The sequence below is a fragment of the Abramis brama genome (genome assembly GCF_963993115.1).
Source record: "Abramis brama genome assembly, chromosome: 17".
Taxonomy (NCBI): Eukaryota; Metazoa; Chordata; class Actinopteri; order Cypriniformes; family Leuciscidae; genus Abramis; species Abramis brama.
The window spans coordinates 9,770,194-9,886,113 of record NC_139979.1 but is presented as its reverse complement, the minus strand read 5'-3'; the positions used below and the strand labels follow the sequence as shown (position 1 = coordinate 9,886,113).

General features: G+C 37.9%; 4 protein-coding genes across 6 annotated transcripts; 3 read left to right on the top strand and 1 right to left on the bottom strand.

The window, feature by feature from the left end:
* Positions 1-54,281: 54,281 nt before the first annotated feature.
* On the top strand, positions 54,282-110,368 carry LOC311066858 (uncharacterized protein). Of its 2 annotated transcripts, XM_084088261.1 has the most exons (27): positions 54,282-54,457; positions 70,192-70,349; positions 94,317-94,579; positions 96,839-96,908; positions 97,006-97,074; positions 98,003-98,277; positions 98,365-98,418; positions 98,508-98,561; positions 98,678-98,731; positions 98,835-98,888; positions 100,006-100,059; positions 100,359-100,412; positions 102,519-102,572; positions 102,692-102,745; positions 102,837-102,881; positions 103,107-103,160; positions 105,008-105,061; positions 105,286-105,339; positions 105,955-106,026; positions 106,113-106,148; positions 106,287-106,331; positions 106,424-106,456; positions 106,998-107,144; positions 107,248-107,424; positions 107,502-107,592; positions 107,680-107,757; positions 109,229-110,368. In XM_084088261.1, exons 3-27 carry the CDS (start codon positions 94,559-94,561, stop codon positions 109,429-109,431), a joined length of 1,956 nt encoding a protein of 651 aa, XP_083944387.1. In that variant the 5' UTR covers positions 54,282-54,457; positions 70,192-70,349; positions 94,317-94,558; the 3' UTR covers positions 109,432-110,368. The 2 variants fall into 2 exon arrangements, with proteins under 2 accessions (XP_083944387.1, XP_083944388.1); XM_084088262.1 differs by lacking the exons at positions 54,282-54,457; positions 70,192-70,349 and adding an exon at positions 94,017-94,126 and having other exon boundaries at positions 94,270-94,579.
* On the top strand, positions 89,581-93,550 carry snrnp48 (small nuclear ribonucleoprotein 48 (U11/U12)). The gene is made up of 9 exons (XM_084088263.1): positions 89,581-89,818; positions 90,580-90,687; positions 90,810-90,870; positions 90,975-91,055; positions 91,659-91,841; positions 92,565-92,686; positions 92,870-92,970; positions 93,070-93,201; positions 93,394-93,550. Exons 1-9 carry the CDS (start codon positions 89,669-89,671, stop codon positions 93,455-93,457), a joined length of 1,002 nt encoding a protein of 333 aa, XP_083944389.1. The 5' UTR covers positions 89,581-89,668; the 3' UTR covers positions 93,458-93,550.
* LOC311066861 (uncharacterized protein) lies at positions 110,282-113,639 on the bottom strand. 2 transcript variants are annotated; one of them, XM_084088266.1, is made up of 6 exons: positions 113,507-113,639; positions 112,556-112,677; positions 112,333-112,452; positions 112,204-112,237; positions 112,063-112,113; positions 110,282-111,928 (listed from the first exon to the last, which is right to left on the bottom strand). In XM_084088266.1, the coding sequence occupies exons 2-6, from the start codon at positions 112,598-112,600 to the stop codon at positions 111,846-111,848; spliced, it is 333 nt and encodes a 110-aa protein (XP_083944392.1). In that variant the 5' UTR covers positions 112,601-112,677; positions 113,507-113,639; the 3' UTR covers positions 110,282-111,845. The 2 variants fall into 2 exon arrangements, with proteins under 2 accessions (XP_083944392.1, XP_083944391.1); XM_084088265.1 differs by having other exon boundaries at positions 113,347-113,513.
* On the top strand, positions 113,530-115,568 carry cd83 (CD83 molecule). The gene is made up of 5 exons (XM_084088264.1): positions 113,530-113,671; positions 113,753-113,868; positions 114,309-114,537; positions 114,761-114,867; positions 114,952-115,568. The coding sequence occupies exons 1-5, from the start codon at positions 113,599-113,601 to the stop codon at positions 115,084-115,086; spliced, it is 660 nt and encodes a 219-aa protein (XP_083944390.1). The 5' UTR covers positions 113,530-113,598; the 3' UTR covers positions 115,087-115,568.
* The last annotated feature ends 352 nt before the right edge of the window (positions 115,569-115,920 follow it).

Genomic DNA, 115,920 nt, shown 5'->3' with positions numbered 1-115,920 from the left:
CCACTAGACTTGTACGGAAAAATTTCGTTTGGTCCCCGGGGGCCACTCCCCCCCCGCGCTGGGCCCCCCCCAAACCCCAAAAAATGCAGTTTTTCCTAAATAACTACCTGAACCGTGGCACCGAGGATGAAGAATTTTTTATGGTATGTTGGTCTACTAGACTTTTACGGAAAAATTTCGTTTGGTCCCCGGGGGCCACTTCCCCCCCCGCGCTGGGGCCCCTGTGAATTTTTCGTCAACGATACCAGGGACACCGAAACACCGGGGAACATGAAATTTGGTGGGCATGTAGCCCCACTAGACTTGTACGGAAAAATTTCGTTTGGTCCCCGGGGGCCACTCCCCCCCCGCGCTGGGCCCCCCCAAACCCCAAAAAATGCAGTTTTTCCTAAATAACTACCTGAACCGTGGCACCGAGGATGAAGAATTTTTTATGGTATGTTGGTCTACTAGACTTTTACAGAAAAATTTCGTTTGGTCCCCGGGGGCCACTTCCCCCCCCACGCTGGGGCCCCTGTGAATTTTTCGTCAACGATACCAGGGACACCGAAACACCGGGGAACATGAAATTTGGTGGGCATGTAGCCCCACTAGACTTGTACGGAAAAATTTCGTTTGGTCCCCGGGGGCCACTCCCCCCCCGCGCTGGGCCCCCCCAAACCCCCAAAAATGCAGTTTTTCCTAAATAACTACCTGAACCGTGGCACCGAGGATGAAGAATTTTTTATAGTATGTTGGTCTGCTAGACTTTTACGGAAAAATTTCGTTTGGTCCCCGGGGGCCACTTCCCCCCCCGCGCTGGGGCCCCTGTGAATTTTTCGTCAACGATACCAGGGACACCGAAACACCGGGGAACATGAAATTTGGTGGGCATGTAGCCCCACTAGACTTGTACGGAAAAATTTCGTTTGGTCCCCGGGGGCCACTCCCCCCCCACGCTGGGCCCCCCCAAACCCCAAAAAATGCAGTTTTTCCTAAATAACTACCTGAACCGTGGCACCGAGGATGAAGAATTTTTTATGGTATGTTGGTCTACTAGACTTTTACAGAAAAATTTCGTTTGGTCCCCGGGGGCCACTTCCCCCCCCACGCTGGGGCCCCTGTGAATTTTTCGTCAACGATACCAGGGACACCGAAACACAGGGGAACATGAAATTTGGTGGGCATGTAGCCCCACTAGACTTGTACGGAAAAATTTCGTTTGGTCCCCGGGGGCCACTCCCCCCCCGCGCTGGGCCCCCCCAAACCCCCAAAAATGCAGTTTTTCCTAAATAACTACCTGAACCGTGGCACCGAGGATGAAGAATTTTTTATAGTATGTTGGTCTACTAGACTTTTACGGAAAAATTTCGTTTGGTCCCCGGGGGCCACTTCCCCCCCCGCGCTGGGGCCCCTGTGAATTTTTCGTCAACGATACCAGGGACACCGAAACACCGGGGAACATGAAATTTGGTGGGCATGTAGCCCCACTAGACTTGTACGGAAAAATTTCGTTTGGTCCCCGGGGGCCACTCCCCCCCCGCGCTGGGCCCCCCCAAACCCCCAAAAATGCAGTTTTTCCTAAATAACTACCTGAACCGTGGCACCGAGGATGAAGAATTTTTTATAGTATGTTGGTCTACTAGACTTTTACGGAAAAATTTCGTTTGGTCCCCGGGGGCCACTTCCCCCCCCGCGCTGGGGCCCCTGTGAATTTTTCGTCAACGATACCAGGGACACCGAAACACCGGGGAACATGAAATTTGGTGGGCATGTAGCCCCACTACACTTGTACGGAAAAATTTCGTTTGGTCCCCGGGGGCCACTCCCCCCCGCGCTGGGCCCCCCCAAACCCAAAAAAATGCAGTTTTTCCTAAATAACTACCTGAACCGTGGCACCGAGGATGAAGAATTTTTTATGGTATGTTGGTCTACTAGACTTTTACGGAAAAATTTCGTTTGGTCCCCGGGGGCCACTTCCCCCCCCGCGCTGGGGCCCCTGTGAATTTTTCGTCAACGATACCAGGGACACCGAAACACCGGGGAACATGAAATTTGGTGGGCATGTAGCCCCACTAGACTTGTACGGAAAAATTTCGTTTGGTCCCCGGGGGCCACTCCCCCCCCGCGCTGGGCCCCCCCAAACCCCAAAAAATGCAGTTTTTCCTAAATAACTACCTGAACCGTGGCACCGAGGATGAAGAATTTTTTATGGTATGTTGGTCTACTAGACTTTTACGGAAAAATTTCGTTTGGTCCCCGGGGGCCACTTCCCCCCCCGCGCTGGGGCCCCCGTGAATTTTTCGTCAACGATACCAGGGACACCGAAACACCGGGGAACATGAAATTTGGTGGGCATGTAGCCCCACTAGACTTGTACGGAAAAATTTCGTTTGATCCCCGGGGGCCACTCCCCCCCCGCGCTGGGCCCCCCCAAACCCCAAAAAATGCAGTTTTTCCTAAATAACTACCTGAACCGTGGCACCGAGGATGAAGAATTTGTTATGGTATGTTGGTCTACTAGACTTTTACGGAAAAATTTCGTTTGGTCCCCGGGGGCCACTTCCCCCCCCGCGCTGGGGCCCCCGTGAATTTTTCGTCAACGATACCAGGGACACCGAAACACCGGGGAACATGAAATTTGGTGGGCATGTAGCCCCACTAGACTTGTACGGAAAAATTTCGTTTGGTCCCCGGGGGCCACTCCCCCCCCGCGCTGGGCCCCCCCAAACCCCAAAAAATGCAGTTTTTCCTAAATAACTACCTGAACCGTGGCACCGAGGATGAAGAATTTTTTATGGTATGTTGGTCTACTAGACTTTTACGGAAAAATTTCGTTTGGTCCCCGGGGGCCACTTACCCCCCCGCGCTGGGGCCCCCGTGAATTTTTCGTCAACGATACCAGGGACACCGAAACACCGGGGAACATGAAATTTGGTGGGCATGTAGCCCCACTAGACTTTTACGGAAAAATTTCGTTTGGTCCCCGGGGGCCACTCCCCCCCCCCCCCCCCGCGCTGGGCCCCCCCAAACCCAAAAAATGCAGTTTTTCCTAAATAACTACCTGAACCGTGGCACCGAGGATGAAGAAATTTTTATGGTATGTTGCTCTTAAGGGCCCACATCAACCTAGCCCATAATCACTCATTTGTGATTTGCGCCCCTCCCATAAAAAATGAAAATGCAATATTATTCTACTTTAATCGCCCCTATCTTCAGTTGAGATGTTCAGAACTGCACCATATTTCATGTGTATGATTAACTTGACATCCTCTGGGGGTATGCTAAGTTTTGTAGAATTTCATCCATGGGGGGGTATAAAATAAATTCATTTATGTGCACATTTAGTGACTGTACACTCATCGGCCTGTAGATGGTGGTGTTGAGCGAAGGGTTGCTGGTTTAGGATGATACTGTCACACACACACATGCAGGAATACAAACAAACGCAAGCATGCACACACACTGACATCCACACGCACAGACACACACCCATACACACACATACAAATCCACATGCACAGACACACACACACAAACACACACGCGCACACACATGTACGCACGCACACATACACGCACAGACACACACACACACAGACACACACATACACAAACACACACACATACACACAGACATGCACATACTACTACTTTTTTTAGGTATATACATAAACACGCAATACAGCCAAATTGCTCCACGTCATTTATTTTTGTGGAAAGCCAGTGCAGGCCTGAGCGGCGGTCATATTTTGTACCGCCCTGCGGTACATCTAGTTTATTTCATTTGTATCTTTGTTATATTGTATTTATTTGTGCTTTTGCTTGTAGATTGATTATTTGTTCTTATTTTATTACTGACTGTTTACTTGTCTTTAAAGGGGTGGTATAATGCCCCTTTTTACAAGATGTAAAATAAGTCTCAGATGTCCCCAGAGTGTGTATGTGAAATTTTGAGCTCAAAATACCCCACAGATATTTTTTTATAGCATGTTAAAATTGACCTTTTTTGAGGGTGAGCAAAAACGTGTCGTTTTGTGTGTGCCCCTTTAAATGCAAATGAACTGCTGCTCCTGGCACAGAGGGTGGAGCTTCAAGAGCTTGTGTGTTAGCAGCTCCGATTAAGTCTTCTCAGCATGGACTCATCCGTCTTTGTTGCATGTTCATAGGGGCGGGGTTTACATAAATTGTATGGTTTGGATTAGTGTTGTCAAAAGACCCGGTACTTCGGTACCAAGTCGGTACTAAAAAAATGTAAACGTCACGGTACCAAGTTTTCTTAAGTACCGGTGGTACCGAGGACCCGTTCAAACCCGGTTCCTTGATGCGCATGCATGCACTGAGCGCGTGCAGTTGCGCGTCCTCTTTATTAAAGCGCTGAGACATGGCGACCGGCGGTGCTGCTGATGTGGTGGCTGTAAATCCACTTGTTGATAAGAAAGGAGGAAAGAGACACTTATGGAAATATTTTGGATTAGGCTAATGTCACGTTGCCATAAGTGGCCGTTCACGTTTTTTGCAGATTCGTTATTCCAAATCTCTCATATTAGGAGCGACGCGGCGCGCTCGTTTTTCCGGTTTTTCCAGGAGCGCCTATGTTCATGTTTGCATAGCAACGACAGACGCCACGGGAGAGAAAGCGCTTGTGGAAAGGAGAAACTTGTCGATCTCCGAATGCAACGTTACGTTACTGTACATGAGGAGAGTAAGATGGAAAGCTTGTAAAGATTAGTTCCATATAAATTCACGGATATTTTTTTTGTTTTGTCATTAGTGAAAATCAATATTGACCTTGTATAAAAAGGATCCTCATATAAAAACAATAGGCCTACTAAAATTCAGAGTAAGTTTGTTCGCATTTGGAGATCGACTATTTTTGAAACGGTGCGAACTGCGCTCTCCATGATGACGAGGAAGTATCAGCAAAGAATTTATCGATTTCTAGCACTTTGGTACCGAAATTGGTACCGAGAACCGTGGATTTTCACTGGTATCGGTACCGAATACTGAAATTTTGGTACCGTGACAACACTAGTTTGGATTGTCACTAACCCGGGAGGAAGCTTGTGTACTCCCTATCAGTCGTTTGTCCTTAAAAAGTGATTTCTTTAAAAGCAAATATCTCCCTTTGCTTTGAACTTTGAGCGTTGTAACTTTGCAGATGGTGTTTATGCTTAAACAGCAACATTACACACTAACTAAAGTTAAAAAAGAGAAATCATAATCAACCACCCCTTTAATAATGTTTTAAATTTATATCAGTAAGGCCAGTAATTTTAGCTGTGGTATCGAAATTGGAATAGAGAATTGTGAATTTTCACTGGTATCAAAAATTTTGGTGTCATTATTGCCTGTTTTTTTTTTTGTTTTTTTTTGTTTTTTTTTGCAAAAACTGTTTCATGGCCGGTAAAACTATTTATGTTTACTATTTAAATTTTCTTAAGTCACCGGCCATTGGCAGGTGTGGCAATAAGTTAGTTTCCCCACTCGTATTTGCGACTTTGTGATGGCGTTCATGTGCGTTCAACTCGTAAATACGATGGATGGATGGATGGATGGATGGATGGATGGATGGAAGGAATGAAGGAAGGAATCTGACATGTTTCTTTACTGAAATGGTGCCAGCCAGGGTTGAGTTAAACTGGTCTTTACAACAGAGCGAATCATCGCACATTAACCGCACAACTTTAACTTGACACAACCTCCTTCATGTTTTATAGCATTATGATGTGAAGTTGATTTAAACTCTACACGACCCCTAACACAAATCCTCAGACAAATGTCAGCTTAGGCAAGATAATACTTGGTGAGGCATGTTTGTTGTCAGGTGAAGCTGTTCCAGTTCCCAATTCTAAAGGGGCCGGTCAGTAAAGAGGAGGGCAGGCAGTATATGGGCCTCTCATGCATAATGCATCTCTCTGTGCATGTTCTGAAAAAGAAAACTGTCAGGCCCAGTTATTCCCGGCTGAAAGAAGATTGCACCCACGTCCCTCTAGGCATATGCTTCTTTCGGGCCCGTGCATTAACACGTCTGTTTTGATCTTTTGGCCTCATCTGCAGGCACTAGCCACTTGTCTCACACCTAAAGAACACAGTGTTTAATAATCTACATTGACTTTCTAGGCTGAGTATAGTTCGGTAAAGTAGAAATAAAGACTTTTGTTCGTGAAATTAAGAAAACCCCAATGAGTTGGATGTGAGAAAATAAATCAAATAGCTCTAATAAGTGTTACACACATCTGTGCACTATCACAACAGTGCAGGCAACTTCAGAGTGTAACCGGATATTATTTAAGTGGTTAAAATGTTCTGTGTTAGAGGCAATAACAGCATGTCTGCTCCATAAGATCCATGCTATTTCATAGCAGACCTTCCAAAAGATCCTTGTATATGATAAGGGTAACTGATTTTATATGGTGTCTAGTTGGTTCAAGTTGAAGTTGGTTTACAGCTTTTAGGTCAGTGCTGCTTTATCACGGAAAATATTTTTGTTGATTTATATATCCATTTATTTTTGCCTGATTTTCTGTGATGTATTCTGCATTGTTGTTGCACATTCTTGTCACAAAGGTGATGCACTTTAGTTAGCATTTTTGTCAAATTTGCCAGAATCACTTGTGACAGTTTTAAAAGAATCAGACAGAATTACAGTAGAAACTAATCGTTAAAGTTTTGGATCAAATACTATAATTTTTTTTTTGCTAAATTTTCTTTGTGTTCTCTCGCAAACATATTCCACTACTGAGAAACTCTCAGATTTCTAGGAAATATGGTTGGGCCAGTGAAAATGCTGCCAGAGAAAGTTTATTAAGGGGCATCAGGGGGGAAAAAACTTGCTGTTTAGCTCTGGGCTGGTTGACCACCTTGGCTGATCTAGTAAAACCATCTTGACCACCATGCTTTAGATTTTTCTTAAGAGTATATGTACCATTGCAGCCCCTTCATTTTCATTTGTATCAAAATACGGGCCCTCACTCAAACTCACAATGCTTTTATGTTGTACACAATCAATTTGATAATATGGAGCATGTCAGTCAATTCCCCTTTTCCTATTTACGTTTATTTTGAACATCCTTCGGTGTGGCGCAAGTTGAAAAAGGGAAGAGAAGAATGCACCGCTCTCACCCTGGAATTTGCAAACATTAAAATGACATTCTGTCAGTGTTTGGCGCGGGCAGAGATGCCAAGAGAGACAGGCTGAAGACTGGGCTGTCACTGTATGCAGTCAAGCGCTTATTCATGAAATGGAATTACTTTCTGACAATAGCCAGGCATACTTCTGAAGCTTCCTGCTTTTGCTGGACTTTAAATCTCTTATTTTGGCAGTCAGCCTCTTTTTCTCATTGGTCTCGACCATTCTAGTTACTGTGCGAGTTTGTATGATTGCGAAGAGCGTTTCATCCGTTTCAAAAAGGAAAAACTGGACAGGAAATTATTGACAGGGTGAGCACTGATGTTGCTATATGGATGTCGCTATATATGCATTTGATGTCATTATTCTGGTGCTTAACCGTTGTCATTAAACCTTTGAAACATCTGAAATGTTATTTTAGTAGTTATTTAATAAATGAACAATAAATATGCGGCACGCCCGGATTTTGCAATGTTACACGCGTTCCTGGGTCAACATATTTTGTTGAATCTGGAACAACATTCCAGTCCAAAACTCTAATCCTAACCATATCCCTAACCTACCCATAACATATCCCTAAAATCAGAGAGAAAAGATGAAAAACACTGATGTAGAAGCACCTAACACTGGGTTGTAAGCCTAATTTTGATAAACTGTAAACTTGTTCTTCAAATCTTATTTATTGATTGGAATGTTGTTCCAGGATCAACAAAGATGAAAGAGAAATCAGGTTCTTCAAATCTGTGTACTACGTGTATCAATTTATTGCACCTTTTTTTTTTTTCAATGAGAAAAAAAGCTAATTATATCATCACATTATTTCACTGTTCTTCTTGTGGCATTTAAAAAATAAAAAAATAATTAACATTAGTTTGACATTTCTAACGTATTAGATATTAACTGGGAAAAAACAAGTGACAATTGTTCCCTTTCCTTTTTCCAAACCAGAGCCTTTGACTGTCATAGACATTAACTCGAAGAGATAATTTACTAAGAGTTTTTAAACAATGAAAAGCATCACTCGCTTCCCAGAGACTGACACTCTTTTGGCTGAATGTGAATTTCATTGTGAGGACTGTACAATAGGGGCAAATTATAAAACAAGCAAAATTCATGAAAGAAAATTAAGAACTGCATATTTTTGGAGGTTTCCGTGCTACACTGTAAAAAATTATATGATCAATTAGTTACAACAAATGTTTTTACATTGCTTTAATTGCTTTAAGCAGTTTTCTACTTTTTTATGTTATACAAGATTTAACTCATTTTTAAGTCAGTTTAATGTAATTTAAGGTGAAAAGACTTACACATCCGAGTTGATTATATATATTTTTTTTTACAGTGTAAAGTAGATTCATTGTTGTATGGAGTTTAAACCCAGACAATTTGTCTGGTGCCAGATTTCAAAGTGTTGTTCACCCCAAAATTAAAATGATGTCATCATTTACTCACCCTCATACTGTTTCAAACCTGTATGACGTTCCTACTTCTTTTATTTGTCCATGCACTGAAAGTCCAGTGTATGTGGGGTCCAGTTTTGGTTTGGTCCCCATTGACATTGTATGGACAACATGTTTCTAATAAATATCTTATTGTGTGTTCCACATCAGAAAGAAAGTGAAAGTCATGTAGTTTTGGAACGACATGAGTAAATAAAAAGTAAATAATTGCTGATTTTTTTTTATCTTTGCCTCTTTTTTTTCTCTTTTGGTGCTACAGTAACTGAACTGAGATGACCTCACATATAGACACTCGCTAGTGGTGTATTCATTACGGTACTTAATAAGACAACATGAATAGGGCTCATCTCTGAAAACATCCCTCTTTGTAAAAGAAAGAGACATAAAGGCTTTCTGCAGTGTGTTGCTTTGAAAAATGATCAAAGAACTAAAGCTGAGCTGGATACAGATGTAGAACCAAACATCAATTTGTGTCTGATAACGTCCAATTCTTAAGAGGTCAGAAGTTGGCCCCTTTTAGCTTCTGAGCCAAGACTAACGAAGACAGTGCCAGTATTAGCAAACACTTTCCAGCAGGCACGAAATGAGAGTTCAGTTATCGTGATCCTTGGCCCTCATTAAGCAATTAAAAGTCAGACGTTGACAGAGATACTACTTATTAGAGTCTGCTCACCGTATATGACTAGAATTACAATCCGTCTCCAATCAGTGCCTACTTACAAGGCAGGGATGTTTCTTTCAGGTATAACTAGAAGGGCTGTTTTTTTGATCATCTTCCATTTGTAGTTGTCTCTTCAAATGTCTGTCATTCTATTGGATCAGACTGAGAACCCAGTGTGATCACATTAGTAATCATAGCTATTAGTACATAAAGTGTGATATTAGCACACATTTTATTGCGATTTTATGTTTGTAAGCTGAGAATATTTTTTTTTTTACATGTTTAATGCTGTCAATACAGTCATATTATATGTTTCAGTGTATATACGTACTATAAAAATGTATTTATAAACTTTACACCTGAAAAACTAGCATTGGGGAAAATGTGCCACACTCACATTAGTTTTTTGCAGGTAGAAATCAGAACTTATGCGCCGATCAATAACCCAGGTGGATGTGTGTACAGTACCATAAACAGTGCTAAATGTTTACAGCCTGGCGTGTATGTGTGTGCATGTGTGTGCGTGTGTGTTGTCTATCCACTGTTGAATGCGACAGCACGTTTTTTGTTGATCAGCGCACTTCATTGCTGTTAGCTGATATTCCCAGGCTGACCACTCAATTATAAGCTCTTTCTCTTGTGACTCCCGCACACGGTCCTCATCAAAGCTGGCTATTACCTGGCCTAATTACCAGCCAGCCAGGCATAAGTCAACATCCGCTGGGAATAACCGAGCCTGTCCTGCGAGACAGAGTGACCCTCGCACCCCTGAAAAATATTGCCATCTATTTTAATAGAGCTTTACATCAATTCAGCCAGCACACGCACGCAGGCTCGCTGAAGACTAATACCATAAACCATTACCATAAAGCACCTAATGTAGTCTAGAGATAAGATGCTATAATTTCTTTGAATACCCACAGCCTCCTTGCAGAAACTGGATATACAGGCTTTGCCAACCCAACAGAAATGAGTCATTTAAAGGTTCTGGAATTTAACACACACACACAAACAAATACATATAACTCAATCTCACACACACACTTTCTTTCTCTGTCAAAGGTTTAATGTCGGTAAGATTTTTAGCATGTTTCTGAAATAAATCTATTATGCTCATCAAGGCTGATTTTTTATTTATTTTTTTTAATCAAAAATACAATAAAAACATGAATATTGTGAAATATCATTACAATTTAAAACAACTGTTTTCTATTTTAATATATTTTAAAATGTTTTATTCATGTGATGCAAAGCTGAATTTTAAGCATCATTCCTCCAGTCTTCAGTGTCACATGATCTTTCAGAAATCGTTCTAATGTGCTGATTTAAGAATGAATGTGTTTTTTTCAGGATTCTTTAATGAATAGGAACAGCATTTATTTTAAATAAATGTTGTAACAACGTAAAAGTGTTACTGTCACTTTTGATTATTGTGTCCTTGCTGAATAATAGCATTGATTTATGTTTAAAAAAAAATAAATAAAAAATCTTATTCTGAATAAAATCCAGATTTTCAATGTGGTCTCACACTTTTGAACCCCACTATATTTTATTTATATTAGATAAATAAAACACTTGACACATAAAAAAAAAAGATATGCCATTACAATCTAACATTATAACGCTAATTGAAATATTTACCCACGCACTAAACACAAAATAAATCACTTTATCTTTTTATAACACAAGGGAAATAAATTCTCATACACTTAGTCTTGACTTAATTAAACATCATCATCACAGAGTCATTAATTAAATATAGAGCTTTAAAATCCATTGTTTAAAAATGTGTTTTGAAATAATAGCATCAGGCAACTGCAGCATAAAGATACATTCATGTTTGATTTTCAGCAGCTCTTTATGAGCACCTCTGTATGTATCCACCATCATCATTTGATTTGTTCTAATTCATATATAAATAGTTGTAATGAAAAATAACTATTTCTAAGTCAAATAACGTTTTATGTGAAACAATGACAAAGCAAGAAACAATATAGTTGCCTTTTGACATTATTGAAAATAAAAATAAAAATTGAGCTTGCTCTCTCTCTTGCTCTCTCTCTCTCTCTCTCTCTCTCTCTCTCTGTGTGTGTGCGCGTGCATGTGTGTTTGTGTGTGTGTGTGTGTGTGTGTGCCGCTCTAAATGAGTAAAATTGTTTCATCTAGATGAGTTACATTACAAAGACCAAGACAGCTGCTGCAGAGGATCTGACCAATTCATTATTCGTGTGTTATTCAATTACAAAACAAAGACAGTGTCTCTGCATTCTCATCATAACAAATTACCTCCAAACAAATAATTAGTGCAGGGAATAAATCTCTTGTCATATTCCATTACGACAACACGCCAGGATTGTGCTCGGAAATACCAAGACTTCTCCTCGGTTTGTCCACTCTTAGGTTGTGTGTGTGTGTGTGTGTGTGTGTGTGTGTGTGAGAGAGAGAGAGAGAGAGCATGTGTACCAGGCTGCTTGCGTTTTCACTAGATGTTTCTCACGATTCAACCTGCAGATTTGACCTTCCTGCACTTTTGTACATGTCAGTTTTGCTCTTGACTGTTCAATAAAATGCTACTATTAAGCACAGGTGCTTTATGTGAAGACGGAGCACTTTGGCAGTTCCCTTAAACTTTTCTTAAACGCTTAGCTCACTGAACCTTGGGAATGAAAATCAAGCGACATTCTCTTGACTTGACTGGGTTTCTAAAGCCTTATTTGAAAATAAGGCTTAAATCAATAGAATAAAATATAATAGGCACTATTTTTGGAGCGCTGGACAAAAATTCAGAACACATAATCCTATTATGGAGACAAAAGGTTAAGTGTTTAAAATTCTGGACCGAACTGTGGACATCCACAATGAGCTGAGACAAAGTCTGAGCGTCCTTGCATGTACGAATTAAAAGCCTCATTGGATTCATGATATGTGGAGATTATGTGTAAACTTTAATCACATTCCACCCTCTTATTAGGCAAAGTCCTATCAGATCATTTGTCGTATATGTTCCTGTAGGGTGAGGGGCGATCATTTCCATACAAATGAGCAGGCAGATTGTTCCTCTCTCTCTAATTACCCTGCAACACCGACCTTATTTCCAATCTAGAGGCCCGGTTTATTAAAACAGTCTGTTATACAAGTGCACATAATTAACAACAAAAAAATTAGGCTTTTTAAAAGTGAAAGAACCATATGAACAATTAATGTTCTAATCAACCCTTTTGAAACACGGTACTTAGTTCATTCGGAATAGCCCTTCTGTTTGCATAATGAACACACATGAAATGGAGGCGATACAAAGTCAGTTAGACAACAAAGAATAAACTAATGAAGATCGTGCAGAACTCAGAAAGAGCAGGATTCACACGGCCTACTTTATAGATCAAGAGTAGAAAGTATAAAATGCTTGTTGAATATTAATGTTATTATAGTTTTTGTGAGATGTTACTGTCAAAATGTTTTTTCAATAGTCATGTGGTCATTTCTTCCACTTATAGGTTCATTCCATATCATAATTCCATATCATAATTTCGCCACTGCGACCCAGGTGAACATGATTTCACCAAGTATAACATGTTACTGGATCACCATCTTTGTTGATCCTGGAACAACATTCTAATCAACCAATCAGATTTGAGGGACAAGTGTACAGTTTAGGGTTACAACCCGGGTTAGGTGCTTCTACATCAGTGTTATTCATCTTTTTTTTTTTCTCTGATTTTTAGAGAAAAGTTATGGGTAGGGTTAGGATTAGGGGTAGGGATAAGGTTATGACAACATTTTCAGACAGAAATGTTGTTCCAGGATCAACTACTGTAAGTATTTTGACCCTGGAACATTACGTGGGAAAATCATGGTGATTTCAGATGTTAAAAGTGCCTTTGATTAAATTGTCTAGATATGACTTTCTCCATAATTGAATCATCATTTGTTGAATAACTGCTGCGTTATTAACAGAAAATGTAAATTGTTTAGTTAATTCATCCCTTAACTTTATTTATATTGAAATTGTGACAGTTTCAACGTCTCTTTAAACATAGTAACAAAACAAGCTTATCACAGAGAGATTATGAAACAGCTAAACTCACTTATTATTATGATTACCAAAGGACTGATGGGTTTATAATGAACCAAGAAGCAAACATGCAAATCCTAATACTTCAGAGTGAGCATATGATAACACTAAAAGCTCCACTACATTAGTTACCACCCTAATTACTATTGATTCACAATCCTTGGCTTTATAATTTAGATGAAACCCAATACAACTCACATAATCAATGTTGTCATTCGCCCTTTTGAGGACAAAAACATCATTTTTAATTTGTTAAAATTCCCTCATATGAATCTATGCCCTGAGGACAGATTTGATTTATATTGAATGTACTTGATGTTTCAGGTTTGTTCAAAAGAAACTATAGAATTAATGTGTTAGTCAAGTGTATAATTTGGAGTTAGGACCATTGTAGGACTGAGGCTGCAAAAGTTATTTGCTATTTGAGATCGGCCAATTTTAAATTCCATTGCATTGCCTCAGGTTTGTAAAAGCAGTGTGCACTAAATTAAAATGTATTTTGAGCTTTAGAACTGGTCTAAATACTGGGGTCCAAAAATCTGCTACTATTATGTGTTTTCTTTTGCAGTTTCTTAGTGTTTGCCCCCATTTGCTCTAATGACAGCAGCACTCCATATGCAGTAGCTCCTCAGTTTTATGTAAAACCTGCAATAATGTTCTCTAGCATGATTTAAGCAATGATCCAAAGAGCATTTTCTGCTTCAATGAAAACAAGAACATCTTACTGCCTGTACTAGGAGCTCATATGGTCAATGTCACAATGTCTAGAAAGTGGCCAAAGGTGTTGTCCGGCCTGGGAAGACATCTTCACCCTTTACTAAAATATTATAAAAAAATTAAAATAAAATAAAAAGCATATTGCATAGTTGTGCTTGGAGTCAATTGTTTTATTTGTGATAACGCAATGAAATATGCCAAACTGTGCAGACATAATTTTAGGCCATAATTATGAACACATGAAAACAAGAGTCAATGTAATTTTTTTTCTCGCATAGTAATAAAATCTTTAGCAAAAGTTTGCCTTTTTGCCATTGATCTATAGTGTTTTTTCCCCTCATATTTATTAAATAGTATTAAAAAATATATAAAATATTTTCATAAAATGTTATGCTTTAATGTACTGTGTGTGTTATTAATTTATGTCATAATTTATTTGTTTTAGTCACTGATGATGCACAAAACTAAGAATATGATCACTGAAATGTATCGTAGATCAGTGGAGTAGTGCACATTATCATAGCAAATTGTATACTGCAGTTTAAAGTAATATGTTTACATTTGTAAGTCTCTTTGGATAAAAGCATCTGCTAAATGAATAATTGTAAATGTAATGTAAATGTGAAGTGGCCAAGTGAAGTTTCTGCTAAAGTGTACAAGGTTATGATGTCATGACTGTTTGCTGAGGAAGACTGGGAAGATGACACAGATTAAAAGGACCATTATTCTCACTTTGCATTCTAATTAGAATAAATGTCTTAATTATTTTCCATTTACAGATTCAGAAATATAATTTCAATTACCAGAGAGGTTCAAATATTTGGTTCAAAAGAAATGTTCTGTGAAAAACAACTTTAATTTTAGTCTGTTCCACAGACAAAGCATACGTCTTGAAATATAGTGCACAAGTCATAAGGACCAATTTTATGCATGCTTTTATGGTGATATTATTTTATTATTTTTTTCACTTAGATATTTGAGTGGTCATAACTCTGCGATGCAGCCGCCTAGGAACATCAAACTTGGGAAGAATAAAGGACTCGAGGGGCTCATTCGAACACCCCCGGTCGCGAGTAGATAACCCCCCCAAGCGGTTGAGCCCTCCAAATTTACACCTTTGAATAGGGCCGGTCGTGTTCAGACTGGCCCGTGGAGGCCTATAATCGACGCGAGTTTCAAGCATTTTCGCAGAGGCGTTCCTAAGATATTAGCAGAAAAGTGAAATTCATCCAAGGGGGCTGACCCACTCTGCTAAGGCGTGAGCCTCAGAGAGGGTGGAAGTCATACCAAATATGGGATTCTGGACATTTTATCGAGTCAGAATGTACTTGGATATTTGAGCGGTCATAACTCTCTGTTACCATCGCTGCCAACATATAGGAACATCAACCTATAGGAACATCAAACTCATGTCTCAGGGTGCTCATTCGAATGCCACCAGTCATTTTGGAGCTTAATGGGCCTAGTCTCCATTCACTTTCATTATAGTAAAAAGAACAGCTAGGACATTCTTCAAAAATTTCTCCTTTTGTGGGTAAATGATGGCAGAATTTTCATTTGTGTGTGTACTGTCCCTTTAACATTTCTTGTTTTTAAGTCTTTGGATGCACATCTTGTATTTCGGCAGGGCTCCTGTATCTCGGCTAGAGGTAAAAGTAAGGGGAAGAAAATAAAATAAGATCTAAGAAGATCAATAAATGTTTCATCAGATTTAAAGGATGGCATTACACTGAGCTTTATGGTGGCTCCGACGCAGTTTCAGGGTGGTCGAGTCCTTGGGAATTTAAAAAAAAAACTTTATAGCGCTGTAAACATGCTACCATTCTCTTTTCCATTTCGTCCACATAAAGTGCAGACAGATCAGTAAATCTGCAATGCGTGGAGGCTATGGTTACTACTTTCTATCTCTCTCTCTCTCCTCCACCATTGCTCCTCATCCACTCCGTTGTCCTTCACACCATTATTCTAATAGGGCCGATTTATCCTCTGATGTTTGAGATGCCGTACAATTGCCGTAAAGTAAACATGATGCTCGCACATTATCTCAGCGCTGTGTTTATATTGCTTCTGATCTGGTCCATGATAAGAGAGCACAGCTTGTCAAAGTGCACAAAAACAAAACAAACGATCCCTTGCCCTTACTTGCTGCAGGGTGATATTTTAACAAATATCTACAAAGAGATGGCTACATTTTTGTTTACTTAAAATATTAGATACATGATACTCAACAGTGGAAGTGGAATTTCATTAGGTACTGATTTATTTAACTCTTTTAATAACTGTTGTCATCAACAAGCATCTTTTCAGAGATAGAAGAATCTCTGTGAAATTACAGAAATCTTGGGAGGATTTTTGGGAAGCATTTAGCATTTGGCTCAGAGGCCATTAAATCTTCATTTATATTAAAAAAGAATATAAAAATGTTGTATATAACATTATAATATATGTATGCATGTTACATGTATACATGTATGTTGTTATAAACATATACCATTTAATATTTTTTTAAAGAAATCTCTTGTTATATACTTTCAGTTATCTTTCAGCTGTTTGCAATGAACAATCAAACAAAAGTAATTGAAATAGCTCAACACAACAAATGTTGCAAGTGGTTTCCCCAAATTCTACTGAAAATGCAACTTTTAATGACTTCTGCATTCTCAAAATTATTCAACCCCCTGAATAGAATCCCTCACAACAGCACAAATCTGCAAAACAGGTGTTGTCTTAAGCACACCTGATGCAACTAATCAAGGGCTTCATTAGTTGCACCAGGTTTGCTTGAGCTAGAATACATGAAATATCTGAACTGGCTAGGTTTGTTGAGTGTCACTTTTGACTGCATGTTAGAAAGTCAAAAGAATGGTCCAAAAAGTTAAGAGAATATATAATCGCCCTTCAGAAGCAAGGAACAGGATACAAAAAGATAGTGAATGCACTAAATGTTCCTAAAGACACCGATGGAAGAATACCTGGACGTGGCAGAAAAAGGAAGCTATCAATGGCTGTAACCAGATTTCTGAGAAAGCAGGTTCAGAAAAAACCTTGGGTGACTGCAAAAGACCAGCAGCAAGACTTGGTGGCAACAGGCACTGAGGTTTCAGTTTGCACAGTAAGGCAAATACTAAATGCACGTGGTTTCAATGCCAGAACAACTTGACGTACACCACTACAGATCCAAAAGCACAAGAAAAGTCGGCTTCAGTTTACTCAAAATCATATAAATAAGAAGTTTTGGGATTCTGTTCTGTGGAGCGATTAAACAAAACTGGAACTTTTTGGCCCATGGATCAGGGGTATGTCTGGAGGAAGAAGAAGAATGAAGCATATGCTGAAAAGAACACTCTAGCCAGTGTGGTGGCTCGGTGATGCTCTGGGGCTGCTTTGCATCCTCTGGCACTGGAAACCTGCAACGTGTGGAAGACAAGATGGATTCATTGAAGTGTATCAGGAAATCCTAGGAGAAAACGTCATTCCGTTAGTGAGGAAGCTGAAGCTTGGGTATCATTGGACCTTCCAACAGGACAATTATTCCAAGCATACCTCAAATTCCACCAAGGCTTGGTTGCAGAAGAAGTCCTGGAAGATTCTACAGTGGCCATCACAGTCACCTGACTTGAACCCCATAGAAAATCTCTGGTGGGATTTGAAGAAGGCGGTTGCAGCACGCAAACCCAAGAATATTACTGAACTGGAGGCCATTGCTCATGGGGAATGGGCTAAGATTCGTCAGAATCGCTGCCAGAAGCTCGTGTCTGGTTATAAATCTAGTTTTCAGCAGGTCATAAAAGCAAAAGGGTGTTCTATAAGTACTAAATATGCTTGCCATTAAGGGCTTGAATCATTTTGAGACTGCAGAAGTCATTAAAAGTTTAATTTGGGGAAACCACTTTAAACATTTGTTGTGTTGAGCTATTTCAATTACTTATTGCATCTAGCATTTTCTGTGACAAAGCAGCTAGGACAGTCAGGCTGAATCATTTGAGCCCTGAGGCTTTTACCCAGAGGAGAATGGTCCAAACTGAGGAAGAGGTAGAAGAAACATGCAGAAATGGCTTCGTCCATCCTTATTTTCATATTCCAATACCATGGTTTCTAAGTGTACCGTGGCTTACTTTGATTTAAATTCTGTGCAGGAATGTGATTGTTTTGTTGTCGGGGAGGCAACACAGATGGGAGACTTTATTTACAGATAAGCTGATAAATGAGGGGATTTCTAATGTTTAGCCTAATCATTAGACACACATGGAGTAATGAAATCTGCGCATTCATTCAGTGCCATTAAATGAGAAAATGACCCAAATATCAAAATCCACTTCATTTGCATTTCCAAACAACAACAAACATGATTATTTGTGATTTTTTTTGCCACTAGGAAGTTAATAAGTTTTGCCATGCATAATTGTATATAATTGCAAAATCAAAAAAAAAAAAATGTATATATATATATATATATATATATATATATTTATTTATTTTTTTTTTATGGAAATAATTACAAATTGCATTGATAAATACAGAGGAATTTGATGGCGTTTTCCTAATTTAGAAATATTCTCACAGTGAAGAATCCTAATTAAAGAAACCTTGGTGAAGCAGTCTTGTTATTCTCATATTTAAAACATTTTTTTCCATTCTTTCATTTCCTTCTATTGCTAAGACAGTAGAAAAATACAATGACACTGAGAAAAGATTAAATTATTACAGTAAAACATATTTTATAGTTTCCTGTCCATTTGGTGGCAGTTGTGAGATTAAATAAATAAATAGGACATGTGTCAACTCAATGTTTGCGATTCATCTATCTTTTATTTGTATTTTTTTAATCTTTTTGACTTCCTTTGTAGCCTAGGACATTATAGACCTACAAAATAAATAAAAAATATATGCTAAGTATTGGTGTTTTTAATTATTTAAAATGTTGATATTGGCTATATGATATCAAATTTTCATAAGAAATGCAATCTTATGGCTTGTGTATAAAATGACAGAAAACAGAAACAAATGTTAGAGATACTATCATTTCAATTATTTCCAGCACAACCTATGACCAAACTTTGTTCTTTTGTTAGACATGATGTACATAGCCAAACTTTCTTAGCTTATACATTTCATAGAAAGTCCCTCTTCATGCAATCAGCCGTTGGAGAACCCCAAGATGCTGGCTGTGACAGGCTGAATGCTCTGGGCCCTCCTCTGTGGGTTCTCACACCACGTAACTGACTGTTGTTTGGATTCATAAACAGAGTGATTGAGTGCTGCTGGCAGCCCAGCTGCCATTACAGCCAGTGCTAGCTGAAAAACGACAGCAAGGACTAGCAGCGAGGGAAATCATGCCGCTGTCCCGCTGACGGCTCCTAATCATTTCCTGCGTTTGTGTTCTTAGTTGCCCTTTACTACTGCTGTCCATCACACACCTTACATTTGTGTGGCACAATCGTTTTTGCTGAATGATGATATATGTTTAAAAATATCAGATTAGCTATGGTATCAGTGCATGTAAATATCTTTATTTTACAATTTTGTTACACAAGCTCAATAGGGAAAAGCTGAGAGAAATTATTATACCCAGAAAGTGTTTGAACACTTTTGGACACTAATCACATTGGACACACAATGTATGAATGTTAATGCGTTAGGCCCAAACATCAAACCAAGTAGCATCTGAGCTTTCTCAGAACCAGCTTCACTTTTATTAGCCATTTTGCAATTGCTTTTAACTAACTGGCCCCCAAGGTGAGTTGTACATTTGTACTTTTGATGTACTTTATGAAGGCAGTTTTCAAGTTCACACAATTTTAAGTGGCATTTATTTTGATAAGTGCACCTTAAGTGTCCAAATACTTTGTGGGGCCACTTCGTTTAAAGTGTTTACCATGTAATGAGGGCTCATGGCAAGTGCATGTGTTGTCCTGAGAGTGCTAGTTATGGTACAGCTGTGAGGCCCATAAGTGGGGCTTTCACAGCTTAAATAAAGGGCACAACAGATAACTAGCTGTTTTCATAGATGCTTGATAATTACTGATTAAATATTCATATACAATAGACAGTATGTATTAACAGGACAGATATATATGAGTTGCTTTTCACTTGTCCTCTAAAATCCATAGTGTTGCCCTCCGGATATCCAGCATATTTCAAATCCAGCTTGTTGAAGATATTTCAAATGAAGCCCCCAACTTGCCACAAGGCCTGCCTGAGGGCTCTATTTAGTTGTCTCTAAATGCCAGTGATCACGGCATCCTTCCTCTTTCCATGTCAGCAAAGGTATATCCCTAGTGTTTTAGGGACAATTTGTTACCCTATTGACACTGCTGCAACTGTATTTAAACACAATAAATAAATAAAAAACACACAATACTAGAGCTAATAAACTCAGTAATGAACTATCAATAAACTCTTTTTTAGACAATATCCCCAGGTTTCACAGACAAAGCTTAAGCAGTCCCAGACTAAAATGCATGTTTAAGCTGTTTTAATTGAAAGCAAATTTCACTGATATATCTTAAAATATGTCAGTGCCATTGTTTTGTCTCAATGTGATACCCCACTGCCCCCCACACACTCCTGTCCCACTGACTTTTCAAAACTGGGTTACACCACTGGCTTAACCCTATAATGCTGCTTGCTGCTACAGTATATGTCAGGATATTACGGTCTATATATTACAGTCAGGTAAATGGCAGATGCAGTTGAAAGATAGATAAAAAGATGATCATAAAGAGAAAAATATTCAGTGGCATTTCTGTCAATTAATTAGAAAGGTCTGGAAGATGGGAAACATTCACTGTGTGAATTTCGAATAAGAGACAAGGGTGAACTCTGGCTTTTATGGTGAAACTGTGACTTTTATAGCATCAGAGATGTGAGGGAGCCTAAAAGCACTTTTGGAAGCTGAAATGTAAGAACAGAGTCATCCGCTGTTTTGTTTTGAAGAACCCACTTTTGCCCTTGTGCTCCATCTGTCATCATCCCCTTCCATTGACAACACATTAATCGCCGAGGCTCAGAGAGGCTTTTACCCAAAGTCTCTTATTCTTTACCATTGGCATTGTGACGCTGGTTCAAATCCCATCGGCATAGTGCATGTTTGTTGTTGTGGAAAAGTGGTTTGTTAATGTGTGTAGCAGGGCCTTTATTGTACTGTATATCTACCAGGTTTCGCTGCAGATGTGTCAACACAAGTCCAATGGGAGCTCTAATCAGAGCAAGAGTGCACTCGAGGGCCACGCGGAGTCGTTTGCTGCTGGCTCGAGCTGATAGATGGGCCCGCTGTGGACCCTTAGACTGGGCCAGAGTGGTGCCGCCCCCTTCCTGCTAACCGAGCCTGACATCTCCACGGCCCACCTGCAGCTTATGTGTCCATGTGGCCCTGACTCATTGGCACGCTCCAGAGAGCGTGACAAAAATAGCCTGCCTCCACACCTCCTCCTTTTATCACACTCTTCTGATTCATGCGTTTACTTGTATGCAACCGATAGTGGACTGTGATGTGCTTTTTTGCAAATCACGCTTGATCTCTCTCAAAGGCGTTTGGTTTGAATTGCGTGCAGAGCGAGAACCGAGGGGTCGGAGACGTGAACTTCTGCCATTTCTTATGCTCAAGGCATATTTGCTTGAAAGCTCCTTTCGTTTCATTTGACTAGATCGAATACTGCCATTTACTCTGTGCATTTCATTGGTTGTATGATTTCTAACAATACTTCAGGGGATGTTCATTGTATATGTCACCCTGGACCACAAAACCAGCCACATGGGTACATTTTTTGAAATTGAGATTTATACATCATCTGAAAATAAATAAATAAGCTTTCCACTGATGTATGGTTTGTTAGGATAGGACAATATTTGGCAGCGATAACTATTTGAAAATCTGGAATCTGAGGGTGCAAAAAATCTAAACATTGAGAAAATCGCCTTTAAAGTTGTCCATTTATGTTCGCGATTGTTCGATGTTATGTTCACTCACAAAAATAAATGTTTTATATATTTACGGTAGGAAATTTACAAAATATCTTAATGGAACATGATCTTTACTTAATATCCTAATGATTTTTGGCATAAAAGAAAAATCGATAATTTTGACCCAGACAATGTATTGTTGGCTATTGCCACAAATATACCCGTGCGACATGTGACTAAAGGATTGTCAATACTGTAAAGAATCACATTTGTTCTACTGATAAAAATGTAGTCTATGCGCAACTCACTTTTGATATACCGTCACTGAAATACTAAATTGTGTGTGTGTGTGTGTGTGTGTACCTTAACTATATTTTGGGGACAAATTTGTAGTGACCAAAACATGACAAAATCTCCAAAAACTTCCCTTTAGGGAAGTCCTCATTTGTAAGTCTAGTATAAAAATAAGTAATTCAAGTTTTTTTAAAAATACAGAATATACAGTTTGTACAGTCTAAAAACCATTACGTCTATGGAATGTCATCATTTGGATAGCTAAGTAAACGTGTGTGTGTGTGTGTGTGTGTGTGTGTGTGTGTGTGTGTGTGTGTGTGTGTGTGTGTGTGTGTGTGTGTGTGTGTGTGTGTGTGAAGGAAAAAGTAAGCAAGGACAGTAACTGAAACAAAACTGTGAAATCGAAATTAACAGTGGTATTAATTGTTCAGAATATTACAATTACCTGGAAGTATTTTACACTAACCACAGGAATTTAAGAAAATCCCTTGCAACTTGCAAAAATGTATCAACTTAAAGTTATTTGTTGATATAAAGTATGAAATTAGGAGGGCTGCTCAGGGCACCAAGCTTGCTGACATGGGACACTGGCCTTCCTATTAGAACCACCCCTGCTGATGCCTCTATACACTGTTTGGGTAATTGGCATGTAAAAGGATTATATGAATTGGGTTTTGTGATTAAAGAGTTATCAGATACTAGAGTGCATGTATTTCCCCTTGTTTAACAGATTAATAGAAAAATGATTTTGCTCGAAAAAACACATTGTAAACAGAAACAGTGTATACCAGATCTGTATACCATGTATGTATATATAAGAAGAACGCATGTAGTAACAAGCAGAAAAAGGTCAATTTGTTAGCTCATATTAAATGTGATTCAGCACCTTTCGGTTCAACACTCAAGGTCGTGCAGTGAGACTGAATTGATCTTGGACTGTTTTTGTGATAAAAAAAGGTTATTGAATGGATGAATTGTGTGGAAATGTGATAGCATAAAAAAAAATCAGTTGAGTGTCATATATGGTTAGTGACTGAGTGTGCATGCATGCATGCATCTCGCTGGACGCAAGTGTGTGCGTACGCTCTTGTTCCTTTGTGTTTGCACTCACCGTCTTGTTAATTGTCTCTGATTTGTGCGTTTGTTGAGTTATCTTGTCAGTACACGAGTAAATCAATGTTTTATGAGTCAAGGCCTTTTAAGTATGCTCATTCCCCAGCCTCAAGCTGTCACTTCCAATTCTGCTGTATTCCACTTTCTGTTTCCTCCGCTCCCAATGAGGAATATTACGGCTGACATGGCTTAATTACATGAGTATGTTTAGCCTGAACACATCACCTCATGCCTCACATAGGTCACTTGTGCCACAGGTTGTTTCTTGGTCAAGTCACCTAAAGCCTTTGTCTCTCTGATATAATTTTCATTTGCATGACTAAAAATAATCAGCTGAGGGGTTTCACTGTCTCATAAACTACATACGGTAAAACCGTGTGCCCACTCTCACATATGTATATTTAATGAGCACAAAAGGAAGTTAGAATGATACACTGGCATGAATTTATTTGCGAGTTGTTAAAGTACATGGTGCATTCACACAAGGAGGCTGATTTTTTTTGGAAAGGAACAGCTATTGTTCGTGTACCAGCAAGGTGAACACAAGCAGCACTAATGAATGAATAATGTTGGTCACCAAGGTAACTGTGCATATTTATGCAGTGCATCCTATTTACAATGAGGGACGAAATCAAATGAAATGTTTGCTTGTTGTTCTGCCAAAGCAGTGGTGCAGAGCAGCATTTTATCTCATTAATAAATGCCAGATAAGATCCAGTGCTGTGACTTCCAATCCCCAAGACATAGCATTAATGTTGCACAGCGTAAAATCAATAAACACTAGATCGTAATGGCTGAAATCTATTAGTAATAGCAGACAAACCTCTAACTCAGGTACAATTCTCAGAAAACGCTAAGTAGTTAGCTTGATTAGTCAAGTCATTCATGTGAATTATTGAATGTAATGGTTCAAGTTAGAGCCCCTTCAGCTTACTGGACAACAACATTACCAATAAATGATTCAGTTATTGAGACTAAATGACCAAGTACATGTTGCTTAAAAAACAAGTCATAAATAAAAACATCAACTGTGTTTTTGTACTAATTCCTTGGTACAAATAGTTCATGAATATATGCAATTAAGCCCTGGTATACTGACTAAGAAGTATACAGACGTTTAATAGAACAGCCAAAACACATTAAAAGTTTTCCGTTTTTAGTTTAAAAGGATGTCCCGTAAACGGCCACTTAGATATCCGCACCTGATCCTCACATTAAAATTATTCGAATTCTCAGTGTTAAGCGTGATGATATGGTAACATATTACACAAAAGTATAAGCTGCTTTTAAATGAACATTTATTTAAAGTAAAAGTCCTTCTTTGGCCAAATTACATTTCCTTAATAGCCTGAACACTATGGAAGGCATTTTCTGCCAAATTTAAATAAATAAATTAAATGATTAAAATGAAAATTAAAACCAGATTAACGATTTCATTACAGAAAACTGTATGCAACAAATGTGACAAAATTGAGAATGAAATTAAATGATTTCATTTTCACAGCATTATCCCTGTCAAATTGAAAAATAAAATGCAATTGGTGATTTCACATTTCATTTTCACTACAATCTCGAGGCAAGACTGCCAATATTAAAATGAAAAGCCAAACGTGAAAAAGAAACTACAAATACAGTTTTTACAATGCTCTTTAGTAACGCTCATGCAATAATAGTGACACAATTCAAATACAAATGTAAATTTTCATTTTCATTTTAATTCATCTTTTATTTCACAGTTTTCATTTTCGTTTTCATTTTCCAAGACAACCTGCATGCAAATTCTATGTTAATGAGTAGGTGTGGCTTATTCTAGTAACGGCGCTGAGACACGCCTTCTGTAAAGCGAAGTCGTCGACGTCACGTGTGCATGAGTTGAATGTGTGAAACAAAATTATTTAAATGTGATTATATAATAATCGAGACGACAAGATATGGCGAAATCTGTTAGTGAGCTTTGCGGGAAGCTGCCGCAGCATTAGAACATGGAAACAACCAGCCTGACCATGTTAGTTATGATGTTAGACTCAGGCTAGACCATAATCCACGATGAGGTTCATTCATGTATTAGGCTGTTTTGGAAATTCAACTATTTGGGTGTACAGAAGTATTAGTAACACAATTTCTACAACAATTATAGCCAGACATTAATACCCACTGGCTTTAACCGAGAACCTCGGCCAATGTTTCATATTCACGTCGTGCCTAACAACGCCCTTCAGCCGTGACTTATTCAGATACAGCACTAGCCTAGAGTACCTTATTGCTTTTATAAAACGGTTACCACGCAATACAAATATTAATCCCGAAACATATGTATCTATGCAACTTTCATGAAGTAAAATGAATCACTAAAAGCCAATTCCTTCCGCTGGAGAAAAAAAAAAAGTCCCTGACCATAAAGCAACAGAAGAAGTTACATTATTTCTCCATTAGATGGAGACAAAGACTGTCTTAATGAGTGAGTCAGTCAGTCAGTAGAGAAGACTTTTGAAATGACTCAAACTTGTGATCACGGAGAAGAAAGACGCAACTGACAAACTGACATAACTATAGGCACGGACAACCCCTTAACTGTTAAAAGTACAAGATATCACACCGGACATTCAAACGGATTTTTTATTATGAATATAGGACTGACCTGAAGGAAAATGCTATATCTAGCCTACTGTAAATGCAGGTACACTCGCTTTCTCGATCTCATCCAGAAGTTGTTACTGGAAATGAAAATCAGCATTGTGATTCTTTTTGTACACAAACTTAAAATAACCAAAAGACACGTAACAGTTAAACAGCGGACAGATACAGGCTAGTGCTGTATCTGAATAAGTCACGGCTGAAGGGCGTTGTTAGGCACGACGCGAATATGAAACATTGGCCGAGGTCCTCGGTTAAAGCCAGTGGGTATTAATGTCTGGCTATAATTGTTGTAGAAATTGTGTTACTAAGACCTTTGTACACCCAAATAGTTGAATTTCCAAAACAGCCTAATACATGAATGAACCTCATCGATTATGGTCTAGTCTGAGTCTAACATCATAACTAACATGGTCAGGCTGGTTGTTTCCATGTTCTAATGCTGCGGCAGCTTCCCGCAAAGCTCCCTAACAGATTTCGCCATATCTCGTCGTCTCGGTTACAATATAATCGCATTTAAATAATTTCGTTTCACACATTCAACTCATGCACACGGGACGTCGACGACTTCGCTTTACAGAAGGCGTGTCTCTAGCGCCGTTACTAGAATAAGCCACACCCACTCATTAACATAGAATTTGCATGCAGGTTGTCTTTGAAAATGAAAACGAAAATGAAAACTGAAATAAAAGAGGAATTAAAATGAAAACGAAAATGTACATTTGTATTTGAATTGTGTCACTATTATTGCATGAGCGTTACTAAAGAGCATTGTAAAAACTGTATTTGTAGTTTCTTTTTCACGTTTGGCTTTTCATTTTAATATTGGCAGTCTTGCCTCGAGACTGTAGTGAAAATGAAATGTGAAATCACCAATTGCATTTTATTTTTCAATTTGACAGGGATAATGCTGTGAAAATGAAATCATTTAATTTCATTCTCAATTTTGTCACATATTTTGCGTACTGTTTTCTGTAATGAAATCGTTAATCTGGTTTTAATTTAAATTTTAATCATTTAATTTATTTATTTAAATTTGGCAGAAAATGCTTTCCATACAACACAGGCTTCACTACCTTCAAACTTAAATTGGAACGTTTCCATCACACCAACTTCCCGAACACACATAAAAAATTATATAAGTTCAGCCCAAGCAAAAGCATAATTTATTAGTTTACTGTCATATACATACAGCGCTTCACAGCCATTACATCACATACCCAGCACTTGATTGGTCCTTGTTAACTACTTCACTAAAGCACTCCCACATGGGACTTTTATTTTCTTCCCTTTGATTTGTTTTTAATTCTCCTTTTCTCTTGGATCTGTTTTGCCTATATTGCTGCTTAAAACCAGTAAACCCCACAACTGGCTTATTGAGAGCCTGCAAATGAGTGCCTGACAAAAAATTAAGTTTTGAACATGTTCACAATTTAGAGAATGTAGTTAATATTTCCATCATTAATTATTCATCTCATCCACCTGCGACCTAATCGCTATTTATCAGACTGTTATTTTTTATTACCTAGGCTACTTGGCCCGTCCGACCAGCGGATTATCCCCAGTGTCCGTTGATATAATTACGATCCATGTGCAATGTGAACATGTGAAATGTTTGCAGAAGCTCTGCAACTCTGCACTCCAGTCAAGTCACGTCACTTTTATATAGGCTATTACTTTATTCAAAATATTGCTTTAAAGGTGCTCTGTGTAATTGTTAGCGGCATCTAGTGGTGAGGTAGAGCTAAAGCAGCTCTCCAGTGTGTGTTCATGTTTTTATCCTAGTCTGACCTGATTGCAATCTCCAGAAAGTTTGTTTTGACAAACTGTTTCGAATTCCCGAAACGAACTCCAAATCAAGCGTAGCGTCAGTTCTGGCAGGTCACGTTAGTCAAGCTCGCATCAGCTGACTCTCAGTTTATCCACGTCTACCTATAGGAATACAACGCCTATCACAACAACCATATATAAGCTCCTTCAGTATTATCAGCAGCTATCGCGTTTCTCGGCAGTCAATTCCCTCCTCCATCCCCAGCTCCTCCTCTCGTCCAGTCAGGATTGGTATTCTGATTCCCCTTTGAATCAGACTAAATTCTCGAATTGTGTTGTACATTAAAATATTGAATTAATGATATCTGCAATACAATCATGTTGGTTCTGTTCTCTTTACCCTAAGGGGGGTTATTGCTGCTCTCCCTGCTCTTATCCATGCTAGGCTGCATGGATGTGCAGGGAGTTCTTGCCCAGAACAGAACCATACCGCCAATCCAAACTGTATGCTAATTGTCATCGTATTTGACGATAGTGGTCCTAACAGAAATTTACTTTGTTTTGGCCTGATTAGGTTCGACCAGTCCATTCTTCGGTTTTGCTTATATCGGGGCCTTGAGGAGTTGTTCGTACAAAACGTGTTTTTGCACTCCACTCTGCTGCTTTTCCATTGTTTTTTCTATATAAACATGCATTAAATGGGCTTGAATCTTTTGCAGCATGACACAGAATTTAAAAAACATTGCCCTCAAGTTAAAAGAAGTAAACAACACACGTTTTTTCATTCATCTGCCCTGCGGTTTAGGTTTTTAAATGAACAAAAAAAAAAACTGTTCTGTGAATGGCCCCTAAACTTTTTTTTTTTCCTTTTTTTTCAGCATCATCATTTTAAGCAGCACCAAAAAACGTTTATTCTTTTTTTTTTTTTTTTTATGTGCATGACTTTGGAGTCTGTTGGAGAACTGGGAGATCTGTGTTTGCCCCAGAGTGTAGGCATCAGAGCCAGAGGGGGGAGGATAATGTATTTGGCTGCAGAGTGTATCACATGTGGCACTTTTAATGTGACAGCTGGACTCTTTGGGCACTTTGGCTGGATATGGACAGCCCAGGAATGCCGTGCTAATGGTGCTCGGAGGGTGACAGCCGCAGAGGCACAGGGCCGTTGCAGCCCCTCTGTCAACCCACACGGCTGCTCCGGCTGACGTCTGGCTGCGGATTTCCTCCTCCGTGTGCCACTCACCTACAAGGACGCCGGATAATTTAAGCATGCCTGGTGACAGCCGTGAATTGGTGGAATTAGGCTTTTTTGGGGGGAGCTGGGAAAAGTCAACACGCAGTCAAATGCAAGTGTCTCCTTCTCACATTATTCTCTTCAAAACCGATGATCTCAGACGTCCTTTTATCTGGCTGAAACATCCGCGTGGTATCCCTTTCTTTCTCTCTCGATCACTGGAAGAATTGCAATGCATTGTGATTTTGAATAATACTTTGTGAGGTGTGCGGTAATAGATGTTATTTTGAATAGTACTATGGGTTTTTTATTTATTTATCTTTTGTCCACTATGAGTTTTGGGGCTATGCTTGAAATAGCTTACTAGCATTCTACTCGTACTATAACTGCAGTATGTACAGTATGTGTATACTGTGAACATATTTTCAAAATGAGCAGTACTCAACATAATGCACTGCTTGGAATACTAAATCACATCATGCAGTCTGCTCAACTTTTTTGTTTCACTCATAACTTGCTTATAACCAAACTGCCAAAAGTTTTCATTTCCAATTTTTATAACCAAATTGCACTCGTACAACATAATGGAGTCATGTGATAATAATATGCAGTGGTATACTTGTCACGTGTCAGTGTATGTTTGGACTTTCAGTTTGTGTTTTGATTGATTCCTCTTTTCCTTTGTTCTTTTTCCACCACTCCTTCGTTTCTATGGTTACTGTCTTTATCATTTCAGTTGTATCACCTGTTTAATCAATCATCGTTATCTGTATCACCTGTGTTCTGTTAATCAGTGTCATCTGTGTTTGTATTTAAGTTCCGTCTGTTCAGTCAGTCTTGGTCCGATCTCTGTTATATTTAGTGTGTGTTGTTACCTGTTCTGCTGTCCTGTGTTTAATTACATTTTTGAAAATATATCCTCGTCTCCGTCTGCCTTCCTGCAACCCACCGTGACAGAAAATCGGACCAGCCCATATGGACGACAGGGCTATATTTGTCGCAATTGCTCAAGAGAGCACAGAACTTTTCTCCTTCGTGGTGAACTTTGTTCGTCTAGCCGTCACTAGCCCCCTCGACAATGAAACCCTCAAGCTGCTCTTCTGGATCGGGGCCAATTTCCACCAGGCCACCGACCTCCCAAACACAGATGGACTGAACTGGAGGGAAGCCATCAGCAGGTGTTAGGTGAGCGTCGCGTCCCGATCCAGAGAACAACCACCATCACCAGCAGCCGCCGAGACCACCCTTCCAGAGTCTCGTCCCGCCAAGACCACCCTTCCAGAGTCTTGTTCCGCCGAGACCACCCTTCTAGAATGTCATCACGTCATGCCTGTTGAGCCCTCGCCAAAGATGGCCGCCGCCTCACCGCCTGAACCCTCGGCAAAGATGGCTGCCGCCTCACCGCCTGAGCCCTCGACAAAAATGGCCGTCGCCTCATCGCCTGAGCCCTCTGCAAAGATGGCCGCTGACACCGCACCGCCTGAGCCTTCAGCCAGGATGGCCGCTGCCACGTCAGAGCCTGTTCCTGTCCCAAGAACTGTTTCTGTCCCTAGACCTGTTCCTGCCCAAGAACTGTTCCTAGACCTTTTCCTGCCCCAAGAACTGTTCATGTTCCTAGACCTGTTCCTGCCCTCAGAACTGTTCCTGATCCCAGACCTGAGTCTGTCCCCGAGCCTGAGTCTGTTCCCAAGCCTGAGCCTGAGTCTGTTCCCGAGCCTGAGCCTGAGTCTGTTCCCGAGCCTGAGTCTGTTCCCAAGGCTGAATCTATTCCAGAACCTGAACCTGAGCCTGAATCTGTTCCTGAGATGGTTCTTGAACCTGTTCCTGAACTCCCACCCAGCCTCCCTCTCCCACCTCCTCCCATCATAATCTCCTCATCCACGCCTCCGCTGCTTCCTGTCAGCCCCTCAGCTCACCCTTATTCCACCATCAGTGATGTGGGGTCGCCGCAGGTCTGCCAGTCTCCAGCTCCATCATGGTTGGTGGATCCCCGGCCTCCGCAACCAGGACTGCACCTCGGCCCATTAACTCTAGCTCCCACCTCCCTCATCTCCACCATGGCCCATCAGTCCACCAGCTCCGCCAGGCTCCCTCATCCCTCCGCCTCCGCCTTGGTCATTTGTCGGCCTGCCCTCGCCTCTGGCTGCGCCTCGTCCCTTCGTCCCTCTGGCTCCGCTGGGCTCCTCACTTCTTCCAGCTCCACCTTGGTCCTCTGTCACTCCGGCTCCACCGCGGCTTTCTGGATTCCCACCTGCGCCTCGGTCACCTGAGCCGTCGGCATCACCATGTCCCTCCAGATCCTCTGCATCGCCTTGGCTCGTCGGCTATCCGGCTCCATCCGGGTATCCTCTTCCACCTGCCCCGCCTCCGTCAGTCAGCCCCCTGGAGTCACCTGCCCTGCCTCCACCATGGCTTCTCCCTCCGCCCTTGCCGCCTGCGCTGCCTGATTCGCCTTGGCCGCCTGCACAGCCTGCTCCGCCCTTGCCGCCTGCACAACCTTCATTTGATTTATGTGTTTTAAATTACTTGTATATCACTTCCTGAACATGCTCAGTTTCTCTCTTGATGAACACTACCGTTAAAAATTTTGGAGAATTATTTTTTTATTTTATTTTTTCAATGTGTGAACAGCTTGTAACTAAACTAAAAAACGAGACCTTCCCCGACTAGGTTGTCCTAGGTTGTCTATTGAAGGCTGTTTTTTATGTGAATGACTTGGGACTTTTTCTCCAGGAAAATCAAAGGATGTGACGTTTACTCATTCTGAGAGCCTCTCTACTGTTTAATGACATATGCAATGAATGCTTATACAATGTAGCCGAAAGAGCTATTCTATACTGTAATGTCAATGTGTCATGCAAATAAAAGGGATTAATTCAAACTAGTCTCAAATATACTTTATAATGAAACTATCATAACAGCATAATTTTAATTTCCTCATCTGTCGACTTGATGCCAGTTATTTTTTCCATGATTATTTGATTGATAGAAAGGTCAAAAGAACAGCATTTATTTGAAACAGAAATCAGTTATGACATTATAAATGTCTTTAATGTCACTTTTGATAAATTTAATCGAGCCTCTGGGAATACAGGTACTGTATGCATTTCTTTAAGAAAACTGAACCCTTTTGGCTAAATAGAAGGAATACAAACAAACTATAAACTTGGTTTGCAGTGTTACAAGAAAGTGGAGATGGTATTTTTAAACTTTATTTTATACATTTTATTTACATTTTGTATTTTATATATATATATATATATATATATATATATATATATATATTTTTTTTTTTTTTTTTTTTTTACAGAAGCCAATGAGCATGACATTTGTTTCCCATATTTGTTGCAGTGTCATTTTTCATCAGGCTATAAAATGAACTCTCACAGTTTTCTTAAGCTGGCTTTTTGGCACAGCATATAGCAGAGGTATCCTTGATTAAAGTGCTGTATTTAACTCTCTATATCTTAATATTATTTTAATGGCAATACAGCACTTTCAGACTTTTAAAAAGGTTTTTAGTTGTTAATGCTACTTTGACCATTTTATGGGGGTTTATGTAAGTGTTATGTTTGTGTATAGTTGTTGCACTGATTTCATGTGACCTTTTTATGATACTAAAGACAATTTTACTATATCCAAATTTATAACACTTAAGGCTGTAACTGTTTTAAAGGCTGACTTTAGGTTCTGAATAAACTCACTATATTCTTTTGGCTTTGGTATTTGGCAACATTCACTGTATAATCATACAAAAGGAGCATGTGAGGTAAATTATAACTGGGTCTCCCACCTAATAGATAATCAGAAATGCAGTGGTCGGAAAGACATTTATTGTCCTCGGTATGCAGGTTTTGACCTGCTTTTACCCTTCAGAGAAAATAAGTGTTCCTTTCAGGCATTACTCTTGAGGGGGAAAAAAATACAGTCCCATGAATGAATTCCAGATAAGCTTACATTTAGTGCTGAAACACCGCTGACTGGAGGAGACAAAAATTACATGGGGTTGTGTTTGCGAAAGGCTTGAATAGATGGATAACAGCAGCTGGCTGATAGAAACTGACAAGCCTTTTTGTGAGGCTGTAGAACATTACAAAAACAGTGGTTGGTTGATTTAGCCACAATTTGGTCAGATGGGCTGGTGGAGATAAGAAGAAATAGCCCAGCTGCTTCCATTATTGCATTGTGCTTTAAGTGCCCTTCTGACTGTGCTGCGTTTCATGTTGACCCAGACACTGTAATGTTCCTCTTATTTGTTTTACAGTGGTTTAGTCTGGTTTAGTTTGGGGGGTAGCCAAACCAGGGGTCATGGTTAATGAATACACAGGCATTAGGCAGAAGTAGCCATGTTTTGATGAAAACAAGGTTGTGAGTGGCGGAAATACAGTGTGTTCAATATGTCGAACTGTCTGTTCTGCTCCTGTATCTGTCATTTTGATATATTTGTTTTATTGTTTGAATGACAGACACCCTGGTACACAACAGTACAATACATTGAATAGACTGTACTTATGTACAGACTGTACATTATGGTGTCTATTTTGACTAATGTCTATAAGCTGGTCTGTAAACTAAAATTTGTTCAATTCTAAGTAAGAAAGACATAGTGAAATTACAATTTTGTTTTAACCCCAGATGTCTTCGAGAGGGCACTGCACTGACCTTCAACCCAGCAGCATTCAATGTTGAAATGTTTTAGATGTATTAGGGTTGACAGGTCAAAGCTAAATGTATGTTTTGCAAGATAAATGTCATGGGTGGGTTATTGCTATTTTTGTTGTTATAATTTGTGATTCATTGCAAGGCTCACCGAAAGGAGTGGTGCTACTGTACCAGATTTTAGTCAGTAATACTTTAAATAATATAAATTCACAGGGGTTGAATATATATCACAGTTGTTTTTACATATATTTTTTATTTAATTTTATATATATATATATATATATATATATATATATAAAGATGGAAGACTTCATTCCACTCTAGAAAAATAAAGCCAAAATGTCTTGAAGAAATGGCCGTTGACATCTTGTGCCAATGACATAATTTGGAGCTTGATTCTGTGCGTAGTGCACACTGAATAGTTTTCATTTTATAAATAAAATATAGATTAATCCTTATTAAAGTTACAAAAGTTATTCAGTCAAGATCAGTGAGTGATTTTGTTCTTTGGTTAACGGTTATGACATTGACTGCAGCAGGTTTATGAGGCTGCTGTCACTTTAGGTCCTCATGCAGGATCCAATATACTAATATGCATTTTCTTTCTCAGCTGTTTACGTTCACTTAAGACAAACCCGACTGTTTTTGTGTGCATTCAAGCACAAGAAGACACGTACGAGAACTCAATTCAGTATCACGCACTATATGAATATGCAAAAAAAAATGATATGAGAGTCAGCTCTCTGTGCACTCGCTTTGGATGAGTGCACAAAGAAAACGCTGCACGGCGTTTTGAAATCACATTAAAATGCGCACACAGAAATCGATAAGTGGAATCTAAACTTTAATTTTATTACAATCCGATTCCTGACCTTAAGCATTCCAATTCCAGATTTGGAATCTATTTTCAATCCCTAACCATAGTTGAAGACTGTTATTAATAGTTGTTATTAATAAACATTTGTAAGAAACAAAATTAGGAAAAAGCTACACTTTAGTAGCCTGGAAATCCAGACCTAAATCTGAAAGATAAATGGTCTGGCATCGACTAATGAAAATCGGCCAGCTCGAGGGGCGGCACCAAGCATGCATTTGAAAATCTCACTGCACGCAATTGGATAACACTACGACCAATCACAACAAGCCCCATACGCTTAGCTACCAGCGGAGCTACTGGTAGATTAGACTCTTGCCGTATCCGGTCGGCATAACAGCAAAAACGCCCTTCTTGCAAAGGAACAATTCGAGCGCCGTCTTCTGTTCCTCTTTTAGATAAAAAGCCAAGTCTAACTCATTCATTGTAGCGGCCAAAGCCGTTTCAAACAACTGGTGTTCATCTATAGCCATCTTGCAATGTTTACTAATGACTTAGACGTCACAGTGCTGTCGTCATCTGTTTAGCTCGCCTCTGGCCCGCCTATATCAGATAACCCAATGTGATTGGTGCAGCTCGGATACAAGGGCATTAATGAGCATCATTGCTCGACGCTAGAGTAAACTTGCTGAGCAAATTCAACTTGTGCTCTCGCGAGAACTCTGGATTTCCAGGGTAACACTTTAGTAGTTATCAGCTGAAATGTGCTTGCTTACAAATCAAAAGACAAGTAGTCTGCAAATAAGCCAGCCCGCTTTATGAGAGTTAAATCCCCTTTGTACAGGAAAGCCAGAAAGTTCCACGGAAGAAACTCTAAGACTAATTTCCTAATCTTGTTACATAATGACTCAGTCTATCAGTGGTATGGTCCTGGGGTGTGATTAGCACTGCAGCTAAATCAATCGTGTAAATCCAACTTCTGACTTTCCCCTCACTATTTTATGCTTCTAATTAAACAGTTCAAATCATCTTTCAAACGAGAGATATTTTAGTTTTGTCTTTCACCTTTTTACCTTCACAACAGTTACCGGGAGAAGGTAAACAATTTTTCCTGTTCTGATTTGTTTTCAAAGCTCTGCATATATACCTGTTTGGGTGAGATAGGAAAGAACCAAGCAGAGACACATCTCTGTGCTATCTCTGCCTGCGACATATGTGCCGAAAAAGGGCTGTGCTTACAATAAGCCAGTATTCGCCGGTGGAAACCTGCCTGCTGCTTCCCGCTCGCCTCGGTACTACACAGAGGTTGACAAACGACTGAATGGAATAAAAACATATTGGTGCAGGGGTAAATGGAAAACGAAAAAAAATGTAAGGGGAAAAGAAATGGCAGAAGGGAGGTGTGTGCGATACGTGATAAGGCAGGTCGAATGCTTTGAATTGAGCTGAGCAGGACAGTGAACCGTGTAAGTGTGTGTGTGTGTGTGTGTGCTTGCTTTTAGGGGTCTGCGGCAAGGTGAGTCATGCCTTGCAAGATCTTTCTCAGTGGAGTTTTAGTCCAGAAATGATTCCAAACTGAACAGACTGGGGTCAGATGCTGCGGTTTATTATAGATATTATTTTTATATAATATTATATGATACATAATTGATAGTATCAGGCCATTTTCTGGAAAAGCTAATACAGTATATAGTGCATCTACACTTTAACTGTTTCTGCTCATTGTTTTACATTTTTGAATTGGATCGTCAAAGGTCAGCAGCAAAGACATTGGTTAATAACGTGAGATTAAATACATGTGTACATATACGTGTATATTGGTGTAATTTAATTATTCCAGGTTTGCATAGAATTCTGAGTTTTCATTGTTTTTATTCATTATGGGGAATACTGTATTTGTGCAAGTGAGATGAGTAAATGCATGTTCACATTTAGTCTAGAACTACAATAACCATCACATTCACACAGCGCACACAACGCCTCTGCTCCTTACTCCCAATTGCTCTCAACACTCAACATGGGGATAGGAGAGGCGTCAGTCAATAAATGGGAAAACAAAGTAAGTTGTGTTACTTATCCGATAAAGTAACTCAGAAATGTTGTTGTAAATTTAAAAGTTGTATGTTACTTTACTAGTTACTTGAAAAAAGTAATCTGATTACATAACTCACGTTACTTGTATTGCATTACCCCCAACACTGTGCATAAGTACAGGAATTGGGATGCACCAATACTTTTTTACAGTCTCTATGAGGCTAAAGATTAAAATAGAAAGAAAGAAAGTCACTGAGATAATCTCACAAATTCATAGTGATGGTTCCAGGTGTTTCTCATTTAACCCAACATTCAGACGCAAAACTTTCAGTAAGATGTGCTGAATCAGAAGATATCCTTCTGAGGAGAGCTCCACCTGGGATGTTACTGGCTCCAGATTTCTCGTGTTTCAATTATAAAATTTAATGAGCAGTATCATGCCCATCACTAAAAAAGACAGCTCAAACAAAAGCTCATTTCCATTTGGAGCTTGTGAAAGCTCATCTGAACCGCAATCTGTTCCAGCATTGTCTGGAGCCCTTGCCTCCTTCTTTGGCTCCTTTCTGCTCTCCAAGCTCACCATGCCATCTGCTTCTCTCATGTGCCACATCTCATGATGACAACAGGACAGGGACCTGTGTTAATAATCCACGAAGCTAGTTTGTCCCTTCCTTCCAAAAATGTGCAATTGTTTTGTTCTGTTTTTATCAGTGTCCTTGTCATGTACGAGTCTCCAGCTGTGTCATCTGCAGGAAGAAACAACAGAAGAAGAAACAATAACAGGAACAACAAGGATAGGTGTTCATTGCTGGGTTGTTTGATGTGCCAGAGAAACCCATCAAGTTGAGCCCAATAAAGCAAGAGTAATATCGCACTGCAAGTCTTCGGTCGTGGCGGTGTGTGTCTCAGTGAGACGGCCCCCGGTGGGCAGACCGAAGGGGAATGAAGGACGTTGTACAGTCATGAGAGCTAAAAAGCTTCTTCACATGTAAAGATAATGTTCTAATATAATTTAGTGTCACATGGGGGAATGAAACCTGTTCATTCTAAGCAACCTCCTGTTGCATGAAATGATTGTGCTCTGATCAATGTAGGCAAATTACCATGAGATCCACTATGTGTTGGGAAATATAAGGATTATGTTGTGCTGGCCAGCTCAGGTGAGAGCAACATGACAATCAAATGGAGCATGATGTAGACAACTCTAGTAAATGCACTCTAACAAATGCAGTTACAGAAACAGTTATTCTGTCCTTTTTGTTTAAACTACACTCTTAGAAGTTCTGTCAGGCGCTTCATGTGGGGTTCCCATCATGGAATCATCCATAAATGTATGGATTTAGTTTTGATTTAATTCATTTTAATTCATTTTTCATTAGATTTTTTTTTTTATTAAACAGCTCATAAATATAGGCTGCATTATCACAAAAAAAAATTACCCATCAATCATTGCAAGCATTATGCAATCATTTAAGACATGTCTCCTTATATACAACCTTTTTGGCATAAAGGATTCTTTAAAACTGAGCCAATAGCCCTAGGATTCTATATTGAACCTCCACTGAACCTTTATTTTCTAAAAGTGGTAAGACTGGGTAATGATACAAAATGTCCTGATTCAATTAGATTCAGATTCTGACCGACTGATTCAAACTGGTAAGTCTTTTTTTGAACTATTCAATAAAAGAACTGGCTCATCAAAGTCATTAGTTTCAGGAATCGAGCCTCACTGATCGTGCTATATGTTTTTGATTAATTAAAATAATTGGTTTATGAGTCATTTGTTAATGAATCAGTCTAAACTGTGATGTGTTTGATTCACTAAAAATAACTGATTCATGAGAGGGATTTGTTTGTGAATCGAACAAAAGTGTGCTGCTTTGAAGTACAACTCAATAGAAAGACATTTTTGTCGTTATTTTCTTCGCATTCTGTACAATGAACTCTGCGGTGAACTATCATTCACAAATGAAGATTCAGTAACGGGGGAGTGTGTGTGCAGTAAACACCTTTACAAGGAAATTTAATTCAGCACAATATAAAATATCAATGTAAAAAAAAACACCAGGTGCAACAACTGATGCAGTATTGCCTGTGACATTTGTAACTGATATATTTAAATATGCTAACTGTTGTACACACATGTACCCTGAAATATTTTTTCGGTTAATGCAGTTTCTAAAATTAATGTTGATTCATCAAGCAACTTTATCTGAAGCCTGACCATTTTTTTCTCACCTGCCCCACCAACACAGATTCATTTCAGTTCCAGTGGCTGTTAGCGCTCAGAGAAGGTCAACTGCCGACCTTTAAAACCCAGGTACAACAAATCTAACACCTCTCTGTACATCTCCCAGCAGGGTATAAAGAGCACTGTTGTTTTTGAAGCCTTGTATTGCATGTGTGTAAGAAAAATAGAGAGTGTACTGTATGTGTGAGAGTATACATTTTTCCAAATATAGTTAATCTAAAATGTTTAACTATTTAATTTCCAGCAATTAACTGAGTGACACATACCCTTGCGTGAATATGAGTTGAGTTTTGAATAAAATTAACTTAATAGACATCCTTTTGACCCTTGCTGAGCTCTTATTCTTTGTTATGAATGTTGGATTTTGAAGATTTTCTTGGTATATGCTTATAATAACCATCTTTTTACATGCATGACTTTTTCTTATTAAAACTATGTATTGATGTGTTCTTGGAATAACTTGTATGTGTTAGGCTGTTTGTCCAGTATCTATGGGTCTGTTTTAGATTATGCAGTGCCAATGGTCTATAAAATTACACAGAATAGGACACGTTCTGTGACTGTGTGTGTCTGTTGTGTGTGTTCGTCCTTGAGACTGCATTTAGAAAAGACACTGAAGTAAATATATTTGTCAGTGCACTACTGGTTCACTCTGTTTGTGATATATATTCAGTAGTACTCCTAGGAATTCTGTCATTTACTCACCCTCATGTCGGTCCAAACTTGGGAAAGTGAATAGATACACTCCTGTTTGCTGTAATTTTGACCAGACTTATTCTGGATTACTGATGAAATTCCATACTCTTAGCAGTTAGATTAAAGGGTAAATTCATGGGTCACAGGTATTTGTGTAATACCCAGAGATTTTGGCCTGGCCATTGCATTAAGTGGATTTCCACTCATATGGGCTGTTTGTCTATTGGAGTGGCTGTTGTTTTGGATGCGCTCCATGGAGGATACAAATTGCATTATTCACGGCATGCAGGCCAGTAATGGCAGCAATGAGCGATGGGCTCTTTTTTGCTCCTGACAGGGAAGGTTGAGAGAGGAGCTCTGTACAATTACCACTGAGTCTCTGCTCGATCATGCTGCTCTACAGTTAAACCGAAGCAGAGGGTCGCTGGAGGCTTGCCCCGAGGGTTGGAGGTGTTTGAACAGGTGTTTTATAAGTTCAGATCCCAGGTGAAAGCTCTCTCACTGAAGTAGAAAAAAAAAGTTTTGGTTGTAGAATTCCTCTACATGAGCTGTCACTTTTGAACATCTTGTTTTGTCCAGATTTTTTAAATGTTTCTATGAGTCATTTTAAATGACAAAATGGTCCACTAAATGTTTGAATTTGCGTAACCAAACAACTTAAGATCTGTCAATCAAAAAGACAGATTTATACCATTTTAAAAAGGCATTTTCTTGCATCATTGATATATATCATGTCATTGTTTATTAACACATTTTATATAGACCTAAACCACACAAGGTATGGTATGGCATGGGGCTGGTTTTCAAAGGTTGGGCTAGGCTCCTTACTTCCAGTGAAGGGAAATCTTAATGCTTAATCATTCCAAGAAAGTTTGGACAATACTATATTTCTAACTTTGTGAAAACAGTTTGGGGAAGTGAAATATTCCCTTTTCTATTCCAATATGACTATGCCCCAGTGCACAAAGCAAGGTCCATAAAGACATGGATGTATGAGTTTGGTGTGAAAGAACTTGACTGGACTTGACATTTTTTTTAGATGAACTGGAATGGAGATTGCAAGCCAGACCTCGTCCAAAATCAGTGCCGAACCTCATAAATACTCTAAAAATTCCCACAGAAATACTCCAAAATTTTGTGTAATGTGATGTCATTACAGTCCCTGTTGGTGAAGTTGTCAGTTGTCTCAATACTTTTGTCCATGAAACAGATATTTGGTTTGAGTTAGTTCTACATTTTATCCTAAATGTAGGCATGTATTATGTTTTATATATATATATATATATATATATATATATATATATATATATATATATACAGTATATATATATATATATATATATATATATACAGTATATATATAGCTTTATATATATATAAGTTATATAAAGTTAGTTAAGGAGATCCAGTATCCTTAACACACACACACACCTCTTGCTATGTCCATTTCACATTTGATCTTGTCAACCCATCTTTTTAGGTGGCGAACTGGTGAGCATTATCCTATTATCGAAACATATTGACTTATGAAGTTCATAATCTCTTGTGGCACGATGGTGATACAGGAATCATTCAGGCGCAGTGTGTGCTACACTTTAATGAAGTCATTTATCTCTGATCTACAGCTTTGCACCTTACCCTCCAAATGAGCCAGTGTAAGTGTGAGACACAGTGGTCAAGAGAATAGGATGAAACATTAGGAAATAATTCACAGCGGAAACGTCACTTCAAAATGATTGGCCTTTTCCTCTTTTTAGGGTCCTATACAATTAGATCCTGATTAAATGATATTAGAGTAATTGCTCTCCGTGTGAGGCTATAAATGGTTTGCTAGTCGACCAAGTTTAAGTCACAGCAAGTAAATCTGACCCAAGAGGTAGATAGTGGAAGGTTACTTTTTAGTACAAGGTGCATGACTTGGCTTCAGAGGCAAATGAATAGGCTACTGCGAGTTATTAATCTCTATTACCTCATCGTCACATAATTTTGCTCATTACACACATTAATTTCTATCTAGTGGCCTTTTTTTCTCTTTGACCGAGAGGCTTTTGTGCACGATAAAGAGAGAGATGAATCTGGTAAATTTCAGCGCTATCTTGTAAATCCTGTTCCCTCTGCATTCCTTTATGAATAATGCATACAGCGGAACTCTGACTTTTCTGATATTACCTATAGCCAAAATGATTATGCAGAGTTGGCAAAATAAATAAATATTCAAAATATTATAAATGGACACCAGAGGCGCGGATAACTTGTGTGCATTTATCAGGGAATGGAACGCTGAATGAACGTTTCTTATCCCCCAACTCCCATTAGATTTTTGTTCTCAGTGTGATTTGTGCGAATTAAAAACGTAATGCCTCAGCAGTTGTGTGCAGAATCGTTTAAAATGTAATTACTCTGCAGTTGACGGTCGGTAGGATGAAGGACAAATGACAGTATTAGTGGAACCCAATGCTCTAGGAGCTGCATGTCAGCCTCATTAACATGGGACCGAATGTACAGTGCAGAATTTGGGATTACAGATGTTTTGCAATCCAGTACTGATTTTTTTTTTGTCACCACAAAGTTATCAGACAATAACATTATTGATAGCGTTATCTGAAAAGAATGATGACAAGCCCGATCTCATGAAAGTGTGTATCTATAGCACGAATTTTATTTCTCTTACCATTTATACTGCAAAAATAGTTTTTGCGTGCATATAATACGCAGTTTTCGCGTATATATAATACGCACTTTATGGTGTGTAATACGCACACACTCCACACCCCTAATCTTACCCAAGGGGTTTACAGTGCGTATCATTTGCATGCAAAAACTATTTTTGGCTGCTTACTGCTTTTATCATCCAGGTTTGCTGCCTTCTTGTAGGGCTGCAGTCACATGGGTCAACAAATTGAGGACAATATTTGGCCGAGATACAACTATTTGAAAATCTGGAATCTGAGGGTGCAAAAAAATCTAACCATTGAAAAAATCACCTTTAAATTTTGTCCATTAATGTTCGCGATTTTGCTGCATTCACTCACAAAAATAAATGTTTTATACTGGCATTAATACATGGGTTGGTCGTTCCCTTGTATTAAAACAATAAAACAATAAAACAAGTTGTGGCCATGAGAAACGGATGTCGTTCGCTCAACATACGATCTCGTGCCCACGAGATTTTATGACGTTCCCACGAGTTTATATGTTGTGCCCACGACAAAACTAAGTGAACCAAACATGTCCCCTCCCGGTCACCGTACGTATTCACAATATGTATCTGATATTTGATGTATGTGTGTGTCCTTTGGTTTAGTCTGTTTAGTACTTCAATAGACTGGCACTTGTTATTGATCTGCTCTCCAGGAGGTGTTTCTGCAGGACCAAGTTCTTACCTCATTGGATTGGGCCAAGCACTGCAGTACTCCTAATATGACACAAACATCTCCCTAAGCCTATACATACATCTCACATGTGTTTGATGGAAGATGTCCTTCCGCCACACAATAACTTAGAAGTTCTGAATATATTTGAAATTTTCAGAGCTATTACTGAAGACTGTATCTTTTGTTTTGCACTGTATCCAGTGCATTAATGTCCCGCCGTGAATGAAATTAAAGATGTGGGTGGAGAGCACACGCTGGGGCCACTTGTCTGCAGGATCCACACCTGATAGGCCTCTAATCTATTACCACTCTGCAGATGCGGTCTGACCCCAGACGCCTCTCTTCTTGCTAAACAATGCGATTGCTTTCTCACCTCAGACTGCGGACTCACTCATCCACACACAGAACAACCATGTGCAGGTGACACACCCTTCCACACACACCTGCGCACACACATACTGTAGGTTTGATGTGCTGTTGCTGTCTGTATATGACTCAGGTATGATAAGCAAGTAATGAGATCACCTCGCTGGTTCCCTCAGACAACCTGTCACCAGATTTAGAGAATTAGCCTTAGCTCTACTTGGAATGTTCAGCCGTTGCTGCTGTCTGTGGTCACAATTTGACACGAGGCAATTGGACTGAACCTGATCTTGTTGAATTTGAAAGCCTTGTGGATTTGTCTTTGTCTTCTGCTCACCTGTATAAACTTTTACTATTTTTTCACATCATTATATCATTTATAGATTAAGAAAATATATCTATAAATATTAATATTAATGATTATATTCATATTTTTCTTTTCATGTTTTTTAGCATCATGTCTTTTTTTAATACCAGTGTTACAATGGTTTTTCAATGAAGAATCTGATCAGAAATACAGTACTATAATACTATATTATAGTAGAAATACTATAATACTATACTATAAGTACTATACTATGCTATAAATACTATAAGTAACGTTGCACCTACATGTAACTGTCATTATATTGTTAATAGAGTATTCGTAGTCTGGTAGGGTTAGGGTTAGAATAAATTGACGTAGTTGCAAAGTTACTTATAGTCAGTAGAATGTCTGTTGGAGGAGCATCACAATAAAGAGTTTGCAGATATTAAGCAGACAGTCTACTAATACTCTAATGAGAGTTAGTTGACATGTTACAAAGTTACGTAATATGTATAGTCAACAGAATGTTCAAATGCATGGGACCATCAAAATTGTGTGTTCAGATTGAATATAATATACTGTGCAGATTCTTTGATGAATATAAAGCATTTCATTGTACTTTTGTAACCATGTAAAAAAAAAAATGAGAAAAAAGTCTGTAGATTCTGTCTTTGCCTTTCCATTATAACTGCTTTTACAAGAAGGGAACCCTTATGACGTCAATACCATGACAATTTCTAAATAATACATTTTGGAGCTGAATTTCCATAAATGCATTTGGTGGGGTTAGGGTTTTTTTTTTTTTTTTTTTTAATGATCATTTCAATCAAATCAGAACACAAGTGATGGTGATGCAAACTAAATCTTAGATTGAACCTCCTCTCCTGACAGTATTCGTCACAGTTTGATTGGTCGGCTTAGACCTTGGCACACTATCAACTCTTTATCTACACTATCACATTATCACAGGCTTTTTCACAACAGCATTCTGACCACTGCATAATGTGCAGTGACTGGCGGCTGATGCTATATAGTGTGTGGGCATGTGTGCGCTATAGGGATGGAGGTGGAGGTTTCTGAGTTTTTCTCCAGGGATGTCCCTTCTTCAGCAGAGCTCTCAGCTCTTCCCGGCGGGCATTGGTGAACCGTGGCATGGGGGGTTAATCATATTGTCCCCTGACGTCTTTGCTGGAGCTCTGAGAGTGGAATGGAGGTGCATTTATGGCCTCTCTTATGTGTGTTAGTGCCGCATGAGGGGGCCGGAGCAGCGCGTGGTCATCACAGATTGCACTCTTATGGTGCTCAGGGGAGATTATACGGGAGGAGAGGCTGTGGGTAGAGGCAGAATTTTGCCTGAAGCGAGGAATGTTTTATTTTTTAAAGTTGAAGTTCTGTCCAAGATCACTCCATCACGATGAGAGAACACGTTATTAGCACATAATGCAATTGCATGTCAAGAATTTACCATGTTGAACACTACTACACTTTTAAGTTTTTTTTTTTAATTGAACATTGTTCATCAAACCCTTTTAATTAAAAAAAAATAATAAAAAAAATAAATAAAAGAAGGTTTGATTTTTTTTATGATGTGACCAAAGAAACAGTTAACAGCTGGCAAATAATAAATTACATTATGCATGATTAATATTTAAATTAATATTTAATATGGCTCTTTAAGCATCAATATTCTTATCTTGTTTTGTAAAAGATAAATCAGCAATGCCTGTTAAATCTTTGAGCTTGCTATATCTGTGAGCTCTTAATATTTTGTGACAACAGATAATGCCTTTCTCTCTTGCGCTGGTCTTAACTTCACACTTATTTAAACAGCGTAACACACATAACACACACACTGATATCGCCAACTGTAGATCTGAAACCCATCCAAATTCACAGCATGCATGGGGATTTTCACACATGCCCATGCAGTTTCATGACTGGACAGTAAGCTTGCAGCCAAATTGTGACACTGCCTGTATTGATTTACTGTCATTCACGCAGCAGGTGTGTAAATTGGCTGCAGAAGGGTAGTTGTCAAAGCAATGACATGCTAGGGATGCCAAGACATTTCAGGGATTCAAAAACGTGGCATTCCAACAAGTGTTGAAGGCAGTGCATGAATAATATGAAGAATGTCAAGGTTTTTGATGAAATTTCTAGTAATTTTGGGAGCTCAATCTATTTTGGTTTCTTCTTGCACAATCCAAGTTTTCCCTAGCACAGTTATAAAAAGTGTGTGTGTGTGCGTGTGTGCGTGTGTGCGCGTGTGTGTGTGTGTGTGTGTGTGTGTGTGTGTGTGTGTGTGTGTGTGTGTGAGATTAATGCTCAAGCAAGGATGCATTAATCAAAAGTGAAAGCAAAGACTTTCATAAAAATGTAAATACATTTATAAATTATAAAAAAATAAATAATAATGTTTGTTTGAGCTTTCTTTTCATCAAAGAATCTTGAAAAAATGCATTATAGAGCACCAAATCAGCATTTCACAATTATTTCTGAAGGATCATGTGACACAGAGGACTGGAGTAATGATGCTGAAAATTCAGCTTTTCCCTCACAGGAATAAATAACTTCAATTGGCACATATATGCAATATATATATTCAAATGAACAATTCTACTGTTTTACTGTATTTTTGATCAAATACATGCAACCTTCCATTTGTAAGAGACTTCTTTCAAAAACATTTAAAAAATCTTACAAGCCCCAAACTTTTGAATGGTAGTGTAAAAATATCAGTTCCCACTACAAATTTATCTCATAAAATATTTAATTTTTTCAACTGAATTACTGAAAAACTTTCAAGACCCTTCATTCTTGTGTTTTCACTTCTCCGGAAGGGTTTGAATGTTACATGAAGAAAAATAAAGTCTTGAGAGCTTAAAAATCCAAGGCAACTTGATGCGTTCAGATTTTTAAGTTCACTCATCTGTCTTAATTGTACTAAGCAACAGTGCTTTGATTTCAGTTTGTTCACCAAATGCAAAATGTCTCATTCAACCAACAAAATTTGTCAAGACAACAACCAATTTCATGTTCAGCAAATTTTTGATAAAAATACCTTTGTTTGTAAAGGGACAATCATAAAAACAAACTGGCCTCAACACTTAACACACAACCTCAAGAAGGGTGGCAATCAACAAATGTAAAAAGATGAGCTCTTTACAACAACAAATAACTAACAATAGTGACAAAATAAAGTGTTAAATGACAGTAATTAAACAACAACAAAAAAGTTTAAATGAAGTCAGCAAACAGACCCCTACACACATTTAATTTGTACCCTGTGATGGACTCATTAATGCATAAACTCTTCATCATGTTATGTCCGTAGTTTTTGCATAAGCTAATGTAGAAATGGCTCAAAATGATTGGTGACGCTGTAAAACACATGCTAAGTGCATGTGGCTTGAGCCTCTGTGATCTGCTAAGTGAATTGCACAGCAGACTAATTCATATCATTGTTCCAGGTTAAGACGATAATTCAGCCCACATGCAACACAACCATTTGAAGTATTTCTTCAAGAATTCAGAATGAGATCGAAAGACATTAAGTTCAAGGACTTAGAGACCCTATCAAGGGCGTCTGTGACATAATCAATAAGTGAAAGGAATGAGGATGTTCTGGCATGGCCGTGTTTCAGATTTTGCTGTATCCAAGGTCACTAATGAGCTTCGCCCATCACTGTTTTGCAGTTTCACCGACAGCATGAGTCATAAACGCCCCCACAGCAGCTTTACATGAGCCCGCCATTCTCCTCTGCTGTCAGGTTCAAACAAACACCAGCGCAATGCTGTGAAAATTATCAATTTTGCACTCCGTTTAGACAAACAATGTTAAATAGACTAATTACAGTACACCAGGGAACCCCAGGAAACTGAATTGCAGGGTGGAGCCCTTTCCAAGCATTCCAGGTTTATAAAAAATCTAGTTCATGTGATGGAGGCCAAAGGAGACAAGACTGGGTGCTTGCAGCATCTTTCAAGTTTTTTTCTTTTTATGTCAGACAAGAGCAATCCACTCTGTCTATCAAAATTCTACCTACCAGGAGGGAGAATTGGCATCTGGTGGAGGTAGCAATTAATGTCTGCCGAAAGAGTGCTTTCCATCACCTCCCTTTAATAGCCAGCATGTGGAGTGCATCTCGGCAGATGTTACACAGGAATTCATTAGCGCCCGTTACCAATCATACGCCTCCCTTGTAAGCTATTATCCACAACCCTGGGTATGAGATATATTCTAAATCCAGCACACAGCACTCCCCCGACAACTGTCATATACCACATAAAACAACATGTGGCATTTGAATGAGTGGCCCTTCCGTCCCGACTGGAGAATAGTTTCTGGAAAGGGAGAGAGACGTGGGACTGAAGGTTTGCAGCAGTATTTTAAATACAATTCACATTAGAGAATATAACAGAGTCTTTGGCTACATTCACAACACAGTCCAAATATGATCCTTCACATGCGACACAGACATCAACAGTTTATATAATGGACCCCTGGTGAAAGACCCTTCCTGGAATATAAAATCAGCTAGATAACAACCTCTTCTTCAGCTGTGATCGTGTACAGCCCGTTTAAACACTTCAAAGACTTTTGAAACTGCATTGATTTGGACTTAAAAACGATGGTAACCAATTAAGTCTATTGTTAGAAGAAAAATCCAGAAATGTTTTCCTCAAAAAACATAATTTCTCTCCCACTGAGGAAAGAAAGACATGGATATCTTGGATGGCATTGGGGTGAGTAAATGATTAGGAAATTTTCATTTTGGGGTGCTTTATACATAGTGTGCTTTATACTTAGTATTTACATAGTGCTTTATATAGATTGTTTCAAAGCAAATTCACAGTAATAAACAGGAAAATAACAGAATCAATGATGCAAACTTTATCAAATATATGACAAATTCAGCTTTAAAATAGTGAATAATCAAGCGTAGCGTTAGTTCTGGCAGGGCACGTTAGTCAAGCTTGCATCAAGGAATACGACACCTATCACTGTATATAAGCTCAGCTCGCATCAAGGAATACGACACCTATCACTGTATATAAGCTCAGCTCGCATCAAGGAATACGACACCTATCACTGTATATAAGCTCCTTCAGTATTATCAGCAGCTATCGCGTTTCTCAGGAGCTAATTACCCTCCTTCATCTCCAGCTCCTCCTCTTGCCCAGTCAAGATTTGGCATTCTGATTCCCCTTGAATCAGAATAAATTCTCAAATTATGTTGTACTTTAAAATCTTGAATTAAATATTTTTGCATACATTCATGTTGGTTGTTCTGTTTACCCTAAGGATGCGCAAGGAGTTCTCGCCCAGAACAGAATCATACCACCAATCCAAACTGTATGCTAATTGTCAATCGTATTTGACGATAGTGGTCCTGACAGAAGTGTCACCATTCAGCGCAAGTCAGTTCAGTGTTGGTTCAGTTCAGTTCAATAACTGAAGTTCACTAATGAAACAGGTTCAATTCAGCTACAAGCAACTCTACAATGTCGTTATTCAGCTTGAGTCAGTTCAATGTTAATTCAGTTCAGTTCAATATAACAAATTTGATTCGGCTACAAAGCAGCTGAAACATGTATGCTCTGTTTTTACTTTTATGTGTTTTATTTTGTTTTTGGTTCTGTCTTGTTTATCTGTGTGCCATGTCAGTTGACCCAGTTTTCCAAATCTGTGTCTCTTTGATTCATTACACCTGTTGTCCAGTTAATTAGCTTATTAGTTCCTTCATTTGTTCTAGTATTTATTCTCCCTGTGTTCTTGCAATTGTCCTGTCTTATCAATGTTGAGCTAAGTATTTTTGAGTTAAAGACTAAAGTTTCCTGGGTGATTCCTGTTGTGCACTTTGTTCAGAACAACTACCAGTGACACCATTCAGCTCAATTCAGTTCAGCTCAAGTTTTGTTCTCATCTAGTAATGTCAGTGCAGTCAGATCACTAATATTTCTAAATATTAAATGTGTTTTAAACCCCAACTATGCAAGCCAAAGGTGACAGATGTAAGAAGCCCAAAACCCATCAGACGACAGAAATGGAGAGAAAAAAAGCTTGGGAGCATCAACTGAGCCGCAATGGCCTCTTCAAAGGGAGGTGCCCCGGCCATTGAGATAAGACCCGTTTCATCCAGTTCTTCACCGGCTTCTTAGGGACTGACCACTCCAGGCCCATATCGGCTACAGCCTCCAAAAGGATAATCATGAGCTCCTCGTCCAGAGAAGTTGGAGTGGTTCTCATCTCTTCCATCGGGTCAGAGGCTAGACTTCTCTGTAGCCTAAAGAGACCAAGTCCTACGCTTCAGAAGAAGGGCGAAGGATGTCCTCAGTGTAGGAGACCTGGAGGGCAATAAGAAAGTGGGCGCTGGGCCAGTGTTAATTCATCAGCAGAGCTTGCGCAAATAATCTTGATAGGCAGGACCTCGCCGGAGTGACAATCCGATCCTCCTAGTGCCTCTTCGGCGTGGGCGCTGCCCAAGCACAACACGCAGTCGTCATGCGAATCTGCAAGCTCTTATGGGCCGGCTGCACATGTGGCATCCTCAAAGTGACATCCTCGTTGATTCGCCAAATCGTAGGATTGGATCACTTCTTGCGCCGTCTGCTCTTCTTGCGCAGGTCTACAGCAAAACAGGCTCCAATGTGAAATGAAGGAGAAAGATTCTGAGATAATCTACCAATATATCACCATGTGAGCGCTCGAGCGCCATTAAAAAAAAATAAAAAAATTGCATTGCAAGTGCAATAGTGTGACTCAATCAGGTTTCAGCAATTTTGGAGAAAGAAGTTTCCCCAAAGAGTAAGCTATTACACAATGTATCTGTCCCTCCTTTCAGGGAACCATAGTTCCCTATCAGTCTGTCACTCTCGACGTACATAGTCACCGACGAATAGGAATCTTGCTAGAGAGGCCAATCTACTTCGAGTGAAACTAAACGAGCCAATGCACATTGGCGTGCAGTCGTTTGCATCAGCTGTTCAGCCACGCAGCGCGGGTATATAATGAGCAGAGGGTGCGATTGCACTTCAGTCTTTTGCTTCGGAACCAAGCACTTCGATGCTCTCTACAAACTCTACAAGAGATTGTGAAACCACAAGCTTTTTTTGGACCTCTCCACCCTGGGCGGAGTCCCCGTGCCTCTGCCTGGATCTAACCCTTCCCAGAGGGTTGGTCCGGGCACTGACACGGGAGACCTGAGGATTATGGTGATCACGCTTCCTTCGGGGAACCAACCCCCTAGGAATCCTCATCCCTCTCACACTCCACAGCCAGTAGAGCCGCCAACTGGACCATCCTCGAGGTGTGTACCAGTCATTTCCTTCGGTGCTCCCCACAATGAAAAACCTGTGAGTCCTTCAACACCCTCGGCCCGGAAATGGCGGAGCGTCCGGTGCCAGGCCTTTATCCATTGAATCCTTGAGAACCAGGTCTAGGCTGGGTTCCATATGTGTGACCCTACGAGGATCCCATATGTGTATCCTTCCACGGCTGCTCCTAATCAAAGCCTGTGTCTTTCCCTTGGGCTAAGTCACCCAGTATTCATATGCAGTACAACCTTCGGGTTAGTCCATATGTATTTTTCCACATAACTCCTTTGAAGAATGTGGCTTCCGCAGCATTCCCCTTCCCATTCCAGGGCACGCTTTCCCAGTGTTATCCAATAATCTCACTGTATGGGTTATCACAGAACAACAGTGACAGATACTCTCTGTGTAAGCCCTCTCCTTTGGTCCTTCCAGGCAAGAAGGTGTAGAGGCTTGCACAGGGCGCTGGATGGGGTGCAGTAGCTGTGGCGCTTTGGTAGGGATTCCTATTCCTATTCCTATACTGATAGGGAACGTCTCAGTTACGTATGGTAACCCTCGTTCCCTGAATGAGGGAACGGAGACGTATGTCCCGTCGCCACATCTGCGACATGCCGGGGCGGCCAGCTTATCAGGCTTGGCTCCTCAGAAAAAACTGAAATGCAATCGCACCTTCTGCTCATTAAATACCTGCACTGCGTGGCTGAACAGCTGATGCAAATGATTGCACGCCAATGTGCATTGGCTCGTTTAGTTTCACTCGAAGTAGATTGGCCTCTCTAGCGAGACTCCTATTCGTCGGTCACAACGTATGTCTCCATTCCCTCTTTCAGGGAACGAGGGTTACCATACGTAACCGAGACGTTGCGTTGAGCAATCCGAGACGATTTGGGTATTTATATTATTTTTTCAAAAATTTGCATTCAGCAAATGCAAAGGGATACGTCATGGTGACATTAGGTGAAAATGGAAGATTTGGTGAACCACCAGGTTGAAACATGATGGTAGAGCTGCCGTTTAGCCAGTAGCGGACAACTGGCTTAAGCGTGATGATCCTGCTTCTTGTTAAAGACTGCATTGCAATCCTATAGCTGGTCCTGGCATGACACATTCATAGTTGGCCATAGTGATCTGTTGAGGACTTGTCTAGTTGTTGAGGTCTTCACTGAATATCTGTGCAGAGGGCTTGTCTTGTCTTGTGTAGATTTAAAAACCTTGCTTTTCCCCTGTTGTTTAATTTCATGGAAACAGACACCAGTTATTTTGTCAAGAGATCTCTTATTTATTTTAAAATAATATAAGACATAGGAGGGAGTGACAATGGACCAAACAAAGGTCTTCATTCCAGCTTCTCTGTCATCTTCTCCCTGTCCTCTGGACAAAGAGCTCGGTCTTTATATGCTACTGCCCAAAACACTACATTACCATAGGAACACATACATTACCAGAGGAACATATAGTTCCCATTAACATGGAATGTATATCCAATCCCGGTTGAAACTATAGCACACTCCAGCACACACTCTCTCACCCCCATTCATGCAGTCTAGCTTATCCCAAAGTCTCTCCCACACATATGTATTCAAGAACAGTATGATTCATAAAATACAATGATTACAAATGATTATGAATGTATATAAAAAAAAAATACAGATATATAATACTACTGATTATGAATATTAATAAAAAGTAATAATACTAAAACAATATTAAATTATGAAATTTTAGTCTTCACTTGTCTAGTCTAATATATATAATAATTGTGGTTTTAAAAAGAAGGAAATAGCAAAGATGTCAAAGTATTATTTTATTTGTCCCATGTTAAATTAATTCAATTTATATGCTTATTTGTTGTTGTTGCTGTTGTTGTTTTATACAATTTCATACTATTTTCTCTGATCTTTACTTTGGATGACAAAAGTGACATTTTCACTTCAGATTTGAGCTGACCTGAGTTTTTGCAATGTCAGGTCAAATTTAATCAGATTTTTATTTATTTGTCATAATTGCACACTAATCAACATGCAATTTGAATCTGCCTTCGGTATTTTTTTATAATTATAAAAACCCTATTTTATTATAATTGCTTCCATCCATTTGTTTGTTTACTTCCAATGAACATGCCAGGGTAATGTATTTTACACATTTAATTAATTTAGAAGGGAAATTTGTAAAATAAAAATAATTAAAAAGGATTTGGACAGAAAATACTAAAATTAGGCATTAGGTAGTAAATGTAGCCAATGTTGCCATAAAACAGAACTATATGCTTTTTAAACTGTCAATCTCCCTGAAGCAACCTGGGTTAAGTGCTTTTTTTCAAGGGCACTATGACAATGCCACATGGCTTGCTTCTTGTGGAGACTGAACCAACAACTTTCCGGTTACCAGCTCTAACCACTGAACCGCACCCTATATAGAAATATAGATACAGAAATAAGTTTAAGTTGAAGCACTTAAGTTACTAACTGATGAAAACTAAAATTACGGAGCACCTAAAGGGACATGGTGATATGGTGAAAATATTATATGGAAGAGAAATTATTTGTCAATGCATTTGCGTAAAAGCACTGACATATTATTTTTCTCAAATGTTTTTCCCACCACCATGTCCCTTTTGGGGCTCCGTACAAAACATTTGCGAGAGAACGCAAAGTTTCTCGGGGAACACAAAAGCATTGACTTATTATTTTTCCTCCCATCTCATTTTTTTTTTCCACCACCATGTCCCTTTAGGTTCTCCATATAAAACTGAGCTGAACTAAAATTAAATAATATAAAATGATAAAAATGACAAAAACATGAACAAAATGATAAAAATTAAACTAAAATGAAAATAAAAAATGAAAATATAAAAATAAAAGAATAAAAAAAAATCAAAATAAAAACTATAATGTTATATAAATAATACTAAAATAACACTGGAAAATATAAGCCTGTCTGGTGGTTGAGGATGTGTGAATGCTGAACATCTTGGGTCCTATAAATGTCATTTGAGTTTATCCATGTGGTTTACAGTGGGACGTGTTCTGTTGAGAATAGAGTTGTCAATCATACTAAACACCCAATCCACTGTCAGATCAGACAAGAGATTGCGCTGGTGACAGATGGGGAGAAAAGACTGCCATACAAATGGCACAAAAGGAAAATCCACTGTGGAAAAGACCATTAAACAACATGGGGCTAAATTAGTAAAACACACTCCACTTCATATGTATTTTCTTCTGTGTTTTGGCATACCGTGGCTCAGAAGAAGGGTTTAAAAGGTTATAAGACTGTCAAATGCTGTGTTTTCAATCAAACACTAAAAAGCAACAGTTGGAATGCAGTTATAGCCAATTTGTGTGTGTGTGTGTGTGTGTGTGTGTGTGTGTGTGTGTGTGTGTGTGTGTGTGTGTGTGTGTGTGTGTGTGTGTGTGTGTGTGTGTGTATGTGTGTTTTGAATGTGTGTACAGTGCGGCTGTCTGACAGCATTCACAGAGAGGCCACATGGGAACCGCTGTCACCTCTAATCTTCAAGACCATACAAACACCCCGCAGTGCACTGAGCAGTGAGGAAGATAGAGAATATGCAACCATGGTTGAGCTACAGTGGCTGAATGAGAACTTCAGAACCAATAAGGATCCTGTCATATTCAGAACTACAAAGTGCAGTCCGGATCACTGAATGATCATTGGTAAGAGAGAGATCATTATTTCCATCATTCTTTCATGACGAGGGTATGTTTTGGCTGGCTTCCCTGTGCTCTTTTAAACCAGAATAGCTCATGCTAGAAGTGATTTATAGATAGCTTTGTCCGGTTTTCTCTGCAGGATTGTAAAACATTGCCACCTCAGGAAATGCTTTATATAGGGCCCCAGGTATTTATTGTTAACACGAGTAAGTGTGCACACAGACCATAGGCTTTGCTACATTCTATTTAGAGAGGGGCCTCAGCCCCCTGTCTTTCATACCATCTAAAAATGCCATTAAGCTGTCAGACTCTTAAAAATGTGTGATTATGGATCTCTCCTCATGTGTGCTGAAAAAAGCAGCTGCAGTAAGCAGTCTGAGGCTTTTTTTCCCCCAGAATCCTCCCCTTACCAAGCATTTAAAAACTTTGAGGTTAGTTTCATTTCATTCCTTTATTTTTTGTTTGTTTGTTTGTTTTATTTACTGTTACTGTAATTAGGAATCATGAAGAGGCCAGGTTCATATATGTAAATATGCACCACTTTAATGATAAGACAATGTAGCTGTTATGAAAAAAAACAAAAACAAATAAAAAACAAATAAAGAATACCAGTCACAGCAGCAATCTTTCTCCATTTACTTTAGTTACTCTGCTATTTTGATATAGAATCGGCTAGTAGAATTTCATTTAAAGGCTTTATACTTGCAGCAGAACTGTGTGTTTCAGCTTTGGTAAATATTTTCATATGCATAATTGACACTGGGAACATGTCCCACCACTTTTAGCCCTGGACGATTTTGTCCTCAACACTTTATGAAGGCCTTACTTCTTTTAAAAATTAGGAAAAATAACTAGCAACAGGGATGTATCAAATACAGAGAAGTTGTTGAGCAGGATTTTTCTTTTCATTAGCATGATTTAATGCTTTTTTTTTTACTACTGGATATTTTGTGTAAACTGATGTTACCATCAGTGGCGGATCCTGTTGTACAGAAACGATGTTCTCTCCTGCACAGTTCTACACTCCAGAGATATCACATAATAAAATGTATACAAATTCATCCCTGCTCCTGATATACAGTACAACCACTGATATATTTTTTGTTAAATGTTAATATTTAAGCCTTAAAAATATATATTTTGTAAAAAATATTTCTTAAATAATTGAATAAATATATAATTTTTTATTGATATTTTGTGGGATTAAAACCTGAAATCATTAAAACCTGAAACCTGGCAAAATTGTTATTTTATTTTATATTTAGAATTGTATTTCTTCTTATATTGACTTTAATTGTGCATATATCCAAATGTCCATCTGAGGATAGCATCCTAATCACACCACGCAAACAATCACTTGATTTCTTCAAAGATTCTCTCTGCCATAGATTCCACTTCATTTCAATTGGTGTGTGAAGTGATAAACAGTCGAAATAATGTCCCTGAAGTGCCGTAATCTGCTTAGAGAGAGAAGATGGGTGAAGAGCGGCGTTAATTTCATCAGAAAGCTGACTGACTGAATACTGGTGCCTGACGTTTCAGTCTGCTGGAGGAAAAATGACCTTCCTCTTCATATCATTATACACCAAAAATACTCCCACAACTCCTCCTAATGAGAAAACTCCATTACACCCCACACAAAACCACTGAGACAAGTGTGTCTGCATGTGTGTAATGGCGATATGAACTGATGGGGAGTAGATAACAAGATAATTATGTTTTTGGTGACACGCCATGCCCGCTAAACCTCAAACATTCATGGTTACACCACAGCTCCCACAATACGCCACTGGCCGCCTGCTCTGACCTACGACCTCTGCTTTGCCACAGAAAAACATATTAAAAGTTGCGAGACGTGACTCACTACTCCCTCTTTGGCAGACGCGTTCCTCCTTTGATTTAGTTCAATTACTCTGCTTTTTTTGAATAATTCAAGGCCACTGAAAAATTCAGAGTCCATTGCTACAGTGTTAACAAGGAAAGCTACTCTACGTGCATGGAACCATCATGTGTGCAGGGTATGATGTCATGAGTAATTTATGATGGGAAACCTTGTGGAAGCAGAAGGGGAAATGTTTGGTGGTCAGCTCAGCCAGCCCCAGACAGGGCACCTGTTTCTACACCTGCGTTAAACCAGGTGAGCTATTTGTCAACGTTTGCTCCGATATCATATTAATGAAGTTGGGAATGTGCAGTTATGAATTATGAAGGTGACAGGCCTAATTCTGCAATAGTTGTAATGCAGGATTTCTGGGGATGCGTCTGCGAACACACGTGCGTCACCTTGCCGAACGTCAGGATTTTGAAGGCTCTAAAGCTTCAGGTGGTTACTAGGATTTATTTAGCCCCATCACACACCCCAAACTTTAATTTGATTTATTGATCATTTTAAAGAGAAGATTACAGAGGCTTGAACTTTGTTTTTCTTCCCTGAGATTGGCTAACATTCTCCAGCTTTAATGGTTTCTTCGGGGTTATTGACTGATATATTATCCTCTGACTCTGAGAGCCAAGGTTTTCCGATGGTCAATTACTCTACCACTGTGCAACAGGATAGAGAAAAGAGAAAGACAGAGGGTGAAAGTTTCTTTCGGGGGTCTGGTGATAAAAGACTGTTGTGTTTTTTCCCCTTTTTTGGCTGGGCTATGACCAAAATCAATTGAGAAGCAAACATCTAATCAATACCTGTTTGACAGAGCTATTAATCTGTTTACCGTTCCTTGTATTAATGCAGTCACGCTGATTTTTTTTGCTATTTTTGTAATTTGGTTATCCTTTGTGATTTCTAATATGGCACTGAATGTTATTTTTTCATACTTCTCATTGTCCTGGGTTCACAGAGCCAGACTTTTGCATTAAATCTGGATCTTTGTTTCTGGTTTAAGTTATGAGGAGATTATTAACAATAAAACGTTGCAGAAAACATAACATAATTAGTTTGTACCTGTCAGTTTTGGATATTTAATTATGTATGCTCATTTCAAATATTTGTACATTTAGATTCCCTTTAGATTACCTTCGTCATCATTTTAACTCACTTAAAATTCAGTTTTATAAACACAAAGAATATACTGTTAACATTACTGTTAAAGGACAAGTTCGGTATTTTACACTTAAAGCTCTGTTTTCAGATCGTTCGTGAGCTTAGAATTATAAGGTTCTATCTCCGTTTAGGGTAGTTCTGAGATATTGAGCATCAAAGTTTTTACATCCCAGCTGGCAAAACTATTATGTAGTATAATCTACTATTATAGCTCAACAAGACCATCACCCTACAGGTACTTTGAGGATAGAATATCAAAATCCTGGCACATTTGGAAATGGGATTTTTTAAGATGGCCCAAATGGAGATAGAACCTTATAATTCTGAGAGCTCTGATTCTGTTTGGAATTATAAGGTTCTATCTCCACATTTACAAATAAAACCCCACATTTCAAAGAATAAATGTATATAACCATTGATTTTAATCAATTTATATATTTATAATACAAGCACACAGCTTGTAGTATATAATATAATATATAATAGTATAGTATACATCAAAGCCATTACAACCATACAGCCATACAACATTTATCTCTATAGTATACATATAGTATACATAGAAAATACTGTGTAACATCATGAAAGTTATGTTTTTATCCCTTTCCACCCCACCCCCTCTGTGCTCTGAAACATTTTAAAAAATGAAAGATGGATTAGTTAAAAAGAAAGAAAGAAAGATGGATTAGTTGGAAAGAAAGAAAGATGGATTAGTTGGAAAGAAAGAAAGAAAGAAAGATGGATTAGTTAGAAATAAAGATATATTAGAAAGAAAGAAAGATAGATTAGTTAGAAAGAAAGATATATTATTAGAAAGAAAGATAGATTAGTTAGAAAGAAAGATATATTATTAGAAAGAAAAATAGATTAGTTAGAAATAAAGATATATAAGAAAGAAAGATGGATTAGTTAGAAAGAAAGATATATTAGAAAGAAAGATAGATTAGTTAGAAAGAAAGATATTATTAGAAAGAAAGAAAGAAAAATAGATTAGTTAGAAATAAAGATATATTAGAAAGAAATATAGATTAGTTAGAAAGAAAGATATATTATTAGAAAGAAAGAAAGAAAGATAGATTAGTTAGAAAGAAAGAAAAATAGATTAGTTAGAAATAAAGATATATAAGAAAGAAAGAAAGAAAGAAAGATGGATTAGTTAGAAAGAAAGAAGGATTAGTTAGAAAGAAAGAAAGAAAGATTAGTTGGAAAGAAAGAAAGATGGATTAGTTAGAAAGAAAGAAAGATAGATAGATTAGTTAGAAAGATAGATTAGTTACAAAGAAAGAAAGAAAGATGGATTAGTTAGAAAGAAAGATATATAAGAAAGAAAGAAAGATTAGTTAGAAAGAAAGAAAGATGGATTAGTTTGAAAGAAAGATAGATTATTTAGAAAGAAAGGAATATTAGTTTGAAAGAAAGATGGATTAGTTAGAAATAAAGATATATTAGAAAGAAAGAAAGAAAGAAAGAAAGAAAGAAAGAAAGAAAGAGAGAAAGATAGATTAGTTAGAAAGAAAGATATATTAGAAAGAAAGAAAGATTAGTTAGAAAGATGGATTAGTTTGAAAGAAAGATAGATTATTTAGAAAGAAAGAAATATTAGTTTGAAAGAAAGAAAGATGGATTAGTTATTAAGGATAGATATATAGATAGATAAAGTTTGAAGATAGATAGATAGATAGATAGATAGATAGATAGATAGATAGATAGATAGATTTAAAAATAGGACCTATTTTTCCAAACGCCTCACACCCGTACATTCTTCCGTTGAGAGCTTGAATAATAGACACTCCAGCCCACAAACAACCCCATTTCCCTTTCCGGCGGCGGAGTAATACCGTACCTCACAGCACATACAATACAAGTCAATGGAGTTGGACAAAAACTACGATAAAACCTGTTGGAAAGCATCTTTTGCAGCGATTTTTGTGTGAGCATATCAGTGAACACCCCTGACCACTCGGTGAGTTTCACGTCTTTGTAAACGAAAGTTTAATGGGTTTTAGGAAGGATTGTTCCAGTGCACCTATGCAACCATTGTGGAGGTGGGGGGGTGCTACCACAGAAACCTAAAATTCTCGGGCCAGCAGCATGTGTCCAAATTTCAATCTTAACCGTTCTATTTCATCAGAAACGATCTGAAAACAGGGTTTTAAGTGTGACTTTAGGAAATCTCAAAATAAATAGGCTATTCATTATATTGCTTAGCTTCTCTTGTAGTGTTTAAAGCAATTGCTTCTTTTTTTTTTTTTTGAAATGTACATGTATTGTTGGCCATAACATGAAGATAATGATTGGATTGACCATTTCTAAAGCTTCCAAAGCTTCTAAATGAAGGTTCTTTATTGTCACTGATAGTTCCATGAAGATTAGATTATTAAAATGTTCTTCACACTAAGAGGGGAAAAATGGTTCTTTTAAGAGCTGTTCACTGAAAGGTTCTTTAAGAAACCAAAAATCTTTCTTTTATGGCATGGCTGTATGTGAGATGCCCCTTTTGGAGATTTTAAGAGTGTTAAAGTGTACTGTATTTCACAATTTATATTTCTAGGCAATAATTACAAGATATGAATACAGGAAACTCTATGGGCCCCATGGTCTAAAGCGCACGGCGCACGTTCACTTAGGGCGTGTCCGAATCCACTTTTGCTAGTTTAACGACGGGAAAAATGGTCAGCACGCTAAGCGCATGGTCTAAAAGGGTTGTCCCTTTCTCATAATGAGTAATGGGTGTGTTTTGGGATTTATGTGCGTTAAACCAATCAGAGTCTCATCTCCCATTCCCTTTAAATGCCAGTTGCGCTCGCACCATGACAGATTCGCTATTTACATGACGGAATTTGATAGTGGAAAGACCGAAGCCGTCTCCAGAGCGCAAACGGAACTGCTTGTGCGCAAGGTAAAAGTGCGCAAGCAGACCATCTATGGGACAAGCCGGATTCCACCATATCTTTATGTACACAATAATCTTTTACATTATAATCCTTTTATTTTAAATATTTGGCATGTTTGTGTGCTGCTATGCGTTTAATAAGCAGAGTGTACGCGCGTTATGGACCCGCCTATTGGCGCACATTACTAACACTCATTAAATAACAAAAAAAATATTGACTTTAGACCAGGTTTCAGTTGGTCAATGGCACAGTCTATTTCTTTTGCCTCAAAATAGCAACGCGCCAACAATGCACCAGAACACACCTCATTTTCAGACCAGCAGCCCATGGACGCACAAATGGGCTCAAATGCATTTGCTATTTAAACAACGTGGCGCAGGAAGTGAAAATGATAACTGCGTCAGGCTGAAACTAGCAAAAAACACTTGCGTCGCGCTTGGCACTGCATTGCGCTGGGTGTAAGATAGGGCCCTGTGTGTTTTATAGACATTTGTTCTCAGACGATAAGATTTCATAATGCATGACTTTTAATTGTTACTAAATTGTCACATAAACTTCAAATGTCAAGTGAAGGTCAGAATTTATCTTCCTTTTTGCGACTCCAGTATGCTTTGCAAACCTTGCAAATGACTATTTATCTATCATGGGGCTTGTCCAGTCTTGTTTATTGCATTATAGTCGTCTACAATCAGTATTTAGACACAGTTAATTCTTTCATAAAGGGTAAAGCACTCGATTCTGAATAATTCGTACAGCACAGGGGCCTATTAAAATGTGCATGTTACAACCTTGTGATCTGACATACAAGAAAACCAGGGAATTTATGGTCAGTGCCTTTATGCTTTCAGCATCTGCTGCTCCTCTGGTAGGGTTCCCAGGACTCTCCCTCCTGCAAGTTCTTGAGTCTTCTAAAAGGTCTCCCACATTAATCTTTCTTTTAATGTATTTCATTGAGATAAGGAGTGAAAACCCCTGAGGAGAAGAGAAATGGGAGATGCAGAGATACAGAATTTTCCAGAGGGTTGGTGGCTAGACTAATGGAGCTCTAGGAGGTTTGCTGTAGACCCCCGGTCAGCTCACAACATGTGATAGGAATGAGCGCAGCAAGATAACAAATTTTGGTAACACTTTATTTTACAGTGTCCTTGTTACATGGTTACATGTACTTACCATAGTAATAATAGTAAATTATGCATAATTACATGCAATTAACCCTCAACCAAATCCGAATCCTACTCTAACCCTATAGTAAGTACATGTTGTTAATTATTATTACTCAGTACTTAAATATATAATTACTCTGTAACAATGACATCTTAAAATAAAGCGTAACCCAAATTTTACCACAATTGTGGTTGTGTACTTGGTGTGTAATGGGTGTTTGAGTCCACTTTTGGCCCTGTGGACTCTGATACACACTTTCACACTCTCACTGGTTTAATGTATCCACTAACAGTTGTCCAACATACATGTATCACAGGATAATTATGTTTTTGTTGTTGTTGTTTTTTTGTTTGTTTTTTATGAACATTTCCACCAACTCAAACAGTGCATTGCATTTAATAGCATTCTGTGATGGAAATGGCATTTACATTATTTATTTTTATTTATTTTTTTAAATGTATTTACATTTTTTTTTTCAAGGTTTTTGCATAATTTGACAAAATTATAGCTTAATGTGCATTAAAAATTCTCAGTTGACAAGTGTATTTACTATATTTTTGTTTATTTTAATTGTTTGTTTCTTTGGTAAACAACAAGGGATTTTTTACAGAAAAACACTCAGTCAAGAGCAAGGCAATTGGTTCTGTTGGAAAAATGATGGAAAATCTACCCCTGGGACATAAGTTGAAGAAACACCCGCTTAAATTTATGTAAACACGTGTACTCAAATACTGCTACACATGCATTTGTCACAGGTGCACCCATAAACATGATCTGTGCAAACGCTGCGAGAACAAATCACACAGAAATCTAAACACCAGATTTATACAAAGACAAACACCCATGCGCGCACACACACACACAAATGCAAGATGATATTTGGAGCGTTAGAGCCAGCAGATATTGTGCCAGTGGACAGTGCTTTAGAAGATCACTGGTGCCCTCTGCTGCTGGTTATGTGTGTAGAGACAGTCAAATAGGCAGAACCCAGGGGGGAGAGAGGCATTTAAACCGTGTCCAAGCTCATGAGATACTGAAAGGTCATTCTTTCACACACACATAATAAATGATGTAGAATTAACTATAGGGCATTTTGATCAGTGAATAATCGAAGGACGAATTCACTAAACCATTATGCCACTTTTGCATGCAGTAGCCTATTTCAATGCAAAAACTTGCATCTAACTGACTAGCCACACACCATCATTAACCAACCTACTATCTAGTTCACCAGGTGCTATATGCACTGAAATAGTGATGTGAGTACTGTGAGTATTTTAATTAAACTACCCCAATAATGCTATTAAAAGTTTCTAATTTTGTTTTGAAGGTCTCCTACAATAGGTTTACTTGCATCCAAGGTCAAAAAACACTTTAATTTACTCATAATATACACTGCAGAATCACCTCTTTTCTTACAGTGTCTGAAACAGATTGTCAATTATATTGCTGCTGTTGTAAATTACTGCAGAGCAAGTACAGGAATGTGCTATGTGTGTGTATGTATATATACATACATGTCATATAATGATTTTTTTTGTATCAGTATTACAGTTTTTCTCGATTGCTTAAACACATTTCTTGAAACTATGCCTCGTATTCTCAAAACTATAAACACAAATCCATAACGTCTCACCCAATTCCCCAAACATCCTATTTTCAGGTCAAAATGAAGCTCTACACTCAAAACCATTCACTCTTGCTGAAAAACCAAACTTTGCCCTCAGACAGGACACACAAGCCCTCAAAATCACACACACTACAACATAGTCTAAGACACTGGTGCAATAAATTCAAAACAACATTTCCAAAACTGGTAAGTTATGTTGCTTGTGGTTCCCCCAATCACAAACCTTTTCACATGATGAACACAAAAGACACAACCAGTGGATACATTGGCACATTTTTATTCATACACAGAAAACACACACACACACAAAAAAATTTTTTTTTCCTGTTTTACTCTTTTTTTTTTACTCTTTTTTTTTTTTTTACTCTCTCCTCTAATTTTTTTTTTATATTTACTTACAGTAAGATGTGTGTGACCAACATATGACAGTAAAAGAGCACACACAAACCATATTCTAATATGGAATTCGAATTGTATTGGAATGGTAAAGAGTGTTTGGACGTGACAGGAGGGTCTCCACTCAAGGATACAATATGATGGATACGTCTAAGAAAGTTCCACATGGTTGAAATACCATCATTGGCCTAGAAAGATAACATTCTGGGAGTCAAGACTATAAAGGAGAAAGGATGCCTTCCCTTCACTGTCACACTCTGCAGCCGCTCTGTGTGACTGTACGACTGCTGGCCTTTTCTTGCAAGAAAATAAACCTCATCAAAGACTATTGGAAATGTTTGTCTCTTATTCAGTGATAGAATTTTGTTTGCCACCACACCTCCCTGAAGGTTCTCGAGGCGACGGTAAAGCGACTCAAATTTGGCCTTACTCGTAGCCGAGCCTCCGTCATAGTCATACCATTGACTAACACATGGGCAACTAGAGTGGCTTGAATTTCATCTGAGACTGCTTGTCTTCTTGTCCTTGCCCTTCCTCCTCCTCATTCTTATCCCTCTTCCTTCATGTCTTTCTGGATCCATTGTTCCAAAACGCAATAAACTGATTTGGGCCCTTTTATATATCTATTGAAGGTTCTGATTGATGTGTGTTAAATTTTGACTCTTAGTGTTTCCACCTGGGTAATTGTGTGCTAACTGAGCTGAAGCTGTGCTGACTTGAGTGAACAATTTTGAATGCTAGTGCTTTATACATGACAACATGGTCTAAGCAATGAGAAATGAAGGGATTTGTGTGTAGAGTTTTGCAGTGACAGTTCAACAAATCTGACTCATGTGTCAAAACAGGGAATAGTGTTTATAGTTTAGTGAAATGGGTGTGCTTTTTGATAAATGGCGTTATGGTTTTGAAATTTTAGTTCAAAAGCCTGGTTATAGTGTTTAAGCAATCGAGAAAAACTGTAATATTGGTGATTGTGGTAGATGCTTTAACTTCACCATAGCTACAAAAGTCATTTTCCACTGACAGCTATTTAAAACTGTCAGAGACTATAGCACCAACTTATGAAACTGACCTTAGAAAAAAGTTGCTGAATCGAAGTCTCCACATCAGAACCGTGTCCTCAGCAGTGAGTTACATCTCCTATTCTACAACATTTGAGGAATGATCAAAGCAGCTCTGTGATTACCTGCACTTTAGATTATCTCAGTGTCTGCTTCACTTGTGCCCATCCCCCCCCCCCCCCTCCTTTTCCCCCTGAGACATGATCATATCTTTTGACGAAAGTTCTGCAGATTTATAACACTTTATTTTATAGTCATGTTCCCCATGTACATACTATGTTCTTATAGTAATTACAACAACTGGGTATTAACTAGGTACTAACCCTGAACCTACCCCTAAACCTAAGTTAACCCATGTAATTACTGTATAATTTCTTTCTTAGGTAAGTACACTGCTAAGTACACTGAAGTGCACGTACTGTAAAATAGTGTTACCGAATGTTGTTTAAGGAGAACGTCCAATGTAGCAGCTCATCTTACTGAGCTTGGCTGAGGTTCAGAGAAACATTTGGATGGTGCCACCTGCAACATATGCCTTCTTTGGCAGCAAACAAGTGCAAAAAAATAAATAAAAAATCTTTTTTTAAAGCAGATAATAAAGCAAGAAAGTAACATCAACAGATCATTTACCTACCTAGATCATATTCATATTCATCCACTATTATGAGTGTTTTGTTGCTTTTAAACAACAGTTTAACAGTTTCCTGGACCTTTTTTTTTTTTTTTTTTTTTGTACGTCTGATTTGTCTTTGTCACAGTAGGCACAGCCAGACAGAGAACTAGCTTTTGATCTGTCATTTAAACCGCGCCTTATATCCTTACTCCCTGTCCCGCCATTCCACCTTAGCTCCTTTTGCCCTCATTTGACACTTCAGTGTCTTTTCCTCTTCTTTGTTCCTCAGGCAGTCTTTGAATGTGACAGAGTCATGAACTCTGCTAAGGTTAAACTTTGTGGAGTGCACTGTTTGGACAGTTCTATATAAATATGTCATATAGATCTGGAACAACATGATAGTAATGATTTTCATTTTAGGGTGAACTAATCCTGTAAAAGAAAAAAAAAACATCCTCTATCTGTCTTTTCCGCTTGTTCTAGACATCATGTGTGTTAATCTGAAAGCACAGCTCAAATTGGTTTGAAAGTGTGAAAAAAGATGGGTTTCCTGAAGATGTGGAAATTGCCTGGTGCATTTCAGAGTATAAGTTTTGGAAAAGAGGAATTTGCTATAGAAGTGAGTAATAAAAAGCTGAATTATCACTCCAATCTTCAGTCAGTGTCGCGTGATCCTTCAGAAATCATTATAATATGCTGATTTGGTGCAAAAAATTTAAAGGGGTCCTATTATGCTTTTTCACTTTTTCAACTTTAATTAGTTTATAAAGTTGCTGTTTGAGTATAAAAGAAGATCTGCCATGTTACAAAGCTCAAAGTCTACTCTATACTCCAAAGGGAGATATTTTATTTAACAGAATTCATACACCTTCCAAGAACAAGGCTGACAAACTTAGAGTGGTTTAAATTTATTTTAAACATTATAACCCCAACGTTTATTTGTGTGTTGCACATTTCATGGAAAACAGCTTCCAGAACCAGTACAATGCAGGCTACTCACAAAAGCTTCTCCTGAAATGGAGAAGTTCCCTCTTTGTTGGGACAATCTGTTGTTTGTGGATTTGTAGTTGCGTTTTCTATTAACAGTCCCAATTATAAGTTTTATGTTGTTACTATGATGTAAACAAAGGGGAGAGATTTGCCTGCGCTCACCTCAACATTAGTGTTGATGTAGTGTTTACTGTAGCTTTTGTAAGCTCTCGCTTTTGTAATACTGTTCACCGCCCCTTAGGAAAATTAACATTGGTTTTGTGATTAATTGTATTACCATAGTTTTCAGACAAACTGGAACAACCGGAACTAAATTGCGCATTCGGGACAGACTGGGGAGAGTGCTGTTATAATGTAAATATGTATAATATATGTATAATATATATTTTTTATTTTATTTTTATTTTATTTATTTATTTACACTCACCTAAAGGATTATTAGGAACACCTGTTTCTGAAAACATCTGAAAACATCAATTTCTCATTAATGCAATTATCTAATCAGCCAGTCACATGGCAGTTGCTTCAATGCATTTAGGGGTGTGGTCCTGGTCAAGACAATCTCCTGAACTCCAAACTGAATGTCAGAATGGGAAAGAAAGGTGATTTAAGCAATTTTGAGCGTGGCATGGTTGTTGGTGCCAGACGGGCCGGTCTGAGTATTTCACAATCGGCTCAGTTACTGGGATTTTCACGCACAACCATTTCTAGGGTTTACAAAGAATGGTGTGAAAAGGGAAAAACATCCAGTATGCAGCAGTCCTGTGGGCGAAAATGCCTTGTTGATGCTAGAGGTCAGAGGAGAATGGGCCGACTGATTCAAGCTGATAGAAGAGCAACTTTGACTGAAATAACCACTCGTTACAACCAAGGTATGCAGCAAAGCATTTGTGAAGCCACAACACGCACAACCTTGAGGCGGATGGGCTATAACAGCAGAAGCAGAAGACCCCACCGGGTATCACTCATCTCCACTACAAATAGGAAAAAGAGGCTACAATTTGCACGAGCTCACCAAAATTGGACAGTTGAAGACTGGAAAAATGTTGCCTGGTCTGATGAGTCTCGATTTCTGTTGAGACATTCAGAATTTGGCGTAAACAGAATGAGAACATGGATCCATCATGCCTTGTTACCACTGTGCAGGCTGGTGGTGGTGGTGTAATGGTGTGGGGGATGTTTTCTTGGCACACTTTAGGCCCCTTAGTGCCAATTGGGCATCGTTTAAATGCCACGGCCTACCTGAGCATTGTTTCTGACCATGTCCATCCCTTTATGACCACCATGTACCCATCCTCTGATGGCTACTTCCAGCAGGATAATGCACCATGTCACAAAGCTCGAATCATTTCAAATTGGTTTCTTGAACATGACAATGAGTTCACTGTACTAAAATGGCCCCCACAGTCACCAGATCTCAACCCAATAGAGCATCTTTGGGATGTGGTGGAACGGGAGCTTCGTGCCCTGGATGTGCATCCCACAAATCTCCATCAACTGCAAGATGCTATCCTATCAATATGGGCCAACATTTCTAAAGAATGCTTTCAGCACCTTGTTGAATCAATGCCACGTAGGATTAAGGCAGTTCTGAAGGCGAAAGGGGGTCAAACACAGTATTAGTATGGTGTTCCTAATAATCCTTTAGGTGAGTGTATTTTTGGTAAAAGTTTAATTTAATGCATTGTTACTGAAGTAACATTTTTTTTATCTTACTGACCCAAAACTTTTAAAAAGTAGTGTATAATAAATATTTAAAAAGATTTAAAAAACTATTAAAAATCCATATTAAAGTCTTTAAATCAAATAAATAAATAAATATAAAAAATCTGTAAATGCTGTAAATGTATTTTTTTTTAAATATATAAAACTGTCTGTACAACTAGAAATAAAGTGGGGAAAATGTATTTAAAAAAAAAAATACATTTCATAGTGAAAACATTACTTAAAAATATTATGTTTCCATCCTCTACTTTGCCTTCTACTTATTATTCTTCCCCTGGATATGTAGTGCTAATAGATTTGGTCTTGAGACAAATTATTGTCAGATGAACATCCCAGAGTGGCATTAAAACCAAAGAGGAAATGCCATAAGGCCATATGAAGACATCAATGCAGAACTCATTATAAGATAATCATGGAAAATCTAAAAACCTATCCAAGTCTGATGGCAGTTACCAAAATTAAAGATGGCATTGTTCAAAATATAATATAGACTAATTAAAGTGCCATCATAAATCCACATTTAATTAGATCCAAGCTTATTGGATTGGAATTTAAGAATTAGATTCATTTGTGTGACTCTGCAACAGGCAAATTTCGCAGTTTCAACTGCCAAATCGCTATTGTTGGCATTATCGCATTTGTCAAATTATTGTTTTCTGCTTCGTCCAGAGTTACACGAGTGGCCCATGTTGAGTTATTCAGGATCTCCAGGATTTCCATCCCATTTAAGATTAGCAGAGGCGTTCTGTTTGGGATTAGGTGCTCCTCCACAAACGGGCCTCCTGACGCCTGCAGATAAGTTCCCTGCCGGAAAGCATGTGTCACATAAATAAAACAAATTGGGAAATTGCTTTTTTGTTGTTGTTGGTGCTGTTGTTGGATTTTCAAGTTTGAAGTTCTCTTTGTACCCACCTCAACTGCACAGAGTATGGCTTTGATTGAGTGAATGTAAGAAGATTCGGATATACAAGTGTAAAGTTACTTTGCACGCGTTGTCAGAATACAAAATACAGAAAAGCAGAATACTTGTTTGTGGTTAAATCCAGAGGTGGTTTCTTGGGTGGCAGATACTTTTGTGCTGGGAAATATATTCCAGTGTTTTCTCTTTTTTTTTCAAACATTGACATTTATTAACATTCTCAAGAACTTCATAGGCCCAACAACATAGCTTCCCAGCTAACACAGTACGTTGTGAGGACGTCGTCAGTTAGTCGTCATTTGGTCAGCGTGAGATTACTTTATGACAACGTTGTGAGGACGTCGTTGTAAAGTTCCATTTTTTATATAAACTAGCGACGTCTTTTGAGGACGTGCCCACAACGTTTCTGGAACGTTAGCCAAGATTATAAAAAATGGAACTTTACCACGACGTCCTCACAACGTTGTCATAAACATATAAACATTATATAGGCCTATAAAACTTTTGTATATATATATATATATATATATATATACATGTTTATTATTATTAAGGAGGTTGAGTGTTCGTAAAAATTAACATGAATTTTAATAAAACCATTAACAACAGCAGATATTACAGTCTTAATAGTTTGATTGGTTTCAAAATGTCTCTTAAATATAAATGCTTTTTTGCTCTCAGCAGCCAATCATTTATTGCACAAAACATGGTCCTCACAAACCTCGTTTATTTTCGTTGCAAGTGAACCAGTATTTAATTTAATGAGTTGTATTTTTGGGGTGTCAAGGATAAGGGCTTGTCATGCAACCAGTTCATGTTTGCATCAGTCTAATTTGATTAGATTTTACCAAGTGATAACAGAGCCATGCAATAGCGTCCTTCTCGAGCCATGGACTTTGACATCAACAATAAAAGATAGTGTTATAATTTATTAAGTGAACACAGTTGCCCAGCCCTGTTTGTTTGAACCGTGAGAGGTTCATTTCTTTTTTCTTTTTTTTGGGTGAACTATCCCTTTAAGTGAAACTTGCTCTGGGTGTTGTTTTTATAATTTTGAGTCTATCAGACAGTATAATTTCATATGTTTTGGCTTCTGCACAATTATTCTAAACATGGCCTATACTAATTAAGCAGCTAGAGATATTGTGCTTCTAAATACTGTAATTTATATCCCTTTAACTTTCTTTTTTATTTTATTTAAAAATTCAATAATGTCTGAATGGTCAGTGTGAATGTTTGAAGATAGGTGTACTCTATGTATTCATCTTAAAATGTTTTTTTCTGAAATGTTCTTCCCCACAGAGCTTGTAAGAAGCCGGTCCTTTCTCATTCAGACCTCTCATAGCTGCCAGCAAAAGTCTTGAAAAGAGGGATGGAGGAATGGGGGAAAACCTGTGCATGAGCTCAAAGACTTATGAACCGACACCATTCCCAGAAAAAAAGAACTCAACAGCTTCGAGGTATTTTTTGCTAATATGATGCTGCGGTAGACTCATCCATTCTTGTTTTATCTGAAATCACAAGAAAACACAAATCGCATGGTCTATGCATCATAGCACAAGTGCAGATGATTGAAGAAGTGTTTTGTTCTTATAAAAAAAATTTTTTTTTTAAATTAAATAAAAAAAATCAATAGGCCACTTGTTGGCAAGGATACATTAAATTAATCAGTGGGAGTAAGGACATTTATAATGTTACAAAAGATTTCGGCAGCACTTTTTTTTTTTTTTACAGTCCTGTTCCCCATGCAAGTTCTATGTACTTATTATAGAAAATACTGTACAATAAGTAATAACTAGGTATTAACCCTGAACCTGTCCTTAAGAACCCTATAGGTAAGTAGGATCCTGTGCTTTATTTTATGTTTCTTAATTTGAATTTTCTTTTTTTCTTTTTCTTTTTTTTGGAGGGGGGGGGGGGGGTAATCACGGTTTCAAAAAAAAATTGAGCCACACAACTCTTTTCACCATTGATAATATTTTAAGAATTAATTTAAGGATCAAGTGACATTGAAGACTGGAGTAAAGGCTACTGAAAATTTAGCTTCTCCATCACAGTAATAAATTACATTTTACAATATATTAAATTAGAAAATATTTATTTTAAATTGTAGTAATATTTCAGAATATTACTGTTTTTACTGTATTTTAATCAAATTCAAATAAATGCAGACTTGGTAGAATAAGAGACTTAAAAAACTCAAATGTTTGAACAGTGATTGAACAATTTTATAGAAAAGTTATATAGAACAGTTGCTATATATGGAATTTTTGGGGGATGATCTGTGGCTTGTGATGAAAATCATGAGGATAAATAGTTTCACACAAAACTTTGAGTATGGATTAATGAGTGTGTAGGGGGCAAAATGTTCAAAGTGGATTGTATATAAGAGATTGTGATAGAGTGTGAGGTTCTGTAGCTGTGGTCTAATTGGCACCATCCATATTAGGGATGACAGTCAGACACTGGTCTGGTCCTGAGCAGAATTCCAATGCGACACTTACGTGCCACAAAAGCAGCTCCCCTGAGATATCAGGGAATATTTTTTAGCCCTCAGACAGAAATATAGAATATTACATACTCAGAATTACATTTCATCTGCCTTTAAACAAACATTATAATAGAGTTTGAACCATGCAGATGAAGGATTTCAACATTTATTTATTACGATTAACTGCTTAAAAATGAAATAAACAAATCAAGTTGTTAAGTACAGTATGTGCGTTGGGAAGCCATGTGAAATGGAGATGTCAGAGAAAATCAAAATCCTGCCAAATGAGTCAAGTCAAGTCAAGTTTATTTATATAGCGCTTTTCACAATACAGATTGTATCAAAGCAGCTTCACAGTATTAAATTAAAATAATACATCAATGCTTGTTTCTAGTGGAAAATGTCCACGTTTGGTAATGCTGATCAATAGTATTGTTGATTGATTAATTAAATTAAATATCCCAAATATCCCCAACTGAGCAAGCCAAAGGCAACAGTGGCAAGGAACCGAAAAACTCCATCAGGTGACCTAATGGAGAAAAAAAAAACCTTGGGATGAATGCATTTTTAGAAAAAACTGAAGCTTTAACTATAAACCATCTGATGCAATCCATTTAGTATATGATATCAGTTTTCTCTCTTATTATATTTCATAACGAATAATGAACCATTTTGTCTAAGCACATTTTTTTTTTCTCTCTAACAAAACACTGAAAAACATTTGTCATTATAGCACACATTGTAAATTGGCCTCCCTAGCAGTTCCCATGTAACTGTGTCCTTTGACTTAATAGTACCCCGACACACATACACAGCCGAACACCTGTTTCATTATTATCAGGAGAACAAGGACATAATGGAGTCTTTTTTGGGAGCTGGACTACAGAAGACACTGTAATTACTGAATGCTTTGATTACCTTTCGCTCAGCTCATTTTCAATGCTAGTTCAATATCTATTACTTTGAACATTTTATAATGGCCCCTATAGTTGCTCTCACAGTAAATGGAACAGGTTAAAGAGGACAATAGTCGCAGATCTTGCCACTCAACTCATACTTCTCTACTCTCACGTCTATCGATTTTGGCGAGCAGATTGCCTACCTCGGGAAGCCACAAGTTCAGGTGGATCACAAGCAGTTACGTGGTGAACGAAGGCTGAATATTAACAAGTATTACACTTCCCTATCTTAATATTAGATGTGCCAACATTGATTAAATAAACCATAAATTAGTGTTTATTTTGAATAAGTACTTAAAGGACTCATTTACTCACCCTCAAGTTGTTTCAAACCTGTATGAATTTCTTTCTTCTGCTAAACACAAAAGAAGATATTTTGAAGAATGTCTGTAACAAAAGTTGATGAACCACATTGACTTCCGGTGTATTTTTTCCTCACTATGGAAGTCAATGGGGTCCATCAACTGTCTGGTTACTGACATTCTTCAAAATATATTCTTTTGTGCTCAGCAGAAGAAGAAAAAATTCATACAGGTTTGAAATATCTTGCTATATCAAAACTATTGGATGTACATATAGTGACATTATTTGATCAAAGTCAGGAGCCAGTCATTGAGAAAAGATTAGAAGTGCTGGACAGAGTCGCCCTTACATTTACAGCTACAATAATGAGTATTCAATATTTTATTCCCACCATTATAATTATTCAGTATGTAGAAACTGATTTATGTCTGTCTATATTTGAAGCAGTGGGATCGCCACTCAACATCCATCTTACTTCAAGTTTCCTTCAGCCTTGATAAGTCAAATAAAATTACAAGATTACTAGAGGGAAGTTTTCCTAGGGCTAAGAAACAGAGGCAATGTGGGTAAAACGGAAGTTAAAGAAAGAGTGAGCTATAGTGAGAAAAAGACGGGGTTAGAAATTTCAGAGGAGCCCAGGGGTTGATGTTGTTCAACACCTTGTAAGAAGATAGTCCCATGCCCATGGCTTTACCCCTATTTTGCATGCATTAGGTTGTCAAGGCCTGGAAGAGGCAATCCGATTCTGTTCATCATTCTGAGATTATTTCCAGTTGTCTCTGAAAGCCACAGGCAGGGCCGTTTGAAAGAGTCGCTTATTAAACCTGCACCAAAGGGGAGGAGCTGAAAGGCAGTAGCAGACTCTTTTTTTGAATGGCTCTTCTGACAACGTAATTTGCATTCTGTAATTAACTGTCTCTCCTGCTCACCCCCCACCCCACCCCCACCCTTTCTTCACCGTTCTTGCACCCCCCTCTCCGCTCCAGAGGTTAGTGCATGACAGTTCCAAGTCTGTGAATTAGGTCTGTGTTGCCCCGGTAACAGGTCTTTATCAAAGACCAACACACTGAAGTAGGAGGAAAGCTGATTTTTTTCCCTCCCCTTTTATATTTTTCTCTCTTTTGCTCTTTTTTGTGTGTTTTTTGTGTGCACACAACACACATGAAAAGCATGAATAAATGCCATTCGATGTCACAAAATATGAAATGTTCTGACTGAGCAAAACAAATAAAAGATGAAAATATTAATACAACTTGAAGAAAACAATTGTTTTTTCCCAAAATAGATTGTCAAAAATAATATATACATTGGATCATTATTGCAGTGATTATTATGTTTCTAGCATATGTTTGGCAACAGTTCTTCTAACCCTGTAGCTTTTAATTTCTTAAACAACCATTTAGGAAGACACATCATGGCCATATTCACAATGTCAAGATTCATCAGGTTAAACAGCACGCAGAACGCTCACTGCCATGGGAAAACAATTGAAAAAAGGTGCCTCTCACTGCAAAAAACGCGTTAGGTGTGATCGGGGCCTAAGCCTCTATGAGCATGTGTCTTTCCCTTGGCAAGCCACCTTGCCCCCCCTGGGGTTGAAACATTCCACCCTGCGGGCTGGACACCCCAGTGTTTCTCCATATGCAGCCAGCTCGCGGGTCATATCAACCAGAGTTACGCTATGCAAATTCCGCAGACCCATGGCATTTCCTTGCCATTGGCTCGTTTTGTAATACTCGAAGGTGAGAGGCTTTCTAAGCGAAACCCCATTCATCGTCACAACGTAATGTCTCCGTTCCCTACTCAGGGAACTAACCGAGACGTTATAGTACTTGAATAAGATAATCTTTCATTGCCATGGCATTATCATCTGATATCATTAATTTATTGTACCATAGTTGCGCCCCCTTGTGTAAGTTCTTAAATCTGTTTTGACAATTTTGTGTTCATATTATAGTTACTTTGATTAAATATTGTATAAAAATTCAGTTTTTACACATATATTAGCATTTATCACATCAGTTCACCACTACTAAAACATAAACATTACTGAAACTGTTGTTGAAGTGTGTGTGTTGTTTCCCTCTATCTTTCCTTTTTTTTGCCACAGCATTGGAGGCAAGTCAGTTTTCCTGACAAAGCACACTATATCATAAGCTTGAGCGCTCTATTGTGAGTGCATGCATGTCAAGTGCAGCTCTGGCACTCATTTGAATACAATCAACTTCACTGTGATTTCAGTCAGAGGCGACAGCTGTTTTAGAGCAATATTAAATTGTGTATTTACGTCTCGCTCTTATTCAGGGCGAAGCGTTATTCTGCGGTTTAAGTGGATATGGATCCCTGTGTTTCACACACATTTCCTCTGAAGTGAAATCAATAGAATTACACGAGCATTGAGCTCCAAACACCATTCATTGTGGATCCTTGCGATAGCAACACAGACTTCAATATGCGGCACGAGTGAGTCGCCGCTGGAGTCTTCAGAAAGCTCGGAAGACTTTTAAAACAAAAAGAGATAACAGCTTAAAGAGGGAGGGGATTCCAATTACCCCTCTCTGCTGACGCCCATCACAAACCCCTGTTATCTTAATTGTACAAGACAGGCTGCTCTGAACTAAAAACGAATCAAAGAGATCAACACATTTATTTTAAATTAGAAACCCATGCAGGCACACATGAATTTGTAATTACTTATGCTAATACTCTGGTGACAGAGGGAGGACATTGAGAAGAGACAGCCTGACAGAGGTGGTTACAGATGGATAGATGGATGAATGGATGGAAAGAGTGTGAATAGTAGCCTATATCACTCAAAAATAAAAAAAATCTGTCATTATTTAATCACCTCATGTCATTCTAAAGTTTTATATAATGAAAGTGAATGAGGAAGGAAGTTGTCAAGCTTCAAAATGAAAAAAAAAAGCCTTAAGTTAGCTTTGTGAGACGAACAGACTGAAATTGTAGTCGTTGACATATTAGTGCTTCTTGGCCTGTTATGACAGCTCATAAGTGACATAGGGAGTTATGAATGAATCATTCTTTCGAATCAAATCTTTTCAATGAATCAGTTGATTCAGTTAACAAAATCGGTCTAGGCCTGTCCCGATACCCACATTTGTGGTCTTGGCCACTTGATAACGCATGCATACGACAGAATTAAATGCGCAAGATTGTCCCAGGTCTGAATAATGCCAGGTAACACTTTATTTTGATGGTCTACTTTAGACATTCTACTAACTATAAGTAACTTTGCAACTACATGCCAACTAACTCTCATTAGAGTAGACTTTAGTAGACTGACTAAGGGCCAATCTCATTTCTCTGTCTTACCCCTTCCCCTTCCCCTACCCCTTTATCTGCGTCTTCTCCTTGTCCCTCGATACCGAGTGAAGGGGGGTAGGGGGAAGAACGTTCCTCTAAGAAATGAGACACCACTCGATTACCGTTTGCGTCATCTTCCCTTTCCGCTAGCTGGCTGCTAACGTACGTCAACAGAGGCGACAAGCGTTGACATAAACAAACGAAGATGCCGTCGTCTCAGGTTGTGATATCGATTGCCTGGTCTCTCTTTATCTTTGCACGCTTGTGTGCCATCAGTCAAAGACATCGTAGAAGAAGAAGATTGTTTCTCAGACGCATACGACTGCTTACGGATCAAGTCATGGTACGTATGTTTCATTGTATTTAATGGCGGCGCCGGCGACACCATAGCAAGGTTATTATAGTTTTGCTTTTTTAAATTAGTTTTTATTTTAATATCGTTTTCAATTTTGCTTTAAATTTAAGTTTAGTTTTAGTTAGTTTCATTAATGGTTTTGTTAGTTTAAGTTTAGTTTTTATTTTGCAAACACATTTCTATTTAGTTTTTATTTTATTTAGTTTCAGTTTTAGTTTTAGTAATTATAGTTTAGCAGAGCAAACAGAACACTTCCAGGGTAGACCAAAGCGAGACGCAGAGTGACACTTTTTTCAGAGTGACACTGGTACATACAACAACAAAAAAACAGCTAAATTAATCTGACAACCTGCTGTGAAGCCAGTGTGATTAAATAATGAAGTATCTATGCTGTTTGTGAATGTGTACATGTTTTTCTATCGTGGTGGGGACTTAAACCTGAATGCACACACACTCATGGGGACTTGTGTCACTGTGGGCCTAAATTAAATCACACAGAATGAGTTTTTTTGAAAATGTGTGTGATGGGTCGGTTTAGGGGTCGGGTTAGTGTGTGTGTGTGTGATGGGTCAGGTTAGTGTGTGTGTGTGAGTGTGTGTGTGTGTGTGTGATGGGTCGGGTTAGTGTGTGTGTGATGGGTCGGGTTAGTGTGTGTGTGCGTGTGTGTGTGTGTGTGTGTGTGTGTGATGGGTTGGTTTAGGGGTCGGGTTAGTGTGTGTGTGTGTGTGTGCGTGTGTGATGGGTCGGTTTAGGGGTCGGGTTAGTGTGTGTGTGTGTGTGATGGGTCGGGTTATGTGTGTGTGTGTGTATGTGTGTGATGGGTCGGGTTAGTGTGTGTGTGTGTGATGGTCGCTTTAGGGGTCGGGTTAGTGTGTGTGTGATGGGTCGGGTTAGTGTGTGTGTGTGCGTGTGTGTGATGGGTCGGTTTAGGAGTCGGGTTAGTGTGTGTGTGTGCGTGTGTGTGTGTGTGTGTGCGTGTGTGTGTGTGTGTGATGGGTCGGGTGTGTGTGTGTGTGTGTGTGTGTGTGATGGGTCGGGTAATGTGTATGTGTGTGTGTGTGTGTGTGTGTGTGTGTGATGGGTCGGGTTTGTGTGTGTGTGCGTGTGCGATGGGTATGTTTAGGGGTCGGTTTAGTGTAAGGAGACAGAATATACAGTTTGTACAATATAATAGCCTAACCATTACGTCTATGGAGAATCCCAACAAAGATAGTGGACCAGAGAGAGAGAGAGAGAGAGAGAGAGAGAGAGAGTGTGTGTTTGTGTGTGTGGACATGTCTCCACATGGATAACAATATTATTAGCAGAAAATCTTTTGTAAAAACAAAGATAACAACAGCACCTTTCAACCTGTCAACCTTCATGAAAGCATGACATCACAACATTAAAGGTATTTTTGTGCTTGACGGACTTGTTTTGCTGTTGCACCCGCGTCTCGCACGCAAATGATAGGGCATTCTAAAAACGCTTCGCTCATGTTAAAAGTTCAACTTGCGTCTCATTACCTTGAGTTATTATTTCCCATTCCACTGCCACAGACGCATCCTTTATGAACAGCCGCGTAGGACTAGCGATGTGTTCGCTGGTCCTTCATTGAGCGCGTCACAGGACAGCGGTTAATCGCCTCAGCAACTTCACGTGTGTGAAGCGCAATAATACAGGCATTTCCCTAAACAGCCACAGGTCAGACTTTCCACCAAAGTAAAGAGCTTATTAAATACGAAAACGATTATTTATTTTTGCTAATTATTATTTTTTTTCAGTTAGTTTTTCAGTAACTGTTGTTAGTTTCGTTTAGTTTTAGTTTTTCATTTATTATGAATTTCTAATTTTATTTCAGTTTACGAAAATGTTTTTTGACCAATAGTTTTAGTCTTAGTTTCAGTTTTCGTTTACGAAAATAACCTTGCACCATAGCTAAGCAAAACATTAGCAACCGGCAAATAGCGCATAGCTGCTAGCTAGCGGTTAACTAGCGATTCAAAACAAAAACATTACAATTAAAACCGCTTGAACATTTTATTAAAAGTATCATAAAACACGAGTGTCATAATTATAATATCAATCAAACTGCTGAAAATACTTACATTTGTGCGACTCCTTAACAGTTCGACGTTCAGCCATAAAAAAGCTTGATGCCGGCACTTCTGAGAAATTCCTACCCTTCTCTTTCAAGTGTGGTCCTCCGCAAACTTCGTTTCAAGGGCTATGTAGCCCTACGCCTTGGCCCTAGCCCTTAATCAAAATGAGAATTGGGACACCACTTCCCCTCACGTGAACGCGCAAAACCGAGGGGAAGGGGTAAGAGTAAGGGGTAAGACAGAGAAATGAGACGCAGCCTAATACTACTAATACTCTAATGAGAGTTAGTTGACATGTACAGTAGTTGAACAGTTACTTGTAGTTATAGAATGTCTGCTTACAGTTTTTCTGAATTGCTAAAACACTAAACCCCCATTCTCTGAACCAAATTCTCAATAGCCTAAACCAATTTGTCAAATAAATCACTCTTTCTGTAAAACATTGAACAAGTTCAGGTAGATAAAACACTGTTTGCAAATATCAAGCACTCTTTTTGCAAAACTCTAAACATATTGTCACTCACTAAAACACATTTCGCTCTGATGCACTTATGTTTCAAAACACTTAACACAAGCAGGCAAAAGTTTAACACAACTACAACACTGTTGTCATCGTTTACACACAACGACTCAAAATTGTTCACACTTATTTCTAATGATGTGACCAATCCAACTGTACATGATACAAGTCAGTTCAGAGTGCCAAAATTGACTCAAAATGTTGCACTGAATGTTGATACCAACAATGGATGGAAACAATATAAGAGGGAGAGGAGGAAGAGTATGTGCAAGAGGTGGTGAACAAGGAGGAAGAGGATGAGGACGAGAAAGAGCAAGGTGTGTGGAGAATGCTGTCAAGGCTGGATCTGGCTTTAGGGTTTTTCCCTTTGCCTGCAGAGATGACATTGCCTGTGATGTGGAAGAAGTCCTCAGGCCGGACCCAACATGAAGACATGATGCTGAAGCAGAATAAAATCTCTCTCACTGACCTTGATTTTGCAGTTGCACAACTCTTCTGAGTGTACTGTAACATGCTTTTCATTTGGCTTTTGCAGTTGGGTCACTGTATTTTCACAGTATGCAAGTGCTGAATATACAGACATTCAATACTATACAATATTGAGTACAATACTATACTTGCAGTGAATACAGTATACAATTTATTCAAGTTGTCATTAGAATACTTTTTTACGTAATTCCAAAATTTGTTTACTTTGTTACAATATACTTTTTGTGTTCTCCATCTTTTAATGTAGTGTCTAATGAATGATCTAGTGTTTATAATTTTGACTCGCTGTGTGTAAGATCTGAAAGCATTGTTTGATTTTGAGCACAGATAAAATGGTTTTGAGGCAATTGATTGATTTTGCCAGAAGAGTCAGAGTTTCTCTGAATGTAGTTTGAAAATTTGGTTTTGTGTTTAAGGTTTTGAGAAAGTGAGTGATGGTTTCGAGAAATGTGTTTTAGCAATTTAGAAAAACTGTAATATCTGCTAACTCTTTATTTTGATGGTCCCCCAACAGACACTCTACTAAATATAAGTAACTTTATTACACGGCTCTGTGGAATGCTTGATTCTGATTGGTCAATCGCGCCATCCAGCGGTATGTTATTCCTCGATAACAACTGCTAAAAACAGATAAAACTGTCTCATCCGGGTTACTGAAGTCAGCAGCGCTATACGCTTGCTAGGAACGGTTTTTCCTCGTGGAAGTTTTGAGTTTGGTGAGCTCATAAAATATTAAAACTCAGTCAAATCAATATTTTGTGTTCAGTTATTTAATTCTGCCATCCAGTATCGTGGACTCGCTCTCTCTTGTTTCATTCAAACTCAGCTGCTGCCATTTTGCAACATTTGTTTCATACACTGTAATGGATTATATGATAACAAACAGGCAAAATTTTAAAACAGTTTAATATCAGATCATTATCTCTTAAAATGCTGTGTAATAAGTGGTATGACTGTACCGTATCTCTTAAATGTCCTTCTAGTTTGAACTTGCTGCTTGCTAGCCAAATGTCAAAGCTTTTAACATACTATAGCTAACATTGGAGTGCTATTTGAGGCTATATCCCATCATCCCACCCACCCCCCAAACCAGAGGTTTGGAATGATATGAAGGTAAGTAAATATTCACAGAATTTACATTTTTGGGTGAAATAAACCTATAAAGGAATCAATCTAGCACGCAAGCCTGGAGTCTCTCTCTGCATGGCCCCTAGAGAACAGGAGCCATTGAGTGGTAATTACTGTTATCTGCCACTTGTTTTATTAACACGTATCCTCAAAGAATGGAGTTCAACTGCGACGCCATGAGGGCCGATGCCCAGTTTGATAGGTCTGCAGAAAAAATAATTATTATGAGGAAAGCTCTAGTTATGCCATATAAAAAGGGCTTTACATGGAAACACCCACGCGGACCCTCACAATGTGTGAGGCAGTTTGGCTAATGGAAGGATAGAAACTATTAAACCGCACGAGAAGATGGAGAAGATATGTGGGGGAGGTGAAAAGGGGGAGTGAGAGAGAACAGTCCAGAACGAGAGAGAGAGAGAGAGAGAGAGAGAGATGACTTTGGGAAGAAGTTTTAGATGCAGACAGAGAGTTTTAAAAAAGGATCCACAATAAAAAGAAAGAAAAATTAGGACATACTAGGTCTTGTCTGTGCCAACAGCTAGTAATTACACGCCAATCATCCACCCCGAGGACAGCATGGGAATTAACTAAGCAGAGAAATTGTGGAAAAAATTCAATTAAAAATTGAATTAATAAACTTGCTTTGGCTTTCCGGACTGGTGTGAGTGGTTTTGAGGGAATTGTACAAAATAGAATCCTTTACCTGTGAAACACAGAGTGAAAGTGCATAAAATTTGTTTCAGTTTCATGTGTATGTGCGCCCAGCAGTTTCAATCTCAACAAAATACTGACGAAAATGTTTGTTGACAAGTATTTTTTTAAATTGTCAACAATTAAGAAGACAAATGTAAAAAGTTTGCAGCATGATAAAAAAAAAAAAAAAAAAATATATATATATATATATATATATATATATATATATATGACAATAAAAAAACAACAAGAAAACAAGAAAAATGACTGATTAAAAATCCACTTACACTGTTAAACATAATTCTCATTTATCCAGTCTTGTCTATGTTATGGTTGTGTTTGCTTGCCTGCTTTTGTTTGGATTTACCTGTGGGTATTATTAAAGACTGCCTTGGATCTATATCTTCGTCATCGTGCGTTTTACTGCAGCCAGTGTATGACATATAGTGAATGTAAAATATTAGCCCAAGTCTATAAAAAATGAAAAAATTAATAACAGGCGGAAAAGCATGAAGGATTTGACTAATAACTTCTAAAAAAAGATAATAATACTTCAGTTCACTCATTATATGCAATTATTCCAGGAGCTCAAGGCAGTTTTCTATATGCTTGACAAATTCAAATGAATGTTATTTATACATTTTTAAAAGGTTAAAAAAGGGGTTAAAGTTTATTCTATTTCATTTTGAGTTTCAAACTGTCAACTAAACTTAAAAGAAAAATGACAAGCCATTTTAGTCACAGTAAAATGGATTAAAACTGTTGAATGTGAATTTGAATTTATCTCTTTTTTTTAATCAAAGAACAATTTTGTTAAAAGACAAAACTATGACTAAAAACGAACCCCAAAATGGGTCACCCTGGTGTAATTGGCACCTCAGTTACCTGCTGCGAGTGTAAAAAAAATTATTTGATAGCAGCAAGGGCCATCTTTCCACTGAAAAGCATTATTAACCACCTAATTGGCCCATAATTAAAGCATTGTTTGTTTGGCACTTTCAGTGAGTCCTAATACTGACCCAGTTTAATGATTAATTGCTCCATAATTTAGATTCTACAAGTCTAATTATTTTCTCTCCACCTTCATTATTGCTGCCATGTTAATGGCATGCTTCTCGCCTGAGGGTGTTCGCTCATACAAAAAGGAGGTCCAAACTCATTTGGCATCCAATGCTGCATCTGCATGACCTTGACAAAGGCACTATACTCTTTCCCAACATCTCAAATAAATACCTAATATATCTCCTATTCATGCTTATTATTGGAGAAGGTCCTCTAGCATACGTTCCAGGGATTGATATGGGTCAAACATCAGGAATTGGTGTGGGAAAGGTCTTTAAATACACCGGACACTCTTTCTAGCACCTTTAATTGTGGAAGTATTTGTAGAAGTAATAACTGCTCTGTCATTGTGCTAATCCTGCACCCAGAGTCTCTGTCGGCCCCCCAGCAACGCCTTGACAGAGAATTAGTTGCTGCTGCACTGACTAACTGTTGGGTGTGTATTAAAGCATTTAAAATCAAAGCTGACAGTTTAATCTCAGCATTTGATATATCTCCAGTGCAAGAGTGAAAATAATGAATTTGTGAATTTAGGATTTTTACAATGAGATATTGTGACACAAAATGGTTGCAAAATGGGGGGGGGGGGGATTTTTTATAGTTTTTTAATGGCACCTATTTATTCGTTGACTGTTCAAAGTTTATCCAAATAAATATTGTTATGGCCTCTATTACAAAACTCTACTTTAATTCTTCTGTACAAATATGTGTGTAGCTCCTTTAAATCTAAGAAGGACAGACTAAATGGTAACACTTTACAATAAGGTTCATTAGTTAACATTATTAAACTACATTAGTTAACATGAATTAATAATGAACTGCGCTTTTACGGCATTTATTAATCTTTGTTAATGTTAATTTTAACATTTATTAATACATTACTAAATCAAGAGTTGTATTTGTTAACATTAGTTAATGCACTGTGAACTAACATGAACAAACTATGAACAACTGTATTTTTATTATCTAACGTTAAAAAAGATTTACAAATACAGTAACAAATGTATTTCTCATGGTTAGTTTAGAAATCTGGACCTGAAAACTGTGTTTAAGTCCTTTTATATCCAGCTTTTTAAAATAAGCTTTTTGAAGCTGCCAAATAAGAACATATGAGCATGTGCCTTAAAATAGAAACATCAATGTCTCTGCTTAATGTCAGGAATTTTTTTTCTTTTTTTTTTTTTCTACATATTGGTGCACTCAGGACCCGGACAAACACAAAGACCACTCTAATGACATGTCTGTCTAGCTTACAGCAAGTCTACTTCACCCGCACTGTAAAAATAAAATAAATAAAAAAATACGATCAATAAGTCATGACAACATATGATTTTACATTACTTCAACTCATCAAAATAATTTAAGAATTAAAAAAAATGTACGAGATTCAACTCAAGTTAAGTCAGTTTAATGTAATTTAAGTTGAAATGACTTACACAGCCAAGTTAATTGTACTTAATTTTGTTTTTTTTGCGTTTTTTTTACAGTGCACTACTTGTCAAAAGTCATAGCCAGCCTGGAGATTTTAGGCTGTTGGAGTTGACAGATTTCACAGGCAGATTTATTTTATATTTTTAGCTTCAGACTATGAGCCCATCCAGTCGGAGGACAACAAACATGTTTGATATTTTGAAGCGATTTTAGAACACACATTGTTTTCATTTTTCATGCATCTACAACTAACGAGCCACGTGTTTCTGTTTGAGTTTGTTTGTAAGTATGTGTTTTATTTTGCGTTTAGTTTTAAAAGTGTTGTGGTATATTCCGACCTTTAAAAAATATCATACATTTTTAATTCAAATCTGCAAAAAAAATAAAAAAAATAAAAAAATAATTCTTGATTTAAGCAAGAGAGTAAAATGCAATTAAATATTTCTTTACAGTATTAAAAACAGGTGTCATGAAATCCAAACTGTGTATAATATTTTTACCTGCTGATGATGCGGATGACAACATGTCCAACCCACTAAAATCAGTTGCGCTCCAGTTGTCGACATACCTTTCTTTCAGCATTGAGCAAGTGCTCCAAATGGTTCTGTAACTTTAATTATGTGATCCCTAGGCTGTGCTCCAGCATAATATTTATGTCTGTGCTTCTTTTATGTGGCATCAGAACAGATTGTTCACTTCTGATGCACTGGCTGATGTTCGCTTCACTGTACGTTCAGTCATTGCTCCACTGAGAGAGTGGCAACAATGCAATTTTGCATTGAATCCAGTGATGTGCTGCAGGCAAATCGACCTCGACCCTGTTCATTTACCACTGGGGATGTTGAACAGGGAAAGAATGAAACTCTATGCAACAGACTGAAGATGGTTCCTGTCAACACTAGCTGTTCACACTCTGTAATAAAGTCATCAATGATTTTGAGAAATTAATTAAAGAAATACACAGGCTTCAGATGCAATTGAAGTGCACTGAGCGAGTTTTCAAGAGCTACAGCTCTTCAGATGTTATCAATATTTCTACTTTATTCATCTTGGGGAATAACTAACACACAATATGCTCTATGCCAGATAAAATTATTCCAGCTTTTGCGAGTAAATATGAATTTAGAGTGTTGGTTCTGTGGTGGAAATGCAACGTTTTTTTGTGTGGTTTAATTTGCGGGCGAAGCTCAGCAACTCTTTTTATGTACAAGGCTTTTAATGTTCAAATGCAAACGCTCAAATTGAGTTCCTTTTCCTGCCGGCAACCAGCGCTACGAACAGGGTGTTCAATAGAGACAAAGCCACCCAAAAACGTCCTTCTTAAGGGACTAAAAACACTTCATTAACTTGTATTTGCATGACTAACTCCTTTCATGTGTCGTCTGATTGTCACAAGGCCAATAGACTGTAGGCAGTTCATTCCTCACAATTACTTCTCATAAAGCCGCTGAGACATCAGAAGGGGGGTCTCCTCAAGGAATGGCCTTTACATTGGCAAGATTGCTTAATATAAACATATTAAAATAACACAAAATGATTTATATAACAACTGTCAAAGGCTTTTCAAAAACTGTTTGAACGATATAAAGCAAAAAACAGATTAAAAGTGATCAAATAATAATATTAATAATTGCATGACATACTGATTATTCAGATTAATTACATAAATATTTGCTGAGAAACATCCCTATATGTAACTTTTATTATTTTTTGTGTATTTTTTTTTCTCTCTTTTATTCCGTGTTGTTTTATTCTTTTATAAATTGTCACTTATTTTGCTATACTTTGCGCTGAGGTTCTGGAAGTATTATAGTCTCTTTAATGTCTCTTTTTCTTACATTTGGCCTGTAGAGATCAAAAACTGAACAAAAATTAATTTGACCTAATTTGACTCACAATAAATGTTTTATTTACACTAAATATTTTATTTACACAAGACCCCCATGCGACCGACACATTAAACGTGGCCTCTGTGGAAGTTCTGCAACTACTCCATTCTAAACCGTTGTAAACACGCCCACTTTTGGGACAGACCAATCCAGCCCTGCAGCTGGGGGCGGAGTTACCGAGTGAGCCATTTCTTCTGCAATCAGAGTCCTGTTTTCTCTTCCTCCACCAGCACCTCCATTCTGTTCATGTGTGAAATGAGCAAGGGTCTTATCTCTTAGAAACACAGCACTGAGCCAGAGGAGACACAAGCGAGAGAGAGACAGCGCGGGAGGGGTGAGGGCAGAGAGCGAGGGAGAGGGAGCATTTGAGAGTGTAGTTGCTCACGTGGGCTGCACACTAATAGGCCGCCTTTGGTATGCCACAGGCCACACGTTTATTTCCAACAGCGCCAGTGCTAATCCAGCCGAGTATGAGCTCCATACTGCAGACGTGAGCCGAACGTACTGAAACGTTCGAGTGAAGTCCCAAGACACTGTTTTTTTTCACCCCAGTGCTGTTTTTGTGATCATTTTCATCCACGAGGTGGTAATTTTGTTAGTTCAAGGGCTGGAGGTAATCGGAGAGGGCATTCTTTTGTGCGTTCAGAGTGAAATACATTCAATAGCAGAGTCTGCTGAGTGAGACGCAGAGACCTAGAAGGGGGAAAAGCAATAGGGCATCTGTGTGAAAGAGAAAATCGAGTGAACTGCAAGGGTCTCTGAGTGGGACATGGTTTTTATTACCACAAATGTTTTCCGCTTCGACCGCTGCTGTCCATTGATGTCTGTCTACAGTGTCTGGGCTGAGAAAATTGCTTCCTCTTTCATGACAAACTTGATTGCTTCTCAATAAAGGGCTATCAGAAGTGTTGCTACAGAAACAAAAACATGTACAAGTTTGGGGCTAAAAGCTTAAACGTTGAAAAGATTCAACTAGGGTTTAACTTTATTTCAATGGTCCCTTTAACACATTCTGTTGACTATAAGTAATGTTGCACCTATGTAACTCTCATTGGAGTGTTAGTAGAGTATAAGTAGACTGGTTAGGGTTAGATTAAGTTGACATCCAGTTGCAAAGTTACTTATAGTCAGTAGAATGTCTGTTGGAAGAGCATCACAATGAAGAGTTAGCAGATATTAAGCAGACAATACTCTAAGAGTAAGTTGACTTGTAGCTGCAAGTTTCTTATAACAGAATGTCCAAAAGGGAACATTAAAATAAAGTGATACCAAATTCAGGCCCGGTTTCACAGACAGGGCTTAGATTAAGCCATGATTAAACCTTAGTTCAAATGGACATTTGAGTAGCTTTTATAAATGTGCCTTAGAAAAAAAAAACATTATGGTTTGAATCCTGAGACAAACAATGGCACTGACATATTTTAAGAGAGTCAGTGCAAGTTGCTTTCAGTTAAAACAGCTCAAACATGCATTTTAGTCTGGTACTAGCTGTCTGAAACCGGTGGGCATTGAGAGAACAACTGTAGTGATTAATAGCAATTTAACATAATAAAGTATGTAGGTAATAAAGTGGCAAAATACAAGGTCAGACTTTATTTGTAACTGACTTTGAGTGAATCTTCCAGTTTGGATTGAGTTAAAGTCATGTAAAAACATAAGGTGTCATGACTTATTGATTGGCAGGCCCTAGTAGGCTAAATGTCAACATACAGTGCATTATAGACGCAAGACTTACAAATGTGCCTGAAAATAGAAAAGAAGACAAATATGTTTTAAAAGGCTAAATATAAAGCATATCATTGGAAACATTGCAATGTGACATTTAAAACATGTTTTTCAGACGTATTTCTGCCAACATAGACTCAAGGTTCTACACTGTATTTTAGATGTTTGAATTTTTCAAGATACCAATTATCTTTTTCTCCCCGGGTATTCTTAATGCAGGTGTTAGTGCTCAGCCAGCAGACGTCAGAGATAACCTGGTTTTGCGTGGGAGCAGCGAAACTCTACTAGTATCGTCAATTATGCGTTAGCATGGCATCAGGGCAGAACGCCCACACTGGTTATGAAGTGAATATGGAAACAGAAAAACTCATCCACAGATGGCCTGTAAAATGAGAGCATACCATTATTACCATGCCAACATCTCTATATAGCCTATAGAAAAACAAAGGAACTTTTCACTTTTGGCTCATTGTTGGTTTAATATGCAGTCAGGTGTTGTAATGTCTAAAATAAGTCAAGCATCTGACTGACTGACTGACTGAATTATAAATCTTTCAAGTTACTTTTAATTGTCACATGTTGGTCTCAAGGTTTATTTCAAAAATAGAAAATCAGTGATTCATTCGGTTTGGCATAATTAAGTTGAAATGCTGTTGGATTTGAAGTCCTTCAAACGTAAATACATCCAGTGAATAGAGGAAAACTATGATTCACTATCACATATTCTCAGAATGAAGAATGCGTTGATGCCACGCTTTTTTCTTACTTTATAAAGTGAGTCATATTAATGATAAAACAAAAGGCTTTATCGAGAGTTATTTTGGACTAAAACCGTAGGCAGTCTGATCATTTTGATAATTGAGCCTGTCTCCAATATAACGTGGTAAAATAACGTGGAACGTGTTTGTTCACTAAATGAAGATGTGCTGCCATCTGGTGGTCCAGAAGGAAATTGAACAGAAGGAAATTGAAACAGAATGAACACAAAGAAAACATACAACAACCAACAAAAAATTACATACAATTGTCATACAGACAATTATGCCAGTACTTCCTTATAGGTGACTGGTATTGCACCACACTTTGCCTAAGGTTTGACAACAGCATAATAATAGCATTCTGTGAATTATCCAGCCGACAAATAAATGTATAGCCTACATTAAATTTCTCATTAAAGCCATAAAGGTTTTTACTCTTGACATACAACATAGATAACTTGCACTGTTCCACCTCGTATTTTTTTAATTAATTTTTTTATATATAATCCTCCTACAATCATTGTAGGCAACCTGAAGCTTATACTAACCCTACCCCTAAACCTACCTGTCACATAAAACTTTCTGCATTTTTACATTTTCAAAAAACATCACTTAGTATTATTTATAAGGTGTTCTCCTCATGGGGGCCAAAGCATGTCCCCAAAGGGACAAGGATTTCGGATATTGCCATTTGTGGGGACATTTTGTCCCCATAATATAGGTTTACCAGGACCACCCCCCCCACCCCACCCCACCCCACACCACCCCACCCCACCCCACACACACACACACACACACACATACACATACATAATAGGTTTTGCTGTCTTTGTGGGGACTTTCTGTAGATGTAATAATTGTTATACTGTACAAACTGTATTTTCTATTCCCTTACTAACCCTACCACTAAGCCTACCCATCACATAAAACTTTCTGCATTTTCACATTAAATATTTAAAAAAAAAAAAAAAAAAGGCTACATTTCCCTCGTGGGAACCGTTGACTGGTCCTCACGATGTAGGTGATCTCAGGTTTTTACTATCCTTGTAATAAACCTGTACACACACACACACACACCAAGAACATGTAGGCCTACTCAGGTGAGAATTAATGTAATTTATGGCATCATAATCTGCAACCTATGTAATGTTCACCTCGGTACTATTCCACAAGCAAGTGCTGAATTTTCAAAACTATTCTCCCAAAACTCATCGAAAATGTTTTTTTCAAATATTTCAGAAAATGTTTTAATTTCTTTAGATTTGGTACACTCGTTGTTAAATAGCCTACAACGCATTTTTTTATTATTATATTTAGGTAACTTGTTTAGAAAAATACATTTCCCACCCAACAGTCAATCATTTTGAATTAATGTCTTCTAAATACCTGTAATTTTATTTTTTATTTTTTTATTTTTTTGCACGAACGCGCAGTAGTGGGTTTTTTCCCCGATTGTGGCAACCACAGTTCGAGGCTACGTCGTGCATACGTCATTTTCAAGCGCCAACGAACACTCGCGTAGACAACAATCGCAAAGCAAGAGGCTTGTTTTCGATCGTTCCTGATGTAAAATGTGTGAAACAACTTTTTCGTTGGGTCTCCAGGAGCGCATGCAGCGTTTGCAGGAGCTCACAGACTTCACAGAGAGTTGTCAAGCCGAACTCAGGGATTTGTTTGACTCGCTGGAATGGAGTCAGGAATTAGATACACATGCAGTTCAGGTAAACGTCAACAGCCAAACACAAAACTATAAAAAGAATGCAGTGAATGGATATGTGATACTTTGTAGCCTTTGTGTTAATGACCCTGGATCTATTTTATATCTGCTTACCATAGTACCAAAAATACCACACAATACTGTAATTTCTATTAATGCAAATTAACAATAAACTATTAGGAAGTGTTTATTTTTATCTAACGTTAAATCTTAAAAAAAATATTATTACATAATCACTTACTACTCGTAAAAAAATCGAATTTAAACAATCTTCATTCTTAGAGGGATAGTTCACCCAAATGTTAATTATGCCATTATTCACCCTCAAATTGTTCCAAACATGTAGGCCTATTAATTTATTTCTTCCGCTGAACACAAAAGAAGATATTTTGAAGAATATGGATAACCAAACAGTTAATGGGCCCCATTGACTTCCATAGTATGGAGAAAAACAAATTCAATGGGGCCCAATCAAGTGTTTGGTTACTGAGATTCTTCAAATTATCTTCTATTGTGTTCAGCAGAAGAAAGAAATTCATAGAGGTTTGGAACAACTTGAGGGTGAGTAAATAATGACAGAATTTACATTTTTGGGTGAACTATCCATGTAATACTTCATATAGTTTAATATATAGATACAGACAGAGAGAATGGTTACTATGGTGACATTTTGTACGGGTAAATCTGTAAACTATTTGGCACCTGTTTTACCTCTTTTAGGCTTAAATCGTTTTTTAAATGCCTGTATTGTCTTCTGATTACCAGATGGAAGTGTGTCCATTCAATCCAAACCACACTGTACCGCGGGACAGGATGAAGAAACACAAAGCCGCCTGTCAGCTCAGTCAGCTGGGATACTCTAAAGAAGAGCAGGTGAATAATGATCCACATTAAGTATCGTGTCAGCAAAAAGTCTTGTGATTGACTTAATCTCATATGGGAAAATATGAACATGAAATTTGATGGTGGGTTTTTTTCCTGTCATTTGTTTTCAGGCTGAAATGTTTGATCCTTCAGTGTACTATGAGAAAGCTAACATTCCGTCCATTACCATGGGTGAGTTTTTTGACTTTGTGAAAGACATACTATTCAATTTTAAAGTTTTTAAATAGCTTTGCAAGGCTGTGAAGTTGTGTGATGTTGACTGATATCACTTTCAGACGTTGACACATTTCACCAAGTAATTCTGCAGACCCGGGAAAATGCTCCTTGCGTGAGCTCGACAGGAATCCACACACAAAGTAAGTGTTTAGATAGCCAGCTCCTTTCTCTAGACAGTGATTTGGTAATTTCAGCACTTATCAGGATAATAAGCAATATGGCACTTTTAAAATTGTGTGTGGCAGAATGACTGTATTAATGATATCCATGTCTTTATTTATTTTTCCAAATATTTTCAACATTTATCTGTGTTCTTTGTTTTTTTCCCCATTAACAGGGGTGAGTATTAAAGGAAGTCTGGTCTAGACAATTTTCCCCTCATACTTGCTGTATCCTTTGGCTCAATATCCTTTTAAAAAAGGCTTGGTCCTTAATATTGCTTGATAGAAGATTTTCATTTATTTCACTCAGGTACACATTAGTTAAGCATTCATAAATGACATAAGACCAAGAAATGCAGAAATCTATAGGTCCATTTGTCCCATTACGTGTTGGGAGTGTTTTTCTTATCCGCTAGTTCTGCACTGGATTTCCTTTTTGCAGACTGGTCATTTAAAATGTTATTCAGAAACACGTCCCTAAAATAAACACACTTAATGAATCTTCAGAATCAATGTTATTTGTTTTAACCATTTACTAATAATTGTGATTTGTGTGAAATCTGTTTTATTTATTTTTTGCAGGTTACACATCTACAGATCTCCCTGGCATACCTCAGAATCATAAGCGCGCATTATGTGACCTCACTGTGGCAGAACGATTGGCCGTCCATGATCATGTGTTACAAGAAGCCAGTCAGCAGAGTGCAAAGAGAGAATCCAACAACGAGGATCTTTATGTAGACCTTGTTGCAAAGCTTAAAAAAGGTACTTGAATCCAATGTCCCATTATATCACCATTTATCCTGGGTCAAATTAAGGGGAAATATTTGTCTCTGGGCTTCATTTTCACATATTCAAGGTCACACATTTACATTTACACATTTATTTTAAAGGGTTAATTCACTTAATAAATGAAAGTTCTGTCATCATCCTCATTTCATTTCAAACCCATAACACTTTCATTCATCTTCAGAACACAAATGAAATGTAAAAAATCTGAGATTTCTGTCCCTCCATTGAAGGTCTATTCAACCAAATCTCAGAAGCTTCAAGTGTAAGTTTAAGCATTTCATAGAATAAATTCTCAGTCTGATTAATTATGGCAGTTACCTATAAAATGACAGCCAGAAAATACATAGTATCTGTAAAGATGTCATAACAGAGTAATAATGGGGTGGGCCTCACTGAACCCAGAGGTGGAGCTGCACCACAAGACCTTCGCAGCCCTAAGTCAAAGCTACACCATTGAGCCCTGAGGTGGAGCTGCATCACAGGGCCCAACTGCAGCTGATTCGTATAAGACCTAAGTTGCTCCAAACTTGGAGAAAATCTCATGATTGCCTCCACTTTTAAAGGCTTCAGTACCAAGTCCATATAACTTCTATTTTTTTACCTCAAATATAATTTCACTATACTGAGTACCAATTACTTGATAATATCTGGTTGATAAAGTAAAGAATGATGTTTTGTCTGAAATTCATTCTATAGGAGATAAACAGAGTGGGCCGAAATCTCATCTGGAGGTCTTGGCTGAGATGAGGGACTACAGGAGGCGCAGACAGTCTTACAGAGCGAAAAACGTTCACATCACCAAGAAGTCTTACACAGAGGTCTGTGATTTGAGTTTTTGCTCTTGGGGGATGTTAATCTACTTACCCACAAAACACTTTTTAGTTTAATGTCACTATGCATGTTCTCACTGTACATTGCCTTTGTTTTGAATTTAAATTGTCTTCTCACAGTGAATGGCTTGAGAGCCATAGAGAATAATTGTATGCCTTTACCTTTTCCAGGTGATCCGTGAGGTTATTGACATCCACTCTGAAGAACTAGGCAGGATTTGGCAGGAAGTGAAGGATGAGGAGTCCAAAGCATCACAGCAGTCATCCCACAGGTCACATGTCTGATTTCAGTACACCAAATCTCTTTCCTCCCTGACAGAAGTAGCACAGATTGACTGATATTGATTTGTTATGTTGGTTTTTGGTTACAGAGAGTCATATGAGAAAGGCCGCTCCGCATCCGTTGAGTCACGGGAGTCTCGTATCAGCTCCCGAGATGAGCATGGGCATAAACAGCACCGCAAACGCAAGCGCAGTCGAGAGAGAAAACACAAGAGTAAGAGGTAATGTTAACACTAACACTGACCTAAACAACATAGAACAACAAAGTATCTGAATACTAATCAGAACTTAACTTATCCATCAGTCCATCATTCTTAAATTCTTGTTGTGCATTTACAAAGTTCAGCATGAATACAAACTCAAAGTTTGTGATGGACTGACTATATTATTCGCTCCTTTTGTTTTGTCCTCAGAGATTCACACTCTCCGGATGTGGAGAGACATCACAAGAAAAAGAAGAAGAAAAATAAATCTTGAAATTTGAGTTATTTTCATATCTGTATTGTTCTCTTTAATGTTTTTAGTTGGATGATATGCTACAATAAAACGTGAATAAAAATTTATCAAATATTTGTTTATGTGCATTTCCTGCATTTTTAACGTCCATGATAGATCTTCATATACACTATCGTTCAAAAGTTTGAGGTCTGTACGTTTTTTTTTTAAATAATTTTTTTAAAAGAAATCTCTTGTTCACTAAGGCTGCTTTTATTTGATCAAAAATACAGTAAAACCATAATATTGCAAAATATTATTACAATTTCAGTTTCTCTTAATATATTTTAAAATGTAATTTATTCCTGTAATTAAAGCCATTACTCCAGTCTTCAGTATCCTTCAGAAATTATTCGAAAATATGCTGATTTGGTGCTCAAGAAACCTTAATATTTTTATGGTAACTGTGATGCATGTTTTTCAGGATTCTTTGATAAATAGAAAATTGTGAGTGATGTAGCTGTGTAATTCAAGAAAGCTGTTGGTGCACACGATCTTCCTAATTTGTTTTAACCTGCTTTTTATTCAACCTTTAGCTGTTCATTGGATATTTCCAGCCCCACTTTCTGTTGTTAAAAGAGAATAACCACCCGAAATGAACTTTGAGAAATCTGTTACATCAATGGCACATTTTTCCAAGGAGGTCAAAAGGTCATTAAAAATCACAAAGTCACAGCTTGCAATTCAGCTTTATTGATTATAGTAGTGAACCATGTATATTACATCAAACTGAATGTAATAAATTCTAAATTATTAATGTTACAGAGTAAAGAATAGTGATGTCTCTTTTATAGGAGGATTCTTTTTACAGTGCCTTGATTCCTCACTACTCTCTGTGCAGTGGAGGAGTGTGTTTGTTTGGGGAAGGCTCAGGTATTTCTCACCCAGATGAGGAGAGTTGGGAGCCTGGGAGATTCTGGTGAGGGACCAGGAGGTCTGTTCATCTGTCTCAGCATCGCAGGCAATGCTTTGAGGACCACTGCAGCTCCTCATTGAAACAGTGCTCTCTGCCTTCTCTAAAAAGCCCTTGACTGAGCTAATCCAAGGGATCAGAGCTCCGTGCCCGTAAAGCACCTGGAAACCATGGGGGACTCCAGGGTGAAGGTAAGATGCAGGATGGGGTACTAAAATGTTGGGGGAATTCAGAGGGGAATCATACTCGCTTTCATAAGCTTTATTTATGCTTATTCAGATGTTCAGATCATATGCATTGGTAGTTTTGTTGTCAGGTTCATATTGGTTGGTTCCAAGGACAGTTTTTGGGTCACTGAAATCAAATTGTGGGTCGCTGAGGAGAATTCATTTTGACGATGCTTTCATCCTATGGACTGTTATCTAACTATCAGGCATAGTGTGCTTATGTTTATCTAAGACTGTCAAATGGTATCAAGTGAAAGGAGATATCACAGGCTACAGAAACTTTTATGGGTCTTTACGAAATGTATAGTTTGTTTTATATTCCTTAATGTGTGCCATGAACAACCTATTATTTTGGTTACATGGCCAATTAGGCCAGTATAAATCATGTTACATTAATACTCTGATTTTAGTACAATTGTATAGTAGTAGTTAAAGGCCAGTTCCATATTTTAAGCTTTTGGGGCTGATGAAAACATGTGCGTATCACCCGTAAAGCACCTCACTGTCCCAGGGGGCCTGTGAGTTGGTGAGGAACCCAATGTTTCACCCTATGGGCCGTTAGCTCTGCTACGTCACTCTTTCAGGTTTTGGAGAAGAAATTAGACCGATATGCAAATTAGACCGAAAATGCATCTTTTTAAAACTGATGAGCCTTTTTTCTGTTATAGAAAAAAATTGTAATTCTCAAAAGAAAAAATATTGAATTTAGTCCCCGGGTTAATGTGAGGTCAAATGAGTTGAATATACACTACCATTCATATTCTAATATGCTGATTTGGTGCTCAAGAAACTATTTTATTTTAATTTTTTTTAGCATTATCAATGTTGAAAACAGTTGTGCAGCTTAATGTGATATTGCTTTTTTCAAGGTTAAAAAGAACAGCAACTATTAGAAAAAAATATTTTGGAATATATATATTTACTGTTCATTTTGATCAGTTTCATGAGTTCTTGCTGAATAAAAAACTTAATAAACTGAAAAACGAACTTTTAAAAGGTTGTGTAAAATTAAGCTATAAACTTTACAATTTTGCCTGTAACTTAATCTCGTTGGCTATCTGCCCTTTAACAAGTGACCTGAAAAAAGTCAGTTGACTCTTTACATAAGCATTTTGTATTTGTTGGAAAGGTCAAAGGTCACATGCTGTGTACAGTATGCCTTGAGATGAGAGAGAGAGATTTTACAGACTGTACTGGAATGTGAGAGCAGCATGAGAACTTTAATGCAGTGCAGCATACTAGAGGACCTGATTGAAATCACACACAGACCATCCACTTTTACATTAACATGAACTGTTTGTTCTTGGCTAAATATTTTACTCTATAAACAGCTATTACTTGAGCATGCAACTGACAAAAAATACCTTTTAAACTGATACTGACAGCTAGTCTAACATGTGATACAAATCTAGATCTCAATTTCATGTCTGTACTTTTCTGGTAATTTTGTGAGGTGATTTTCTAGGGAGTTTTGAACATGTGCTACTCTGTTTAACAATGACCACTAGAGGGAGTTAAGATATACAACATCATTTGAGCTCTTACTAAAATATATCCAGTTGCTGTTCGTTTATTTGAGGGATCTCACTTCTATCTTTAGCCATTTTCCTCCACTTTTTTTTTTTTTTTTTTTTTTTGTAAACGATTCTGTCTGCATCGTTTAATAACTATGATTATTTGGTGGGGAAAAGATAAGAAAAAAATAATTTGGTGTAATTTTAAACAACTGATAAATTTTTTTTTAATATTTTATTATTATTATTATTTATTGTTTTTAAACATGTTCCATGACCTCATTAGTGACATTTGAGCTAGTCACATGAGGAAGTGCAAAACAGGAAGAGGGGTAATTTAAGCACAGAGGCCTTTAAAAACGATGAGCTTCAGTTACTGCATATATCCATTTGTTCCAGCAAAAGGACAAAAGTGAACTGAAGTAATGTAAATTAAAATTCCTATTAGCAAAGTGGAACCACCACTTGTAAATAAGGTCATAGTGGCAATGAAAACCCCCAGTTTGTTAAAATTACAACTAAAAAGACATTGTTCTATGTAAACAGATCATCAGTATTTCTAATGAAGTTTATAAATCCCTTTGTAACACTACATTTAATACATTGTTAGTATATTTTTTCAATAAATCATATTATTTAGATTTGCCACCATGATGTGTTACTGTAACCTGTTCCTATGCATTTGTTTGATTTGTTGGTGTATTGTCAGGTATTGGCTGTGTTCCTGTTGTGTGTCCTGCACATTCAGGCCCAGCAAGATTATTCTGGTCTACAATCAGGTGAGACAACATCACCACCAACATGCTTACATCTGTATAACTATGTATAAATAACATTAAAATGGCAGATTATTTTCTCTCTCTTTTACAATCACAGGAGAAGAACACATGTATGAAGGCTCCTTAGTCGATCAATATGAGGGACATTCTGGATACACTGACAGGGGTAAATAAGATGTTACTGTTCATACTACTACTACTACTACTATATAAAAAAAAAAAAGAACCACCCAACATGAAACCTCAGTAACTGTGCTGTATTTTCTAATTTTATTTTGATATTCACGTTTCAACAACGTTCAACCCTCTTCTGTATGTTGAACATTAATTACTGGTGTTGTAATAAAATACAAATTTATTAAAAGCAATACATTTCATAATTGGTCACAATTCACAAATCTCTCAAACTGGCACATCATAGCTGTATTGTTATTTAAAGCAAAAAATATGCTTTATTTACTTTATGCAATATAAATATAATTTAAATAAAAAATACAATATAACTTATTATAAATAATTTGTCTTTTTCTTTAGCAACATATACTTGGACATTTCCACAATAGATTCTCACATTTATACACACATTTTTCTCTGTAATTTACATATATATTTTTCTCTTGTAGTTAACCTACAATTTCAACTATGAAATGTTTCGTATTCTGAAATATTATATTATATTATATTATATTATATTATATTTGACCAAAACATGGGTTGATACAACCCAGCATTTTTTAGAGTGTATTATATTAATAATATACTGTATATAATGGTAACACTTTACAATAAGGTCCATGAGTTAATGATTGTATTAGCTATCATTAACTTACAATGATCAGTACATCTGTTCAATGTTTAAATGAACTTTAACCAAGATTAATTAATGCTTTAGAAGTATTTTTTTCATTGTTAGTTCATGGTAACTAATGTAGTTTACTAAAACCTTATTGTAGTGTTTAAATTAAATTAGATTTTATATATATTTTATATATATTTTAGACTCTTAGTCACCATGATGTGTTTTATATCAATATATCCAGCAGACTGCAGTCAGGAGCAATGAGTGCCTCAGTGTCTTTTCTCTGCTTCCTCAGTCAAGTATCCTGCAGAGACCAAACGCAGCAATGAAGGCGAGCACTCGGCATCTGGCTTCGACCCCCATGCGCCTGCAGCCACCGTGGTCACCATGATCACTGAGGAAACATACCCGTATGCCACAGTCGTGGAATCTTTTGATTATGCCAAAGAGGATAAAACCTTAATAGCACAGGTGCCATATGGAGGAGACGCTGAGCTGGGGCAGGAGAGACCCACTGAATGCGACTGTGAAGCAGGAGAGCCGGGATTTGGAGGCTTTGCTGGACCCAAGGTTGATTATTGCCATGCCTTTAAATGTTATAGTTTGCTGACTTTTAAAGTGTAATGCATTCTTCAATTTGATTATGTTTGCTTATAGGGTTCTAGGGGTCTCCAAGGCAAACAGGGGTTACCTGGGGTCCAAGGAAGGGAGGTAAGAGCAAAACATCAGATTTTAATGTTCATAGTGTTATGTAACTAGTGTGAAAGTGTAAGCGACCAAACTGTATGTCATCTTATAAGGGTTACAAAGGAACCAAAGGAGTAAGAGGAAGAGGAGGAGACACTGGTCCTGAGGTAAGTGACACAGGGAGGGTTAGGGTTAGAACACTTGTTGAATCTACATCCTGTTCATACCACCACGAGGTTTTCAAAGAACTGGCTCACCTTAATGTCATTTGCCCTATGCTTAGGGTGACTCTGGGCCTGATGGAGAGGATGGTGCATCTGGTTTCTTTGGTGCAATTGTGAGCCAAGACTTTTGGAAAACTTTACTATTACCTACATTATTTATTTCATTATTATTACGGAAGAGTCTCTGATATGTAGTTTTCTTGCTCTTCTTCATAGGGCCTTCCCGGGTTACCAGGGGACCCAGGTGAAACTGGACTATCTGGATTGAAGGTAATGCATTGTAAAAAGGAATAAGTAGAGAACCTGTGGAAATGCATTGTCTCAAATTTCAGAAGCAAATTATTTTGTCTGCAGTTTTAAAGAAAATCCTCAGCAATAGTGTTGACTAATGAGCATATTAAAAACACCACATAGAAATATAAACAACATTAAAGTCTTGATTTTCACCACAGGGGGACTTTAAGAAATTTCCCTGTTTTAAAAATTTCTGGCTTAATTTGACAATTTAATTTGCAAATAAAACTGTTTTTTTAATGTTCAGAATCTTATCAAAATTAATCTTATTGTCACCATTGTTGTGTTTTGCATTGATGCCACAACAGGGGCATTAATGCAATATTTAATTATATTTACCTCATCAATAGTTTCATGTTCCAAAATAGTATGATGTTTATAATAGTTGATATTGAAGTTAGATCCCTTTTATAAAAAAAACTTTTCTTTGAAAACACAAATAATTCTGATTTCTTGTAATACAACTGAACTGATAAGAAGAGAAGTATGGTAAATTAAGAGGCTCCAAGTGCCCAACCAAAGAGAACACTAATGACCATAATGCTGACTTCAAAACCATTTTAGTGAATCAGCATCATTGAAGTCAACTTCTGTGATGTTCTCTCAACATTTTCTGTTGTATTGACAATTTAACGACATTCAAGATGACTTGTATGTATGTCTCTTGACTATGAAGTGTATCTTAACATGGGGTTTCTGAGTAACAAAGGCATCGTATGCAAATAGAACAGATTGCTAGAATTTTACAATTAAGTTACAATTAAGATAAGTAAGTTAAGTAAACTAAAAAGTGTTGGTAAGAACATTTATTAGATCTCACTTTAAAAAAAAAAAGAAAAAAAAAAGATCTTCAGGTCATGTGTGGAAAAAAGTTATAATTCTTGGTTAAATAGCAGAGCTGTGCTGTTATATTATATGTATACAAGGTTTATCCAGAATGATATTCAATGCAATTTAAAATTATTTATATTTAAGTTAGGCCAATTTAGGTTTGTTTTTTTATTCTATTATTTCATGTAGTTATTATAGACATTATTATATTATTTAGATATTATGACTTGTGATTGAAATTGAGTTTATTTGTGCCTTCCAGGGTAATTTCGGAATAGAGGGTCCTCGTGGAGGAGTGGGTCTCCCTGGAAAGACTGTGAGCAACATAGCATCTTCAATAACACATCACAATCAGGGTTTCCTCTCCAGATTACTTCAAAAAAAAAAAAAAAATGTATTTCAATCAGTGATCATCACATAGCTGATAATGATAATGATAACAACTGAATATATAGGGAGATCACACAGCTGAGATGGTCTAGTCCTCCATTTTAGAAGTCAAAGCACAGCCAACACAAAGCTAACACATCTTGTTATCATATATTAGATTCCTAACAAAATCCCAGATTTCTCTATGAAATTAATCAGAGATAATATTTTTCTGACTGGCTACAGGGTTCTGTTGGCCCAAAAGGTAAATCTGGAAATCCAGGAGGTAAAGGTGTTAAGGTAGGTCACTTTACTCTTTTACAAATGTTATATGGTGTACTTGCTGAAATGTAGTGTCCAGAAGGTGAGCAGAAGGTTGTTGGTTCAAGGCCTGTAAGTCAACAGGCCCACATGGAATTTGCATCTTCAGGACTCTGCAGAAAGATTAGCATATTTACAAGGAATTTAAAAAAAACATTTTTCACTTTTTGTATTTATTTATTTTGATTATTTGATCATGATTTCAAGCTACAAATAAGAGTAAATGAAAGTTGCTCAGGGCAGTCGTTTCAAAACTAGGGTACGTGAGGTGACAGAGGGGGTATGCAAACAAAATGCTGAGTTTTTCCTTTAATTTATTTCTGCCCAACCTTAAAATAACATTAAAACCAAGCATGTATTTCTAACAGGCAAAATGCCACATCTAGTGTAAAAGTGGGTAATTGGTAGTACCGTAAAAGGTCAAAAACATGACATCCAATCAAATTACCTCATATTTTTGCTTTCAAAACTTACTGACTTAAGACTCAAACTCTCTTCGATAGAAAAACATACCTGTGTGAATTCTTGTTTTATAATGTTGATAATATATCCACACAATTGCAAATGTGACATTGATTTTATACATTTCAACGAACAAAAATGTAATATTAAGTGACGTACATTGTAAACAGTATTGTCAATATTGTTTCCTCTATTTTGCAATGAAATAATAGATCCAATGAAAGCCACAGCAGAACTTTTGTGCATCTCCAACACACAGCGGTGTTTCATTAGAGAATGAATATGTGGGTTTGAATGAATCGCGTCAATGATTCAATGACTCATTCATAAATATAGCCACACTATAGCTTGACTTACTCATTAAGACATATATAGTCATATAGTTCACTTGAAGGAGTGAATGAAATGAGTGAGTGAATTCGGACACTGTAAGTGTGCCGGAAGGGCTGCCGCTTTTGCATAGTTTCTGCTTGCTGTTTAATAATCATTTAAAACTTAGCAAACTGGCAGCTCCTGTATGTATAAACCTTAATTAAACAATTTAATAATCAATTAAAAAAGGAAGTTATACCTGTATGACGTTGCGCTGTAGCCGCATTGGACCGGTGGTTTGGAAAATGGATGGATGGATTATTAAGCTGCAGACGCCATCTTCTGGTCAGATGCGAGAATTCATTCTGCACGCAACTCTCACAGTGCATTGCGGGTATTCTTTGGCCGTTGAGCATATATGTACACTCGTTACTGCGGTGCATTGTGGAATTGATTGAGTGCACTTGATAACATCCACTATGGTTTCGGACACCTCTACAAATGGCTGTCCTCTCAAATAGTGCCCTATTTAAGGGCATTAAACAGTGAGCAAATGCATCTAGATGCAGCCTGTGCCACTGCAGTTCAAATATGGCACTTAATTTAATTGAAATTATTGATTTAGTTAAATGTTTTGCTTTATTTATTATATTAATAATTCAATAATTCAATTTCATAATTTGACAAAACATGCTACACTTAATAGGGTTAGATAAAACTTTGTCTTTGTAAAAAATGCACCACTGCTCTAGGGGGACAGTCCCTTCAAAAAGGTTATGCTACAATTAAACTTATGTTTATATGCTGTTAAGTCAAATGTATGTGCTTCCCTATTCTGGTTAAATGTCATATGTCATGAGTATCATTTCCCTTGGGGCGTGTGGGGGAGTTTTTCCGTTCGGTTTGTTTGTCTGTGGTTTTATTTTTCTTAACTATTTTTTTGCAATTGGTGTATCAACCGTGGAACTACAGTATATGTGGGTAGTTGACATGACCTTTCAAGCAGTCTGTCATGCTATACTGGTGTACAAAACTCAGCTTCAATCCTGAACAAATGCAACTGATCCAGCTAATCAAGTCCTTCATGAATATTTGAAAACTACAGGTATGTGTGTTGGAGCAGATTTGGGACTAAACTCTACAGGACTGTGGCTCTCCAGGAACTGAGTTTGGCACCCCGATTTAAAAACATTGATATTTAATACAAGAAGTCCATCTTTATTGGCAGCTTCTCATGTAACAGAACTAATACATTTCCAGTTGAGTTTTGATCTGTCCAGACTTGTATTGAGTCTCTCCATCTCTCAACAGGGTTCCATTGGTAAAACAGGAAAACAGGGTCCTGAGGGACGACAGGGACAGAAGGTTGATACCAAGACTTATGGGCATATCTAAGTCATAGACTCGTCATTAGTTTGACACACTTTATTACACCTATAATTACTGCTGCTGACTAAACCTTCATTTCCTCTTTGCATCATCAGGGTCAGATTGGAGCACCTGGATTCTCAGGAGACCGTGGAGAGCAGGGTTACTTGGTGACAAAATACTCACAACCTTCTCTTTCTCACATTTAAAAAAATCCCTGTTGTAATCTCAATATACCACTATTTTTCATCATGTTATAAGGGTTATACAGGAGTTCCCGGAGACCGTGGGGTGACAGGACCAAAGGTTTGTTTTCATAAAAAGGCTTATGATGGTTATCAGACAGTAACTGTGAGAGAGATTAGCTCAGTGGAATTATCCCTTGTCTTGTCTAGGTTTGCATACATACTCACAATGTTCTATAAGTAAACAGTTCATAATTTGAAAATTCCAACTAAAAGCTTTTCCTTGAATCAGCACTTTTGGTATTACAGTAGGCGCATTTCTCTTTCCATCTGCTATCATCTTCAGGGTGCTAAAGGTACAGGTGGCTTGCCAGGAAGTGACGGGGAGCCAGGAGAGGATGTGAGTAGCAAACTGTTACTGATGCAAGTGCCATTGTCAATATGGAAAAAACTTTCCTGAAGTATTTTTTTTCTGAACTAATATTAATAAATATAGCTGCAAGCAGCAATTATAGAAATTATAGCACCCAAGCACAACAGAAGCAAACAAGGAAGCTAGCAGCAGACCAACTGCAAAAATGAGTAAATAAAGACATATGGAGACAATTTTAAGCAAAAAAAGGTTGAAAACCCATGAATACATTAAGTTATAATGATATACAATTGCTTATAATATAATAGCATTCCAAATTTTTGAGTACTTTCAGGGCATGTTGCTTAAGACACATAACGAGTTTCATAAAGTTTCATAATGATACAGTATGCCAATACGTTCTTAAAATACATCAATATGCAAAACCATTGCATTTACAGCTTTGAATCTTTTTTTGGTCATTTTGTAATTAAAATGACGGCCAAATTTTTCACATTGGCACACCAATGTCATAATGGACTATGATAGCAACTGAGACAAAGACACTGCATGCCAATTTTGAAGTCAATCAGACCAACGGTACTGTAGTTAGAGCCAGTTTCATGTTTTGTTCAATTATAGTGCCACCAAGAGTGCCTTCATACATAAGCGTGTCAAATGTGATAAAGTCTCATTTCGTTTAGGAGTTATAGACTTTTATATTTATGAGCGCATAAAAACTGACCAACACTAGACTTTGATTGCATTTTTTTGTCACACAATTTTGACATTTGTCCAGGTACTTCTGGGCAACGATCTTTGTTTCCGATTTTCCTATGGTAGTTTCGTCTCGATCAGACTAACGTTTCGAAGATATTTGCGAAAGTTATCTAAACACTAAATCACAATGTTGCACAAGACATAAGGCGAAACCTAGAATGTTTGGTATCGTTGGACTCAGCAAGGATTCAGGAATCTAAGGAGATGGCTCCTGTGAAGTCAACCAAATCCTAAGTTATAAGCATGTGAATATTTGATTTTACCACTAGGTGGCACTGGCTCGAAACTTCTTCTAAAATACAGCATTTTACTACAAAATTCAAAAACGCTGACGCCTAAAATGACCGATATGGGAAATCTGGATATCATTCAACTCGGCATGCCGCCCCGAATCTAACGAGACAACTTTTATTTATGGGCAAACTGTTCAGAAGTAATAAGCAAAAAAGTACAATTTTTCATATCTCCTGACCAGTAGGTGGTACTGTGCCAAAACCAGCATGTAGCCTCAAGTCTGTAATGCTAAAGCGTTGCGGAGGTATAGCCTTGCGTCAAATTTGGGATGCTCTACATTAATTTGCGTGTTATTCAAAAATGGTTGGGTTTATCAAAAAGCTTTTAATAACTTTTTGCCAGCATGTTCTGAAGATGATCTGATTCGATTTTCATGAAAATCGGACAGACCGTCTAGGAGGAGTTAGAAAAATTAGTTTTTCAGAAAATTGAAAATGGCGGAAAAATGTTCATGACAGAAAATGCCATCATAGGTTGCAACTTGCAATCAATTGCATCAAATAGTTGTGAGCCAAAGAATCAGAGGAACTATTTCTAGCCCTTACGGTTCAAAAGTTATTAGCATAAACACAAGTGAAAATTTGGAAAGTTGGTGGCGCTTGAGGGTTTGAGTTAAAGACTATGTTGACAGTTCAGACTGTCCTCTATCAGTGCGCAAAAAATTCACAAATTGTTACCGTACCATTCTATGGGCTGCCATAGACTTCCAGAACAGAAGAAGAAGAAATGGAAGATGAAGAAGAACGCCAATGGATACAATAGCACCTTCAGTACTTGGCTTCTAATAATAATAATAATGATAATAATAATATATCTTCCAGGGTCCTCTGGGTGTTCCAGGAGTTGAGGGGGTGCCAGGGTCTTTTGGACCCAAGGTAAGAGAAAATACAATATATAATTATATATATATATATATATATATATATATATATATATATATATATATATATATATATATATATATATATATATATAGTTATAAATAAATCAAAGATTTTAAGAGAATTCAGTTTCCACAATCCACTTGCCATTTCTTTGTAAAGAATAAGGATTTTTTTTCAAAAAAGTTTCTAAATTTCCGTCTTCCTCTTTTCCTCAGGGTTTGAAAGGTGATCGTGGTCTGAGGGGGGCACCTGGAAGAGTAGGAAGTGTGGTAAGATAGAATTTTGGCCCTTTGTGGCGATAATACACTTCTCAAATTTTGCAAATGCGCGTGACACAATCAGAAACCACACAAGGTTAATCTGTTGACTTACATGTGATATCTTCTAGATCAAAACAAAAGCCAGATTATTATTCTATGGGAGAACACCATATTGTTGGAAGTTGGAAACCACCAGAAATCTGCTAGATTATCTTGTTACTGTTGGTTTAACAGTAATCCAGTGGGGAATTTCCCTGAATGGTGATTCAACAGATAGTCACAAGACCGAAAGTGAAACTAGGTTCTATTTTTACCTTTCAGCAGTTTCATTACATTTGGTGTAGGCGTCCGGATTTCCCCTAAAAATCTTCTCCCTAAAGGAAATGAGATTGTACAGTACTATGCACAGTGTAGTCTAAACATGTAGTTTAGTCTACATCATAAAAGGCAACAAAAGATTACTCATTTACAGTATATGTGACTAACACAATTATTCTTCAAGCAGAACTGTAAGCATTTATTCAATACTGTTTTGCAATATCAAGAAGATCCCCCCCCCCCCCATATATTAAAAAAAGCAAGCTTGAGATTTTATTTGACTTTTTCTTTATTTTCTTTCCATAGGGTCCACAAGGAGACAGTGGGGATGCAGGAGTTCCGGGGAAACCCGGGCCAAAAGGCTTGTCTGGTCCCACAGTATGCAACTCATTTTAGTTCAATTTTTAGTTTATTTATTAACCTGTCTATTAATCAAATGCTTAGTTTGTTGTTCTGATCTACAGGGTGCCAAAGGAGAAACAGGCCCAGATGGTGAGAAGGTAATATAAAAGGCATTTTACATCAGTATAATATTAGCCACAATCTTTTTATAGGCATTAGATAAAATGATGGTGTCACCATTAAAATGATCTATTTGGTTATATGAGTTGATTTTATTGAATTCATGACTCTCTCAGGGGACACAAGGACGGAAAGGAGGGAAGGGTGCTAAAGCAGATAAGGTACCAGCCATCACAGTAACTGTTCCTCTTCCTGTTTCCATTACACTAGCCACAGTTTATTTATTTTAACCACAATTTCGTCATTGTTTTAGGGAGACGCTGGATCTCGTGGTGACAAAGGCCAGGTTTGTCATCATTGAGTGAATCTATTTTACGTCAGAGCCGTGGAACAGTGGTAGTCCACAAGCTCATGACGTACAAGGATGCAGGTTTGAATCCGGACTACACTGTTTCTCCACAGTATTTCTTCTCACTTTTCATTGTCCTAGTTAATAAAAGACAAAAATTCTAAGAATAATAATAATTTTAAAATGTTTTAAATATATATAATTTTATATAATGTTTTTGAAATTTTCTTATAAAACAGTAATAGTGTGAAATATTATTACAATTTAAAATAACTTTTCTTTTTTTAAATGTAATTTATACAAAATTTTCAGCATCAATGTTGAAAACAGTAGGTTAATATTTTTGCAGAAACATGATACATTTTTTTTCAGGATTCTCTGATGAATAGAAAGTTCAAAATAATAGAACTTATTTTAAATCGATTTTTTTTTGGTCACAATTTAAACTTTTAGTGTCACTTTGGATCAATTTATTGTAGTAAAAAGTAAAAAATAAATCCTGTTGTTTATCACAATAAAAGTTTATTTTTATGTGTAGCTTGGAGTGAAGGGTCGTTTTGGCCGCGATGGGCTTGTTGGTCCTATTGGACCTCCAGGTCTTCCAGGTCCAAGAGGAGAAGGAGGACCTAGCGGAGACCAGGGAGGGAAAGGACAGACTGGGCCGAAAGGAGAGCCAGGTGAACATGTGAGTATCATCGTGATTATTATCAGAAATAAATTAATTTTGGGTGTATGAAAGAGTTTTAGGCCAGAACGCAGAAAACATTTGTACAACTGGCTCTGTGCAGGGTCCAGGACTGACGGATGAGCAGATATTGCAGCTGTGTCAAGGTGTGGTTACTGCTCAGATCTCCCAGTATGCTGCATCTATACGTGCCAAATGCGTACAGGGCTGTCCCATCAACAACCGTACCCTCATCGGACCCCCAGGTGTCACAGGACCCCCAGGAAGTTCAGGAAAAACAGTGAGCTGATATATGAGTTGCCACAAACCTGTCATATAAAAGCACTCTTACTTTTTAACACAGTGTATTTCATTCAGGGTAAAGCAGGAAAGGCAGGTGCTAAAGGAGAAAGAGGCCCCCAAGGCATGAAAGGTCTAGAGGGCCAGAAAGGAGCTCCAGGGGACAGAGGTACTGTGCCAACATCACTATTAAAAGTTTTAACTTAACAAAAAAGCTGTTTATGCAAACAGATGAGCTCACTGTGTTTTTCTAAAGGTACAAAAGGTCAGAAAGGACAGAGAGGTGATGCTGGCAAAGGTCTTCCTGGGCATGATGGTCACCAAGGCCTCAGAGGTAATTTTGGGGAGTTTTCACACCTGGTTCACTCAGAAGGTTTGTTTTGGAGACTGCCGTTTTCACCCTTGGTTCAGGTCATATAGGTGTATATGAATACGGCAATCACACTCGGATCCGCACCAAATAAGGCAGATTTAGACCACCTTGTTCAGGGGATCTCAGAACTATTGGTGTTGATTCGAGTGTGATTGATATGTTCATAAAAGGCTAACCAAACTGGGGGCAAAACAAGTGTCAGTGGTTTTGTTGAAAACTCTGGAGCAGTTTGGTTGTGCTGAGAAAGCAATCCGACCTGAAGGACCAATGTATATACACTGAAAAGCCAAAAACATTATGACCACTCACACAAAGCGAAAAATGCTGATCATACCTTAACAAAATGACATGTCAAGGTCTGGGTTAATTAGATGGTAATGGGCAGGAGTAAAGACCTGAGAGACTTTGACAAGGGCCAAAATGTTATGGCCAGACGAATGGGTCAGAGCATCTCTGAAACAGCAAGGCCTGTGGGTTGCTCCCGGTCAGCAGTGGTGAGAATTTACCAACAGTGGTCCAGAGGGACAAACCACAAACCGGCAACAGGGTGTTGGGCGCGCAAGGCTCATTGATGCGTGAGGGCAACAAAGGCTATCCCGTCTGGTCTGAACCGACTGAAGGTCTACTGTGGCACAAGTCACATAACATTTTAATGATGGTTATGGGAGGAATGTGTCACATCACAGTGCATCGCACCCTGTTGCATATGGTGCTGCGTAGCAGCAGACTGGTCCGAGGGAAAGCCCCTACAATGGGTCCACAAGTGTTGGAACTGGACAAGATGCGGGAAGATGACAGTTGGTGGGTGAAGTGGTGGGTGCTCTGGGCAATGTTCTGCCAGGTAACCGTGGGTCCGGCCATTCATGTGGACATCAATATGACACTTGCCACCTATCTGAACGTTGATAACTTAGGTACATTCCTTTATGGCAATGGTATTCCTTGATTGCAATAGCCTCTTTCAGCAGAATAATGCACCCTTCCACATTGTACAGGAATGGCTTGAGGAACATGAGTTCAAGGTGTTTCCCTGGCCTCTAAATTCCCCAAATCTCCATCTGATTGAGCATCTTTAGGATGTGCTGAAGCATCAAGTCCGATCCACTGCAGCTCCACCTCACAACTTACGGGACTTGAAGGATTTGTTGCTAATGTCTTGATGCCAGATACCACAGGGCACCTTCAGAGGTCTAGTAGAATCCATGGTTCGGCGAGTCTGTTCTGTTCTGTTGGGACACGAAGGACCAGCAGCATTAGACAGGTGGTCATAATGCTTTGGCTCATTGGTGTTACGTACACTTTGGTACTCTTTGAAATGTTGCCTTGTAAAAGTAAACCGAAACATTGTTCCTTAAACGATCTGCAGGTCTGAAATCTCCCTCAATAACTGTGGATTGGATGTAGTTACAGTAACTCTGGTGTATCTCCCCAGGACTGCCAGGCTATCCAGCAGAACCTAAAGATGGCATTGAGGGCCCACAAGGACCTCGTGGGTTTCCTGGGCGTGTGGGTCAGCCTGGCATGGCTGGTGATGCAGGAATACCTGGCGTGTGCGAGGCGCGAGACTGCAGCATTCATGCACCTGTAGTGCGCAAAGAGATGGGATTGGTCAAAGGGCCCCTCAGCCAGGCCTGAGAACAGGGAGGACTGTGATTGACCTGGGACAGAAGGGCCTTTCTAGCAGAGACCATGAATATTGTGCTGTTGGGTGCAGACTGGAGTCAAGACAGACTGGAGTCAAAACCTGGAGATCAAGAGTCTCATTTATAAAATGTTGCGTAGAAACCGTCCTACATTTGATCTTACGATCATTTCTCAAAAGTGCGTATGTGTGATTTAGACAAAAAGAGTTCTGACGTCTGCTCAGACCCTGACGTAGCGCTAAGCACTTTTCCACGTCAAAGATCGCTTCTATATATATGAACGTTAGCGTGGATTTTAGCGTACACACACTAGAAGATCAAATCTTTTTTTTAATAACAAATTTTATAAATGAGGCCCCAAGTCTCTACGGGTTTTGTTTTTACTAATTTGATTCTTTGAAGGTGTCAAATGAAACTACACAAATGAATACTGCCTGCACTTTTGCTTTCATTTATCAACAATGTTTTGGTTTCATTATGTATACAGTACAGACATGTAAATAATTGTGTAAAGCATCTTAAATATACATCTTCTGTGTCCTGAAATATGTTTTATTTTCTCTAAAAACATGCCTTAAATTATTTAGAGACAATGCAGTTCTTTTGCCCAGTAGTTTCAGGGAAATATTTATTTCCCTTTTGATGCATTAAGCTGAATTAAAGATAAAACATTTTTTAAACTGTGTATGATTGTGTGTCATGACTATAGTGTAACCACAACATTTTCTGATCTGTGTTCAGGTCATTATCAAACATTTTTGAATGACTGTAAAATCTATTTAGGAAAATGCTTTATCTTATGTTAATGTTTTTGCAGTCCATGTTTTTTTTTTTTTGGTACATAAAGTAGTATTGGTTCTTAAGGTCTTGTTTTTACTACAGTGGCCTTAAATATTATTTGTACACTTTAAACACAATTAAAAACATTTAAATACATTTTAAGTTTAAAACAAGCAGCATTTATTAAAAAAATACAAAACATACAATTATCAGAGGTAGATATGAAGCAAAGAAAATACAAAAATAGTTTAATACAGTATAATTTTTTATGGGCAGCATAATATATAATTTTGCACCTTGGGGAGACATCAAACCCAAAGCAAGTGTTTTCATGTGTCTCCATTTACACTTAAACTTTTATGTACACATAACTAAGTATTACTTCAATAATATGGAGTTTTTAATCATTTTATTTTAGTACATCAAGTTAAACTAAAAATGAGAAATGTTAACTTGGCAACTAGCTGAAATGAAATGTGTATTTTTTTATTTTATTTCAAGTAACACATTTTTTTTAATGGTTTCAGTTTTAGTTAACTATAACCCTAGACAAACCGTATATAAAGTTGATGTACTATTCCTATTAGGGATGCACCGATGTATCGGCCAATAATTGGTATCGGCTGGTTATATCCAGTCAATCAAAAGGTGGTCAGACTGCAACTTATTTTGTGTGAAGAAAATGTCTCGTGTTAAATTTAATGCTGCCTAAGCGACCCTAGTCTCAGCCTCAGACGTCACGCCCACAAACTGTTGGCTGAATGTCTGATGCATATGACACTTTTCTGGAAACACTTTTGAAGTTTCGAAGTCGTGGTCTGATTGGTTGAATTCTACAGGATGTCCGGGAGACATACGTGTCGCTTTCTTTAACAGTCCGCCTGGAAACAAATGCCGTGACGCCAAAACCCCTCGTGGAAGAAGAACGCCGTGGTGTTTACATGAGCGCTTTCCAGGATCAACTAAACTCAGGATTTTCAAAAGTGTGTGAAGTTCACGGTTCCATTGTTGAAATGTCTCATGTCATCGCTCAATTTGTGTTTCAACCACGGAAAGTCTTCAATAAACCAGCATGTGAGTAAAATGTCACGTATGCGTTGCATTTACCTTAGGAAAGTAATCCAGTGATTACAGTTCGTTAGTTAGCAATAAATAATAAAAAAATAAAAAAATTGGGAGAGAAGCTTATTTACTGTTAATTATTTATGCATGTTTGAATGAATTTGCCATTAGGACAACGTATTTATGAAAACGAACTTATGTGCAAATGTGTTATACAAACATTTCAGTTTTTATTTGAGTGTAATTATTATTTCTGAAAATAAAGAGCAGCTGAATATAATAGCTCTGTTGTAAATTTTAACCTCTAGTATTATATTAATGTGCCAAATGAGAGGGTTCCCTGTACAGTTTACAGCATTAGTTGGGAGAGATTTTCTTTCCTTAAGAAAATAAAACTATATTCGTATCTACATATATCATTATGATTAATCGGTAGAGGAAATTTAGTACCGGTGCATCTCTAATTCCTATGCTATATACAAATACGAGTCCCTGCCGTGATGAAGCTAAAAAAAATAAAGTCAAAAGTTTAAGGTCTATTGAAGGCTCTCTTCATCCAATATCTTAGTGAGTGGCTTGATTGCATCCAACATATAATACTAGACATGCAATGGTTATGATCAGCAAGGCAATGGACAGGAAAATACCTAAAAAAAAAAGAAAGAGATAAACAAACAGAGAAATCCTCTGAAATGAAACCAAAAATATTTATTCAAAAATAAACCGAACTATTGATTGTAGTGCCCCTCCACCCACACACACACAGTTCGTTTCTTCTTACCAATCTGATCTCTCTTCACAGGTTTGTGGAGTGATTGAGGTACCCTTTTGCCTAAAACGAAACAACAACAAATGTGTAAAAGCATTAACTTGTGATATATAATTGTTATAACAAGATATTATTGTTAGAAAATAAACTTACCATTAAAATGCACACGGTGTTCAGTCAAATCATCCTTTACAATTTAAAGAGACACAGATGCTGTTTAATGTGCTATTCAAATGCAGATTCTTAAAAGACATGCCCTGCAGTGCACAGAAAATGACTCACTTGTGTGCATATTACAGCCAGGGTGACATTGACGCATTCAGTCAATGTGATTCTCCCAACGAATAACTCTTTGCATGGACTGTGACACTCCGGGGTGAATCTCAAAAACGTTCCAATGGACTGAAGGAAACAGCATGAAAGTCAGTAACCTGCAGAGTATTTTACATATATTCTATATATAGAATCTATTACTTAACTTCAATTAATTGTTTATTATACTCACAAGTTCCTGTGCAGACCAATACTGATCACAGTCTGGGTGCTGCATCGCATATTCAGATTGTAGATGGTGTAATTCTTCCGTGCAGTTGTAGCTTTGTGTTGTCTCTGTGACTTCAGTCCAGACTGAGGGAAGATAGGTAGGTAGGTAGGTAGATAGGTAGGTAGGTAGGTAGGTAGATAGATAGATAGATACCGAATCAATGCCTAAGCATATTCTTATTCTTATCTGTATATGAAATACGTGTCTGTGGTGTAAAGTACACATTTACTTGAGTGGCAGTGAGGGCTGATTTGAAACTACTGCGTGCATAATTGCGTAGCCTAATATGGGGGAATCCCAAAGGGGGATTTTCCAAGTGAATCTTTAATTCTCTAGCAAACATGTTTTTTTTTTCTTTTAAATTAACTGCTCGTGTATATATATATATTTTTTTTTTAACAAGATTAAGATGCATTGTTAAAATTAAAACCTTTTGAAGAAGCTTAATTGTTCCAGCGTTTCTCACAGCTGAAAACTGCCACAAAGCACAGAGACAATTACAATTTAGAAAAAGCCAAACTGATTACAAACCATTATGCATGCAGTATAATAATAATAAAAAATAATCAGAATAAAACCAAGCATTGTCCGTTCGTGCCTATTCTTCAGGCTGACTGACTAACGTTAACGGACTGTAAACAAACGCTACGTCATTTGTCATCGCACTATGTTTGGCATAACTTCAAGCCTCAGCAATTAAAGTCGAGATTAAATGTGAAGCGATGGCACTTTGTATTTGAATTAGGTCTTACCAGGCCAAAAAAAGAACGATAGCGATATCAAACCCACGAAAACTTCTTTGATCCAGCACATGGCGTGGTTGAGCCCTTTGCAGGTACTGCTATCACAACAATGAAAGTAAAATAGCCTACTATCACACCATCACACCGGTTCCGGGTTAACGTCACCTACTTTCTCTTCAGTGCAGTCTTTCTCGCGTGTGGGATTTTCCAACTTCCCCAAAAGCCAAATGAGCTGGCGTGTTGCTCATAGCTATATAAACCATGTCGACACCGACCAAGATAGCCAGAACCATGCATTGCTTCTCGGAATTCATCGTATGTCTTGTAACTTTAGGTAAGACTCCACACGTATTCCTGCGAGTATTTTCACGCAGACTCTGTTGATCCAGGTTGACATGAGGTGTTTTATTTTCAGCTGTGGCACAGGGTGCAAGGAATGAGATTCGCGCTGTCATTGGCGAGGATGTCGAGTTGCCTTGCGCTGCGAAATCAAAGGCGGGTGTCCAGTACCGCTGGGTGACATGGTACAAGGTAAAGTTCAACATTTGTATACTTTACTGAGAACCTTGTGTTTTTTCCCTATCATCTTTTGTTTACAATGTTCGGTTTGCTTCAATAACCACTAAAACTATCTATTCAGATATTAAAAAATACATAAAAATGACTAAGTAGCCTAGCCTACAATTAATTTTACATTTTTAAAAAGTATTAAACAGCGAAGCAGATTATAATATTAATATTTTAATGTTCTGCCAAATAAAGGTAAAATGTGATATGTAGGCCTATTGCCTATAGATTATTATGTACATTCATGTAGGCTATTCAAGGTGCAATGAAAGCAATTCAGTACATTTTTGTCAGGGTACTTCATACAAATTAGTCCCTATATGTTCTAGCTACTTGAGAGATGTTCAGTGTTGTTTTAAATGAAGATGCCGTTTAAATTAATTAATTAAACTTATGTTTTACAGGTTGTTGAAGGGCCTTCCCGAACGATGACTGGTCTTGTAAGACTAACTGAAAACAGTGGCAAAGTGGAAAAATACAAAGGTGTCGAACGAGAGGTTGAGCTGCTTGAGAAAACACAGAGCCTTCTTCTGTCTAATGTAACTGCACAAGACAGTGGAATATACAACTGCTTTCTGTTTGCTCCTCTTGGCCATCAGAACCAGGAAGGCGAAATCGTTCTGAAGGTCTATGGTAAGTTACTTTGGGGATTTTTAATGGACACAAAAATGATTTATACTCTTAAACTTAAAAACACATTTTTGTTGCTTTTTTAATCAAAATTAAGTTCACTGGGGTGATCTAGCACATTAATTAAAGCTATAGTTCATCTAAAAGCAATAATAACAGCAATAGCAAATGAATGATGAAAGTGGGCAAATTAACAATCTGATGTTGATGTGTTTTGTATTTTTAGAGCATCATACAGTTGAGAAAATGGAATTTAATAAAAGTGATACTATTTATGTAGCCGTGGCCATCACAGTCCTCGGTGTGGCACTCCTGATGCTTTGCTTAAGCTATGTAAGTAATTTATTCATTTAATAGCCAATAAATTATATACTTTGAGTCAAAATAAGGTATTTACCAAAGACATGTTTACCACAGGTTTGTTTAAGGAATGTATTCCAAAGCAACAAGAAGCTCTCAAAAGACTCTTTGCTAAAAATGCCACATCAAGGTAAGAACTTGATTGTCACCAAGCATTTGGATTGCAAGACTTTGCCTGAAGTGTTGGTGTGATGATAAACCAGAGTACATGGGACATGTACACCTTCAGCACGATGTGTGCCTGACATCATCGGCCCGTGACAGTGATGGCTGACCAACATCAGCATGATGACACGCCCCCCACCCTGTCAGACCAGCCCAGTCTCACGGCAGTTCGTGAAATGGAAACGTAATTTGATCTGGTTGGGAACCTATGGCTCGCGAGCCACACCTGGCTCTTTGGCAAAAATCATGTGGCTTGCAAGGTTTGCCAACAAACGATCGTTTTTTTTGTGATGCACGATTCCGTAGCATTAAAAGCGTTAGCGAGTAGTAGCCTATGAAAGGCCGAAAAGCCGGTTTGTTGGGGTGGTGGATGGGTCAAGCAACACAGGACTTTCACCCAGGAGACCGGGTATCCTGTCCCGCGTGTCAAGCTTTCTTTCTTTATTTATTTCAATATTTATGAATGTGCGTGGCACAAATATATAGTAAAATAAAAAGTGCTTACTGCATTAGATTTGTGTTTGCTTGTTTGTGAGTGTGAACCACGGAAGTAGAGAAGGACTGGCTTTGGATGCTATGCTTGGTTATCAATGTTATTGGAAGGCAGGCCTTCAGATTTTCTACTAAGTTCTCAGAATACATATGTTAAAATACTTTTAAATGATATTTGAAATCATGTTTTCAGTGCTTTCATAATAGAATAAAAAAAACTACCTCATATGACATTTCCTTTGGATTTATTTATAAATTCATTTTCTTTATTGTATGTTATGTAAGTTATTGTATGTTAATGCGTATTGAATTAAGTGCTTTCTGTTAAGATCGTTCATCTATGAAGTCAAAATCTAAATAAAGTACTTT

Excerpts from the sequence above, each read along its gene's own strand:
- snrnp48 (XM_084088263.1), top strand. The coding sequence starts at position 89,669 with ATGTGTGAAACAACTTTTTCGTTGGGTCTCCAGGAGCGCATGCAGCGT. Across the intron at positions 89,819-90,579 it reads TAGATACACATGCAGTTCAG|ATGGAAGTGTGTCCATTCAA; the intron begins GTAAACGTCAAC and ends TCTGATTACCAG. Across the intron at positions 90,688-90,809 it reads GATACTCTAAAGAAGAGCAG|GCTGAAATGTTTGATCCTTC; the intron begins GTGAATAATGAT and ends ATTTGTTTTCAG.
- LOC311066858 (XM_084088261.1), top strand. The coding sequence starts at position 94,559 with ATGGGGGACTCCAGGGTGAAG. Across the intron at positions 106,149-106,286 it reads CAGGCCCAGATGGTGAGAAG|GGGACACAAGGACGGAAAGG; the intron begins GTAATATAAAAG and ends TGACTCTCTCAG. Across the intron at positions 107,425-107,501 it reads CAGGAAGTTCAGGAAAAACA|GGTAAAGCAGGAAAGGCAGG; the intron begins GTGAGCTGATAT and ends TATTTCATTCAG.
- LOC311066861 (XM_084088265.1), bottom strand. The coding sequence starts at position 113,407 with ATGTGCTGGATCAAAGAAGTTTTCGTGGGTTTGATATCGCTATCGTTC. Across the intron at positions 112,453-112,555 it reads ATTGGTCTGCACAGGAACTT|TCCATTGGAACGTTTTTGAG; the intron begins GTGAGTATAATA and ends TGTTTCCTTCAG. Across the intron at positions 112,238-112,332 it reads TGGCTGTAATATGCACACAA|GATGATTTGACTGAACACCG; the intron begins GTGAGTCATTTT and ends TAAATTGTAAAG.
- cd83 (XM_084088264.1), top strand. The coding sequence starts at position 113,599 with ATGTCGACACCGACCAAGATAGCCAGAACCATGCATTGCTTCTCGGAA. Across the intron at positions 114,538-114,760 it reads AATCGTTCTGAAGGTCTATG|AGCATCATACAGTTGAGAAA; the intron begins GTAAGTTACTTT and ends TTGTATTTTTAG. Across the intron at positions 114,868-114,951 it reads TGATGCTTTGCTTAAGCTAT|GTTTGTTTAAGGAATGTATT; the intron begins GTAAGTAATTTA and ends TGTTTACCACAG.